Source organism: Topomyia yanbarensis, chromosome 3 (genome assembly GCF_030247195.1).
Source record: "Topomyia yanbarensis strain Yona2022 chromosome 3, ASM3024719v1, whole genome shotgun sequence".
NCBI classification, from domain to species: Eukaryota; Metazoa; Arthropoda; class Insecta; order Diptera; family Culicidae; genus Topomyia; species Topomyia yanbarensis.
In genome coordinates this window covers 64592333-64711967 of record NC_080672.1, presented here as the reverse complement: position 1 = coordinate 64711967, position 119635 = coordinate 64592333, and the positions used below count along the sequence as shown (strand labels likewise).

General features: G+C 38.6%; 1 protein-coding gene across 3 annotated transcripts; it reads right to left on the bottom strand.

Annotated features, from left to right (window-relative positions):
* Positions 1–4899: 4899 nt before the first annotated feature.
* LOC131694129 (growth factor receptor-bound protein 2) lies at positions 4900–119290 on the bottom strand. 3 transcript variants are annotated; one of them, XM_058982571.1, is made up of 5 exons: positions 119156–119290; positions 102624–103250; positions 16263–16360; positions 15904–16189; positions 4900–5979 (listed from the first exon to the last, which is right to left on the bottom strand). In XM_058982571.1, the coding sequence occupies exons 2-5, from the start codon at positions 102699–102701 to the stop codon at positions 5806–5808; spliced, it is 636 nt and encodes a 211-aa protein (XP_058838554.1). In that variant the 5' UTR covers positions 102702–103250; positions 119156–119290; the 3' UTR covers positions 4900–5805. The 3 variants fall into 3 exon arrangements, with proteins under 3 accessions (XP_058838554.1, XP_058838553.1, XP_058838555.1); XM_058982570.1 differs by having other exon boundaries at positions 102624–103775; positions 119156–119284; XM_058982572.1 differs by having other exon boundaries at positions 119202–119264.
* Positions 119291–119635: the final 345 nt, after the last annotated feature.

Genomic DNA, 119635 nt, shown 5'->3' with positions numbered 1-119635 from the left:
CCACACATAAGCACACATGCATATAGAATTTGATCATCCCTGTTCCAGTCAATATTCATATTTGTTACGATCCTCAATTTTTTCTATCATCAATATGCTGAGTAGCCAGACGGGAAAAGTTCCTTTAGGGTTTCACAAAAAGAATCTCTGCCCATAAAGGACATGAGAAATATTTATCCACGATTCCATATAAATATTTCTCGAAACGAATGTCGATCTGGTTCAACTTAAACAGACCGCATCGACCCGAAAGGGTTGCTTACCATTTCTAAGAGCCGTTGTTCTTGGTCGAGCTAAATGCTCATGAAAAAGTCCTGAATAATTGACTATATCGTAGGTACCATTCCTGTACTCCTTGCCCGAACTAACCCGTACCCAAGGTCAAAGTCAATAACCAACAGGATCCACATATCCCTCCATCCAAGGGAAAAGATATATCCATTTGTAAGTAGAAGCACACGTATACCAACCAGCCATGAAGACATTCGAACCAATGAGAATGGACCATACCAGTCGAAGGTCACAGGCCTAGCGCCACCCCGTACAGTCCCTGAACTGTTTGAGCTGGAATAATAATGTATGTTAGTGCTACTTACAGATTACATTTCAGGGGTTGTACCTCACTTCCTCTTTTAAAACTTACATATAGGATTTTCGATTGATGCGCACCGGTGTAGTGGAGTGCACTGGTTTTGCACTTTCTAGCAGAAGTGTCAATGGAACATAACCAGGTTTCTGCACTTCTGCTAGATAGTGCAAAAATGGTGCAGTTCCAGTCATCGAATCCGCCATTTTCTTTGGAACTCAGGAGGCGTAAATATCAACTATCTGAAGAAAAAAAATATTATATGTCAATTCATACATATTCCCTAATTTTAAAATCAACAAAGGCATGAAACGGTAATGATGTGACCATCAAGAATACGTCAGACAGCCTTAATTGACCCCTTTCGACACCAGTTTAGCCTTACCAAGCCGTAACGTGGGTGGCGGCGTGAAAGCTGCCAAATCGGGGTTGAGAACATTTTGAAGCAACATCTGATGTTGCTCCAAATGTATGTGATCCAAGACTGACTTGAATAGTTCCATTGAACATAGTTTTCATACCTTACATCATTAGACTCACTGTTCTCCATTCACCCACAATTATACATTTGCACTAATCGGCCCCTTATTATAGCATTTACAATGCAATGAAGCTCAATCGTGATTACACATTCTTATCACAATATGACAATTTTTTTATAAAGGTATTCTGAAAATGCGTGCATGCGTTGAAAAGTTCTAACGCGGCCACCACGAAATCTCAGAAACCAATTTATCCATAATTCTAAAAATATTCCTGCCAGAAAATCCTATTTGCCAAGAAATATAGTGAGTGCATGAAATTGTTTTCAGCAAACTCACGCTAGAGCTCGCTGCACCCAATTATGCGAAAAGACATGGTTCTTCTACCAGATTTAACGGGAAACATAATTTCCTCAATTATCGTACCGGGCCACTGTAATTGATCGCAATGGTAGTAAAATGCAATCCCAATGGGTGAGGAGAGCCCACCATATATTTACTAAATGTTAACAACTGTTCAAATCGTTTCAATAGTCCTTCCCAAAATCAATATTTAAATTATAAGCGTAAAATATTCAGTCAGTCAATATAGAATGTCTGAAATAAAGTATCTATTTACTTAATCGGTCGTAGATTTTTATAAAAACACTTTCTCCCAAAGGGTTCGACTAAAATTCCATAGGACCCCCGCAACAATTTATGTTCATGATACTTCTGAAAAATGCGGCAATGACCATATAGAGTAATTACACCAATTATGGATATACTATGTCCGTCATAATAATGTTTTCAATTTGTTAGTAGTTATTATTTTTTCATTATTTTCAATAGGAACACAATTTCCGAAATACAAATACAAGTTGCCTGCCTCGCCCTAATCAGTCCTAGTTCTGAACCTTGAAAGAGACAACAGGCCGTCTTCGCGGGCTACATAGGCCGTGTGTCGGGCAATCTTAGCTTAACACTCTAAACATAAAAGACAATCGCGCGCCTCGATGGCCCACCACAGCAGAAGATGTAACGTCAATCTACTTCTATCACTAGATAACACCGCGTGAAAACAACCACTCATTAACAGAAGTAAGCGGATAAATCCAGATCCCAAAACCTTCTAACAACAAATTACATGCCCGATACCCGAAGACCAAAAAGAGGCTTTCCATTCCCACCCCAGAAAGTCAATACCAAGCGATGGGAATTAAGCAGGCCACTTCCGGAATCGCAACGACTATCCCCGGGTGATAAGAGCAGCCGCGAACCCACAAACAGTAACACAAATAACCAACATCTTACATGTAACGAATAAGAACTTACATGTAACGATGAGTTTATTTTCCCCTGGAGCTAGATACTCTTAAATTAAAAGATGATCTATGCCGTAATGGAACATGCTTTTAGATCCCATCAAAACATCTCTTCAATTGACTTTCAATACCAAGTAGAGGCGCATTCCCAATCATCTATATTGATTGATGGTCTAAATAAAATATATGTTACAAAATGAAAAACTTCTAAGTTTATCCCAAAATGATATCCAAAAACAAATTTGTCACACAAGTCGTGTCTAATAAAAATGACTTTTTGTTTGACAATTATTACTTCTAAAAAACCAATAGCTATGTTGTTGTCATCTTCTATTTCTTCAGTGATTTTATGGTCGTTATCGTAGCTCAGAATAATATAGCGGAGAAGGATAACTCCAAACCTTTAACACATTCCCTCTGATGCAAATATTAATCAAAAAATCGCTGTGCAGCAGAGTTCCATTAGTCGCTCCAATCTCAAAAATATTTCATATACCAGAGTCACAAACAACTGGTTAAATTAATTCCAATGGTTAATAAAATTATAGAAATTCATACTTCATTACAAATTTCCAACAGATTTACAGAGTTGCTAAAATGTTAAAAATAAAATCGACAATCAAAATTCAAATTATCAACCGCCTTACATCAGTTGCATCGTTTTTCCTTATTCCAAAAGTCACCCCCATTAGTCACTCTTCATATTCCCTTAGTCACTTAATGTGACAAAATTTGTCACCTTGGTGACATCTCTCACTTTAAGTGAGATGACTTGAAAATTTCCGATCACCTTAGTCACGTGAGATTTGTGTCACCTCACCGAAAGTGACCGTCAGAATAACCCCCTCAATCTATAAATTTAACCTACTTGATTTGAAGGAGTAGGGAAGCCCAAAGGCTAGATAGGGGTATTTTCATATTTTAAGGAAATTCGCTCATTACGTTCGAAAACTGTCACCCATGAATTCTACAAAACTCCGCCAACTTTCGCCATCCACGAACTAGGCCTAGGATCTCCTATTATTACACTAGTTTACAAAATAAAAATAAAATTCTGAACATCAATTTATGACCTCCTGTTTCGATGTAAAATTGTGTGCTGAATTCGAACAAGAAGTTCAAAAAATTTATAGCCGAGCAGTTTTCGAGATAGAGTAAAAAGAATAATTTCTTCTTTAAAATAATAAATGCGTTCAGTAACATTCAAATATCTTAAGATATAGCGCACCAATATGAAATATTACGTTAAAATTAAATTAAATTTGTTTTAGTGCGACTAATAATTCTGACGTTATCTGCGAGGGGGAAATATTCGACCTCATTTATCCAAATGATTGAAAACTTCAGCTCAGTAAAGGGATAAATCATCAAAAAATTGGTACTAAAAATAAAGCATTATAATTACACGTGTCACATATTCAGATATGTACTAAATTTGTTGAAAACTGCACGCTCCACAGCGCCTGTATATGTATACATATCGGAAATTTATGACGGGGCAAAATGTTAAATGCTCTCACTATCTTCACGAATGGTGACTTATCTCCCTATTTTGTTACATTTTGTTCTACTAACAATTTATTTATCTGACCAGCTATCAACCTAGCATGTCAGTTGTCATAGTCTTTCTTGTTGAAAGCTAATTTGGCACCTGAAATGATTTACGGATGAGCAATGGACAGCGTTTCTTTCGTTTCCACTTCAAGCTAATCCATCAATCGCATTCTTATTATTGTGTTATTACTTTTATTTAATAATTACTAGCATTTATTCATTCATGTTTCTGCTTTCTGTTGCTATTGTAAAAGTGTTTAAAGTGTTGGGTGTTTGCCTTTTTGTTTGTTCAATATTCTCATTAATGTATAGTAATAGTCGTCTGTAGGATTTAGGTATATCTATATTACTACTTCTGGTTTACTCTCCCACTGTACTTCTGGATAGACAAAGAGAACAGACGTCGGTGCGGTTGCTGTGATTGTTGCTTTCGTTTCCACTGTCTGATTAAATTGGGATTCCACGTGCCAGCGGTTGGTCGGTGGAATTCATGTTTCTGGGAGAAAGGTCGCTACTTGATCCTCTTGGCACTAGTTTTTTGTTTTATCTTTCTTTCCTTTTTTGCAAGAAGTGTGTTCGGTGCTTCTATCAAAGTGAATCTTTCGCTGTTCTACAGCTCCATGCTTACACACGTGCCAGGGAAGAAGAATCCTTCCAGTGAAGTGAGCCACTTCCACAAAGAAGGAAAATGATAAGCACCTGCTTGAGGCTCAATTTGCAACTCCCGGTTACTGTTCATGTTTTTAATGTCTCTCTGTTTTTCTACAACGGTACTTTACAACACTGCGCTTAGAAAATGGCTTGTGTTGATTTTGTTTGAGGATATTTCATAATCTGCTCTAGTTCACTTAAAACGTACAAGGGGTTTTAAACCGGGCCCATCTTTAAATTATAGTTGCTTCGTAATTTTAATAATTATTTGTATGTCTGTATTCCACCCGGTTTCTAGAACTAGGTAAAGTTTATGGGAGTGCTTTTGATGCAAATGCAGGATTGTAAAATAAGATTTTTGTAACGCGAATTGGAAAACGAAGATGGTCAGTTGAAAGTCTACTTTTTCCCTTTATTTTGTGTGACTGGTTACACTTACGAGCTATTACACATAATGACAAAACTACGCTTTTCTGCGAGAAGAAATTAGTCAAACTTTGTTTTCTACACGGTGCTTATACTCAATAGAAAAACCTAACCGCGTCTACATAAAATAATTACAAAAAACGAGAACGAGGATATAGAAATGCTCCAAAAGTGAGTTTATACAACAAAAAAAAACAAGAAAAACTATAAACATTAGTTACTTTTTTCGTTATTGTATTCCACAATAGTTTTTTCGATTATCTCAGTTATGCTAATGGGTATGTTTGTTTTTCCTCTGGTGTTATTTTTTGTCTCTGGGGTGTATCTCGTTTTCATCTAAAACTTGTGTGGAAGATTATCCAATCTAAACATTTAACACCTGAATTTGATTTCTTTTGATTCCGCGTATTTATGTTTAGGAGTATTTTTTCGCCAACAGCCAAAAACGGTGATTTTTGCCTGCTGGCGGAAATTTCTCGTTTTGCTTATATACGACAATTTACATCATTCTTACTGCGTCCTTTCGACGTTACCTCGTACGTACGCGTCTCTATAAATCGTTCCGCTCGCCGCATCGCATGTTATATTGGCATCCGGCAGGATTCCAGTGGTATATCGCAAACGCAAACGTCACATTAGCTTTCCGCCCCGTCCCGGAACGAGAGCGTGTGCGATTACCACCTCTGCCGTTGATTGTTTCTTTTAGTGTTAGTTTTTTTTCACCATTTTGTTTTTGTGTTTCAGTTAAACATTAAAAATATATAATATTATATATAGCAAAAAATAATAATATACTTAGATCTTATGAATGGTAGGGTGCTACGTATATTGCTGGGAATAGTCCTTTCCGGTTGCCGATCTCGCCGTTCCACCAGTGCTCATCGGAGCGGTCTGTGACGGTGATGACGTCCCCTCGTCGGAAGTCCAACTCGCCGGATTCTTGCGCGACAAAGTCGTATAGGGCCTGCACCAGCATCTGAAATACACACATAGGATGTTAGTATTGTGAAATAATGGTTATCGTGCATAGAAAATGTTTGCCAAAGAACTGAACAGATTTTAAATTTCATAAAACTGGCAGTTGCACAGACGTTCCAAAACTTTTTGAAGCTAGCCAGCTACAAAACTTTTCTACTTTTAAGACCGTTCCGATTAGCGGCAACAAAATAACAAATTTATCCGAGAGTGTTACTCTCAACACTTCTGACCAGCATCGCCTAACGTATACTCGTGGCACGTACCTCTGAGGTGTCTCGGCTGCCACTATGTTGACCAAAGCATTACAGATATTCCATGTGAATGGAAAATTGTTTTTTTAATGTGTTCCCAATAATTGTATAATTTCATATCGCATCGTGTCCGTTTCGCAACCGCAAATCCCTTGCCAAATTAGGCAATTTATAGCAACTTTGTCAGAGAAAATAAAGTTGTAGAAATTGCTGGAAATATCTTCCCGAGTCGTGACCAGATAAACCTTTTTCTCTGGAAGCTGCCCAAAATCCCCCAATGCCATTGAGTAAAAATCCTCAGTATTAGCGTCCGGTTAAATTACTTGCTGGCGAGAAATTAACCTTCTCGCAGGAGTATGCCATTGTATTTTACGATGACAGCACAGCTTCCAATCGTAGAGTATTATTCCCGTATTGCAGTGTTATTTATAAATACCAGAAGTTGTACTTTTATGTCCCATTATTCAACTTACCTGAACAAGCTAATTTCTTGTTAGTCAACACCATCATATAGTAAATTTGGTTATTGGAAGTGTGCGTACAACTTAAATCATTATTCAGATGCATTCGAAGAAAATGTCTGAAACATTATTTTTTTTAGAGTGGAGCTGTAGCCCTGGCGAGGACTCCCCCATCAGAATCGCTTACTACAATTGCAGACGACACGGGAAATGACACCCACTAAAACACTGCCTAAGACCACTTGCAGCGGGCCGTGATTCTGAATGTGATAGTCATTGTACGGTTCAGCTATATGTGGGCGTAAAGAATTCGCGTTCGCGTGTATCATCGCGAAGGGCTCAAGCGTTTGTGCGTTAACCTGTTCGATCTCGTGGATGTCACGTGTGATAGCGTGTATGTAACTTTGCGTGTATAAATTAGATTTTATAATCGTGTGTCCATTCGCAAAATCCACGTGTGTTCTTGGATGATTCCGCGCGGAGTTCCCGGTCTTGTCGCCATTGAACGAAACGTGTTGACTAGCGAATATAAGCGTCATTTTTTATTTGTTCAACTTAAGACATGGACCAAGGCTAGGGCCGAGAGTAGGGACTTCCAGACGTAACCAATTCATGATCGCGCGAGCAAGGGCGCTTGTAGGTGAACACTTGAGACCGCGTTTGTGAATTTATAAGTGCTAGAACGATTACTTAGTCACCGGAGTGTTATCCTGTTTGCGAGATCGCGGGCGTAGGTGTGCGTGGGTGATCGATAAGCGTTTGCATGTTAATGTTTTTGTCGCGTGTGCTAGCGACTATTCAACTTCGCATGCATGCATTATTTTTTTAGAACCATGTAGCCATTCGCACATTCGCGTGTTCTCGACTGATAGCACGCGGACCGTGAACTTGATACTTAATTTTTAGTACATGGTTCAGATGCTAAAAGAGAGTGAGTTCTTCCATTTCACTAGAGTTCCCGGCCATATCGCCATGGAACGTGTTGTCTAGTGAATATGAGCGTCATTCATGATCGCGCGAGAGGTGGGTTGATGCCTGAGACCGCGTTTGTAAATGTATAAGTGTTAAAACATTCACTTAATTACTGGGAGGTTTTAATGTTGGTGATATCGCGAGCGTAGGTTGTGTGGATAATTACAATTGGATGTTCGCGTTTGTGACGAGGTTTGTGTTATCGCGAAAGCCTCGAGCAATTGTACGTTTGGAATGGGAGAGATTGTGAGTGTATATGAGACAATAGGCAAGTCATTGTGCTAGAGTGTTAGCGTGATTCTAATTATGATGTAGTAACAGAAGGAAACATAATATACCGAATAAAGAAAGAAAGATGCAAAGAGATTAATTAGAAATGTATAAAACGACCGATATTATTTTTGCTATACATGTGTAGAAGCAAAGTAACATCAGTACAACAAAAACAGACTAATGAAGTAGAAGAAAAGAACACATGTAACATGCAACCAAACTACTTGAACTCGTCTAAATGCCATAAAAAGCCATTTATTTGAACGGCTTAGTGCAAGAACGACCCAACCGTAAAAAACTTATTCTGAGATATAACGGAAAATGAAAATAACAGAATTTGTATTTACGTTTTATTTGCGACTCTAAATTTTTCTCTGCATTTTTTTCATGAGGTAAAATGGTATAATGCCAGGATAGTTTTGAACATAAATTAAACGTTTTTAGTTTTATTTCTATAAAATTAAAATCGCTTGGGCCGGTCTAGCGCAGACAAAAAAAGGGCTTAGGCCATTAATTATTGAACGGTGAGTTTGCTTCTTATCTACATTAACTGAACTAAACTAAACATTCCCGGTGAATTTCTAACGATTGGCTAAAATTAAGTTGTAATTGAAACTCTGGAATTAAGTTGGATTTGAAAATCTAGTGGAGCATGAACGAATCACCATCTTGAATATTAGGGCATTCACCAACTTTCAAAGCCAAATTAAAATCAGGCAGAATTTTTCGTGAAATTTTTTTTTTATTTAAAATAAGTAAAAACCCGCCCTAATTAAAAATTTATCTCAAAAACTCAACGTAGGGGTAGCTATTTTTTACATAGAATGTGTATGCAAAGTTCAAGAGGAATCGATTAAGTAGTTTTTGAATCGCAGGTAACACCGCAAATCATGTTTTTTCCAGAGTCTGCTAAAAGCTTCGTCACCGAGTCGCTTGTCGATATTTTTGCTTAACAAAATTAAATGTTATTGAAATGATACACTATAAAGTACGAAAGTTTTGATCAATACGCTTCACGCCAAGTTCTAAAAAAATCACCTTTTCACGCTGAAACCTTTACAATACCCCCCCCCCCCCCACCCCCTTAAAAATATATATCCAGATTTTTCCAATGTCCCCGTTTTATCAGCCCAAAATTCACCAATCCACAGTGGTCCAGAATGCAAATTTAGCAGGAATTTTCAGATTTTACTAAAACTAAACAACTTAGCCTTATTAAGTCTTTGGAGAAGTTTTCGTAGTTTATGAGCCCCCTCTTTTTGTTAAAACAACAGTTAGGGTGGTTCTAATTTTACAAAGATCAAACAATCATTCTAGCTAGAGTCAAACGACCTTCAGCGAAGTTGTAGAACGACTAATTTTGGAAAAGTTTGCTGAAGACATGTAAGCTCTATCTGTCATACTTTTTACTTTACAATAAATTTAAAGTCGGAGCTTAGGGTGTTTCTTCGAAATACAGTTTTATTCCAATAACTTTTGCTGTATTCATTAAAAACTAAAGTAGTCTTCAGACAACTTTAAGATTGTTTCAAGGCGAATAATTTGTTTCATGGCACTATATATCTAGCTAATTGCGTTGAAAAGTTATGAGCACTTTTTCGCCAAAAATGAGGTTGTTTTGAATAACAATATCACTCATTTGGGGCAAATAAAAGATAATTCTTTTTGAACTATAAATAAGGTCATGATTGGAGTTATAATTGAGCAAAAAATGGCGGATGCGATATTTTTTAAAATTTCATAAAATTGATTTAAAAAAATCTATTTTCGAAATATTAAGTGCTTATAACTTCTGAACAATAAAAGCTAGAATTTTGATGTATTAGAAGAAAATGTTCGTCTTCAAAAACTCTGAAAAACATCTGAAGGATAGGTTGTAAAAAAATGAAAACTGAAAAAGTTATATAAAAAATTTGGTTTTTCATGAATTGACTGTTTGTAATATGTTTAAATTACTTTCACGGTGAACAATATAAAAAATGTAGTTTCATTTTCATGATCAAATATTGCACTTTACAATACTTTTCTATTATTTTAAATAGTGGGTAGGGTAGTTCTAAATTTTTTAAAATCAGACAAATAACATTTTAATGGTTCGAGATAGAGTTTCGCTGTCTTCCACAAAATTGAAGATAATGAAATTTTGAAAAACTTTGTCGAAGACACTGAAACTCTATGTCGTATACTTTTCATTTTACAAGAAATTTACCAACAAAAAAATTAGGGTGCTTCTTAAAAAATGGTTTTCTCTGTATAACTTTTGCAGTTTTGATTTTTCATTAAGATCACTTTAAAAATACTTTTAGATATTTTGAAGGAGAACAATTTGTTTTAATATATTGAAATTCTAGCTTCGCTCGTTAGAAAGTATTTTTTTTTATTTATTAACAGATTAAGGCCGAAGTGGCCTGTGCCGTATACAAAAGATTCCTCCATTCGACAATGACTGGGCAGTGCGTAAGCCTCTCGTACCTGAAGGCATAAAATAGACCCCACTTGCGGTCCCTAGCTTCCTGCCCAGTAACTCCTAGCCCTGGCCTCCTCGTGGCGTCGACTGGGATACGAGTAACCTTAGTGAAGATCGGGTAACCAACCCCGGTGGGAACTTTGGTCGTATGCTGGCAGGGAAGGGGGGGTTACCCTTCTTCGGAAGGTGTAAACCTGTCCTGGTGCCCAGGTGGGACCTTAAGCAGTCCTGGCACGATGGCCCACCGGCGAGACAGGTGGTTGGCGTAGGCCCTATAAGCCACCCCTTAAAAAACCCACATAACGAACAATACAGAAGAGAATACTACAAAGTATGCTATTTCATATGAAAGCAACAGTATTCAATGTTGAGTGCCCGAATCGAAGATAATTCTATTTGAAAAAGTTATATTTTTTATATAAAAGTTCTTATAACTTTAAAACGAAAAAAGTTAAGTAGTTGGTGTTTTAAAGCAAATTATGCGCCCTAAAATGATCTTTAAGTTGTCCAAAGGGTACTTTAGCGTAAAATCAAAACTTCAAAAGTTATAGAAATAAAACCGTTTTTTTTTTAAGGAACACCCTAAAGCTTACATTTGAATTTCTCGTGCAATGGAAAATATAAAAGCTAGAGCTTTCATGTCTTCAGCAAATTTGTCTAAAATGTGTTGCTCTACAACTTCATCGAAGGCAGTAAAGCTCTATCTCAAACCGTTAAAAAGTTCTATAGTAAATATTGCTAAATTTAGAACCACCCTAGCATCGGTTTAAACAAAAAGAAGGGCCTTGCAAAGTACAACAACTTTGCCAAACATGTTGTAAGGCCAAGTCATTTAATATTAGCAAAAAGTTAAAATTACTGCTAAATTTGCATTCTGGACCACTGTGCAATCTGTCGGGTAGTCCACGGCGTCGAATCTACCCTACCGAAAATTCCCAGGCGGTAGACTACTCCCGATACCGATGTATCTTTCTGTGAGCCATTTAGCTCCCCGCTCCGTCTACTCGGTCAAGTCCCCGGCGGTGGACCTAACCTACTCAACGGGCAAACTAGTAGGTCCGTCCACCGATTCCGGGTGGAGCGTAGCTTCCGGTTCACCGGCGCCCCAACGACCCAGTGCTAGTTATTCGACACGGTCTACTCGGTCTAATCCCCGGCGGTGGATCTAGCCTACTCACAAGCTACCCGGAAGGGTGTCGATCCGGCGATTCCGGTGAAGCCTGACGTCCGGTTCACTGGTGCCCGGACGATCCAAGCCCGGTGCTATGTCGCGTACTATTACTCAACTGGTCCCCATCGATGGATCTAGTCTACATCGTCGGAGAGTTCCCAGGCGGCGACATTTCTCCCGAAGCCCGATTTGTGGTTTCCCGGCGGCGTTCTAGCCAATGGTGCTACTTTGTTGGTCTCTTCGCCACTTCCTCTGTAGCTCGGAGAGTACACTCCTAACCACCCTGTTGACAGCGTCCCAGATATGCTCGTCGTGGCACATCTCTTCGACGATATTGTCCACTGTCACGCCAGGCATTTTTCTACGAACTTCTTCAAACCTAGGGCATTCAAATACCATGTGTTCCGGTGTCTCTTGGACGTCCACACACTCCGGGCAAAGGAGTTACGAAGCATATCCAAACCGATGCAGGTACTTCCGGAAGCATTCGTGTCCGGCCTAAAAATGCGTCAAATGGTAGTTCACCTCTCCATGTTTCCTATGTACCCAAGTAGATACATTTGGGATGAGTCGGTGGCTCCACCTTCCTTTCTCTGTTCCACTCTTGCTGCCACTTAGCCAACGAGTCCGCACGGACCAGTCTCCTTGCATTACTTGCATTTCTTCGCTGGTAGCATTCCACGTCCTCAGCCAGAGTGATGCAGATGTCAATCATCCCGGCAATTACACATACCACCTCCGAGCTCGTTTGTACGCACTCGCGACACGAACAGCCATTAAGCGAAACGTGCTTGTCACTTCGTCTGGTTCCGCTTTGATTTCAATGCAGCAGCCCAGACCGGTACGCCATACCATGAGGATGAGACACCCGCCAGACGTCTCGTGCTGCCTCTTACTCGTCCGTGATTCGGCATGATCCTTGCCAATGCGTTAGTTGTCCTCACAGCCTGCTCACATACAATCGTCGATACATCACACCCAGGTGCTTCAGTGCACGTATCGATGGGATGGATTGTCCCCCGACGCTGATCTCGACACGCTGGATTTTTTTAGTAGTGCTGACCAGCCACTACCTCCGTCTTGTGGTGAGCCAGGTGCAACTTGACGTCAGCCATCCAGGTTCCACGATGCCGTCAACGTCTCCACCTCCTCAAGGGTCTCGCCGGTTATCGTCAGGACAACGTCATCTGCAAAGACGACGATCTCAACTCACTTGGGCAGTTCCAGTGTTAACACTCCGTTGTACATTACATTCCAGAGCGTTGGGCCGAGTATGGAGCCCTCAGGCACTCCCGCCGTGACCCTAATCGACCTCTGCCCCATGTTTGTTTCGTAGACCAGTACTCGGTTCTGGAAGTAACTTTTCAGAACTTTACATAGATAGTCCGGAACCCGCATTCTGTGCGCGGCGATAGACACCCCCCCCCCCCCTCACACACGACTTCCCATTTGGTGTTTTTATCTACGTTGGTGGCTGCTATGTTCGCTACGCGTACCACTAGGCCGGGAGTGTTTCTTGGAACCTCCTGGTCTTGTATCACCTGGAGAAGCTCTTGGCCTGTTCCTTGTAGAGAGGGACCTCTGGGGTTTGTCTTTCGCCTCGTGAGATTCCCTCACGTTCGGAGGTGCAACTGTTTGCCTTATTTCCAAGGACTTCTTGGCCATCAACAGCTCCTTTCCGGTTCCATCCGCTTTCTGCTCCAAGGTTCTCCATTCCTTGACGGCCAACCCGAGGTTACCTTGTATCCTCAGGACCAGTGTCTTGATGTCCTTGTGCACATTACTCCTTTTGTCAACAAAGTTGTGCAGTTCGTCCATCAGTTTTTTAGCTACTGCTATACTCGGCAAGCTTGGTATTTTCAACCAGGCGCTCCCCTGCTGCTTTTGTTGCTTCTGTTGAAGCTGCTCCTGGTGTTGAAGCAGCGGCTGCTGTTTCTCCTGGTCGTGCTGTTGTTGCACTGGTTGGCTTTGCCGAGGTGGTGACCTCGTTAAACAGCTTTTGGCAAAGGGATTTGTCGCGTCTACTTCATATGTGTATGTTCCTTGCTCCATTTTGTTGGGTCCAAACACGTCTGTCAGCCCAAAGTAGCCGTCCAATTCGTAATCCGTGTCCTGTCCATTGTCGTTTGCCACGGCCAGTATGCCATAATCAGGATGTTACTGGCGTTGATGCTGATGTGCCGGTTGGCACTCCGGTTAGGCTAGAGTGCTTTTATTGCTAAGTTCTTCGCTTCGTCGGAGCTGCTTTCGGGTTATGGCTTTTTAGAGGTTTAGCAGAACCCAATCCAAACCCCACCATATCCTATCAAAACTTTCTAACTCGCAGTAGGGCGGGGGTGTTCGTTAAGCCCCTAGACTCCTGTCCTTCTTTTCCCTGCTACCCCCTAGGATGTATGTACGTGTGTGACTATTATACTAGCAATCATGAACCAGGCCACGGATACATACATAATATTAGATGATTACGTGAACTATTTCACAGTCCTATATGTATGACAGTGAAATATTTCACGGAATCATCTAATACTAATACATCTAATACCCTAGGGGCGTGTGACTAATGTACTAGGAATCAGAAATTAGTAGAAATGTAGAAATTGAATAAAATTCCGAGTTTCGTGAAATAATTCACGAGAAAATATTCGAAATGTTTTGACTTTGTGAACAAATGTCGCTAAAGCTATGAATAAAATAATGAGTCAACCTTTGGGTTTATGAATAATGTTTATACAGTTGTGAAATAGTTCACGAACAGAAAATCAATTTGGTAATAACATGGCGGAAACAGTGACTGAACTTCACAAAACAAAACCAAATGTTTACACACTTAATATTTTCTCCCGAATCTCAGCTAGCGAAAACTCAATAGGTGAGATCTCAGCAAACATCTTTTTTTGCTGAGATCTCAGTAAAAGTGACATTTGATAGCTGCGACTTAGAAAATATTTCACCGAAAATCGGGAAACAAATGTCACTTTGCTGAGATATCAGTTTCCAGATTTGCTGACTAAACGGCTGTTGGGAAATTGCCGTGCTGAATTGAGTGTGTACACTAATAAAAGCGTTATGCGGCTGTTACTGAAGGGAAAGTGAACAAAATTATAAGGCACATGATTTTCATTCGTGGTCCTGTTATCGTAATTTGGATTTTGGGAACATTTTTTTCCGTGCAGAGATATATTCCGAGATCAACGGTTTTCAGGTTTTATTGTTGGCGACAAGGATGCGAAATGCCTACCTTTTCTATGGCTGCCTATATGAAGACTTTTTTCCAATAGGTCCAATCTGCAAAAGAGAGCCTCTCTTTGTTTACTTTCTCTTCCGCGAATTACTCGGTCACCTTTCTGATTTCCCATCAACTGTATGCATAACAAGCTAGTAAAAACCTTGGGCTTTCGAAACATACTGATAAATGTTTAAAAAGTTTTATGGTTTCGCAGTAATAATCGAAAGACAAAGCGAAAAAAGAGGGCTCTCATTTGCAGATTGGACCTAATGAAAAAAAGTCTTCACATTCTCTTTTCTCATACGACGCTGCTGTCGTTCGCTACTGCAGGACGCCCAGCGCTGTGTGCAAAGCAGTAACATAATTAAAAAAAATACTGCCTCCAGTACAGCCACTATACGGTACTAGCGGACTGTATGGCTTGTGCAAATGTAAATGCACCGGAAAAAATGTAGTTTACCGGTACCGTTCGCATCTCTGGTTGGCGAAAAACTACTAGCGTGCTCTAGAAAAAAGGCATTGCCCAAAAATCTGATAGTTCGCTTCTCTGATAATTACAGCAGCTCTCAGAAACATTTGAAACCTTCGGGAAATGGTATAATATATTTAATCTTTTATTGTGTTTTGCTGGTTGTGAGAAATGCAACGTGTCTTGCCATCTTAGCTATGGTGTTCAGAACAGCGTATTTTCCCTTATTTAGTTACGGAGTTGATTTTCCCAATCAAAAATTAAATGTGAACAGTAAATGTTCCTAACGATTTAAACATTTGGTAAGTTTTTTTTAACGCTGTCCAGAATCAATTTCAAAACTATCGACGCTCGTGGTGAGAAACAAGAATTACGAAATTCTAACAGGGAATAAATTCTTCTAACTATAAACTGACAGATTCTTCTCTCTTTAACTGCTTAGTATCGTATCACTAGGAGTAGGAGATATGAAAACTGTTGGCTATCACAATGGGGAGTGCAAACGCAATAAAAAGCTCAAACGTTCGAAGCGAAAACCGAGCTACAGTCGACTCTCGTGAAACTGAAACCATTATTGCATCTAACGTGCGCTGCAAAACTAGCAAACAAACAAATCCGATTACAACACTCACCTCCTCCGGCACCATGTCACGCAGTTTGACCTCCTGTGAGCGGGATACGCTGGCGGTCCGGTGGTAGTCGACGAGTTCGTTCAGTGAGCTGAATTTGACCACCCAGAGGAAGAATTTGCCCTGTGCGTCGCGGAGCACCTTGAAGTGTTGCACCCCGTCGGAACACTTGACCGAAAGACTGAAATCGCCCGGACTGGACTCGCTGATCCGTATCAGGAATGCACCCTCGTGTTTGTTGGACAGGAGTTTCTCGGCGTCTGCTCGGGTGATGCGACCGTAGTACCAACTATTGGGTTTAAAGTTTAATTAGAATTATTATTCATTCTCTGATCTCGGCTGGGGATGATGACGATACTTACTCGTGATTTTTCATTTCTATATAGTTGCTAGGTATCAGACCTTCTTTCCCATCTAGCTCGGCTCGATACCAATTCATGTCGTCTTCCATATTAAGAATCTGTTGATGGGGAAGAGAACAAGAAAATAAACTTTGTTAGAGGTTATCGCTAACAGCTGGTACCTGGAAACAGTAACAGGAAAAGTTTTTAATATCGTTTGGCTACACACCGCGCCGGGAGGCACTGGGTCGACTTGACATTTTACAAACCGATTTCTAGAACTTTGTTCAGTTATATTATTTATCTCAAAATCTCATCATGAAAGTAGGTACTGCTAGAAAATCCAATTTATTCTGTGACTCTAAAGTTTGATTACAAAACTATTCGTCATCAACAAATATATGCGAGTCTTTACTCGCGAGAGAGTTGACACAAGTTCAAAAGTTTCCCAACAAATTAAGTCGAAGACAACTCAACAACCCCGGCAAAGCATTCACATCACACAGTGACACAGTTTCGCGTTACATAAGCGATAGCTTAATAAGGCACCACGCGCTCGCGAAACGTCATTACTACGTGATCAGGATTTTCATTCGTTTTCAACTATACAGTTGCAGGTCCGATATGATTTGCAACAAATTTGAACGCTGCCGTGGGTAATCATTAATGTAGTAGTAAAATGGTCAGAGCCGATTTGGTCACACGATACCAACGATCTACACTAGAATGCTTAGAAAAACATACACCAGAATTCCTAGAAAAATGTTATATATACTACAATCAGGGCCGCCGAGAGGAGAGGAGGACAGGGTGTTTCCCCCCGAGCCCGGAGTTGTGGAAGGGACCCACACTTTGAACACAAGGAGCGATCCTGTCAAATATTATTTCAATAACAATTTATTTGAAAATTTAATAAGGGTTTCTATATTGGTATGATTTAGTTAGGATAGCTTGAAAAATTCTAAATTGCAGCATATTGGAAAACAAATATATTATCTCAATTAGAAGATCAAACATTTCTTGGAATGGTTATTGATCTGATGAAATATCGTGAGATTTTTTTTTTCGTAAGAATTTTGTAGATAGGATGCAAATGTTTTTCTCTAAAAGCAGGTATTCTCGATTTTAAAAATTACACAACGTTATAAGTGGTTTATAGACGACAACAAAATTAAGGTGTTGTAACTGATAAGGCCAAACTGAACAGTAGTCAAAGGTTCGCCCGGGGCAAAACAGATATTACCAAATAATTTCCAATTTCTATCATAAAGTTAATCGTAAATTATATCATAAAGTTTATACTGCATGAAAGACTAATCGAAAGAACTTTATTAATTAAAACTCAAAAACGATTTTTTAAAAAGTTTTGTCTCACACTTTCCTTTAATTATCTCATGGATTTTGATCGACTAATTATAGTGTTTTTGAGTTCCGTGCTCTCGAAATTGAGTTTGATTCGTATTTTACTTAATAATTCGAAACATTGCGATCTGTGAATGAGTTCCAAAAACAGTGGTTTATTTTTCTGCTTAGGCTATAGAGGAATTGCACGGAGATCATTCCGAAAATCTTTAAAATCGTAACCTTAGATTTCGATGAAACTTTACACGTTTCACCGGCATGGAAGACGAATCATGTTCCACAGTCAATCAGATTATTTGGAGTCAAGAGCAATTTTTTAAAAGGGCGCAAACGTTTATACGTGCATTACTTTCATATATTTTTTGTTCAATTACTGTATTTTATACAGCAAAACTATCTGAGAACGAGTTACAGGGAATGAACATTTCTGTACAAAAAAAATATACACAGAAAAAAATGTGTCATTTTTCACAAAAATGAAAATTTATGTTAAAAATTTAAATTGCAAAAAAACTTTTATTATATTACAGAATCCGATTCTAAGTACCATTTTTTCAGGTTCATGCTTGAGACCGCGTTTGAAAATTTATAAGCGCTAAGACGTTCACCTTATCACCGGGATATTATAATGTTTGCGAGATCGCGGGTGTACGTGTCGTGGATGGTCGCGAAGGGCTCAAGCATTTGTATGTTAACGTGTTTCTCACGTGTTTGTGACTTCGCGTGTAAAATTTCGATTTTATAATCATGCAGCGTGTATTCTTGAATGATCGCGCGCGGACCGTGAATCTGATGCTTAATTTTCAGTGTATGGTAGAAGAGAGCCAGTTTCCCCATATCACTAGCGTTCCAGGTCATGTCAGTATGTTGTTTAGTGAATATGAGCGTCATTTTTTTGATTGGTTAAACTGAAGGCATTAGTCTAGACTGCTAGGACCGAGGTTAGACTTCCGGACGTGACCATTTAACGATCGCGCGAGTGGTAGGTTAAGGGGTTATATACAAAGTTGTGGCGAAAAAATGAGCTAAGTTCGTAATTTTTTTAAAGTGCTTTATGCAATGCTTATTTGAAAAAGCGAAAGACAGTTCGTTTGGTAGTACTATCGAAGATAGAAAAACCAAATTGACCAATTGAAATATTCAAGGTTGTCGGAGTTATGGCCCATCCCCCGAAGCGTGTTTTAGGGAGAGGTTTGCGGTGAACGCCCTCCAAGCCGAACCGCTCAACTAATTGCCAAAAACTAAAAAGATTATTGAAGAAAAATGTATCGTGGTGTACCTGAACGGATCGGTTTTCTAATAGAAAAATTTTTTCTTGCAAAAAAACATGTTGACCAAAAAATTGAGTTTTTTGGTGTTCCAAATTTTAAACTAAAATTCATTACAAAGAATTGAAAAAATTTTGATAAAAAATGAACCGTTCAAGTACATGAGAATGTAAATACAAACAATTAAAAAAAAAATTATTAGGATCGGATGAATAATTTTTGAGATATCACGTTCACCGCAACGGTACTTTTCAAAACATTTCAGTCCGAGATAATTGCTTTTAAAATTTTGTGTTAACTTCATTCGTGGAAGAGCCAGCTCGCTATAAATGGCTGTAATTTAAAATCTAGTGCTTCGATCTGGATAAAATTTTGCACAGATACTTTCAAAAGCATGTACTTTCAGAATATTCGATAAAAAATTTACGATTTTTTAGTTCCAACTTTGTACATAACCCCTTAATGCTTGAAACAGCGTTTGGAAGTTTATAGGTGCTACGTTTACATAACAACCGGGGTGTTTTCTTGTTGGCGAAATCGCGGGCGTAAGTATGTGTAGATGATTGCAATTGCATGGTCGCGTTTGTGACCAGGTTTGTACTATCGCGAAGGCTACGAGCGTTTGCACGTTTGTACCTATATGAGCATAGATAGAGTATAGTAGAGATATACTAATAAAAGGAATCATAACATGCCGAATAAAGAAAAAAGGATGCAAAAAGCTTGACTAGAAGTGTATAAAAGTGATGGAGTAATGGAAAAACAAACTAATAGATGTACAAAAGAAATAGACTAATGAGGTAGAATAGAAAAACACATGTCATGCATGCACATGCAATCAAACTTCTTTAACTCGTCTAAGTGCAGCATATGTTGATTATTCGCCATTAGCGACAATTGCATTCTGTTAGACTTTCATGATGCAATGCTGGCCGGGAATGGATGATTCACGTGCGCCGGTAAATTCTTTGTACCCTAATTTATCCAATCCGACCTTCCTGAATGAATAAAATCGAATGCGCAAATTGAACACCGGAAGTATTAGCCTCTATTCTATCATATACGCCAGTTCTGCATCCATCCCCTGACCCAACTGTCACAAATACTTAGACAAACATATATAAAGATAGACATACGACTAGCACATAACAATTGTACACTAGTACTAAAAACTACAATTATTACAAAACGACAACTAATAAGTTTCTACTTATGCGTTTATTAAATTAATTTTATTATTAAATTAATTTAATTAGCTTATGCACGATTGCAAAATCGACCGTTAAATGAACACACACTGACCCTCACTGTGACCCCCGTCCACGAATACCGCCATCAAACTGTGGAAAAATGTTGCAAACACGGAACACAGCAAAAGTCAATCCACGTTGAGCAGCAGTCGACCACGCCATAACATAAAAAGGCGCATAAGCCCTCTTCTCGATCTCCTCGATGCACCACTATCGAGGCGTAATGTAATAACCAATTGTCTATCAGAGGTTCTGTAGCGCTGATGCACGTAATATGCTTGATGATGTTTACAATACCGTCAACCCTCTCAACCTCGGGGAGGGAGATTGCCAAATACCAAAGTTGAACAAAAAATAAATAAATCGGATTTTAAAATTCACACGTAGCATATATAAATTCTTTTGCTTTCATTAAAATTATACATTTTTCGATCTACAATCTTTACTCCCGGGGAATCAATCGTTTTATTTTTCGCATCCAGGGGAATCTGAAAACCGTCGGGAAATGGAAACGCCCAAGTATAAACAATGTGGAAGCTGTTGTCATTCGATGAATTTTGTTAATTAAAAAATGAATTATTGGGGGTCCATTCCACTTCAACTGCGTCCATCGAAACAGCTGTTACCAATCAGATAACGACTTGGTTAGCCTACACGTGGGTTCCTCAAATTGGTCAGAGAACGCACAAAAAGTAATAAAAGAAGGCATTCAGGCAAGTAGCACTAAATGTACATAAATTAACTCTAAATAGCAATAATGAGTAGTTAGGATTGGATCAGGAAACAACCGCGAAGAAAGGTCTATATAAATATAAAGTTCAGCTGAGTTCATCTATTGTAGCAATTGATCGGCTCATGCCAATTCAGTATATAATGGCTCCATAAATAGTTGTATTATAGTATCTTCGTTGAGGACTACAACCCATTCCACTCACGTTTTATATAGTGATCGTACCGATTTTTATCCTATTAGTTGGGGAACTATACTATTCGATTGATTACTCATCCTATAATCGAAAGATTACACTTAAGCTCAATCTGGTATCAATATTCAATATATTTGCTTGGTTACTGCGACCGTCCTATCATTTGATCTGGATACGCTAAACCAATTAATTTGTTCAAATAAAGTGAGTTCAATACAGAGACTGATATGAATTCCAGCTACCCTACATTCGAAATTTCGTTTAAATTCGACGCTGTCAACATAACCCATATCGGCCTTTTCGTGACAGCATCGGATGCGGGAAACGACATCGTTGAGCACTGTTGTTGATCGCCGCTCGATTAACTCGAATTATTGAAAAAAGACCGTTCAGATAAAAATAGAACCCTCTGCGTCTGTGGATTGTGCGCGTGTGTGCGCTTTTGTGTATGAATGTTATATAGAGAAGCTGAAATCTTTTCACACCACCGAACGCACAACTTTTTTGGTTGGCATGGGCGAATCAATGTAAACATTGCTGCGGCTGATGGTTGGTGGCAGCAACATTTTTGGCGGAAGCTGCCTCAATGAAAATTGCTTTGCCTGACTGGGCGGTGGTGTGTGGTGTGCTATGCCTACACTGTTTATCCTTTCGCGACCGATGCCAATGTCTATTATTATCTGGGTCACAGAAGGCATTTTAATGAACATATGTATATCGATTGTCAATTTGACTGGAACGAACGCTGAAAGGCTGTGTACGATGATTTGAATACGAACGACTAGTGAACATTCTCAAAATAGAACAATTAGAATTTCGATTCGATTTAACTAGCTGTAGAATGAGATCCATTTATTTGATTGTATTTTGATTATGTAGGTTTCAACGATAGGGTCATTGGGCTCATTTCCGGATTAGAAGAAAACATTTAGAAAAAATCTCTAACCCAATGTGCGGGATTGGAATTCGCATCTCAATGAGCTTCGGCATCGAAATAAGAGGAGCAACGGAGCAAAATTTTGCTCGGGCATCGCAAAAATCCAAACTACGGCAAGTCGGAGAATTAGGTGAATGTGGCAAATCAACTGTAACCGTGGTAATCAAAGTGTTCGGAAAACATTTTTTTAGGAAGCCGGGGAGGCAAAAACTACGAAAAGAGTGGCCAGCTGCTTCAAGCGGAACTTCAACCTCTCCGTCAGAAATGTCGCCAGGAAGCCGGGATCAACGACACGACTAGACACTTGCATTCCGAAATTGTATCGCAAATATGACTACCCCTCAGTGACTCAGGTAACTGGTACTGTCAAATATGACGCTTGATTAGAAAACCTATGAAACTAGCAACACTAACTAATATGCTGTTATTTTTTTCAAATAACATAAATTTACCCTGGTTACGCAAAGGAAAACAATTGAGTTTTACAAGATGATGACACGCATAAACTTATGATGAATTAAGTTCATGTTTGACAATTCTCGGTGGTTTGTTTACTTTGTCAGTTGCGTGAGTGTAAGTGCAATGGGTGTTCATCTGTCACATTCGAACTCACGTAACTCCCATGTAAACAAACCACCGATAATTGTCAAACAAAGTTCATCCGGCTCATTTTGTGGGGTTATGTCGGTTGGTGTAAAACCTAATTCGAACCCCAGAAAAAAACTAAATTCCGTGAAAAAAAAATCGTGCTTCTAAAAATTAGGGCCGTTAAGTCGACTTCGTTGTTTACCCCAATCGTTCCATGTTAATCACTGCAGGTGAGATTTCAATATATTCTTGCAAATTTTTTTTTATCTATGGTTAATTCAATGTTTCTAATTTATTCAACATACTCAAACTAGACCAATGCTGTATGTATCGAATATGCACGCGAGTCTTATCCTTATACATTGCCAGAGATTTCATGGTAAAACGAAGTGAAAGGTACCAATTTTGGTCCCGTAAAGTGCTTTGAACATAAGCACGATTCCAAACGATGGTTAAATATATCAAACTTCGAACATTTGCCCGGATGATTCAACGAGCTAGAGAAAATATTGAGGAATAACTTTTTACGCGAAGTGGAACCCAATCATTTATTGAAAATGTCGGTTGATCATATTTTAAAAAGGTGAATAATAAGAATATGATCAAATTTTTTGTTTCACTGCGTATTTTTTCACAGGTAGAAAATCAGCAGATGTGAACCGCTTTATGATCAAGAGCTGATGGTGATTTGAATATGGCTTCTCCGCTAATACTAACAGCACTAGTAGTAACATTATTAACCTAATAGTAACTATTGCGTCTAATTGACAATCATAAAATTGCAACGAGCGCGGCCGATCGGAGTACATAAAAGATTTCGATGATCAGCATAAACATGAAATTTTCGTTGACTGGCCAGAATAAACAATTTTACGATTTTTTACTATGGCACACATAATTTATCCACTGGGCAGACAACTGGAAGCCTTCTATAGCAACATATTGGATCAGTAGATTCTTATCTGTCTCCTTACACTATTTTGTTCGATTGTAGGAGCACCGACCAAGATATCGTCCGTGTCACGGCTAATAGTGTTATGATATGAAATAACAATTATCTTTCCAACAAAAAATGTAGATTTACTAATAAAAAAAAATGGAAATTTTTTTTTTTGTATTTATTTTTGTAGAATGACAGTATAGTGCTTAATATTTTCCATCCGTTAATTTCGGTTTACATCACTGACTGACTCTGGCCAAATGGCTTGCCGAGCAAATGAAAAGCCCATAATACCCCACGGTGTCTTTTTTTAACAACTCTATGCAAAAAAATTCAGCATCTCTGAAACTTCAGGATATGAAAGAATGGGCTTTCCCCTTTCATTTGAAACCAAAATCTAAATAATCCGTCGGGGGGTCTAGAGCAACTTTTTTTTTTGAAGTTTTTTTTTCGTGAAAACATAGATTTTAAAATGGAACTAGTTCATATTTCTGCCCCTAGATGGTGCTGTAGACATTCGAGCAACACTAAAAGTGAGAATCTGATAGATTATTTAATTTTCTACAACTTTGTTACCAACTAAAAACCTCTTTCATCTTTCAGCTGAAAATTATAATTACCTGATACAGGGTACCATTAATATGTTTGAGATGAAAAGTCTTAGATAAGTGTTGACAAAACTAGTATGATATTAATATTCTTGTTCATGATGGTAAGTGATTCCTCCCGCAGAAACAGCTTTTGCTATGATGTATGCCTTCTTTTTCATTTGTTCGACTGTTCCTTGGGATGACTGATAACTATTCTTACATGAATCTCCTACTCTGTTGGCATCTTCGTATAAAATTCACTTGTCCTGAACTTCAACCTTTATATTCGAACAAACTCAATGAAACTTTTAACGCACCATTGCACTATTTCGCGGATTTCATTGCAACGCATGGTTAAAAACGCTGATTATCCGTTTGCAAAATTAACTCAATGTGACAAACAGTTACCAAAAAACTTTGAGTCTTTGGATCAAGATAATTTTTTTTGGGATATATTCGAGGACTTCTTTGTATATAAAGTTTTTGTTGTACTCATATCATATTTTGTTTTCAAAAGTAATACATTTCGCATAATCTAGGATCAATTTAGTAACGATATCTCGCATAATTGATAGGAAATGGCCGTAAAATCCAACTGCCACAATATGCTATGCGGAGAAAATTTGAATAAATCGTTTCACGCTAAACAATAATTTGAACAGTTACTGCTGTGGTTTGCGTTAAATTAGAAACGGTGTGTCCCAACATTTCGTCTTGAACGGAATTATAACAGCTGACTTAAGGTTGCACAGAGAATGCGTAAAATTCGCAAAGGAAAAAAGCAGTTTTATTCCACACCGTATGTCAGATCTTCATAAAAATCAAACAGCGTATGTAGAATGTTGTTACTGTACTGCTGATTGATTTTTATGAAGATCTGACATACGGTGTGGAAAAAAACTGCTTTTTTCGTTTGCGAATTTTACGCATTCTCTGTGCAACCTTAAGCGATCATAACCTAAATTATACGACGTATGGTCCTTTCTAAAACATAAATGTAAGCAAACCCTTGTAACCAAGCAATACCTTCCGATGAATGGTAGTTCCTTCGAAACTATCGGGAAAGATTACAAACCAAAAGCACAAATAGTTTTCTGAGTCTGTCAAAAATCCTTATTTTCAGAAGGTCAATTAGAATTGTTCAACGTAATGAATCCCGTCTAATATTTTCATGCCACTAAGCCTATTATATTAATTCTTTTTTGGTAATGTAATAAGTGCGAGAAAACATATTTCCAAACCACTAGGCCTCGTGTGAAACTATCTTAGATATAACTTTGTTAAAATCTTAAGCAACTTTTCCGGATAATTTCAGATCAATTTTTAGTGGTCAACAAACTTGTAGACAATTAAGTTTTCTATCAAATTCTCACTTTTAGTGTTGTTCGAATGTATAAAGCACCATCTAGGGACAGGAATATGAACCAGCTCCAGTAAAAGTATAACCTATATCGTTACGAAAAAAAACTTCAAAAAAAAAAGTTGCTCTAGACCCCCCGACGGATTATTTTGATCTTAGTTTCTAATGAAAGGGGAAAGCCCATTCTTTCATATTCCGAAGTTTCAGAGATGCTGAATTTTTTTGCATAAAATTGTTCTAATAAATACACCGTGACCCCCATGGGCATGGTCCAATTTTACCCCCACTGCATAGTGTTTTGAAAGGGATCAATGAAAACACCATCATCATGGTCCCGTTGATCCTATATAAAAACCATATTTCGGTGTATTTATGGATTATTGAGACCATTCTATGGTGGTTTGATGGTTGCGAAAATTGACACGAACAATGATTATGGTCTTCTTAAGGGGTTGGATGGTGTCTGAGCCCATGAGAATTTGCTCGGGTTGGGTGCTGCATAGTAATCGTGTCGTTCAGCGCCACATTTCATTATCGTTATAATGTTGGCATTAAGATAAGTTAGCGGTTTAACATCCAGATCCAATGAAGCGTCAGAGAATTCCTAAATGTTGTGTTTATCGATCATTCTTTCCAACTGAGAAGCAGTTTTTTAAAATGTGCTCGATCGAACCAGTACCGCCAGATATGAAAACAAGGTGAAATCCTGCAGCGCTCGCTGGTTCGGGACCAAGGGATTAATAAAGGCTTTCGAATATAACTTCTTCCAGTGCATGTGATTCGGGAATGAAGTGGCTTAGTTTCAGATCAGGAAACCGCGCAGGACTGAATCTCTAGCCAACACTAGTTTGAAATCCTAAAAGATAATGCGTTTGTCAGTTTTATATTATACCATTATAAAGTCTGAGCTCACTAACAATGCAACAGTTAATATCCGCGTTGATTAATGTAGTTCATCAAGCACCTGCCTCATCTGCACCATCCCATTGAGCGAAAAATTTGTTGACAATTTAACTGGCTATCACCTCACGACACTCAATTTTACACCGGAATATGGCTAGCTCGGCATTTTCTATCGCACTCGTTAGAATATTTTATAATTTTTTCTGCTACAAATTTTTATTCATTCAATTTATTCACAATAAACTACAGTTGCTACGCTGCAACTGTAAATCAAAACAAGAAAGTGTTGCTGAAAAATTATTATTTTTATCAACATCGAGGGGCCACTCAATGTACTGGTGACTGGCGGTAAATTACTCGGACATTTTTTCTTCGAAAAGTTTCACATAGTTTCTGGTCGTGTCGTTGCCGGGATTGTCGCCCACAACCGTGCTTTGAGCTAAACAAAGAGCCGGACTGTCGACTTATAAGAAGGTAGTGTCTCCAAATGGTGACAATAAACAAAATAAATCAGCCAGGGAACAATCGCGGAAGCTACTTCGTACCATTACGGAAAAAAGACCATGTAGTGGTATGCAATGAACAACGTCCAGCTTGTGTCCAAGAACATGAACGCTCCCAACATACCAGAGCTTCGCTCAATAGAAACAATTGAATACTTTACGCTGACGTCACAAATGAACTCAAGTGTTCATTTTTGACAGTTCGCTTGTACTGTTTACATGGACTTAGAAAAATTCTTTGCGAATTGCTTCGAGCGAATCTAGTCGTCACAAAAGTCCATGTAAAGAGTACAAGTGAACTGTCAAGAAAAGTGAGGTTAACTGTGTCCGTAAAGAACCTAATATTGGGCAAACTTCAAGTGAAACCTCAAGAAGACGCAGAAGACAGTTATCAGTGAGATGCAGGTCAAGGCAAACTGGCGTTTTGCAGCGAGGGAAGTGATCAAGGAGGCTGGGCAAAATTTGATGGAAGGAGTCAACCGAAAGGCTCGGCAATTTGCATTCGGTAAAAAGGAAACTTGAGCGATTTTTTTTATTCTGTATAAATTGAACTTACAAAAGAAAAATGACACCCTTAACCCTTCGGAAGTTGCGCAAATGGCCGCAGCTGCTCTAAGACGATTTCACTAGATTTTCAGAGAAGCGTGCATTCAGTGAACTAGCGCGACTGCCGGAAGGTTAATGTACAATGCATATTAAGGTGGTAATTATTTCAAGTTGAAATTTATTTTTTATAAAATTCAATAATAAGATACATAAGATTAATAATGGCAAATTCGCGACATTCTTTAGGTGTTAGAGGAAATGCCATTCAATATAGTTTACTAACTAAGTCTATTTCAATTAGAATCCGGATACTTTAATTGTTCTGTCTCTTGTGGTTGGATTTGAAATATTTTGACAGAGGCTTATTTAGGCACACTAAGGTTTTTACACAGGGGTACGTACCGTGTAAAAAACCGAGCAAAAACCGCATTAATTGCGAAATCCATGTAAAGAAACAGTGGCAATTCCGAAAACCGTACAAAAAAGCTGTGTTACATTCAATGCAAAAGAATTAGGCGATTTTAGGAAAAGTGGTGATTACGAAGCTCTGTCCAAACGCAAAAGACTTAGATGATTTTTGAACAAGTTATTTTTCTGCATTCTGGATTATGTAACACAGTTTCTGCTTTTATTCTTATTCCTTAGAAGATTTTTGGAAAAGTGGAAGAGACGGAACCTGCGGTTTCGATAGGCCATTTTGAAATACAAATTGGCTTAGTAATGTTCAGTATAACTCAGACAACGTGGGAGTGTTTTGGAACTGGATTGACAAATATGCAGTTGCCAGAGATCTGACGTCAGTTTAGAACCCAAGATGGCTCTGATTATTTAACACAAATATCCAGTATAAAACAAAAAAGATGCATTTTTTGTATATTTTGCATTGATAAGATAAGAAAACTGCTCATGAATGGATTTATTTTTGGAGTTCGTCTGCTAGAGCTCATCCAGTGGATTTTCATGTGAGGCGAAAAATTGAATAAAAAAGATATAATTAAGGTGAATGAGATGTTCACTAAAGTAGAAGTTATCATCTTAAATTGCAACATGACTGCCGGAATTCATTCATCAACGCTATTCCAAAAATTGCAAACTGTGGTAATTGAAAATTTGACTAAACCGAAGCGGCCATCTTGGTTTTCGAAATGGCCTCAGACATCGATATTCGACATCTACTCATCAATCTTGTTCCAAAAATACCCGTATTGATAGGGCTTTAGAGAATTCCACTGAACCGAAAGTCGCCATCTTGGTTTTCAAAATAGCCTCAGATATGGATCTCTACCATGCGCTCATTAGGCCCGCTCTAAAAATATGAATACTGATTGAAGAATTCCGTTAGACCGGAAGTCGCCATCTTGGTATTCCAAATGGTCTCAGACATCGATAATTGGCGGCTACTCGTCAAGCCAGTTGCAAAAATGCACATATTGGTTGGGTTATAGAGGATTCCACTGAACCGAAAGTCGCCATCTAGGATTTAGAAATGGGCTCAAACAGCGCCATTTGGCATCTACTCATTAATCCTGTTCCTTTAGAGAGTTCCACTAAACCAAAAGTCGCCATCGTGGTCTTCAAAATGGCCACCGCCATCGATATCTAGCGTCTATTCGTCACGCATGTTCCAAAAGTACTCTCATTGATTGGGTTTTATAGAATTCCACGAAACCGAAAGTCGTTATCTTGATTTTCACAATGGCCTCAGACATAGTCAGACATAGACATTTGGCGTCTACTCGTTAATATTATTTAAAAAACAACACAATTGTTGAAGTGCGAATCAGAAGGAATCTTCAAGGTCCGCCTTTTCCAAAAATCCAAAGTTCTTTGCATTTTAAAGGTCTTGGAATAAAAGCAGAAACTATTCTAATCGTGAAAAGCGTTTAAAAAAGCCTGGTAAAAACTGCGAAAAAAAAAACCGTGTAGAAAACCTTAGTTACGGAGCGCTACTGTTCGCCGCCCAGCACAAGTTTGATGTCCCGGGCAAACAAAAAGCCCATAATGCCCTCATGATCATGGTCCAAATTCACCCCAACTGCATGGTGTTTTGATAGTGTTTGGCTTGGGTTCAACCCATGAAAACACCATTACCATGGTCCGGAAGATCTCGTTTAAAAATCATATTCTGGTATGTTTATGGGTTTTTGAGACTATTTTATGGTGTTTTGATGGTTGTAAATTTTGGCGCGGACCATATTCATGGTATTTTTATGGGGTTGTATGGCGTTTGAAGCCATGGCAATTTGCTCGGGGTTCCGAAGGAAGTAAGGAAGCAGCAACTTTCAAAGTTTGCTAATAGATATATGAGTTGGCAAGCGATCTGCTCATGTGGCAAACGGGGTGCGCCGTTCGTGACAAGCAGTGTCTACGGAATGTTTGCTTTCTCCAATGAAACAAACATGAGCGCTCTACGATTTTCTGGCCGGACCTAGCTTAGTGGCACTATTCAAATGTTGTCCATCTCTCTATTTGCGTGATAACTCTAGAAAGAACCTTCGATCGTCACACTAACCACTAAGTCTTGTTTTGGCCGACCTTCTCGAGCAGGTTGCTAGTACGGTTACTGATGACACCGTTCATGTAGCACGACTCGGAGTACCATTGGAGCTTCTCCTAGGTCACCGTTCCTTCAGCGCACATCTCAGTTCGTCTGATGTTGTGATTTCGTCTAAGTTTCTGCAATCAATCAATATTACATGGAAGAAAAATTCTAGCGCTTTATTCTACGCCTAGTAATTATTCGATGAATGTTTTAAAGGCCAAACTATTGACCGTAAAGTCTATCCACAGTTGGTAGAGTAACACGCCTTCTGAGTGCAGCGGGTATCACTTGTCGCAGGAGTTCAGGGTGGGAACCTCCGCTTTGACAATCAATGCATGGGTCTTAATTTTTGCCCTACGAGGCTTGGATATCTCCTTCCGTTGCTTCTGTGCATTCACGACACTGCACCGACTATCATCGCTTTGGCCCTTCTTTTTTCCTCTCCAGGCGTCTTCCTTTTTCATTTTGTTGCACGTGAATTTTAGGAATTCTTCGACATCGCTTCTGCTTAACATTGACACAGCTTTATCTCGTGTTTTACCACTTCTGCACGGAAAAAACTGTTCCCACAACTTCCCTTCAGTAACACCCGCATAACCCTTGCATTAGTCGAAATATTTGTATTTGTTTTGAGAACTTCAGTCACGGTTTCCGCCATGTAATTACCAAATCGATTTTCGTACGAGAGCTAGTCCACAACTTTATGAACATTATTCATAAAACCAAAGGTTGACTCATGATGTTATTTATAGATTAAGAAGCATTAGTTCACAAAATCAAAACATTCTGGACATATTGTCGAGAATTATTTCACAAAAATCGGAATTTTATACATGAACCCATTCCATTATTATGAGCTAATTCATAATGCCTAATATTTTAGTGACGATCCAATATCCGTCCACGTTAAATAATTCACACAATCATGAAATATTATTCAAAAATTCGTGAGCTAGTTCATGATTCCTAGTCTAATAGTCACGTGTGACCATGCGTGTCCCTGAAATAAATCACAAAATTATAAATTATTATTCGTGTATTCGTGAGCTGGTTCATGAAACCTATTATAATAGTCACGATTTACCATTCGTGCTAGTAAAATAGTTAACAAAATTATCAAATATTACTCACGCACTCGTGAACTGGTCCATTATTCCTTATATAATAGTCCAATATCCGTGTTCGTGAAATAGTTAACAAATTCATGAAATATTATTCATGCATTCGTGAACTGGTCCATGATTCCTTATATAATAGTCCAATATCCATGTTCGTGAAATAGTTCACAAATTTATGAAATATTATTCGTGTATTCGTGAACTGGTCCTTGACTCTTAATATAATAGTCACATCTGACCATTCGTGCTCGTCAAATTAATCACAAAATTATACAATATCATGTATTCATGAACTGGTTCATGATTCCTAGTGTCATGAATAGTCACGATTTACCACTCGTACTCGTGAAATAATTCACAAATTATTATTCATGAATTCGTAAACTGGTTCATCATTCCTAATATATTAGTCCAATATCCGTGCTCGTCAAATAGTTCATGAAATATTATTCATGTATTCGTGAGCTGGTTCGTGATACATAGTATAATAGTCACGTTTTACCATTCGTACTCGTAAAATAGTTTACAAAATTCTGAAATTAGTCATAAAATAGTTCACGAAATCATAAAAGATTATTAATGGATTCGTGATCTGGTTCATGATTCCCAGCCATTGATTCACGATCTATTTTGCGTGCATATGATGTTTAGAAAATATTACTACTCATTTTCAATCTCATGCATCATGGTAATGGAATTTTCACGTGAACTGTTTCACAAAATCTGGAGTATTATTCGTGGAGTCTAATATCCGTGCTCGTGAAATAATTCATGAAATATTATTCATGTATTCGTGAGCTGGTTCGTGATACATAGTAAAATAGTCACGTTTTACCATTCAGACTCGTAAAATAGTTCACAAAGTTCTGAAAACAGTCAAGTATTCGTGAACTGGTTCTAACCATTCGTGCTCGTAAAATAGTTCACGAAATCATAAAATATTATTAATGGATTCGTGAACTGGTTCATGATTCCCAGCCATTGATTCACGATCTATTTTGCGTGCTTATGATGCTTATAAAATATTACTAATCATTTTCAATCTCATGCATCATGGTAATGGAATTTTCACGTGAACTGTTTCACAAAATTATTTGTTGGATTATTTTTGTTTCCTGCGCTTTTTCATGAATTTAGGAGTTTGAACATCGTTATTAATTTGATAACGTTCAGTCTGGACAGAAAACGAAAACTGCGCTGAGCACCACAAATCGTGTTCGTGATATAGTTAACAGAACAAGATACCGCGAATCAATCATACTTTTATGATCCAGTACATATTGTCACGTTATTCCGAGCAAAAAAACCAATGGCAATAAAAAAAACAGATCGCGATAAGGCGAACAGAAATTACGAATATCATGATAAAACTACTGATATCATGAACACGAGTCACATAATCCACGTGTCAAATTTGAAATAAACTTTAGAATAAAATATCACGATAACGTGAACAAAAATAGCAAAAATCGTGACTAAGATTCTGAAATCATGAACATAAATAAATATAAATCTCTACTCGTGGCTAAAGTATCACAACAACGCGAACAGAAATTATGAAAATCATGACAATATTCCTGAAGTCATGAGGATAATTCAAATTGGTCGTGATTAAAATATCAAAAATGACCAAGATCCTGAAATCATGAACATTAATCACTACTTATGACTAAAATATCACGATAACGTGAATAGAAATTACGAAAATCGCTACTTAGATCCTGAAATCATGGACATAAATCCCGCTAGTTCAACAGAAAAATCCGATAGTAAACTCATGAATAAAATAGTGAAGTAACGTGATAAGAAATCACACAAATCGCGAATAAGCTCCTGAAATAATGAACATCGTTTAACTATCGGATGTGCATTCGCAAATTATGAACAAGAATCATAGCAAAAACAAAACATGTCCAGGTAACAATAGTAACCCAACCAGACATTCGAATTTAACGCTATGTATATCTTTGGGGCGAATTAGTTTTTGGGAATACAAATAGTTTCATGAATGCAAGGTTTATCATTCATAATCTCAGGAACTTGGTCACGGTTTTCGTTTTTTCATGAATTTATGAATGGATTTTTCCCGTGCGGCGATCAAGCATGCCTCTCCATGTATATTGCGCGTGTTCTTGTTTTTTTTATTTTATACAAGTTTATATTACAAATGCTTATGGACTGACTCGACTAAATTTTGCGATGTTGGCTAGGCTATTCGTACGTCGGAGTGTGAACAGGGTACGTTTCTTCTACAACCACTAACCTCCCATTATGTCACACTGTCTGTTTTCCACTAGGGACTGCATCGAAGAACTGACTGAGGGGAAACTGAGTGTGCTTTTCATACCTCACCGTTTTGCTCTAGAATTTGCCGTAATTAATTCGGATCCTCGCTGGAGTCATTAAGTTTCTCGTCATTTGAGTCAATTATCTTCCGACTTCCCTCTTGTAGACCGTCAGGGTGTACTGGGTGCACCCATAAGCTTTCTTTCCTAACTGGGGTTCTTAGACTCCTCTGCGTTCATTAAATTATTTAGCTACTCTGCAAATGTGATCGTACGTTGGTCGCCATATACTTGGATAGACAGGTATTTTCAAAAATAAGGTTGGAAGTAGCCTTGAAAGAAAAAAAAACTCGAACGAAAAATCTGTTCAACCGAAATAGCAAACCAACTTAGCCGTAAAGTTTTGTAGAGTACTTTTTCAGCTTGTTACATTTTTAGATTTTCTACCTTTTCCCACTTCCATTTAAGCAGACCAGAAATATCCAAGTGACGAGTTTCATCAGAATATAATCCTTGAATGTCACAAGCCTGCTCTCGCTTACCGCACATAGCTGACAACCATGATTTAACGCTATTTGTGGAGGGTCAGTTTTAAACTTTCGTAAAAGGCTATTCTCGTTCCGCACAAAGGAGACAGCGCACACGATGGGGGGATTGCAGCCAGAATTCTCACGAGAACAAAAATATCCCCTTCGTTGATGGAGAAGATTGGCGGTGACGACAGTCGCATATGTAGGTATTCATTTTCCACAATAACAGCTTGGAAAGGCAAGTGCCGGGAAAATAGCGACGACGTACCAAGCGATTATGCTAATAACGTGGAAACGAGTTCCGCCCTTTATCGTTTCGTTTGGCTGATTGGTACAGGGGCGAAATGGGGGTTATTATTCTCAAGCGACCGGGCATTTGGAACGCGCTTTATCCTTGTCAAGGAAGTTGGCAGCTTCGTTCTGTACTGCGGTCGACCCACTAAGGTAAAAGATTTAATCACAGTCAGAGGTGAGGAACTGGTACGGTACGGAGCCACAATCGACTGTGTTTAGGGGAAAGTGTCACTGTACAATGGCGCAATGAATGGCGAGTGAATTCGTCTGACAAACAATCTTATTATTCTGCATCTTGGTTCTGATTGATGGTGGTCTGGAAAGTTCCAAAAGGTGAGAGATATTGACGCTGTAAAAGTTACCTTAACAATCTACATGACAGGAGTTTTGAACCCACCTGTAACGAAAAGAAAGAAATAGAAAATGTTAGTTTATGTATCATACGAAAAATGGTAGTAAATACGTTATTTATGGAAAATAATTTGGTAGCACCTTATGCGGTGTACAGATTTAAAAATAAGGCACAACACTCTGAACCGTTTGGAATTAGATTTAGCATTTGATAACTTAAAAACACCATATAAATATAAAATGTCATTTTAATTACTCTTCACATAAACTACTGTTATACTCTACGTCATCAAACGACAAAATATTTGGCTAGCAGCATGCACGTGATTTTTTAAGGATCATTTTTCCCCACGGATAACACGATCAGTATGTAGCTTTTTTCGTCTTGGAAAATAGCGTTTCTGCGGTTTGTTTAGAACAGATCCAGTTTAGCACCTGAAAAAGTTCGTTGGGTTTGGATCTAGATCACCGTCGGAACGGAATTTAGTTGGATTGATTTAGGAAACTGAAAATAATTTGAACCCAAATGTTGGTTGGATCACATTTTACATTGCTTATTGTGATACAAGTCACGTCTATTTTTGATTTTTTTTTCGAGAGTTGTCCTACTGGAGTTGTAGAGCTAGGTTCTCGGAAGGGCTCCCCGTCACTACAATTGGAGACGAGACAGGCAATGGCGCCCACTAAAACACTGCTTTAGGCCAATTGTAGCGGGCCGTGATTCTGAATGTGATATTTATTGTTCGGTTCAGGTATGTGCGGGCATAGAGACTTCGCGATCCAGTGTATCATCGCGAAAGATTCGAGCATTTATACGTTAACGTGTTCGATTACGTGTGCTAACGTCTATGTAACTTCGCGTGTATAAATTCTATATTAAAACTGTTTGCCTTTCGCATATTCGCGTGTGTTCAAATGATCGCGCGCGGACCGTGAATCTGATACTTAATTTTTCGTGTACGGTTCAGATTCTAGAACAAAGTGAGTTCTTCCACATCATCATGTTTGTCATTTCGTAAGTACTCAAAAGTTCACATTGTTACCGAAGTGTTATAAAGTTTACGCGATCGCGAACGTAGGTGTGCGTAGATGATCGCAAAGAGCTTTAGCCTTCGTATATTGACGTGTTTGTCGTGTGTACTCGCGTGTATGTGACTTCACGTGAATAAATTCGATTTTGTAACCCACATATTCGAGTGTGCTTGGATGGCCACGCGGACCGTCATTCTAATATTTAGTTTTCGGTGTACGGATCGAATTCTGACAGGGAGTGAGTTACTCCGTATCACTAAAGCCCCCGGTCATGCCGCCATGGAACGTGCCGTCCAGCTTTCTTTTTAATTGATTCAATTGAAGGCATGGACCTAAACTTCTGGAATCGAGCATAGAGACTTCCGGACGTGACCGATTCATGATCGTGCGAGTGCGGGGGACTATAGGTTCACGCTTGAGATCGCGTTTGGATATTTATAAGTGCTGACACGTTCATATTATCACCGGGATGTTATCATGTCTGCGAGAGCGCGGCTGTAGGTTGCGTGGATGATCGCGAAGGTCTCAAGCATTTGTATGTTTGTTTGTCGCGTATGTGTGACTTCGTGTGTATAAATTCGATTTTTATGTAGCTTAGGGACCATTCATAAATTACGAAACGCTTTTAGGGGGGGGGGGGGGAGGCGGTACGACAAGTTGTGACATAGGGGGGAGGGGGTGTTAACTAGATCGTTACGTAACACGTTTTCATCGAAGAGAAAAAAATTTCTTGGAATTTGTTACGTAACAGGGGAAGGGGGATGGAAAAATTTGTGACAATTTGTTACATATGGGGAGGGGGAGTCAATTTTGGGCAATTTTTGCGTTACGAAATTTATGAATGGTTCCTTAGTGGATATGAGCATCACCTTTTCGATTGGTCCACCAGAAGGCATTGGACTTATGCTACTAGGGCCGAGAATATGGGTTTTCGGACGAAACCGATTTATGATCGCGCGAACACGAATATTTGGAGGTTTACTCTTGAGACCGCGTTTGTGAATTTATAAGTGCTAAACCGTTCACTTAGTCACCGGGGTGTTATCCTGTTGGCGAGATCGTGGGTGCGGTTGTGCGTGGATGATCGCGAAGGATTCGAGCGTTTGTATGTTAAGGTTTTGTCGCGTGTGCTAGTGTGTATGTAACTTCGCGTGGATACATTATGTTAAGCGTGTGGCCATTCTCATGTTCGCGTGTTCTTCAATGATCGCGCGTGGACGTCTTGTCTAGTTATTTCTACTGAAGGCATGAGTCCGGGCTGCCAGGATCAAGAGTAGAGACTTCCGGACGTGACCGATTCATGACTGCGCGAGCGGTGGTTTGATGCTTGAGACTGCGTTGGTAAATTTTTAAGTGCAAATGTTTACTTAATTAGCGGGGTGTTTGAATGTTGGCAAGATCGTGGGCGTTCGCATCTGTGACCGTGCTATCGAGAAGGCCACGTTTATATGTTTGGATTGAGAGATTGTGAATGTATATGACAGAATAAGCAATTTGTGTGAGGGCCAGCATGGATAATACAGCAATAAAAGAAGGGTGCCTCCAGAGAGAATTTGGCACTAAACCCACATTGTATATTATTTGACCATGGCAGTGGATAATAAAAGTCGCCAAGTTAAGTACTAAAACTGATCACAATGTAGCTTAACTAAAAAGAAAATAATCGTATCCCAAGTTTCTGTGATATAATCACTGTAATAATGCTTTGATGGAAAAGCCCACGGACCACATCAAGGTGCAGTATCATGCCGATGGGGAAGAAATTAAAAAGTTATATTAAAAATTCGGTTTCCATGAATTGATCCTTTGTAATACACTCAGATTTTTTTTACGCGGGGGATACATGCCGCGTAAATGAAAACCGCGTAAATTTCAAAATCCGCGTAAATGAAAACCGCGTAAATTTCAAAATCCGCGTAAATGAAAACCGCGTAAATTTCAAAATCCGCGTGAATGAAAACCGCGTAAATTTCAAAAAACCGCGTAAATGAAAACCGCGTAAATTTCAAAATCCGCGTAAATGAAAACCGCGTAAATTTCTAAATCCGCGTAAATGAAAACCGCGTAAATTTCAAAATTCGCGTAAAAAACCGCGTAAAAAAATACCGCGCAAAAAAAACCGCGTAAAAAAAACTTGAGTGTATGTTTAATTTTCTTTTACGGTGAATAATACGAAAAATATGGTTTCGCTTTCATGAAAAAATATTACACTTAACATTACTTTTTTATTATTTTAAAATAGTTGGTAGGGTGGTTCTATTTTTTTAAATCAGAAAATTAACTTTTTAATGGTTCGAGATAGAGTTTCGCTGTCTTCCAGAAAATTGAAGAAAATGAAATTTTAGAAAACTTTGTCGAAGACACTGGAACTCTACTTTTCATTTTACCATAAATTTACCAAAAAAATGAATGCTCCTTAAATTTTTTTTCTTTATATAACTGTTGCAGATTTGATTTTTCATTAAGATGACTTTAGAAATACTTTCAGATATTTCGAAGGAGAATAATTTATTTCAATATACCGAGCCTCTTGCTGCTCTCATTAGAAAGTTATATATACTTTTTACTAAAAGTTTTTTTGAGTAAATATTGCAAGATATAAAAAAATATTGCATTTGCCATTTTTTGGTTTCATATGACAGCAACGGTATTTGATGTTAAGTGCCCTAATCAAAGATAATGCTATATGAAACAAAAAATATTTTTTTATGTAAAATTTCTTATAACTTTGAAACGAAACAAGTTTGGTAGTTGGTGTTTTAAAGAAAATTATGTGCCCTAAACTTATCTTCAAGTTACCCAAAGGGTACTTCAGGGTAAAATAAAACTACAAAAGTTATAGAAATAAAACCGTTTTTTACGGAACCTCCCAAAGCTTACATTTGGATTTCTCGTGCAATGGAAAGTATACAAGCTAGAGCTTCCGTGTCTTCAGCAAATTTTTCTAAAATCTGTTGATCTACAACTTCATCGAAGACAGTCCAGCTCTATCTCGAACAGTTAAAAAATTCAATTTTAAATATTAAAAAAAATCTATTTTAACATATTGTAAGGCTAAGTCATTTAATTTTAGCAAAAAGTTTAAATTCCTGCTAAATTCGCATTCTGGACCATTGTGCGCTGTTGAGACCAAACTCCGCGTAGGCAAATGAGCGCGCAAGCAGAATCGTTGAACCCAAAGCTAAAGATGAACTAAAATTTTTACAAAAAATTGATTATTTATTGCTTCTAAAATTGGAATGTTTCAAAAATATTGTCAGAGAAATTAGACTATAATTTATGAAGAAAAACAACTTTTAATCATTTTCTATCTGCAATCAAATCGTACACAAAATTTTGCAACCGTTTTTTTTTTTTGGAATTATGTTTGCAAAGTCGGTATCATGAATATCATAAGAACTGTTTCTCAAATGTATAATATTTAGCAGGATATCTGCAGCTGCACACACTAGATCCTTTTTATGTAAAAAATGATCTTGGAACCTACATTGACCTGGTGTCACGACGGACTTACTCGTTTCATCTAAATACTAAGAACTACCGGTTAATGCATTAGTTGCAGCTCAAAATAGAAACCAAAGTTCAATTCTTAAGTGTTTACTTATATACAATTCTAAACACAAAGTGTGAGCGAAATATTTGATTCCTGTACTGGATGGTTCATGTTCACCTTCGATATTCGGTCAATATATATTCAGCATTAGGGGAGGGTTTATCATGAAGCTATGTCATTATCAGGGGGTGTTTGGAGGTTTATGATTCGAATCCATTAGCTCCAGCAACATTTTGTACCATATTGAGACTATTATGGCACCAAAAGACCACTCAACTGTAATTTACAGCAAAAAAAACTATCAAATTCCTCCAGTAACCTCATTCGCTGGAGGCGTGAAATTGTTTCAATAACTTCTACCAAGAAGTCACACTTACTTCCTAACAACAATAAATTGCATATCGAATGAGAAATGAATGCCACATATATAATCGTTTTTAAAATTGACTCAAACCTGTCACTCTCGAGCCATCCCGTATGTGAAGGAGAAGGTATCAGCAACGCAGGATATGACGGTAGGATATGATTTGACAAAGTGTTACAGTTTTCCAATGCGAACGACGTTCATTCTCTGAGGAAGTCATTGCCACTTGCATTGCACTACCAACGTGTAAGTACTGGCAGGCTGATGGCAGCGGAACGAGGAGCTAAGATTTATTTGTTTTGCCACATGCAACATACTGTCCCGTTCCGTGCCGGTAACAGTTGTCTAATTGACTTTCCGCTTCTCCACATCCAATGTGGAATGACGAAGCATAGTAGGTACATCGACCGTCTAGTCTGAAATGTAAAGTTTGCTAGTTATTTGGTAGAGTTTTGAGCTTATTCAAGTCATGTTCCTATGGTCACCCTACCCCCCCATTGGAAAGGTTTGTTAGTTCGGTTCATCGGCTTCGACTGAGGTGACAAGGGTTCTAGTAGAGATTTTTTCTGCATTTGTAAATATTCTTTAGGATAACTGTTCATTTCGGAACATTGGATTCCATTTTCACGTCGTGGTCAAGTCGACTGCCATATACTACTGAGACATGGTTAGGCTAGTAAGCCAATGCGATGTGTTTCGATGTACCTCTCAATAAGAAGACATCGGTTGAAACCAAACACAATACCCACAACTTTTCGTAAATTAGGATTGCCTTTTCGACTCATTCTCATCAGTATGTGGCAGCCGAAAAAATCGCCGCATAGACGTTGAATCCAAAAAAACCCGCCTTGGATTGAGATCTTCACTACCAAGAACCACACTTCTCCTCTAATGATTCTTATTTCAGTCGTATTCCAACAGAATTTTTAGAACGTTTATTAAACAAGCCCTAGAATAAATGGAACACGAATTTTTAATAAGAAATGTCAATTGAGTTGACTAAGAGGCATTTATTACTATCGTACGGATATTCCATTTCCAAGGAGTTAATTTTCATGTTATGTGTAATTAAAACATCCCTGCTATGGATTTAAACTCGGCATAACTAATAAATATCATGGTAATTAATGTCGAACCTCGCAGACAGACGTCCTGTATCAATATAGGACCTTTAGCTGGTATTACAGCGTAACATTTCGGTAATAACATTGAATAGATTCCTAGAAATGTCGTCCTTTGCATGTTAATATTCCAACCCCGAGCCAAATGTAGGTCGACCTGCTGCTACGGCAAGTTAACACGCGCTATATGCTTAATAGTACCCAGCGAAACTATGTGGGCGAAAATAAACATGTTGCACCTCGCCCATATTTTGGTGCCGATGTATTGTGGGCGGTTTTTTCATCTCTATGCCGTCACCGATCATACCATTGATGAAATTTGTTACTTAGAACGCACTTTCTCCTAAACTCATAGTTACAATATTTATGTATTTTAAATGCAGACGAAGTTTACAGTGCTATTAATCCTCTTTGCCCTTGTATGAAGGCTAACAAATTGATTATTAGCTAGTTTTCAAAGATGAACCGGATTTATGAAAATCACTTGAAGGTTGTTGGATTGAGATTGAACAAGCCCTGTGTCCTTATTTCTGCGTCCGAAAATTCAAAGCATGGAATACTTCATGCCGGATTAAAAGTTAAATACACACAACCTGACTAAAAAAATTAAATGTTCCACTTAATCTTGGATGGTGGCTACTTATATGCACAGTGATACTTTAATGTACAAAATAAACGCCCAGCTAAATTTTGCAAAATTTAACATTATACAATTTTGTCTAATCTCACCATTTTCACGAAATATGCCCAACTTTTTTTAAAGAGTTGTTCTACTGGAGCTGTAGAGCTAGGGTCTCGGAAGGGGTCCCCGTCAGAATCACTCTCTACAATTGCAGATGAGACGGGAAGTGTTACCCACTAAAACACTACTTAAGACCAATTGCAGCGGATATTATTGATATTCAGTGTATGGTTCAGATATGTGCGGGCGTTCACTATAGCGTGTATCATCGTGAAGGACTCGAACGTTTGTAGATTAACATGTTCGATCGCGTGGGTGTTTGTATGTCGCTTGAATTCGATTTTTTAACCATGTGTCCATTCACATATTCGCGTGTATTCTTGAATGTTGGCATGGACCGTGCATCTGAATCGGGCGTTTGTAGGTTCACTCTTGAGATTGCGTTTGTAAATTTATGAGTGTTAAAATATTCACTTAGTCATTGGAGAATGAGATCCCTCATATCACTAGGGTACCTTGTCACGTCGCTTATGACGTTTTCGTTTTTCTTGGTGCTACACCGGTGTAGTGCAAAGAAAGAGATAGACTGATTAAACCCAAGTTTGAATGAGTGTAGCACCGACTACACCGGTGTAGTGCACTGTCAAAAACGAATATGCCATTAGTGAATATGAGCGTCATTGTTTTGATAGGTTCAACTAAAGGCATGAACCTATTCTACTTAAAACGGGGGTAGGAATTTTTATTAAGTTCACCTAATTACCAGGGTATTTTAATGTGGGCAAGATCGCGGGCGTAGGTATGGGTGAATGTTTGCAATTGCATGTTCGTGTTTGTAACCAGATTTGTATAATCGCGAAAGCCACGAACACTTGTACGTTTCGAATGAGAGAGACCCATCAACCTAGGGGCGGGCAGATCCTAGTAGTGTCAGAGTCTGTCGCAGATTTACAGCAATAATGAATAGTGCTGTTGTTTTTCTTTTTCTACTTTTCAAATTCTGAGGTACATTTTTATTAGGCTATTGGCCACTGGTAGGTATCCCACCTGCAGGAAATTAAAGGATTTCTTGACATATGGGAGGACTGGAGAGAACCATGGGGGGGACTAGGAAGACAGTAGAGCACACCCCTTCCAAGTGTCTGGAACTCCAGAACCTCCGGGAGAGACATGACCTCCCACTTTCAATCCGCGACGTCAACGACCCCGTAAGGGAAGAGGTCGTTTTGAACTTTCTGAGGGACGCCGGACTAGTCGATAACGTGCAAACAATGCCCTACGACCGCATCAGCCACCCCCTCTAGTGTTGGAGAGGTCGCCCATGGCCGAATGCGTTCGCCAAGCAGAAGAAGCATTAGCCAAAAACGTCGTTCTTGGCAGTTTACTCCGTTTACGACTAGTTGCCTCTATCGAGCCTACAACAAAAGTAGCACTTTTAAGAAACATCTGGGACTTCGAGATTTTTTGAGCTAAGATAAAAAGTGAGTGTGGAAACGCAGCTTTGGTCTCTTTTGATATTAAATATTTAGAAATACATAAATTGTCGAGATCTGGAAATTTGCCTCGTTAACCGCACCACCTATTTCCACATCAAGAGCTGGGACGTACATACGATAATCTGATGTAAAACTACCATCGCAAGCAATTGCGTTTGCTTATTTAAAGCTACTAAAAACAACCTGCAAGCGGCAAGACTGTACTTTTCAGATATTAGTGACGGTCGAGTAAGATGCCTTCAGATTTCGAGAATGACAAATTATTTTTGTGATTTTTTCTCGACAGAACACCATCCGTGGCCCAATTGAATTATCCGGGCGTGATTTTGTATTTTCAATAGCAGGGAAGGTTGTGTCATTCAGGATGGACACAGAAGAATTATTCACTAGAGCGCATTTTGGGGGTTTTTCGACGTCGATGCGTCTCGGCTGCCTTGTCAAACGAACACAGAGCTACAATGCCCTCGCTGCGCATGCTACTAAATATCTTTAAATATTTATTTACACAAAAATTTCTAATTTTTGTATCATTCAACTAGTCATGTGTTGCATCAGACAAGATGATTACTTTCAAACAGGAATTTGTTTTAGAACCATGAAACGTGTACTACATTTTTTCACTTCAAGATGGCTAATCAGGATATTTGATGATGATGATGGTTCCACCTCATACCCCCATAAAGGTGTGAGCTGAATGATTTATCTAGAAGATAATTAATATTTTAACTCATGACAAGACCAGTTAACAAAAAAAACGGACTGGTTCAATTTGAAATAGGGACTCTTGATATATTCCTGACAAACTATGATACTGTATACCAGATGGATATCAGTCATAAAACATTAGGCAAAATGGAAAATTGGCACAATGGACAACAGGCATAAATTATCATGTTTTTTTTTTCATTTCGTTTATTTGATAGGCACAAATGCGTTAGCTTGGCGGTGCCGAATTCTTTTGTTTTTACATTTTGAATATCTTAAAACTAGGAGGTTACAATGTTGAAATATTTTTTTTATAAAAGAGAAAAAATTTACAGCTATCTTAAGACTAGAAAAAAAATTCTATATATAAGAGAGGGGGCAAAAGATTTTTTTTATGAAAAATTTTAAAACAAGGAATTCAATAGTAATAGTTTTTTAGGAAATATTTACAGTTATCTTAAAACTAACAATATAGTTTGGTACACAAAAGGGGGAACAAATATTTATGAAAAATTTCACAGATGTTTTAAAACTAGGGATACAATTCTATTTACAAGATGGGGGACAATAGTTTTAACAAAGAGTAGAAATTACAACTATCTTAAAACTAGGAATACGGAATACAAATTTGATTTTTTATCGGATACTTATGCTTGGTCATTTCCAAAATCGGTGTAAATTATCATGTTGAAGTATCAGTTAAAACAACTGATGGCGATGAGAGCCTGAAAGACCATTGCACAGTGGTCCGAATCCACAAAAATGTTTGCTACGACGTCTTCAGGATAAATACTCAGTATCAAATAGGCCATCTCCAGATGTAGATGGTATTAGGGTGGCTATAATTGTTAGGATGCTTCAAAAATTATTTTCTGAATGTGGGAAGATAGAATATTGTAGTCTTCAGCAATATTGTAGAGGAATTTATTGCAAGCAAACTTGCCGAAGATGTCATAGTTGCATCTCAAAAGGTTTTTATGTGACAGCTATTTGAATTGAGCAAAATTCGGAATTTTTCGGATCGGAAAAATCACGAACAACCTGTCTTACGACAATTTTATTACAGTAAGATTCCGTTTTTGACACGTTCCGTTTTTAGCATGCTCCCATTTTGGCACACTCCGATTTTGTCAGCAAATGGGTTCCTTTTTTGACAACATTCTTGATGTACATAATAAATCTTTGAAAAATGTTCAGTAGATATTTTTTTCGTATCAATTGACATCACTGTTGACTTTATTTCCAAACATAGGAGTCATATTAACCCTCAAAGGACCAAATAATTTTTTTGAAATATTGTTAAAATTGTCTCATAGTTTTATACATTACTGTGACAATTTTGAGATGTTTTTCGCAATGTTGTTTTACAACAGCGTTATGCATTTAAGGGTTAACTATATTTTACACTATACGTGTCGTATTTAATGATTACAATAAGTATAAAAATGTATTATTTATGTAAAATATAACTGGTAACAGTGTATCTAGTGTCTAGTGTCTAGAATCAATTTTTATAGTTAGACCCAGAGTCTGTGCACTTTAAGAGTCAAGTACAGAGGACTAGTTCTGGAGAAAATTTTCAATAGAATCTTAGTAAGACTGCGAACCTCTTTCTCTTTCGATTATTACGACGTTGTCACCTGCGACCAACGCAAATGAACGCACCGAACCCCAATTCACCCGCGTGACACAGATGTAGACACCTTTTTATAAAACGCCTTTGTTTAGATCCCCAATTCAACCCTCCCGAACTACTTCGCTGGGCAACTGAAAATGATAGGTACCAATACTTGTCACTGAGGTGAGTGAGAGGTCAGAAACGATTAAACGGACTTTGAAACGTGCACCGAATTCCATAGCCTAAACTTAAATCTATGCTAAAATTAAAACTACTGTGGATATTTGAACTTAATTCTACGTTAAAACTAATGAAGTGAATTTAATAGGTAAATTTGATTTATATAAATAATTAATAACACTTATAGATAATTTGTACAAACAGTGCTGAATAATCCCACGCTATCTTACAACGAATACCTAACCTTAATCTATAAGTTGGTGATAATTGGTAAGAAATACCAGAATCTGGATCATCACATTTATATTATAATTAAAATTCTTATCAACTACAGGAACTGAACTAAGGAACTAAACTTATACCGAGCTAATTAGCGCGGTTTAATTTACAACTAAAGGGACTAAACGTGAGTTAATCGTCTCATTATACTTAGCAAATTTATACTTAAATTTACAGTTTATATTAATGCTAGCTTATAAAACTATTACCCGCAGGAATATTATAACCTCTCGCATATTGAAATCGCACACGACGGTTGTTTTATTTGAGGTTATACTACCGGAATCCATCCCTTACATTGGTTGACTATCGCCACTACAAAACTTGGCAAGTACATATCGAAAGCCTGTATTTAGGAATACAAAACTGATAGATATTAAATAGTTTGTTTTAGCTTCATGATGTCTTTGGCAAATTTGTTAGTTCTTTTTGAAATGAATGTAATTAGGGTGGTCCTTGTGGTTAGGGTGTTCAAAGTATCGACTGTTTAAATGTGTGAAGTTTACCTGCGCAATGCCCTACAATATAATAACACAAATAAGTTGAAGCAAGTTTGCTGAATCAACAAGGCTATCTATAATGGTTAATTTCTTATGATTTTTTTTAAAGATTTGGGGTGGGGTGGCTCTTGAAAAATTGTTCATTAATTTTTAGAAAGAAGGATAACAGCTCCAGTAGCGAAATCAACACTACCATGCAGTGAATTGTTTGAGTTTTGACGTCCAGTGGACCGAAGAGAAGCGATTAGAATTAAATGATATGTTACAGCTCCGCAATGAGGGGCATTGTACTCGAGAAGTGCACGAAGATTGTGAGATTTCTACTGGACGACGCACAGTTTCGTACAAAACCTCAAAATTTTATTTTGGATTTTTCATGATTTAATATTTTTCTCTGTTTGTGAACAGGTTGAATAGTCTTCTCAAAATACTAAGTCTTGAGGACAGGACAAAAGGTAGATTTTTTACAGACTTTCAAAGGTGAAACTAATGATCAATTCTGGAAAAAATGTGTTCAAACCTATGTTATTCAAATGAATTAGTTAACATTCCGATTAGGGTCGAACTGATTCAATAAGTAAGGTTATTCGGTGGACTTATATTGGCCATTCGATTTAGTCGATACAAGGCTTTCTTCTCAGTCAATCTTTCTACAGAACAAATAATAAGTCGTGCGTCAAATTAAACTTATTTATTCAGAGCGGCTGTACTTTTTTAGAAACAGTTCGGAAAGATCGCTTGTAGTTCATGATTCTTGAAAATTAGTGTTCTTTTCGAAAATAAATGTCTTGTTTTGCCCCTTTCTGCCCCGAGGTATGAAAAAGGTGATTTTTCATGATATGTCTGAAGGAGACGCATAGTAATGTTTGATTACCCAGGGTTCGCAATATAATTTATAAATATCTCTTAGAATTATCAACAATTGAAAAAATGTGTATTCTGCTAAAAATACACCAAACCAATGTTTTTAAAATAAATCTTCAGATATTATAGATAGATAGACTTTATAATCGTAAATGTTGAATTTTCAAACCACCCTAGGTGCCAAAATTTCGAGGTAAAAAATAAAAAATTAACACTAAATATTAATTCAGCGACGTAAAACTACCCCAATGTGATGTTTTCATCAAATTCAAACCCCTTTCGAGGTTTTGTCCGACTTTTGTATGGAAGGTGATCACTGTGCGATAACTGAATTTGATAAAAACATGAATAAAATTGAATTTTCTTGTTTTTTCTTTCATTTCATTCCATTTCACACATGATTAAAAATCCTTGAAACATTTTTGAAATCGTAAATTGCAAATCCAAAGCTCAAAAATAAGACTCCATTTTTGGCACGGTTCCGGTTTTGGCAAGTGAAAAAATAAAATTGTTGCCAAAAACGGAATCCTACTGTACATCGTTAAAAACGGTCAATTAGGTCGCCCGCAGTAACTTTTAAAAATAAGCGAGCTACAAATTTCAAATGTTTATATTATCACAGACTAACAAACATAGCACTCGAAAAGAATACTGCGCCCGCTTTAACGGTCATTTTATATATTTTTAGTTGGGACTTGCATTTGAGATTATGGCCCCACTGATATATGCGCAAGCATACGAGGGATAGACCACTAGTGAAACAATGTTCCCGAGCCTGAGGAATAACCATTTTAAAAATGAGTGGTTGGTACAGTGCATAAAAGGTGGCACAGGTGTTCTAATAAAATTGGCGGATCGATATTTTTTAAGGAATTTCCTCATATTTTTATGTCTGTTAGTCTGTGATATTATGGTCAAATTTTTTTTATTGCTGTACCCATCTGAAATTGGTTTTACAATGCCACATACTTCCAAAAAATGGATCTTCCGTCGAAATTGCGATATCACCAAATTTGGGTAGCCAGACTGAGGAATTTTTACTCTACATGAGGCATCCTTCAGTAGTAAAATCACAATTTTCAAACTCGATTTAATTTTTTTTTCATAAATATCAACTTTGCCATTTTTTCCAAACATGCCTGAAAGTATTCTCTTTGAATTGCAAGAAGAATTTTGTTACGTTTGCCTCAATTTTTTTCAAAGAATCTATTTTTATTTAATATTGCTCTTAACTTCAGTTCTAGAAGCGACATCTGATTTCTTGTGTTACGAAAAAAAAATGTCTCGATGAGCTTTAAAAGTCTTTCGAAGTCCGTTTACAAGAAATTAAAAATAAAAAAGTTACAGCGAAAAAAAAAACAGATATTGTTAGGAACACCCTAAGTTGCTCAATTAAAAAAATAAAAATCTTTTGAGATGCAAACATAACGTCTTCGGAAAAGTTGCTTGGTATAAATTCCTTCTACAATATTGCTGAGGACTGCAATATTCTATCTCCCCATATTCAGAAAATATGTTTTAAACACCCTACCTATAAGAGCCACTTTCAACAACTTTACGTTCAACTTGTTCACTCAACAGGTGGGAACAATAAGACGACCCAAAACCAATTTTGAATTAACATTACGGCAAACTATTTTTATGAAAGTAATAATCTCCTAACCTTGATATTCGTTAATTTGATCTGAACGATAAATCAACCTAGCGTCTCCAGCGAGTAGAATTCAGTAATTTTCTGCTTTCCTGTGACTGGTTCAATTAGAAACATGCACGCATCCCGTACTCTCACTGCATGCTCTAAAGAGAGTAGCTGCATGAGCGCAGGCTGTAACAGCAGCGTGAGTGTCATGGGCGAGGCGCTTTCTATTCTCTTTTGCACCGGTTCAAATCAAATATTGAACCAGCGTGCATTGCTGCGATGTACATATGGGCGTTGGAGCTGTGTACAAAACGAGAGCGCTTTATAATTTTCAAACACCTTGCGCCGTACGTTCATTAGCTGTTAGTCGAACGCTCTTTTTTTCTTGGGTAGCATAACAAGATGTGTCTGCCCATGGGACATACTAGTTACAAGCGCGTATGTATTTGGTTGGTTCAACTATAATAATGAACCGTCAACCTTTGCGTCAAAGAAATCGTTTGATTTTTGCATTTACATGCTACAAATATGTCTACTGAATGTGTAAAACAGACAAACTCAAATCAGGGGTTGTTTTAATCATGCGCGTGGATGTTAAATGCCTGTTTCCTACTATAATTTGCGAGGAAAATAAGTTTTCTGGATTTAGTGAATTGCATGTGGAACATTCAACTTTCTTTCAAATTTGAAAGAATTAAGGTATTTTCTTAAACCGGTTCACAAATGTTTCAATCTATCTTAAACAGAAGGACAAATAATTCTCGGTGCATAGAAAATAAGATTCTACATTGCAAGTTATTTCATTGTTCATGTTTCTGTTAAGAAATCTTTTCCAATTCTAATTAAGTGGCAACCTTCTAGGATATGTTATATATTTTTTGTTCTTTTTCTACGTTAAATTAAGCATTCTACGAGAAGTTTGGTGGATAATTCACTGGTGGGATTTGATAACAAATTTGTTTTGGTCAGCTCCAGCGAAATTTTCTGTCAACGAACATTTTCCATTGGTCCTATTCGTTAGATGTTGGATGAAATCGACGACGAAAGAATCGGCTGAAATATAAATTGTGCAGACATCGACATCTTTGACTTCATTTTTAAAGACAAGAGTGCAGACATTAATGTCTTTGTCTTCACCTTTAGAGACAATACATTTACAGAACTGGTAAAAATGTTAACTCTTGTGCAAAAGACAAACTTCTAACGAATGCCCCCCCTCCTACCTTCAATTATTTAACCCTTGTGAAGGCAAGCTAAAATCCTAACATTAAAGGGCAAGCCGGGCCTCTAAGGCCCGTCTAAATTCAAGCTCCTTTTTTGCCGTTCTCATATAGAAAGGTTATGCAATCGGTCGAAATTTCGACTTTTTAACCGAGACCCGCAGGGCCAAATCTCTTATACCATTCGACTCAGTTCATCGAAATCGTAAAATGTCTGTATGTGTGTGTATGTATGTATGTATGTATGGATGTATGCATGTGGCAAACAATCTCACCGATTTTTCTCTGAGGTAGCTGGACCGATTTGTACAAATTTAGTCTCAAATGAAAGGTGCAGCCTTCCCATCGGTCGCTATTGATTTTTTTTATTGATCCGACTTTTGGTTCTGGAGTTAGGTGTTGAAGAGTACAATCACACAGCAAATTTCCATAGAAACTGATACCACCATGATGTCCAAATGATGCAATATATATTAAAATATGTGCAACATTACTTGGCTTTGCATGTCTAGATCATTAATGACCCACCGAGGGTACTTCGACCACATTGGCCAGCTATGGCGGTTCTTGATGCCCCGGGGGAACTTACCAAGTTCCTAAGATAATGTCATACCTATCTCTCAGCGAATTCTTTTCCGATTTTTACAAACTTGGTTTCAAATGAAAGGTACAGCATTCCCATTGGCTGCTGTTGAATTTCTAATTGATCCGACTTCCGGTTCCGGAATTACAGGATGATGAGTACGAACACGCAGTAAATCCCGATTTCAGCGTATAAGGCGATGAATGTAAAAAGCTCAATTTTTTTTCCAAAAGGGTAGTACTCGGAAGATCACGTCGACTGTCGATTGGTTCTAAGCTCCATTTCGTTTGAACACGACCAATAAATGTTTCTGGGTTGCTATCAATTTCTTCTGATGCATAACCGGAGTACATATTCATATTTTTCTACATCAAATTCATCATCGGAAGCAATATCATTCACATCTTCTTCCTCGCTTTGCAAATCAGTTTCGGAATCGTCTGCTGTTGAATTTGCTCAAATTTCTTCCATTACTTCAGATTCTTTGAGACGATTGAAAACATGGGCATATCGTCTTATAGCCATTTCAATTTTTTGTTGTTTTTAGATCCTACAATTTGAATTATTACGAAAACTATAACAGAAAGAATAGACAACAAATAGACAATAACGACAGAGTTAGGTTATGTTGTATCCAAATAATTGTCAAGTAGACCACAGTGAGTGAAATAAAAGTATTTACCCAAAAAAATATGACACACGTCATTATCGTATGCTATTTCTACATTTCTTATAAAAGAAATGTATAGAATTCGCTCAAACTTTCAAGATTTTTTTCTTAAAAGAAAAGGTAAAAAGATAAAATCAATCAAAACATGAAAAAATTCCTGCTAATATGACGATGAACTCATCCAAATGTTTTTTTCAGATAAATATTAATGTATAAAACCCGTGGTATTCCTAGTAGTAGTAGTAGCCTAGTATTGCATGCACACCGGGCCTGCCAGACCCGGCTTGCCTTTTTGTGCATGTAAAAAATTCAAACATAGCTGCGCAAAACTCCATAGATGAAAATTTCACAATTCTTTATTTTTGTTATAGATTTCAAAGCTACTTATCAAAATTTCCATGCCCAAGCTTATACTGCATACACATTTTTTTGTAACTAAAAAATTGTAACGTGCCGGGCCTCTTAGACCCGGTTGCCTTTTTGAGGGTTAAACAAAAGCAAATAAGCTAAAAACTCTTATTTCAAATCAATTTTGTTTGTATTTTGGAATGTATAAAACACACGACTATAGTAATTTTTGAAAAAAAATTGCCTCGAATAACATGAAATGAAATGAAGAATGAAAAATTTAATAATTTTTCATCCAATGAACATACAATTGTAGCTGCTTCTAGATAAATTTCCTCCCATTTTATACAGTACTATGATTGTATTCTTGCGGTCATCAATGTTAAAACGGTGCACAATTTTTCCATATACTGTGACGAAACAAACAAGACGCAGTATTGAACATTACATTCGTAGCCCAATATTTTGCCAGTCCATAACACTGCAAGTTCTCATAGGTCTCGAAAAAAACTATCGTTCATTATTGCTAAATATTACTCAAAATTTGGTTACAATTGAGTTGGTAATGCAATTCGCCGCGCAGTACAATACAATACAATACGCAAATGAAAAAACCTTCTATGCATATAAAGGTTAAATAGCTTTCACAGAATTTTCGATTTTTTAGGCTCCGATTAGTAATTTAGGTTTATTTTTAAAATTATGGTTATCGTCCATTATGCCCAACGTTCATTGTGCCATTCGATCATTATGCCTAACGTACATTATGCCAATCGTCTAATAAGCCTAACGTACATTATGATTAACGTACTTACACCTAACGTCGCGAACTGCTATTTGCTGGAAAGAGCACTCCTTTTGCAAAAAAAATGCGGATCTTATTATTTTAGATAAGAAACGAGGGATAACTAGGGGACCAAATTTGAGTAAAATCAAATTAGGCCGTTTGGGAAGGGCCTTTGCTCCTACCTCCAGTCATGCTTATATTACATCGCGAGCACCAATTCGGAAAATTATGTAAGTAAGATTTGAACGTCACAACACTTCAAATTAGTTAAAACGCAAAAGCGTAGTCATAATTCTACTACTATTCTGACGCAAATATGGTGAATAACAATCACAGAATCGTATCCAATTAGTATAAATTAAAAAAAAAACTCCTGACGCTCCACGTTACACTGTAAAAAACCTAATATTATATTTGCTTGGCTTTTGGTGATTCCAACTGAGGAAATAGTTAATTCTAATTTAGGAACAATTATTTTTCACAATCCACTATGATTTGGTCTACAGAGTGCCGCACCCATTCGGGTCCTTAAAAAACAAAATCCACATCATCTGTACACTTTGTTTTTGCTTCCTACCAATTAAAACCACTTTCTGCCGCCTGTCCGCGTCTGTGAAGTAATTCGGAAGGAAACAAAACCGAACATGAGTCGAAATTTACCTGCACTTCCAAGGACTCTCTCTGTTCGGCATGGCAAAAGCTTCCATTACACCCACTAAATGTGTGTGTACTGTGCGAAAAATTTACCCCACCGGCCAGCTCCATGGCGTGCCATGGAAGGAAGGAATGAAGGAAGGAATAGACGAAGCACAAAAGTAAACATGCAAATTGCTGGAAATTATTCGACTTCCACGGTCGGCGAGGCGACGCGTTTATTAGCAGAAGGGCACCTCACTGTATGCTGCTGAGTCATAAAAGTGAATGGTGTAAACGTCGCGTTACCAACCCCGGTCGGCAACGGCGCGGCGGCGTTGGTGATGACGAAAGGCGTCACGTGTCGCCGGGGATTAGAACGGGGAGCTTAACTGGGAGCATGACCGCATAACACGTCCGTACTTATTTTGGCGCATAACTATGTGTGCAATGTAGACATGCACAGGGAACTGTAAGTGCATCTAGACAATCGACCCGTCGTCGTCGTCGTCGGCTAACGTACAAATATGTAATCCGCTTGGGGACGCCTGTTTTACCGGATTGTCACCTTTTTCTTCACTGCCGGCAAACGACACCACCGACGTTCGGTTGCTAGGCCAGTTTGTTTGCATTCCTTCGACCGATTTTGAAAGATATCGCTTGCACGACTGTACCGCATTGGTACACACACATTCATAATTTCGGGCTTTGAGAACGTGATTAGTTTTGATTGTTGAGATATAGCACATTTTGGGTCGAAAAAATAGAATGAATAGAATAGATCACCTATTCCACGGCCAATTAAGTTTGCTTCGCTAAATGTGAACACCGCAACGATAACGAGCACAGGGATGTGCGATTGTCAATTGATCGTCAAATAAAGCGTAATCACCATTTCTTATTAGCGTCAGTTCACGGCCAGTCGCCAGATCGAAGCTGCAGCGGTCTTCTAAATATTTCTACAGCTTCCGAGCTGCACTTTCGAATACTTGCACGAGTTGATTGATTCAATTACTAACTTAGCGCTAGGCACAATAGTGCGTCTTTTAGTACCTTCCGGATAGTCAGCTCCTGGCAGTGTCGCAGAAAGTCAGTTCATGCGAGAGGAGGTATGTACGCAAACATTGGCGGTACTGTCATACAAGCGGGCAGGGCAGATGTGGAATTTATATACTCGCTACTAACTCGATTAGATACTTTGTGAAAAAAACAGATTTCGGGTCACTTGACATTTTACGCCGTAGTTTGGACGATGTGCTGTCGCTAGAAAGCATTTTTAGTATCAAGAAGAAGTTTCTGATATTTGTTTGTATCTGGTAATGAACTTCATATAAATAGCAAATGCAGCTTTTCAGTGTAGTTGACTTAAATTATCTTGAATGAATTATGTAATCTCTCTGCATCGTGCCTTGAGACAAATGTAGCTGGTGAACTTTATTACAATTATAAGAAACTCACATATCTGGTTTGTGAATTTGATTGGTCCTCGAGGAAACTTTTCGGCAATGTCTGGAAGCTTTTCGCTGTACTTAGCATAGCTTAGTTGACCGCTCGTGAGTTTCCCGTGATTGTTCAAAGCTGATTGTTGAGGTGGCATATTGAACCAATTGTATGATACATTGGAGTAGTACATCATACTCAACGAGCAACCTAAAGAGACTAAGATTATAGTATGATCAATAACGTAGATAGGAAACACTTGTTACTATTATGAGCGAGGAATTCTCTGCATCATCCACAGGTGTGCGACCTCCAGTAGAAATATGAATACCGTTCGAATAGGTATTTTAAGAATTATTCTTCCGTGGGGCGTAACATAAAAGGAGAAAGCCGCGTGGAATATAATAGAGGTATCTATTCGTCTATAGACAATATGATTTTAGTAATATGTAAGAAAGTTGCTCGAAATCAATTTCGGAGAATTCACAGCCGACCATCAGGAGTATTGCTTCTTATTAACACTTCAATGATCATTTCTAAAGTTTGCAGTACAAAGCAAGCGTACAAAAAGTAAAAAACCCAAATGAATGTGAAGAAATTCACTGCGAAATGTTTATGACAAGTTGTCATCTCCACTCTCCCTATCAGATACGTTTCCATAATTGGGTTTAAGGGACCACCTTATTGGGACTTAGAAAAAATTGCGATTTTCAAATGTCTTCAAAATTCTCAAAATAGTCGAACGTTTTGCACAACCAGAATAGCTTACCTCCTAAATTAGACGATTACGAATCTTTCTAGGCTAATTAGAGCATTGTCCGTTTAGTTATGTCGTAGTGGTGTATTTTTGAAAATAGTGCACCGAAAAAATCCAAAATCGTATGGGAAATCAAAACATAGTACTCTTTCACAGCTCCTAACTGAGGTGCGGCTTGACGGATTGACTCCAAATTTGCTCACCTCCTAGTCAAGATATCACTAAAGCTAATTCTGATAAGACTACATGATTATTTACAGCAGGAATTGAGTGGTGTATTTTGTAAAATTGATTTGTTAATTTTTTGAATGACCGCCCATGTTGGCAACCGTGTGTTTGTTATTCTTTTCGCGTGCACAATAAGTAAACCAACGAAAAATGGGCATAATTATAAAATAGAAAATAAAACCAAAATAAAGTTCGTCATATCCACCTATTTTATTACGATTGGATTGCGTTGGTATCTAAACGATTGAACATAATCGACTGTTTACACAATTACTGTATAGAAAACCGTAAATAGTGAAAAATGCCGGTTCCAGTAGTTGACCGATTTGCATCCATTGTTCACATTATGCGAAAGTGTATTATACGTGTAGCAAACGTTGGGAGTATACATCTCGTGCCGTGCGGGCGATGTATTACGACATTGACCATCGAAAAAGGGTGAACATAAGCATTTATTTCAATCGATAATGCAGAATATTGAATTGCTAGACAATGAAATTTTACATTCGAGTGTGCAAATCAGCATCAGATTTGCGTATTGCTATGTATGTAAACAAACAAGTAACAAGTGCGACTTTTTCTGCTTTTTCACTTTTCGCTATAACAGAATATATAAATTTTCACTTCACTCTTTTTCTCTGTCTAAAACACAATCCAGTAGATTGTGAATAAAATATTTGATGTCCTTGAAACAGTTTCACATCGATACAAGGAAATATCGAACGTAAAAACTGAACGATGTTGATTCGACAGTTTACTAAGAAACTAGAAATAATTTCGATTTTCAAAGCGGTGAAAAATAATAATTGCTCACATGGCCTCTGAGTAAACCAAGATGTTGATATAATGTTTCATTCAAAGTAATGTTTCAAAAAATTTAATCACATGGACTTATTAGATCTCAGAACGGAAAATCTATAGAATCAAGAGCCTTTGCTAAAACTTTCTCAAAATCAGCAATTTATTTCATCAAACTAGACAGCTCTTTGACAATAACATACGACCATGTGTCATAATGTCCGAACATGAATGCGTTATACCGTATGAGACATTGTAATACACAATCATTACTCACAATGAGATCCGAACGCCAATGTTCATTAGTACCGTGAAAAGGATATTAGTGACACGTAAACCTGCCAATCAAAGATGTCCGCTAAATGACAAGCAAAGTGCTGTGGAGGATGATTTTACGGCACTTCAACTATTCCGGTGTGAGCGGATTTACATCCATAATCACTTAGAAAAATATGTTATCGTTTATATAAAAATAGTTATTTGTTTTCATATTGCTGATAAATTATCCGAAGAGACCTCTATAACCTTTGTGATTGTCGATGAGGAATCCCAAGTAACAATTAAAGTTTTATAGCATGCTACAAGTGCAATCTAAGTTTTATGAGTGGCTAAAAAACTTCCACAAAACTTAAATTGTTACTAGGGATGTCTCTTGTGTTCTGAGCATGCTTTATAGAGATTTGGTGTCCTCGGCAAAGATTCTTGGATAAATTGATCTATATTTTGACCTTGCGGTTTTGATCTAGATCCGTTATATCTTTTCTCCAAGAAAGCTGTTTGTTTTTATATTTTTGACTCACTTATAGTCCAAAATGTATGTAGATAGCGTTGCATGACATTTCATGAAAAATACCTATAAACATGTATTTTTACAATTGTTTCCTGGCCAAGACACAGCCAAAAGAGTTGATACAACTAATCTTCGAAAATATACAAAGTATATTATTAATTTGTCAAATATATTTGACATGAACTGTACATGTTTATTAGTCAAATATATTTCAAACTAGACATTTCTCTGCAATTTCATTCATTTCATAACTTATTCATATTTTGTCAGTACTACCATTTTTCGATGTTTTGGTGGTAAAATGAAAATATTGATAATTCATTGCGACTGGCTTTATTGTGATTCATTTTGAAATAGTTGATGATAAAATATTGTTATTCGAACATGTTTGCATTTTCATACTGTCAAAATATAAAAATTGTGTAGTATATATATTCGTTCGTTGAAAGTGACATGAATTTTTTTTTTTTTTTAGAAATTAGTTATTTGATTTAGGAGCAGTTTATTTATTGTGGTGGCATCTAGGGACACCCCGTAGACTTTCCATCGATGAATATAGTAAAATTGACGTGTTACCCACAAATAAATCAATTGCGCATAGAAAAATTCGACAACTGTATAATCAATCAAATTATGATGTTCTTTTTGAGTTCCTGGCTATGACACGGCTGATTAGGGAATCAAAACATAAACATAATTTGAAATACAAAATAAAAGTATACCTGCATACAAGAAAAACATAATGGTTTTAGCATTTGAATTCGATGCATTGTTCAAATGTATATCATGCGCGTAGCAAACAATCAGGGGTTAGCGTGTGATGTTGCACGAGTGTTATAATGCCACTGAGCATTGACGACCAAGTAATGTTTTCAACGAGTGTCAGTAAAAAAATAATCGTTTTAGAATACATCAACAAGTAGCAATTTGCAAGTAGACCGCGACCACCAGACTACATTGCTTGTAATGCGTTGTTTACAAATAGAGCGCTGTTGGGTTTAGTATTATATTATCAATTGTGCAAGTATGAACTCTATCGAAATATTTGAGAGTGTTTCGCAATCAGTTCGATAGCGAAAACGCAGATGCATTTGCGCTATAGAAAAATTGTGTTAGGTGTGGATACTTCTGCTGGGGGTTGCCAATATGGCTAAAGAAACTTTGAATGCCCGGTATTGGCGTAAAATTACAATTACAAGCAATTGCTCGATCAGACATCATAATAGAAAACTATCAAAACCGTAGCTCCCACTGATACTTGTTATAATTCTCTGCTATTTTTGCTACTAACGAGAAATAACTTGTAACGAAAATTGCGTTCTATTATAATCTTGTTTTGTTGTTCTGATCGTGAAGGCTCATATTTTAGAAAAATTTCCATAATTCAACATTCATTGCACTAACCATTGTAATTCAGGAACCGGTATCCGGATATATATATAAAATTCAATAGCAGCAGATGGGAACGTTGCACATTTCGTTTGAAGCTATGTTTGAGAAAATCGGTTCAGTCATCTCTGAGAAAATAAAGTGGTTTCAAACATAATCACACATGCACATTCACACTCATACACTGTCTTGGGGTAGCATGGACGATAGTTCCGAGACTTGATTTGGAGAGTGCGCCAGGATATAGTGGGATTTGATAGTGGGATTTGTTGAATCTATATAAAAGCTACATAAATCCGAAGGTAGCTCAATCAGTCAAGTTTGAACCGTCTAAACCTCACTAGCCCATCGCCGAAGTGTCATATAATAATTAATACCAGTAGGATCTTAAACCTGACATAGAACACGGCAGTAGAATACGCAATTGAAGAAAGATTGCATCGAAATGGTAATACAGATCGACAGCTACGCCGGTAAGGATGTGCGACACCTCGTCGAGTCGGCAAGTGAGCTAATGATACTAGGTGCCCCCCGTCCCATCCCGTCCCGTTAGATCTTAACCTTCCGGAGTTGGCTCTAATATACTGAGTGTACATCAGGTGACCATATCTATTGTACGCTGAATTGAGCCTGATGCGTTGTTTTGCAGAAAAACTGGAAAAAAAATTAAATTTTCAATCAAGATCACGTACACTCAATTGACTTCAGATGAACAATACAAAACGTTGGCACATTGTTTCGACAGACTTCACAGTAAATTTTTAGAGCATAGGGAAATTCAAAAAATGTAAAACGAGCAAAATCATGACTTTAGCTTATGACCAAATCGAATGTATTATTCATATGTATATCAAGCGTAAAACAAACGACCAGGGGTAAGCTTTTGAAGTTGCACGAGTAATATAGTACGACATAGGGAAATTGTCATATCATTTACAAAAATATTTTCGGATAGAGTTTATTTTTAATAAGACAATCGTTTCTTTGCTTTAGTTGAACTATAAGCCTTCTTCACGATTGAATTCTTCGTGGTATTCTGTTTAGTTGCCATTCCTTTTGTGCAGATTTCAGTGATTTTCTCTTAGTATAATGACCATGCATGAAAATGCTAAACATGTCACCATTTAACATAAACCGACCACAACAAATCAGATGACGGAGAACATAATAGCACGTAAAAATCAAATTGTCCACATCGTTTTCTGTGTCACTGATAATCCTGTCTAGGCAACATGATAGAACTATAGCTCGGCTTGCTCTCATTGCGCAGTTGCCTATACATATACCTCCACTTTTTCCCAGAATTCGGCCATTACAGAACACAAATAACGGTATTGGTTGTCTGTTCCGTTTAATTAATGTATGTTGTTAAGTTCTCTTGTTCATAATAACTAAGGAAAAAAGAAAAATCGCCACAAGGTGCGCAATTTTTGTTGTATTATTATTTTGTATCAAGGATCATACTTCGTCTCAAGATTAGGTCGGTTCTAGTTGCAAAAGACCGTGACACTTTTAGGTTGATGCTACAAAAAATGATGCAACAAACGGGGGTAAAGTAAATGCTTACTAGATACCCCAATCCATGGTATCGCCCATGCTACTGAATAAGCGCCATCCTACTAAGAGAGTGGCGATTGAGTGTACTGTTGCCAATATCCTGTCTTGGGTCTCTGGATGATACTTTCTATGTGTAACAGGACATCAAGTTTACAGCTTGCTAGAGACAGAATAGTCAAAAGTGTGCAAGTGTTATATTGGAAATTGTAGTCGATATTATTTATTCAAAATGCCTCGCTCGTTGAATACCGGAAGGAAGCGAAATAATAAATCAAAGTGTGCTCGTGAATCGTGGAAAGTTCGAAAAACCCAAGAATGCAACGAAACAGTATGTTCGGTTTGTAGCAAGGCTTTGAACAGGTAACTAACCAACAGCTAAAATATTACTGTCTCTCCGTTTGCATAATGCGTTTGCTTAACAAATTACACATCGGAAGTTTTTTTTCTAGACATATCCATCTAATAATATAATCATTCATGGGTTTGCGAAAGTATGCAAAATTTTTTTGTGGGTGTTTAATTTTCAAAATAATAAAAAAATATGGTGGATACAGCCTGTACAATATAAGATCAACAACAATAAAACATCATTATTGCTTAATAAGTATCGACTACCAAGGATCCGTTACATGAAATCCATTCTGGGATATTTTCGGGAAATATATTCTGGGATATTTTCGGGAAATCTATTCTGGGATATTTTCGGATTCATTCCCGGCAAAAAAACTTTTACAACTCAAGAGTCGCTATTAGTGGAACAAATCAAATGCAGCCCACGAGGAATCTATAAAGGAGGAGATCCTTTTTAGATTCCTCGTGGGAATAATCCTTTGCGATTACAGTCTATTTACGGAATGTGAACCTTACCTTATTTTGTCGACGTAATTTCGCATTCGATTTTCAGTTTTCACGATACGCTTGTACCACGATATTATTGACATTATTGAAAATTCTGAAACATGAACCCAGCGACATACCTTCCATATCTTCAAACCGGGGTCCATATTGCGCTTTTCCCAACTGAACTATGTCAGAGGTGGTTCTAGACCAAGGATCCTATATAAGGAGTTCTATGTACCAGATCAGAAAACCCGATACTTTGCAGATATGTACAGTCCTTGTTTTCTATTGACAATCAGACCAATTTGACTCAAGAGCAGTGTTTGACCCGTGTCGGTCTGAGTGAAAAAAAAAATCAAACTGGTGCCAAACATTCGTTTTTAAATGTATCGACTTACGTCTGTCTTTATTGAACTCATACGGGTTTCTAGTTTTGATTTTTTTTATTGAAATTGCTGGAAATGTCTACATGGCCAAATTTATTCCGGTGGGTCACTGAGTCAGATCAGGTAACATTGACACCAACTTCCTTTTACAACAACATAACCTAATGAAACGTTATCAATTTGGTAACAATTAATGATATTCGTGTAGCCCTGATTATAGACATTATATACCATTAAAACTTGACCAAAAATGCATAAGTATTGAAATCCAGGAAGGTCCCTGAAGAGGGTTCCTGTTGGAACCGGTTCGAAAGTGGCCAAACACCTTTTTGCCTTTCTCACATAGAAAGGTTATACAATCACTCTGAACATCATCAATCTAATCTCGTCTAATTCGTCGAGTTCGGTAAGTGTCTGTTTTATTAGAGAGCAGAAAAATACTTTCAAAAAGGCACTAAGAATGCAAGAAAAAAATGTGCAAAACCCTACTAAGCGAACGGGTTTGGGCTTGCCATCACCCGACTCGCTAAAAACCACTGCTCTACGGCACTACCTTATGGCATTACTTCGGAGAGGGGTTAGTTTCTTCAGTAGGGTTACAACACCACGTCTCGACACACCACCACAATCCATACAGACCATGGCAGTCGGAGAGATAGCTGTGAGTCGAGACTTAGTGCTCTTCTCCTACGAGAACAATCAAACCGGTAACTTAATATTGTCTAATTTACCGAGCCCTTCGGCTCCCTTGGGCCATTCAGCACCAAGACTCGGCTCGCTTGTGCCATTCAGCCTCGCAACTCCTTTCTCGTACTATTGAGCACCACTTACACGTTGAGCTCCCGATGTGTACGCGAACTACTCGGTCTAGTCCCCAACGATGGGCCTAGGCTATTTTGACGGAGAATTCCCGAAACTGAACCATCCAACCAGGTGTCGAGATCAGTTCGGTGATCCCGGTGAAGCAGGGCGTCCGGTTCACTGGTGGCCCGACGAACCGCGACTGGTGGTGTCTCGTCGCGGACTACTCAGTCTAGTCCCCGGCGGTGAATCTAGCTTACGGCGATGGAGAATTCCCCGGCGAAGAAAGCTCTTCCGATACGGATTCTTCTTTGGTTTTAGCACCACCACTTCTTGAGCCCTGTGGCTCCCTGTCCGGTGCCATTTAGCACCGCAACTCCTTTAGTTTCACTCTCGTTCCATTTCGCTTCACGGAGAATACCCCCGCGAAAGATTTCTCCCGATACCGATGTTCGTTTCCATGAACCATTTAGCTCCACGCTTCGTCCCGATCTACTCGATCTAGTCTCCGCCGGTGGACCTAGCCTACTCAACGGGCCAGCCAGTAGGAGCTGAGGTCCATCCAGCGGTTCCGGGTGGAGCGCAGCTTCCGGTTCGCTGGCGCCCCAACGACCCACTGCTAGCTGTACGACGCGGTCTACTCGGTCTAATCCCTGCGGTGGATCTAGCCTACCCACGAGCTACCCAATAGGGTGTCGAGGTCGGTTCGGCGATTCTGGTGAAGCCTGACGTCCGGTCCATCGGCGACCCAAACTTGATGCTACGTCACGTACTACTCAAATGGTCCCCGGCGGTGGACCTAGTCTACACAATCGGAGAGTTCTCCGGCGGCGAAATTTCTCTCGAAACCCGATTTGTGGCTTCACAGCGACTTTCTACCCAATGGTGCCGACGATATTGTTAAATGTCACACTGGGCATACCCCAACGAACTTCTTCGAATCTGAGGCATTCGAAGACCACGTGTTGTTAAAGATGTTTTACATCAAAAATACGAATTCGATTTCTGAAATTTCATGGGGTCCCCCTTTGAAAAAAATTTCGAATTCCGGCTTATATGGAAATTTCATATGTGATCTGACGGTTTAGTCTATATTTCCGGAACCATATAAGCGATCCGTACGAAATTTTATAGACATCTGTTGGGCTATATAGCTATCATTTGGGACTAAGTTTGTGAAAATCGGCTCTACCATTTCCGGGAAACTGATGTGAGTTTGTTAATTTTGAAAGCTGGCCGCTTTTCTCGGGCACTTCCGGAACCATCTATGGTGGTCAATGTACTCAACGAAAGCCAGCAGTGGCCTAGAACTGCAAATGTAAGTTATTTGAGAGACATTTTAGCGAAATTTTTACCTTTTTTGCTTTCATTGGAGTATCGGATTGAATCGGAATTTGCTTTGTGACTGCACGCCACAACCCATAACTTCGGAATCGTAAGTCGGACCGGGATGAAATTTGATAGCCATTTCCGGAGATAAAACTTTCATTTGAGACTAAGTTTTGACACCGTTTTTTTCGGGTTTGGGACCAGCGCAGCTTATATCTCGAAACAGACATAAAAACAAAAAGTGCTTTCAGGAAACTCGTATAATGTGTAAGCAGAGTCCATCATTTTGCACTCATAAGCTGTTATATTTGCATACCATTACGAATGACAATGACAAATGATGTGTGAACTTCGCTGCTTATATATAGAGGCTGAATCCTTGATCCCAAGACTCAACGTCGATCTTTTACAAAACGATTATGCTACCGAAGAAGTGAAGCAACTGGAGACATCGCCATCAACCGAACAGCAGTATCGTGTGGCTACTTTTTTTACCCAAAAGTCCCCGTTTGACTCAGATATTCTCTTAGTACTGCCTGGCTAAAACGGAAGAGAAGAGTCTTTCTGTATTATAGGAAATTTTGTTAAGATATTGTAGTCTGTTGAATTAAAAACTAACAATGTTCTCGAAATCGGTCACTCAAATAAATAAGAACCTTTTATTAAGATAAATAAAAAAATAAAATAGGAAATGAAAATAAGGAAAAGTTCTATATTTTATGCAATTGTATTTAGGTTGCATGATTTTAGAAAGGGTGATAGTCAAAACTGCAATACACGGGAAACTTCTTTCAAAAATTTAACTGGTCATCAATAACATGCTGATACTTACATCGCTAATTCTCAAATCATCAGATTATTTTATCTATCCAAACAAAAAACACGTTCAACTCAATTCGTTACGTTCTGGTCAAATGCAGACCGTTCCAATTGGGGAATAAGCGAACTATCTATATGTTCCATCATAACAATTTACGAACAATTGCAATTGAATAATAGAATATGAATGATGTGAGAATATATGAAACATGCAGATTGCCGCATTTCAATCTTAATCGCAACACAATAGACTGGAATGATATTCCACCGAAGCGCCATATTGAGACAATAGAGATAAATGATTTAGTCGTACAACGTATAGCATGCAACGCAACATAAGCGGTGCAACAAAAAATGATGCCAGTTTTTTATTCGCATTATTTTCCATTTTCGTGATAAGGTGGTGCCTTGGGGTTATATATGTTGAGGCCGGCCAAAAAATCAAAAAAAAATTATTCTTCTATCGTAAAGCTCAGGTTCTTAAGAATGTTACCTGAAATTTTTATAGATATCGGAGCAGTGGATGCAGAGTTATAGCGTTTTTCATCTTGCTCCCTTATGGAGGTGTTGCTTATACTTTAAACTTTAAACGCGATTATCTCGAAATCATGTTTCCCAAAAGCGTATTTGCGGTGACTACGATTGCCGGAAAAGTTTTCAACCGATCTCAAAACTTATTTTTTGACTTGTTCGTAATTTAACTACCGTGTCCTTGAACGATTCCATTTTTTCGTCAAAATTTTCATATTGTTATTAATTTTTTAATAATTTTTTTCAGGAGAACATAGCGATTTTTTTGAAAAAATCTTCTCCGTTTCCAAAAAGAATTTTTTTTAAATCGATCGTTCAAGGACACCACAGGTACATATACTAATGATTTTTTTTAGTTTCATGGTTTCTGTTGAGCTGTTGGACTGGAATCGTAGTCACGGCAAACCTCTTTGAAAAAAAACGCATTTTGCGGTAATTGCTTCGACAATTATATTTTTTTTATTTTCTCAAGTGGATTTTGCAAATTGGACGCCAAACATATAACAAGTATTTCATAAAAATATGGCTACATACCTTTATAAAAATTCAAACTTTTCCCTTTTTTCCCGCATCTCAACATATATAACCCCTTAATACCAAATTGCTAACGACATATTTATTATGCGTAATTAATATAATGAACACAATGACAAGGGGGTTCTTGATCCATCGGCGGCCCAGGAGAAGAATGGATGGTAGAAGAGCAATACTGGCAAAGACCGACTACCACATGAGCGGTTACAGCTCGAAAGAGTGACGCAGAGTACTGCACTGGATAATTTTGAAGAAAGGACCAGGAGTGCGATTTTACGAAGTTTTAGCTTTTGATGCCCCTACATTTTCTAATCGAGTGAAGTTCTGGAGTGTTTAAATGTTTGCCACTGTTTAAGAAAGCAAAAGTAGTACAAAGCTAGTGTCATGAGAGCTCAAGACGTCACTTTTGGAGGTATTTGTCAATGGCGATTTATCGGTAGACGGTTCCAGATTTAATAAAAAAAAAACTGGCTTATTTTGACACAGCTACATTTCGCTTGCTACACGAAAAACTTATTATGCAATTTCCTATAAATTTCCTGCTTGAAAGTTTGTTTTTTTAAATACGGTTTTTAAACCAAAGTTTTGAAAGTTATACCTTAGCGTGGAAAAGCCGGTATACAAATATATGCTGTTACTTAGTGTAGAATTAGACTAAACATTGGTACATAATCGGGAATAGCGAATCAGAAAAGGTAACTATATGTGAGTGATTCACTCAGAATTGATAAAAGCTATAATGCAAAATCTTAAGGTCCGTTCAGGTTAAGTCTTCGGTACTGAGCAATACCTAGAAACTCCTAGCATGTTCTTAGTCGTCTCTTACGACATGGGAACGGGTTCCCCCAGTGGTACTATTCTTGGCTGAAATAGTGCAAAAAGATTTTGTCCCGCCGGACACCACACGGCCATGTCTCGAAGCTTTTAGCTGTGGCAGTCAAACTGAAAATTATTTAGTTCGTCAGAACAGAGAACCCAATCCAGAAAATGTGAAGAGGATGACGAGATTACACCCAAGTTGGAACAAGTGTAGCACTGACTACTGTGCACTGTCAAAATCAAACATACCATTAAATCTCGGTCGAACTTCTGAAAGTCAACAGTAACCTGCTGCATGGTCGAAATGCATTGGATGAAAGAAGAAATGCCTTCAGATTAGTTGTTTAACCTTATCCACAAGAAGAGCTATGAACTCAAGTGCAATAACATGATTATTGTTTCAGAAAACTTTTTTTTAATCTTTTTAGGGTCCCAAATAACTAAAGTAGAGTGGGTCAAGTAGGTCAGTTTTTTTACGAGCTAGTGCGATAGTATTTTGCTCTGATTTTGACAAACAAGCACTCGTTGGAAAGGTTATGCATCTGGTAACATTTTGGCAATCATGATTTTGAGCCTGGCTGAATATTTTTCAAGATAAATCCAATAAGGCGAAGGAACTTTTTTCGATGTTTTTAAAATCTGTGGGAACGATAGGTCGCTATATTCGAGGTTAAGAAAAACGATGTACACGCCTAGAAAATCAGCAATTCAACTTTTGTTTGAACATTATGCATATTGCAGATTATCGAAAAATTAAAAACGCAATCCAAAACATAATACATCGACGTCATTCCGGTGAGAAAATGGTAAATTGTGCAAAAAATCGTGAAACCGTGGAAGGAAGAGCTGAAAAAACGTGTTTTTTCACCAGCTTCGTCTGATTTTGTTCTTGCGAATGACTTCTCGTCGTCGCCAGAGTGTAGAATGGAAGTGGTGCATTCCGACTCACGGGGTTGGTTAGCTACGGGACGACCACGTTTGCGCTTCGGAGCATTTTTTGGATTCCTTTTCTTTATCTTTTTCGATTATCTACTTCAACAAAATCTTAAATTATTATATTGTTAACTCACGCGAAATATCTGACGTTACTTTCACACGAGTACGAAATGTTTCTAAAGGAACGGTCGAATACTGGCGCCGTCTTGAAAAGATACAATTTTCTCAGAGCCGGCGCACGAGCGTGTTCTAGAAAGCTCACGGCCCTCGAAGAAGCACGAGTGTGTTCTTCTTGCTTCGAGCTCGTGTTCTCGACAAAACACACGAGCTTGTATGATGACGAACACATGCTCTCGCTTTAAGCGGCTAGCTCTTTTTAAAAGAACAAACACATAGGCTTACTTGTACGCTGCACAGCTCGCGAGCCTGGTTAGCATACAGAACAGGTACAGAGCGGCTCGCGTGGTGTGCTGAGACATCACTGGCTGTTTATGATTACAGAACTTGCACTTTTGGCCCGCAGCCTCACCACAAGAACACCGTTAAATATACCCGGAAAGAAAATTCTGCAAGTATCAGGTATAACGGATCCTACTTTACGTTGTATTCTTCAATTAGTTCAGGAGGGGTACGCGGTGTATTTTTTCTATATACACGGGAATCCTAATTCCAACGCTGTTAACTTGTCTAACAACGTTGGAATTAAGCTTTAAGTTGTTCTGTATGTTCGGTTGTATGTAATGTTCGGTTTGGACTAACGTGTTGATTGCTATCAATACACCATTGCGAATATGGTAACTTCTTTAAAGTCCCTTTTCATTTTCTGAAGGTTCACTTCACGAAAGCTCGGTTGGATTGAACAAAACTTAAAGTCAACGGCCGCGGTGTTGGGTCAGAGCAGAGCTTTTTCATCAACTTAATTCTTGAAGGCAAAAATAAATAAACTATCCTTTGTTCACATGACAATTCACACTAGATCGAAAGGTTGCTAGTTATTGTTCACTTGGCTCGATAGTTGGTCTGACTCAGGCAGCAGAAAGAAGATTGGTTTTCTTAACTTTTGAAAACAATTATTTGGAAACCAACATCAACATTCAGCGGCATCCAGCGTAAGCACTACAAAAAAAATACACAAAAAGGTTGATGGGTCTCCAGGGTTGGCCCAATTATCTGAAGTATGCTTGTTTTTAGTAGAGATTATTTTTCCAATTGATTATTCTGCTATCTGCTTTCCAGCATTTGGATGTGGAACAATATCAAATATAAAAAGTCGGTTTTAAGAGTGATTGAATATCCTTTCTTTATGAGAAAGGCAAAAAATAATGATCACAGTACATTAGTACATCAAATAAAAGCATCTTTCAGAGCAATGCATTTTAAATAAAACAGCACTATGCTATATTTCTGTCCAAGGAGAAAAAAATTGAAAATGTCATGCCAATTTTCTTATAATGTTTAAAATCAAACCAAAATTTTAGGGTAGTTTTATTTATACATATATTTACTTCAAAAATCAAAAGAAAAGTTAATCGATGGAGCCTTGAGTGTAAAATTGAACGCATTTTCGCTGGATGCCCTCCATCAAAGTCTTTACAGTGTCATCCGGTACCAGTTTCTAAGTTTTTTTCATTTTCTTAACATGTCTTTCTCGTCTTTGACTGTCTTCTTGCTCTTCCGAAGTTCCCGCTTCATCATTGCCCAATACTGCTCCACCGGGCGCAGCTCCGGACAGTTTGGCGGATTCATGTTCTTTGGAACAAAATGGACAGAATTGGCCTCATACCACTCCAGGACACTTTTAGAATAGTGGCATGATGCCAAATCTGGCCAAAATAGTGGAGCTTCGTCGTGCTGCTGCAAGAACGGCAAAAGGCGCTTCTCGAGGCACTCAGATTTGTAGATCTCGCCATTTACTGTGCCCTTTGTCACGAAAGGCTCACTCCTCAGTCCGCAAGAGCAGATGGCCTACCAAATGAGATATTTGGAGGCGAACTTCGACATTTTCTTCTTCTTAAATTTGTCGTCCACATAGAACTTGCTCTTGCCGGTGAAAAACTCCAACCCCGGAATTTGCTCAAAATCGGCTTTTATATACGTTTCGTCGTCCATCACACAGCAGTCATATTTTGTCAGCATCTTCTCGTAGAGCTTCCGTGCCCGAGTTTTAGCCGTCGATTGTTGCCGCTCATCGCGGTTTGGGAAGTTCTGTACCTTGTATGTATGTAGTCCAGCTCTCTTCTTTGCTTTCTGGACGTAGCTCTGCGACACGCCGATCTTTTTGGCCAAATCACCGCTTGAGACGTTGGGATTTGCTTTAATCATCCGCTTCACCTTTCCCTCCGTCTTTTTGTTCTCCGGTCTCCGATTTTCTTCCAGCTCCTTTGCCGTGGTCCAACGTCAACCGGTCCTGGAACCGCTTCAACATTCTGGAGACGGTTGAATGGTGAATGTTCAACATTTTTCCCAACTGCCGGTGCGACAGGTCAGGAAATTCCAGGCGTTTGGAAAGAATTTGTTCTCTCGACTCGCGTTGGTTCACCTCCATTTTCGTTGAATCGAAAAACACGACTTCGAGTTTGACAGCATGTAAACAATACACATCAATGAGAAAGTGTGCAAAATTTGGATGATTTTTACCCAACGGTAAAAAAGTTATGCCCTGTTGAATGTGTCGCAATAATTTCGTGTTCGCCCTTTAACCAATTTTGTCTTCATACTAAATTAAAAACTAGGTAAAACCATAAATGCCTGTAAAGGGCACTAAATCAATAATCCGGCGTTAGAGTAGGCCAACTCTAAGGTAGTGTTGGATTCCGATTAGGGGTATATTCCATAACTAATTTAGTAATAGATTTTGTGTCAATCACGCGCAAAGCTGGGTTTACCGAATTTTCTGCTTAGTGTGTGTGGATGTGTGTGCATACAATCCATCTCACACTGAACTGCTACATATCCAGCCCACTGCACAGTGGTTTTTTTGCCAAAAACACGCGATTAATTATTTACACAAAAACGGTCAAGTTTAGATCAATAATGTCTCCTGAAAGTTTTATCAGCATTTCAAGACCTTTCTTCTGGTTTAGTACATTGAGTGATTAATCTCCCTAAAAGTGAGATATTTTTCTTATTTTTTTAAAATGTATAGATAATGAGATCATATGTTCTGCAATGTTGTAGAGCTACTTTTTGCGAACAACTTTGCTTAAGAGTCCAAAACGGTATATTCAATACTTGTGAAGTTATAGTGTCTTGTTTGTGGATTACCCCTTAAAATCATTTTTTTTAATACACTAAGGTTTTTTTTTACACGGTTTTTTTTTGCACGGTTTTTTTTTACACGGCTTTTTTTACACGGTTTTCGCAATTAGCACGGTTTTTTTTTGCACGATTTTCGCAATTAACACGGTTTTTCGCAAAAATATTCTAAGTCCTTTTAAAGGCAAAAGACTTAGACGATTTCTCAACAATTTTTTTGCACGGGTTTCGCAAAAATGTTCTAAGTACTTTTGGAGGCAAAAGACTTAGACGATTTCTCAAAAATTTTTTTTGCACGGGTTTCGCAAAAATGTTCTAAGTCCTTTTGGAGGCAAAAAACTTAGACGATTTTTGATCATTTTTTTTTGCGCGGATTTCGCAATTAACACGGTTTTAGCAAAAATCCTTATGAAGGCAAAAGACAGACGGTTTTTGACCAAGTTTTTTTGCACGGATTTTGAAATTTACACGGTTTCTGCTTTTCCATTTTGAATGCAAAGAATTTCGAAGATTTTTGGAAAAGTGGAAGTGATTGCTTTTGGAACAGCATTAACGAGTAGATGCCAAATGTTCATGTCTGAGGCCATTTAGAAAACCAAGATGGCGACTTCCGGTTCAGTGGAATTCTCTGAAACCCCATCAATATGGCTATTTTTGGAATGGGATTGATGAGTGGACGTCAGATATCGATGTTTAAGGCCATTTTGAAAACCAAGATGGCGACTTCCGGTTCAGTGGAATTCTCTGAAACCCCATCAATATGGCTATTTTTTTAACGGGATTGATGAGTGGACGTCAGATATCGATGTTTAAGGCCATTTTGAAAACCAAGATGGCGACTTCCGGTTCAGTGGAAGTCTCGGAAACCCCATTAATATGGGTATTTTTGGAACGGGATTGATGAGTGGACGTCAGATATCGATGTTTAAGGCCATTTTGAAAACCAAGATGGCGACTTCCGGTTCAGTGGAATTCTCTGAAACCCCATCAATATGGATATTTTTGGAACGGGATTGATGAGTGGACATCAGATATCGATGTTTAAGGCCATTTTAAAAACCAAGAAGGCGACTTCCGGTTCAGTGGAATTCTCTATAACCCAATCAGCATGCATATTTTCAGAGCGGGCCTAATAGAGCGCATGATAGAGATCAGTGTCAGAGGCCATTTGGAAAACCAAGATGGCGACTTCAGGTTCATTGGAATTCTCTAAAATCGAATCAATATGGGTATTTTTGGAATGGAATTGACGAATAGACGCTAGATATCGATGTCTGGTGCCATATTGAAATTCAAGATGGCGACTTCCGGTTCTGTGGAATTCTCCAAAGCCCAATCAATATGAGTATTTTTGGAACGGGATTGACGAGTAGGTGCCAAATATCAATGTCTGAGACCATTTCGAAAATCAAGATGGCTACTTCGGTTTAGTAAAATTTTCAATTACCACAACAATGTGAGAATTTTTGTAATAGCGTTAATGAATAGATACCGGATGTCAATTCCGGAAGTCATGTTTTCATCTAAGATGGTGACTTCTATTTTAGTGCCAAGACGATGTTTTAAATATAAAGACACGCGGCGAGAAAAACAGTAAATTTGGCTGCACGGTTTTACAAATTATTTGTCTGCTAGTTTTGGCAACCAGGAATATTGTGTAAACAGCGAGTGACTTGTAGTTTTAATGAATGCTTGGCGAATTCCTTTTTTGAAATATTTCCCACAATACTCAATCATGTGACTTGGAAACGCATTGATTTACGTTACTGAGCCTGTCTACATGTTTTTCGTTGCACTAGAAAAAATGTATCGAGGATGCAGGATGCAGACGTGCATTTCTTTTCATTTCAATCTTGATACTCCCCACGCATTACTTCCTAAATCCGCCATATTTGTTTACATTGCTAGTTTGGAACCGTTGTTTTGGGTTCGATTGGAACTTTTGGCTTCAGTCTTCGTGCATCTCTATAAGCATCATCTCTGATTTAGTGTACATCTCATTCATCTTAAGGGGGCGTCTGGTGTAGTGGGCAAAAAAATCGACTTCTTTTTTATCCGCTTAATTGTTAGTATTGAGCCTCTAGAATAGTCTCCCGCAATCTCGGTGATCACGCTGAACTTCTTTTGTTTTAAACAGCCATGCATTCCTCGCGCGTATTTGCTGTGACACACGCAGATTTCAATCTATCGGCAACAATTTTCTTAAGACTGACAGCGATAAAATACAGTGTGAACAATACACTTTAAACTACTTCCACCCAAATTTTTAAGAGAAAATACCAAATGGATTGTTTTCCACGTCATTTTTTCCGTGATGCAATTTGATATGGAGTATCCTTTAATAGCGTTTTTTCGAAACCGCGTTTTTCAAATTGGTGAACACGATAACTCAAAAACTAATCAAAGAATTGACTTGATTTTTTTTTATGAAAATGCACAATATGTGTAGCCTGTCGGTGAACCACAGAAAACAGAATGAAAAAATTGTTCTCTCTATTATTTTGAAGAAAAGTGCACGAATTTTACAGAAAAATATGAGATTTTTCGGTTTACATGAAGCCATTTTCCTAAACTCGAACGCTTTTTTTTTGGGTTCATCGAGTAACTACAAGTCTAAGCTTTACAAATTTTACTCAATTTCCTGTGTCAAACAATTTTATCAAGAGTCATCGTGTTAGCCGCGGCGCTCCTCGACGTGGAAATGGTTGGACGTCTACTCTTGGAACGCTCGTATGTGTGGCTCTGCGTGGCTGCCGACCCTATTCTGCGCGGCGTGTGACGTGAGACGACTAATCTCACCTCACTCTACGTGACTTCACCCAATTCTGAAGAGTCACTTCGGGTGACGTGAGACTCCCATTTAACCGCAATGAGGAATCTCACCTCACCCGAGTCGACTCTCAGAATCGGGTGAGAAAAGTCACGTAAAGTGAGGTGAGTTTCGTCGTCTCACGTCACACGCCGCGCAGAATAAGGCCGTGCAAATATTTTTTTCGTACAGAATAAACGTACAAATTTAAAGCTTAACATTACATAAAAGATGCATTGTTTCCTTGCCTTCAAAATCGTAAAACAAAATAACTTTCGGTTTGAGCACTTTACACCAGACGCCCCCCTTAATAATACAGCGAAGACCTGATTTTATTATTTCCCCCTGATTATGTCAGCTTTTTGATTCGACTTTGAGTCTCGCATGAAGATTCGCTCGATGAGCTCTAGCAGACGAACCAACTCAAATTCGAGTAAATCCATTCATGAGCACAATTTTCTTATCTTATAAATGCAAAATATACAAAAATAAATGTATCTTTTTGTTTTACGCTGGATATTTATACTAAATAATCAGAACCATCTTGGGTGTTACAATGACGTCAGCCCTCTGGCAACTGCATATTTGTCAATCCAGTTCCAAAACACTCCATGTTGTGAGTTATACAGAATATCGCTAAGCCGATAGTCTCAATGTTGTATTTCAAAATGGCCTCAGACATTGATCTCTATCATGCGCTCATTAGGCCCGCTCGGAAAATATGCATACTGATTGGGTTATTGAAAATTCTGTTAGACCGGAAGTCGTCATCTTGGAATTCCAAATGGCCTCATCGGTATTTGGTGCCTACTCGTTAACATTGTACCGAAAACAACCATATTGTTAAAGTGCGGGACAAAAGGAAACCTCAAGATCCGACGTTTCCACTTTTCCAAAAACCTAAGGAATTGGAAAAAGCAAAAACCGTGCTACTTGCATAATCCGTGCAAAAAAACCTGTTCAAAAATCGTCTAAGTCTTTTGCCTTCAAAAGGACTTAGAACATTTTTGATAAAACTCCGAAATCATCCCTTTTCCTAAAATCGTCTAAGTCTTTTGCATTGAATGTAACGCGGTTTTTTTTTGCACGATTTTCGGAATTAACGCGGTTTTTTTTTGCACGGTTTTCTGAATTAACACGGTTTTTTTTTACACGGATTTCGCAATTAACGCGGTTTTTTTTTACACGGATTTCGCAATTAACGCGGTTTTTTTTACACGGATTTCGCAATTAACGCGGTTTTTTTTGCACGGTTTTTTTTACACGGTACGTATCCCCCGTGTAAAAAAAAACCTTAGTGTATAACTTTTTTGGTACCGTACCTATGAATTTAGAATGTTCTACAAAGTTATTTGCGTCAATGCCAGCCGCAACTCTTTAGAAGAACGTTTTGTTCTAGCTCTTCTATCTTAGAAGTTATTTAGCAATTTTTGAAAAAAATAGTGCTATTTCCAATAGCAATAACTTTTGAACGGGCAAAAACGGGCAACCAGCTATAGTTATAAACATTAGTACAATAAATGAACTACAAAATCTAATTTATTTCATTTGTCTACAGTTGTCTCCGGTGCTGTTATGGACGGTTTAGGAAGTGCTTTCCGCTGCTTAGTATGCATTTTTCATTAAGTGGAATTGTTCATCTGTTCCTCGCTGGATTCTCTTCTTACGTATGCGTGTGCAGGAAAGAAATTGAGAGAGAAAGAGAGAGAGAAAGAGAGAGAGAAAAAGAGAGAGAGAGAAAGAAAGAGAGAGAGAAAAAGAGAGATTTGAGAGGACCGCTAAGCGCATAACTTCTACGAAATCGCGTTTAAGAAAATCAGTGTTATACAGCTCCGAGATAACTTGACTGTTACTAAGGGTAACGCTTAAAACTAGAAGATTCCCGAACTTCGACGCGGTCACGTGTGCGGGAGTGTCTATACACGTTTTTTCGTACATTCAATGATACGAAACGTTTTAAGCGATACTAATTTAAAGGGATTTTCATCAAAATGTATACAATTGGAATGCAAGGTAATTGATTGAAACATAATTTCTTTATATACTTAGTATTCTTGTTTATTGAAAAGTACACTCGTTGAAATATTCAGCATTCATACTAAAAACATTAGTTACTGTGCGATTATGCTTGATCCACAGTCTTTTGAAATAAATGCAAGACTTCTTGACTATTTGCATTATTCCAGCGGCAACATCGGGCATATTATGTTAGTCAATGTTATAATATTGAAAGACTTGTTGAGCTACAGAACCTATTTTCATATTTTCTGTCGCGGAAACCCAAAGGGAAAACAAGTGACGTTTATCAAGGGAACCTAAATAGTATAACGAGTGTACTTTTCAATAAACAAGAACACTAAGTATATAAAGAAATTATGTTTCAATCAATTAACTTGCATTCCAATTGTACACATTTTGATGAAAATCCCTTTAAATTAGTATCGCTTAAAACGTTTCGTATCATTGAATGTACGAAAAAACGTGTACAGACACTCTCCCGCACACGTGACCGCGTCGAATTTCGGGAAACTTCTAGTTTTAAGCCTTACCCTTAGTAACAGTCAAATCATCTCGGAGCTGTGTAACACTGATTTTCTTAGAAGTTATGCGCTTAGCGGTCCTCTCAAATCTCTCTTTTTCTTTCTCTTTCTTTCTTTCTCTCTGTCTTGTTCTCTTTCTCTCTCTCTCTCTTTCTCTCTCAATTTCTTTCCTGCACACGCATACGTAAAAAGAGAATCCAGCGAGGAACAGATGAACAATTCCACTTAATGAAAAATGCATACTAAGCAGCGGAAAGCACTTCCTAAACCGTCCATAACAGCACCGGAGACAACAGTAGACAAATGAATTAAATTGGATTTTGTAGTTCATTTATTGTACTAATGTTTATAACTATAGCTGGTTGCCCGTTTTTGCCCGTTCAAAAGTTATTGCTATTGGAAATAGCACTATTTTTTCAAAAATTGCTAAATAACTTCTAAGATAGAAGAGCTAGAACAAAACGTTCTTCTAAAGAGTTGCGGCTGGCATTGACGCAAATAACTTTGTAGAACATTCTAAATTCATAGGTACGGTACCAAAAAAGTTATATTAAAAAAAATGATTTTAAGGGGTCATCCACAAACAAGACACTATAACTTCACAAGTATTGAATATACAGTTTTGGACTCTTAAGCAAAGTTGTTCGCAAAAAGTAGCTCTACAACATTGCAGAACATATGATCTCATTATCTATACATTTTAAAAAAATAAGAAAAATATCTCACTTTTAGGGAGATTAATCACTCAATGTACTAAACCAGAAGAAAGGTCTTGAAATGCTGATAAAACTTTCAGGAGACATTATTGATCTAAACTTGACCGTTTTTGTGTAAATAATTAATCGCGTGTTTTTGGCAAAAAAAACCACTGTGCACTGTAGTCTGTCGTACTTTCTTTTCAATGATGATGGTTTGGACAAAGCTATTATGGATCCAATTTCTTCGGTGATTGCTTATTTGTTGATAGTGCTGATTGTTGGTTTGGAGATACGACATGCAATAAAATTATTGACATGACAGAAAGCAAGTAGAAATTCTGGAAGGTGTACACTTTCAATAAAGGTCAGATTAGTTATAATTATCATGAAGCAGGTAAGCCGTGTTGCTATTTTGAACCGTAACTGGAATTCGGTTATCAAAACAAGTAAGCGTTTATTCTCACTTATCAATGTATTTGACATTGCTAGTAAACATTACAGACGTTTTAAAATTAGGGAAAGCGAAACATAATTCGTTTTCTGAATTCAAAGAATACAGGAGCCCGTCCTTTTAAACTTAAAGCAATGTTGTACCACTTTATATCTAACAACCCCTCCTCCGCGTTAAAGATTTAGTATACCCATTTATGCATGCCCCCACTCTACTTATTAAATGTTCCCAACTTTTTAACTGTTCATTTTGTGCGACTATTTCAAGCGAAAAATCAAGTCAATAATAAGATCAAAACAATACGCACAAAAATATGGATATAAAAAACCCTTAAACATACTATCCGACACGGTGTGATAGTGTGAAATTGAAACCATACACACGTAGACTGACTACGGTAACCCGAAAGTCATCCGATCTCCGAACGCATTATAAAACAATGACTCATTTACCTCTTTCGCCAGCATGGTCTCGCTACTGATTTATCTTTACTACCACCACCCGTGTCCTTCAGCAGTGCATAAAAATGGCTATATGCACATCTAAAGCTCTCTCATCCCCCCGCCCTACATGCACCACACTGAAAACCATTTAGCTTTACCGGCTCAATTGTTTATACATATACTTTCCAATCCCCACTATCGTCCCATACCCTAGCACCCACTTCACCTCATCCTATACTGCAGATAGCTGCTATAGTCTTCCGCGGAATTCAATCAGCCTCGCTGCCGTACCTATAGCTATTTCATATCAATGAATCATACCCTGCCGGCCAACCAAACGTCAACAACGTTATTCGCACTACTACCATCATCATTACCCACAACAACAACAACAACAACCGTGATAAATCCCTTGCCGCTCCATTTACTACTGCATATGCTGCGAGTGCGCGCTCAATTGGCTCGCGATTATTACTAAATTTGCGCTGATCTGTCTGCTTCTTCCCGCATATATATACACATATCTTTCAGTGGTTCGACGGTCGACGGATTTAGGTTATACCCACAGTTTGAAATTCTTTGGAAGGTGGTAATCTACTGTGAATTATAATTCGTACAAATTATTTTTACAGTGCCATTCAAGCAAATAATGCCGCACACGGTTTGCTGTATGTTTGATTTCCAGAGAACTGTCAAAACTTGGTAGAAATTTCCAACATGATGTTGAACAAAAATAATATGGCGTTCCGCAAATAAAAAAAAAACAAAAATGCGAGATAAGTTGAAAATTAACGAATGAGACGAATGATCGGAACAACGGAAAGAAGCTAGCAACCTAGCAACAAAGTAATTATGATGTTTTTCATTCACATCAGTAAAGGTAGAACTAAACTCACAGTGACTTTGAGCTGGACTTCATCTATATATGCAAATGCAAAACAACAATGTAAAACCATGATTCATCCCTTTTTATCTTCTTTATGTCGATAGTCTGGTCGTAAATAGTTGTGGATGACGGCATGATTTAGCTTAAAAGTCGTTGAACTTGGAATGTCTGTGTTTGACTGGAGAACGTGCGCCATAGGTGCTGAAGCAGCGATCGTCCTCTTTTATCACCGTCATCTGCACGTCATCAAATCATTCGTTATACTGTATACAGGATCTTCTTTTTACGAGTATTTTTACCCAGTTTCTCTCTCTCTCCCCCCCCCCCTCTTATCGAACAAGGACTTTACCCAATTTTGTCAGCCTATTAAATTCGACCGAATTAAATAGCTCACCAGTCTTGAAATGACTGAATTTATTGAAATTGGCGAAATTCTGTTATTAATCGTTAGTCTAATAACAGAATCACGCCAATTTCAATATATTTAATCATTTTAAGCGCGTAGGAAAAAACTTGCGTTAGAATAGTCTACTTGGCTTTCGAAGTGCCGTTTGAAGTTTAACACGGTTCATCTATAAACTCCGGCATATTTTAAAGAAGGAGGGTCATTAATCTATTCCCCGCGAGAAACACACGAGGTTTTACCTCAGCATTTTTATGATTAAGACATGATAGTTGTGTTGCATTTTTTCGAGAGTTGTCCTGCTGGAGCTGTAGAGCTAGGTTCTCCGAAGGCTCCCTGTCCGAATCACACGCTACAATTGCAGACGAGACAGACAATGGCGCCCAATAAAACACTGCTTAAGGTCAATTACAGCGGGCCGTGATTCTGAATGTGATATTCATTGTATGGTTCAGATATGTGCGGGTGTAGAGACTTTGCGATCGCGTGTATTATCGCGAAGGGCTCGAGCAATTGTACGTAAACGTGTTCAATCACGTGTGCGTTTGTATGTTACGTGTGCTAACGTGTATGTAGCTTCGCGTGCATAAATTCTTTTTTATGACCGAGTGTCTTTTCACATATTCGCGTATGTTCTGGATGATCGTGCGCGAACCTTGAATCTGATGCTTAATTTTCGGTGTACGATTCAAATGCTAGAAGAAAGTGGTTTCTTCCATATCATCAGGGTGCCCAGTCATGTCGCCATGGAACGTGTTATCCAGTGAATATGAGCTTTATTTTTTGATTGGTCCAAGTGAATGTATGCTAAGTTGCTGGAACGGAGGGAAAAGATTTCCGGAAGTGGCCGATTCATGATAGCGCGAACATGGACGTTAGTGGGTTCGCGTTTAAGACAGCGTTTGTAACTTCATGAGAACTAAAACTTTCACCTTATCACCTGAGTGTTATCAAGTTTGTGCGATCGCGGGCGTATGTGTGCGTAGATAATCGCGAAGGGCTTAATCCTTCATATACTGACGTGTTTGTCATGTAACCGTGTGGTCATTCACATATTCGCGTGTCTTCTTGGATGGTCACGCGAACCGTCGTTTTTGCCTTTCTCATATAGAAAGGTTATGCAATCGCTCCAAACATCGACTTTTTAACCGCGGCCCTGAGGGCCGATTCACATATACCATTCGACTCAGTTCGTCGAGATCGGAAATTGTCTGTGTGTGTATGTGGAAAAAAATGTCACCTCTGTTTCTCAGAGATGGCTGAACCGATTTGCACAAAATTAGTCTCAAATCGGCTCCTAAAAATTTTTCTGAATTTTTTTCGATCGGAATTTCGGTTCCGGAGTTTCGGGTTGAAGAGTGCGGACACACAGCAAATTCCCATAAAAACTGGTACCACCATGATATCCAAATGATGCAATACATATTAAAATGTATGCAACATTACTTGTATTTGCGGGTCTAGATTAATAATGGCCCATTGAAGTAGTTTTGACCACATTGGCCACCTATGACCGTTCTTGATGCCCTCATGGAACTTGCCAAATTCCTATTTCTAAACGAATTCTTGATCGATTTGAACAAACTTGATTTCAAATGAAAGAAATGACACTGCCATTATCTGCTATTGAATTTTATTTCGATCTGACTATAGATTCCGGAGTTATAGGTTGATTAATGCGGTGACACAGGAATTTCCCATATAAACCGTTACGATTGGAATATCTCAGAGGTTCAAAATCTACTGAAGTGGACAAAAAATAACTCTGATTTGTAGATCTAGATCACTGATGGCCAATTAAAGATTCTTTGAAGTTATTGTCCACTATCGACAATTCCGGAAGTCCCGGGTCTCGGGTATATTCCAGAATTAAAATCATATCGTTTATTCGGCGATGACTGAACCGATTTTCACAAACCAAGAATCAAATGGAAAGTATACAATGCGGTTGGTTACACCTCCGACAAACCCTTCCCCCCCGAAGTCTTGTTGGCCACATTGCCCACCGTAAAATATTCCGGCAGTATAGGGAAAAATGTCCATCGTTCAAAATTACCAAACTCACATTAGCTTCTCGGAAATGGACGGACCCATAGATTGTCATGAAATTTCGTAGGAATCGGATTTGTGGTTCCAGGAATATAGACTGAATCGTTCGGGCACGTATGAAATTCCCAAATAAGCCGGAACAATTTTTTTTTCTAAACATAGGACCACACGAAATATCAGAAATCGATGTCATATTTTTTATGTCAAATGTCTTTAAATGGCATGAAACGTTGAGTTTTGATGTATCATCGAAAAAAATCTTACTAGGATCCCGAAAGGACTTAACTTTTTGCACTTTTCTGCATTCTCATATAGAAAGGTTATGCAATCGCTCTAAACATCGACCTTTTAACCAAAACCCGGAGAGCCGAATCTCATATACCATTCGACTCAGTTCGATGAGATCGGAAAATGTCTGTGTGTATGTATGTATGTATGTACGTATGTTTGCGTTTATGTGGCAAAAATGTCACCACTATTTCTCAGAGATGGCTGAATAAACTTAGTCTGAAATGAAAGGTACAACCCTTCAGTCAGCTACTACCGTTTTGCCTTTCTCATATAGAAAGGTTATGCAATCCCTCTAAAAATCGTCAACCTAATCCCGGCGATTTTTTTTACTTATTTAGGCGTAGGTAGGAGTATGCAATGAGGGGTTGCTACTTTAAAATTGAAACTAGTTCAAAATTTCTTATTCAATATTAATGTTGTCAAGAAAAACACTAAAGAATAACTGCGGTGTTTTTCAGGATGCTTTTCAATACTGTCTGTGTAAGGGTAAGAATAGAATAGAAAAGAAACTAGTTTAAAATTTCTTAACAAGTTGAAAATTTTCGGCAGAGTCCGGACCCCCCGGACCCTCTTCCTTGATGCGCCGCTGGTTTTAAGCGATGTTTCAGTGTCGATTGTATGTATGTGCAAATCGTACTGCATATGTAATATACATTTCCAGCGTTGTATTGAACATAACCAGCCATGGAATCGTAGTTTGGACAAATGAGAAAGGCACAATCAGGGCCGGCGGAAAGCGTGGGTGGTATGGGTAGTACTACCCACTCGAAAATAATCGAGTGGGTAATTACCCACTCGAAATTTTGAACCATTTCAAAAAATTTAGATGTGCAACGCATGTATCTCGCACTACACACATTTGAAAACATCGATGTACCACAATTCCATTTGCATAAACGAACGTGACTTAATGTGAATGTAATGTAAGCGTGTGCATTGCGAAAAGGGAAAAAATCATTACTAATGGACCCCTCACCCTATGCTTTCTACCCACTCGGGCGTAAAGTGTTTCGCCGCCCCTGGGCACAATTGCACCACTAGGTGGATTAAAACAGGTTTATGTTTAGTTTTCGGTGTACGGATCACATTCTTTGTTACCCTATATCACTAGAGATCCTGGTCATGTCCCCATCGAACGTGCTGTCCAGTGGATTTGGATATGAGAGCTTTCTTTTTTTAATTGGTCCAATTGAAGGCATGGATCTAGACTGCTGGTACGGAGAATAGAGACTTCCGGAAGTGACTGATTCATGATTGCGCAAGCGCAGGATTTGGAGGTTCGCGTTTGAAAATTTAAGTGCTGAGACGTTCCGGGACACCGGGATGTTATCATGCTTGCGAGATCGCGGGTGTAGTTTACGTGGATGATCGCGAAGGGCTCAAGCATTTATATGTTAACGGGTTTGACGCGTGTATGTAACGCGTGTGCATTCAATTTTTATGTGTTATTTGATATGAGTGTCATCTTCTTGTTTGGGGCATCTGAAGTCATTGGACCTATACTACTAGGGCCGAGGATAGGGACTTACGGACGTAACCGATTCATGATCGCGCGAATACGGGCATTTGCATGTTCACTCCTGATACCGCGTTTGTGAATTTTTAAGTGGCAAACCGTTTACTTAGTCATTGGACTGTTATCCTGTTTGCTAAATCGTGGCCGTAGGTATTAGAGATGGACAAACCGATTCAGCTTGGTGAGTGACCCGTATCCGATTCACTCACTAAAATGAATCCACTCTTTTGATCGATGCAGTGACTCGTACTCTGAAAAATCATTGTTTGAGCGTTAAAGCGAGAAAAATTCCAGGGCTTTAAGAAATGCTTTCGTGTTACACATATTTGAAATAATTTTCTATCAGTTCTATTTTCAATAAAGGACTTAATTCGTTTTATGTTTCTCGAATACTATTAGAAAGAATGTATACGTTGAAGGTACGTATGGGCGTGTTAGCATAATTTCGAAAAGAGTAGGGTGAATTAATTTTCTTTCCTTCCATCAAAAGGTTGTGCTATTTTTAATGTGCATGCACTGGTTGACAAAGCCGATCGATAAATCGATACACAGTTACTCCCACTTCGAGCCGTGCTCATAAAACCTGCAATTAAGCTGTTGAACAATGTCTGCAAACACAGCCCACAGAAAAAGTCAAGGTGACCCGCCAAACGGCCACAAAACATAAAAAAACATAAGTCCTCTCGTTCTCCTCGATGCACCACTATCGAGTGATAAAGCAATAACAATCTTAAAGGAATTGTCTGTCAGAGGTTTTTTAAAACTGATGCACAAATATGCTTGATGGTGTTTGCAATACCGTCAACCTAGGGGAGGGTTGTTCCAAATTCCACACGGATTTACACATACAGTGGAGACCCGATTTTATCAGCCCCCGATTTTATCAGCTTTTTGACCCGATTTTATCAGCTTCATATGAACATTGATAGTAGTAGTTTGATGGGCTCTAGCAGACGAACCAAGTTGAATTCGAATAAATCCTTTCTTGGGCATATATTTCTTATCTTAGAGATCCGAAAAGAGCAAAAATAAAAATAATAATTGTTTTAAAAATTTTGCACTGTCAGTCCCCTTAATATGAATAATCAGAAAATGTTACAAGGCTATATCCAAAGAACAAAGGATAATATTTTAAGAGCTTCGGTTTATTAAAAAAAGACAGAAATGGGTCATCGGAAAGTCAATCGAGATAACACCTACCTAAATCCGTGAATCAAGTTATTTGCATGAATATGTTTAATTACATGCAAACATCTGTAAATCACTACCAGCTAGTGGGAGATAGGATAGTTAACACACACACACATTAGACCAATTAATCTGGCTTATTCTTCACAGTGAGCAGAATTAGGGTTGACTCCCGAAGTTATGCAAAAGGTGTACAGACCAATATAAAAATAATTCGGTTCATACCGGCTTGAGCATTCGTTCGAATCAATCACAAATCTTGATAGATCCTGGTTTACCTAGAGTTTCTAACAGCAACAGTCTTTCTCAAGACTACCTACTTTTTTCTACACAATCAGTCAAGACTAAAACATTTTTCAAGAATAATTTAGCCTAAAGAAATATTTAATTCTTCCAACATGCCTGGGTCCTCTCAGAAAGGCCGTGTGCCAAATATTAAAAATAAACGAAAAAGGTTAACTTCTCCACCCAAAAATTCAATTGTTTACAGCAACTCATTCGATGTTTTATGCGAATGTGAAGCTGACGAAATTTGTAAATTTCCTCGCATTGTGCATACTGCCAATGAGAAGAAAAGACCATTCCAGGCTCTCTTGGCTCTGCCTGCTGAATTCTAGGCTCTGCCTAAAGAACAAACTAATAATTTATAAACAAATATTTGGACCGGCAATGCTATACGCAGTGTCAATCTAGGAAAGTTGTTCTGTTACTAGGAAGAAAATATTTCAAAGGATTCAGAATAAAATTCTTAAAATCATTTTGAAGTGTCCACCCTGGTTTAGCACAAATGAGTTGCACAGACTCGCAAAAATAGAGACATTGGAAATTATGACGAACAGTATTATAAGAAATTTCCGCCAAAAATTGTTTAAATCACCAATTGCAAATCAGTGTTCTTTAAATAGTTCGAATTACAAGCTGCCAAACAATACTCCATCGTTAAGCGCACAAGAGAACAATGTGGGTTTTGAGACCGCAAATATCTATAAAAATTGAGCCGTACGGAAAATGATGCCCAGGTTTTATCCAATGCTTTACTGACTATGTACAACATTTTTTTTCTTAAATCATAGTTTCGTATCTAACTTCACTCACAGTTTTTTCGCGTAGTTTATCCTGGGAACAAATGCTCCCGACAAGTTTTATCAAATTGGATTTTTTTTCCAGAGTACAATATCACATTTCGCAGAATTCAGAATCGTCTTGTTGTTTTCACACCAACAGCAGAAAATGTCAAATTGCTGCTGCAAATAAAATGCGTCCATTCGGTAATTAAATCTGTAGAAGATTTTTGGGGCATCTGCCTATGACAACCGTGACCCTTTCCGCAGATAGTTCAATTCATTGAAATAGAGAGTGAATTTGAGCGGTCCGAGATGACTTCCTTGCGGAATGCCGAAAATAGCGGAGAACAACTTGGAATAGACATATGTTGACACTGAGTGCGTGGCCAACGAGCTATAAATAGGACCATCAGAGGGATGATCCACTAAAACCATGCTTTGTCAATTACTGATCTGAGAATACACAAGAATATAAATTTGGGTTGAGCCCCGATTTTATGCAAATGGTACACATATTTACTTAAAATTAGTTGGATTTAGCAACTGACTGGATCTAGATTAGCTAGACATCAACTCAAAAAAATTACACGCCATTTACGTTAACGTTTGAAACAACCGGGGTCTCGGTGGCACAGGACTATGTTAAATAGTGAAGTGCAAGTGCATTTAACTATAAACAAACATAGTGGAATTAAATGGTAGAAAAACATATGTAAAGTACAGGAATATTGTTTTTTTTTTTACTTTTTATTTTCGGACACTGAAGAGAAACGTAAGAAATGGGTTAAATTAATCTGGTTTAGCTGAAATCTGCGTGAAATTTTGGTTACCCCGATTTGTTAAAACAAATTACTATAAATTCAACAGAATTTCGTGCTGGTGTTCTCGAACAATTTTGTTTTAAAAATTCATAAAACAAGACAAGATTGTAGCATTCAATTGCAAAGCTAGCCTCAAGTGTTGCTCAATTGTGGCAAGACTTCACTCGAATATTTCCGCAAAAACATTTCCTCGCTCGGTCTATTCTAGTCGCAACCGGTGCACTTACTTTATATTTATAACGCTCAACACATGACGATGAAAGTAAAAATATCGGTACCGCCTCCTCTCTAACCCAGCAGCAATCATCACGCACTCGAGCGATTATTTCAACGATCTTCCAACATCACATCAAACAAAATTTGTACTTATCACTTTTGCTTTTACGGTTCGGTGCCGCTATACATCCATAGTTCCTCGTTCCCCGCGCATCCACGAGCCGAACGAGCAGTTCCGTTGGTCCGGCGGTACAAGTGCATACTTTTAATACTTTTAAATATAGCTTCATTCACAAAACAACAAACATTTTGGGGTGTGCCCACCGTCTTCATCAAGCTTGCCGAAAAGGTATTTGTTTGTTCGTTGCTCTGGGTGAGTGAGAGAGGGAGAGAGAGTACTTCATTTTCCTCTGATCTCGGTTGAGATTTCGTTTTCTGTCTGGGAAGTACTATATAAAAACAATGAGCAACACTCCGTTCTGTAGGTGCCAATCTACAACATTAAAGGTTTGGTTATTTTGCGCAAGCTAGAAATAGCACGTGTAAGAATGGTCTTTTTTCTATTATATATAAATAAAAATAAAGTTTTCAGAATTGGTTAAACTGGAATTTCTCTATTATCATCACCGAAAGCTGAGATAACCTGAACAATAAAGCTAATTAATACGGTATATATTCTATAGAAAGGGTGGCAACAGATATGACGGACAGAAGCTTGACGCCCGTTCGAACCGGGTCAAGTGCATAAGCTTTTAAGGAGAGCCACTCCGGGCAGTTTGAAAGACTTGTTCTAGAAGACAAAAAAGAGAGCGACGCTTCTGCAGTAAAGTTCAGCCTTTGATCAATTGCCTCTAGGTTTGGATGGAAATGTTACGTTAACAGAGCCTGAATGGAATGCAATGGCTGGCAGGATAGTGGCACAAGGTTCCGATTCTTTCGGAAAGGATTGTCCAAACATCAGCATTCCACAAACAAAAAACGAATTCGAATTAATTCAACAAATTTTGAGCCAATAAGCGATTGAATTGAAAAAAAAAAATCAGCGACTAGGATCCACTCGCTAGAATCTCATTGGCAATCAAAATTAGTGTTTGCGGGACATCGTCCACGATCAGTTTTTGGTTTGCAAACGTAAACAATGTTTGGCTCTCAACTCGCCTGTGGCACGTGTCGGCGGCATTGCTGCTCTACAGGGCCGGCGGAACACCTATTTCCCGAGTGGGTAGTAAGATTCGGAGTGACTTCTCCCCGTACTGACGAAAGTTCAGCTATGGTGTGTGTAAGCGAAAATTCAAATGCCCTGATAATATCTGGTGGCTATTTGGAAACACCCTTTGTTAACAGGGCTGTATATCTGACGGCTCAGCGAAAATGTGTTTGGTGAACACAGATACTACAAATGTTCCATAGCTACGTACCAATTACTCCATTCTTTTAAATTTCGCTGCATTAATTTTACCTTCCCTACTATAAAACCTTCCTTTCGTGGGTACTGAAGCCCGCATGATAGTGTTGACTAATGGGAAGGTAGTGGAGGTCGTTTTGAATATTTCTCCGATGCCAAAAATAATGCCGGTAAGTCTCATTTTCGATGCTAATTATATCTAATACTACCGGCCCCTGGATAGCCTACTTCCGGACCAAAGACAAGCCATTTAACATCATCGATATATTGCCTGATCAACAAAAATCGACCGTGTACGAAAAAAGTATTTTGCCTACGTACCCGCCCGGGAAGTAGAGATTGATGGTGTAGTCTCCAAGAAGGGCCTTAATTGCGAAATAGGTGCTCCTTCCAGATCCCTGTGCTTCAGTCAGTGGAAATTATGGTATGCAAGCAATTGCGTTCAGCAAAAATCGAGAAGTAAAAGAAAACTTATTTTCAATCAGCCTCATTTCAAGCCTTTCGCCGGATTTGTTCGCCTTTTTGTACTGCCGTCGTTGCAAACAACGGGCCCATTGTAGAAATAAAGCACGGTGTGGAAAATGTCGCTTGTTAACCCATTCATGCCCATGTTGTTTGTGGACAACAACGTTTTTAAACAGTTATAACTTTTGATTGAGGCAAGATTTGCTCACAAAAACAAGTAAGGCTAATAATTGTGACTATTGGCTTTCATTTGAGTATTAACAGTTACAAGGATCAGATCTAGAACTGAAGTTATTGCAATTAGTCTGATTGAACTCCGATGGAGTGCTGCCAGGGACCGTTCACTTTGACGACGGAAAATGAATTTTTCATATATCTTCGTTATGTTGCAATATTAGTGAAAACTGATAAAACTTATCAATTTAGACTATTTTCCACGCAGTTGGAATAAAACTAATGCCTATCAGCGCGGCCATCACGTTTGATTTATCGTTGTACTCTACCTCATTTGTGTGCTCATTGATCGAAAGAACAATGCGTCCACTATATCTGAAACAACCGAATCATCCTATGAAAATTTTTGGAACGTAGGATTTTTTCGAATACTCGCGACGTAAGAAACGCAAATAAAAAACTTTATGAAAACTGAAAAACGTGGTTATTGGCACCGGTTCGTCAACGGATTAACGAAAGAAACAATATTTCAGCTGGCAGCTGGGCCCTACGTTGTATACTCGATTCGGCCTTTGATCGGAATACATGAAACTAAGAATCCTTTATCGGCAACAACAACACTCCACGTAGATTCAAATTATAGACGTTTCGCGATCAAAATATGATAATGTAAATAAATGTAATATTTGTCTGGATGAATTTGGACGGCTATCTCAGTCAACAAAAAAGCAAAACGAATGTTTTTTTTACTGCCCGACGTTTCGGCCTTTGGTGTTGGCCTTTTTCAAGGGAAATACGGTCTCCGTATTTCGTTTTGATTTTTGTTGACTGAGACAGCCGTTCAAATTCATCCAGATAAAACCATCCCAGTCGTCATAAACATAACTGTAATATTTGTTCTTCAAATACACAAATCTGACAGCAAAGATACTCGCGCTAAGTATTCTCTCCACAAAACTTATGGTTTTATACAACCATGTCCACATCTTTACAGTTCCAAATAGTCGCTTCGATCGATGGAGCATGGAAAGCACTCCTTATTTTTCTAGAGAAAATATGGGCGTTCCTAGATTCTTTATGTTAAAATCGTTCCTGATTGTCTGATACAGATATTAGTTTGAGTTCTTTCGTATTGTTCTATTCCGGGTAATGAGAAAAGTGGCATTAGAAAGTAATATTTGTGAAAGATCGGACAGTTTTTACGAATTTTTTAGTATTTCTTTTCAGAGGACGCTCGAAAATTGAAAAATTTCGCGAGATAATGGAAGATAATGGGAATCCCAAAGGCATCAACCAACCTTAGTTAAAAAGGAAGGATGAAGGTAGTGACTTCCTTCGGGTGGTAATCATTATACGTTGAATGCGCATCTCCGGCGTATTGGGGTGGTGGAGTGTTATCTGCGCTTGCGATGACAGCTATCGTGACATTGAACATGTTGTCGGGTCGTGCGCCTAGTGTTCTACACACCACAAAAATCTGAATTTTACCGTTGAAGTAATTCCAAACTTGCCACAATCTAACAAACCGTAATTGACGAAATTTAACCGTGTTCTGTTTAATTTTACATGAAAGGTGTACTTTCCAAGCGCTGTGCCATAAAATTACACTCCTCCACATTTTAAACAAAAGTCATATGTGGAGTCAAATTACGTGACTCGCAAAGTTCAACGACATGTAAAATGTAATGATACTAATTGTACATGTAATTTTTGATGCTCATTTATGTCATGGTCAGGAGACGTAAATTTACACGATTTTTTCTATGTGTGTAGCGCCAGATCTCCGGTAAACGAATCCCTTCGATCTGGTTCTAGTCCGAGATATGCTGGTTATCCTCCAAATTTATTTATATCTTCTCTTTTGGTTGACTTGCTAAACAGCTACCAGCAAATGTGATTCCAAGAGTTCCCAGCGGATCCAAGGAGGCCAGTCGGCGATCCGGTTCCGAACATAGTGATCTTCCGGTTGCTATAAAGCTACAAGTTTAATTTCATTTTATCCTTGTAATTTTTGTCTACCCTCTCCTCGCTTTCTCTGCTACTGATGTTGGAATCAACAATCTTTTGCTCTAGAAAGTCTACTGATTGTCTAGTTATTGTTTCTCCTTGTTCCAATTTTACATCAAATTGTTCATGTTAAAATATTACAAATTGTATTATTTGTCTATCGATCTGAACTCCTTGTTTTAGGATGTAGTGTGTCAAAATGTATTCCCATGAGTAAAAATATAAAAAAATAATTCCAAATTTCAAACAAATCCTAAATATTATCCCATAGTCTCAAAAAAAATAATTGTAAAGCAAATAAATTTGTATCTGAATAAAAATATGCAATTGATTTACATCGAGGATTTCAACGCAAGAATTTTGTGCGCAAGACACATACGTGGTTAATCTTAGGTTTTGGTTTATTCCAAACTTTCGAGTGGGTAATTCCCCCCTCGATAATTTTCGAGTGGGTAGTACTACCCATACTACCCACGCATTCCGCCGGCCCTGCTGCTCTACTATTTTTTGGCCCTTTATACAGTGGTTAGTTGAAAGGGACCAGTAAATAATGATTGATCAAGTCGTATTGGGAGATCAGTCCATTGCATGAACAGTGGCTCTGCCGCAATAGATGGTAGTGCCATATCATCATCATAAACAATGTTTCCGATTTGGATTTAGTGTCAAGCCGTTCAGCCTGACATTGATGAGACGAAATCAAAACGCAAATCTGTATCTCACTATTTACAAAAATGAATGTTTATTGATATAAAACCAAACCAAATTGAGGAAACATAATAATAATATAAATAATTTAATTTTAAAATTTATTTGTGTATTTTAACTTTTGGAAATCCAATTCTGAAAATGTTGTTTTAGTAGACGTCAAAGTAAATACGTTGAACATAACCAATCGAAAAAACCCAATCAAATTCCCATTCAAGGTTTTTGTCAATTATTCTTGCACTGTATTGTCATGTATAAAAAAAACTATTTTGATTAATTTGCAAGGTTACTTCGTGACAATCAATTACCGAAATCAGTGAAACTATACCATCCAATCCGGTTGCGAAACCAGCGTAAATTCAACAGATGGCTTCAATCATGTGCGAGTTCAGTTTTTACTTTATCGGCCAAACAAGCACACACACTATACACACAGCACAGCACAGAATGCGGCGGGAACGGAAGCAAGCGGGTAGAGAAAAAAAACAACAACCACACAAGTACACGACACAATGGCGGCTCTATTACGTGTGTGGTTCTCTGGCCGCAAATACGTCACAGACTGACTGACTGGCTGTTGTCGCATCGCGTGTACATGTGCTGTTTGTACCAAGTTTGAATGAAATAATACCGACTCTCATCTGGCATTCGATTCACCTGATGGCTGGCGAAGGGGGTGGAGTTGGAGTGGCTGGAAATTTGGTGGATGCGGGTGATAGTTACGACATGATAAATATAGATTTATTCAACCGACAGGTGGACAGGGGTCTGAAAATGTGTCACGAGCAAAAATAGAATTTTGCATAAAGGTTATTTGAATTGATTAAAAAGCTTGGCACTAATAAATCGTATAACTAGTTCGTCCCTTCGGAACAGAATAATTTGAAACGACATGCGGGTGTTGCAGATCCATACCAGGTCGAATGCATTATTTCTAGGAATTAAGACTGAACCATGGAATGGTATGTTTGAAAATATGGAACTAATTTGTAGACCCCTCGCCAGCCTGCTGTGTTCAATTTTCGACGTGTTTGAGGTGTCACGAACAGCACTCGACGTTATCCGACTCCAATCAAGCTTTTAAGTATGTAATGAATTGATAGTTCCGATCACTTATTGTGTTGCCTGCCTGCATGCAAACGAAGGTAGCAAAATTAACCATCATCAATGCAAAGTGCTAATTGCAGATTTGCTGATGGAATTGTATACCCTCTTAATCAATGCATTTTGAGAAGCATGTTACTTTTGCATTTATACAGAAAATATACATGCCGAATGACAAAAAAACTGTTGCTGTCACTATGGAATACTGTCGCAGATTTGACGTAAGCAAAAGAATTTAGTCAAAATGTATTTCACTGTACTTTAATAAAAAGTTACAAAATTAATTCGACGATATTCGGAAGAACTTGCAAACGTTCTTTGGAACTCACGCCATCATCTGCCGCACACTGGATTGGGCTACCTCAGCGGCATTTTCATCCAACCTCGATCCATATGTGCAGCGTCCACAGTCATCTTTTCAGTTTCCATTAACTCGTGTGGAACGGTGGACAGTAGCGTGGTTGGATATTCCATTGTCGCGGTACCACGGTAGCAACTCCGGGCTGTAGTGGTGGCTTGCTAAATCTGATCAGATTCTCCGGAATAACATACTACAATTTGCAGACGAGACAGGCAATGTCGCCCACTAAAACACTGCTTTAGGCCAATTGTAGCGGGCCGTGATTCTGAATGTGATATTCATTGTACGGTTCAGGTATGTGCGGGTGTAGGGACTCGCGATTGCGTGTATCATCGCGAAGAGCTCGAGCATTTGTACGCTAACGTGTTCGATCGCGTGTGCGTTTGTATGTCGCGTGTGCTAACGTGTATGTAACTTCGCGTGTATAAATTCTATTTTATAACCGTGTGCCTTTCGCATATTCGCGTGTGTTCTAGAATGATCGCGCGCGGATCATGAATCTGATATTTATTTTTCGTGTATGGTTCAGATTGTAGAAGAAAGTGGGTTCTTCCATATCACTAGAGTTCCCAGTCATATCACCGTAGAACGTGTGGTCTAGTGGATATGAGCTTTATTTTTTGATTGGTCCAACTGGGTGTATGGGCCTAAGTTGCTAGAATGAAGAGTAAAGATCTCCGGACGTGACCGATTCATGATCTCGCGTGTTGGCAGGTTCGCGTTTGAAACCGCGTTTGTAACTTTGTATGTACTAAAACGTTTACAAAATTACCGAAGTGTTATCAAGTATGCGCGAACGCGGGCATAGATGTGCGTGGATGATCGCGAAGGACTTAAGCGTTCGTATGTCGACGTGTTTGTCGCGTGTGCGCTTGTATCAATTCGATTTTGGAACCCTCCGGCCATTCACATATTCGCGAACCGTCATTCATTCAGTTTTCGGTGTACGGATCACATTCTGACAGGGAGTTAGTTACCCCATATCACTAGAGTTTCCAGTCATGTCGCCATGGAACGTTTTGTCTAGTGGATATGGGAGTTACATTTTTTTAATTTTTCATTTTTTTTTTATTAATTAATATGGACCTAGACTGTTGGTACCGGGGATAGAGACTTCCGGACGATCCCGACTCATGATGGCGCGAGCGCGGTTGTAGGTTGACGCTTGAGACGTCCACCTTATCACCGGGGTGTAATCAAGTTTGCGAGTTCGTGGGCTTAGGTTGCTTGGAAAATCGCGAGGGGCTCTAACGTTTGTACGCTGACGTGATTTTGTAACATATTTGCGTGTGTTCCTGAATGGTCGCGCGAACCGTGAGTCTGATATCAAATTTTCGGTGTGCGGTTAAAACTCTGGCAGAGATTGTGGTCCCTTATATCAATAGGGTTCCTGGTCATGTCATCATGAGACGTGTTGTCTAATAGGTATGAGCGTATTTTCTTAATTGGTCCAGCTGAAGGCATGGACCTAGGATTCTAGGATCAAGGACAGACATCCGAACCTGACCGATTCGTAATCGCGTGTGGGAGGCCATTTTTGTAGGCCGGTGTAGAAGGACAGTATAGGAAAAAATAAAAGACAATATCTGGAGAAAATTTAGAATTGGACGTAAGTAACATTGAGAATCTCTCTTTGTCACTTTGCACTAATTTTTCAGAATATATCGAAAGCCGACGGTTTATACTAAAATATTATGCAAAGATTTGAGTACTAAATGTCGAAACGACCGAGTAATGAACTGAAGAGAAAGACCCCAAAGGGAATCTCTCATTGTTACTTACGTCCTATTCTAAATTTTCCCTAGATATATGAGAGACGTAATAGATTCGACAGATACAAGATACTGCTGAAGTTATGATCATCACATGAAAGACATACATTAGTGCTTCAAACACTACTAATACTTGAATAGCCAACCACCACACATAGCACATCCTTTCTCAATTATCTATTTGTTACTGGTTGATTGCTGGTTATGAGCGGGTAAATAGAGAAAAGGTATAGGACAGAAAAAAGACTCATATCAGCCGTCCCGGCCTCCTCGATACACCGCTATCGAGGCGTATTGTAATCAACATCTTGAAACGGGCTCGAGCGAATATTAAAAGATCTAAAGATATGCAAATGACAACCCGATTGTTTAATCGAATTTATGCACACAAAGTTACACACATGACATACAAACGCCCACGCGAACATGCACATTCAAATACAATCGCTCGAATCTGTTGCGATCATCCCTGCACACCTCGACTTGCGATATCAAAAACATAAAAACGCTCCGTTGATCAAGTGAACGTTTTAGTTCTTATAAACCTAGAAAAGATGCTTCCAGTGCAAATCCTGGGTAGTCATAATGATTGGTGGATTATTAACATGAGAACTAATTAACCTCTAGTAGTAGAACTTGGTGCAAATAGAAACTAAAAAGAGCGAAGGTCCTTATATTTAGATAACTCTATTGAATCTATTGTGGCTTGATGATTTTTACAATACCGTCAATCCCATCAACCTGCGAGAGGGAACTTTCTGTACATGAAGACTTTGTAACAAAAAACCACTTTGCATACTTTGTTTTGCCAAAAATGATCTAGACTGTCTTTTGAAAAGGGTCAAACTTTTTCACCATTTTTTTTTTTGAAATGGCTGTTGTCTAAAAATGCCAAATCCTACAAAAAATTGTTGTAGGAGTGATTTTCACAAAATTAGTTAAATTTTTGAATAAAATAAAATATTGAAAAGAATCATCATGGACTCCTACACTGAAAAAAAAAACGATTTTAAAATTTGATTTGGATGAAATTTTGTTCCAAGATAGATAATTATGTTGCCTACCTAGCATCAAAAATTCAAGTTGGGCACTTTCAAGGAAAAAAAAATATTTGAAAAAAACTTTTCCTTGTTCAAATTAAACCAATCCAATGAAAGACATAATTATCCCAGAATCCAATTTTCCAACCGCTAGTTGCCTGAGAGATGCTAAAAGTATCAGTAACGAGTTTTGTATATATTCATAACAAAATTGAATGAGGGCAAAGATAAGTCATTTAGAATCGTCTATATATACGAGATTTAACTATATACCACTTAGCCGTATACGAAGAAGTATCTTGTCTATGTACCCGCCCGGGAAGTAGAATATGATTGTGTAGTCTACAACTGGGGCCTTAATTGTGAAGTACAGGGTTCGCTTCTTCGAGAACTTTTTGCTTCGGCCAGTGAAAATTTTGGTTCGCAAGTAATTGCGATCAGGAAAAATCAAGGAGTATCTGGAAACAATTCATTTTCCATCAGCCTCATTTCGAACCTTTCGCCGAATCTGCTCTTCCATACTTGGATCTTTTGGATTGGGCTAGTCTATCTGTTCGCCTTTTTGTTCCGCGAGGCATGAGCTGCCTTCGTTGCAAACAATTGCGCCTACAGCGACTTATTGTAAAAACAAGGCACGATGCGGAAAATGCGGAGAGAATCATGAAAAGTTTCCCTACTGTGGAGAGACTCCGCATGATCTCTCGACATATTCCGCATTATGTGGGGGCGAAAATGAAACAGTCTTTTAACGAACGCTCCGATAAGACATGTAAAAGATCGCTACGTCACCCACAACGACTAATTTCTACGTTTCCTTGTATACACTAAAGAGCGAGAGTCGAACCATCCCATTGTGGGAATATCCTCTAATGTGCCTATAAATTTCCGAAAGAGGAAAATCAGTTTTCTCTCCTAAGCTTCCTCGTAAAGGCCTGAGAGTGTTATAAAACCAATTAAGTGGTTGCTGGTCTCGGTATTCTTAGGAATTTTCACATAGGACGAGTACCCGACGCGAACAACCGTGTCTCCATAGTCTCCTACTTCGTGGTGGGGAGAGATTGCTTAGGATTGTACGCGAATAGGACTTTTGAACGTCGGATCGCCCGAATTTTTCCCAATATACTCGATGCTACGAATGCAAATGAAAAACTTGATGAAAACTGAAAATTGCAATTATTGGCACCGGTCTGTCGACGGATTAACGGAAGGATAATCAGGGAAACAATGTTTCGTCTGGTGGCTAAGGCGTACGTTGTGTATTCGATTCATTCTGTGATTGGAATACACGGAACGTTCGTCATATGATGACAGCTATGCATCGCTTTTATTCTAATTAATATGACAGTAGTGGTGAGTGCAATCATAAAAGAGGCTTCAACGAGTTTTTCAATATTTCTTCCTCCTCCTTTCTTCCTCTGGACGCTCGAAAATTGGTAAATTTCGTGGAGCGATGGAAGTTCAGAAATCCCAAAGGTATCAACAAACCTTGGTCCAAGAGAATGGATGAGGGTGATGACTTTATTCGGGTGATATCTCGGGTCATGTACAATCATTATACATAGAAGGCGTATTGGGGACGTGGAGAGCGGTCTCTGCGCTTATGGTGGCGGTTATCGCGATATTAAACATGTTGTCTGGTCGTGCGCTAAGTGTTCTAGTATCAGATCTCCGTTAAACGAAGAATCCCTTCGGCCTCGTTTCAGTCCAGTTCGAGATGCTATACCAAATTCGTTATTAATACTTTTTGCACGTATCAGGCAACTAACAGTTGGAAAATTGGATTCTGAGATGATTATGACTTTCATTGATTTAGTTTTCGATAAAAATGTACTAAACAAAAAAAAAATCAGTTTGGACAAGGAAATTGTTTTTTTCAAATAACTTTGTTCTTTGAAAGTGCCCAACTTGAATTTTTGACGGTAGGTAGGGAACATAATTACCTATTTTGGAACAAAATTTCATCCAAATCAAAGATTTTTTTGTAAATCGACTTTAAATTTTTTAAACCGAATTTTTTTCAGTGTAGGAGTCGATAATGATTTTTTTTCAATATTTTTATTCAAAAATCTGACTAACTTTGTGAAAATCAATCCCACAACATTTTTTGTAGGATTTGCCATTTGAAAAAAATAGTAATAAAAGTTTGACCCTTTTCAAAAGACTGTCTAGATCATTTTTGGAAAAACAAAGTATGCAAAGTGGCTTTTGGTGACAAAGTTCTCATGTACAGAATGATCATGATTAAAATCTGAGAGGGTGCTGCCAACATTTGTTCGAGTTGGCGCGAAATTCGTCACTATTCACTTGATCGCATGGGAGACCAGATTGATAATATCGCGAAGGGCACGAGCGTTTCTACATTAACGCGTTTAATTCCCAAGCAACATGTGTAACAAGTCTAAGAAATTTTTTAACCTATTTGGTTGAATATCAGTTGTAGGAAAGTATCAATGCATTTTTCAGACCATGGATTGTTGCTAATAGACCACAAACAAGTTTGTTGCTGCTAATCGAACCGTAAAAAGTAGTTTTGTTGACTAAAAGAATTATTTTCCTTTTAACAACACTGACTCTAAGCGATAGTTAGTAGGTGGAGCTTATTATGTTTGATAACTGTTAGTTGAAAGTAACTCAACACTATAGTGGAAAGCAGCTGTCAGCGTTTGTTTGCAATTAGGGGCCATGCATAAATGACGTAGCATTTTGGGGGTTAGGGGGGTATAGTAAATTTGTGACGAAGTGTGACGAGGGGGAGGGTAGGATCAGAAGTTGCGCGACGTAGCATTAAGATTTTTTTACGGGAATTAAAACCCATTGCACAGTGGTCCAGATCGCTAATTTAGGAGGAATTTTTACTTTCTGACAAACCTGTATAATTTAGCCGTATCATGTCTTAGGATGAATTTGTGTACTTTAGAAGATGCTTCTTTTTATTGGAATAGTTATTAGGGTGGTTCTAATTTATCTAAAATACGAAAATAAACTTTTTACTGATGAAAGATAGAGCTCCACAGTCTTCCACAAAGTTGTAAAGTAACTTATTTTGAATAAATTTGTTGAACATATTAAAGCTCTATCTCTTTTAGTTTTTGTTATACAAGAAATTTAAAAAAAAAGATTAGGGTGTTCCTGAAAAAAACGTTTTTTTAGTATAACTTTCGTATCTTTTACTTTTTGTTAACACAACCTTTGAACAGCTTATTGAAAACTTCAAGCCGAGTATTTTTCTCCAAGACACCGAAGGTCTAACTTTTTTCTTTAAAAAGTTATGGACACTTTTCGTTAAAAAAATAGCCTATTTCAAGGCTCAATATCGCTGATGCGGGCACCTAAAATTGAATTCTGTTTCCACCACATGAAAGACCATACTTATTAGTATATTTGAGCAAAAATTGGCGAATACGATATTTTTTTAAAATTTGCAATTTAGATTTAAAGTTTGTAGTTTTGCAGGTTCAACGCATTAAAGCATTTACACACATATCGTTGTATTATGAAAAAAGCCACTTTCAAATATCATTCTCTCATCGCAGCAAGCTTTGCATAAGTGAAACGACTGTCAAAAAAGGTTTCTGATTTTATTCGTTTTAAATAAAACTAGTAAATATGGATATTAGTCGAAGAGAGTTGGCGAATTTGCTTATTGCTGGTAAAAAGACAGATGAACTGCTTAAGTTCATTACAAGTAGTAATCCAAATGTAAAATTGAAACTTGTTAATGTTCGAAAGAAATTTTATATTTTGTTAAAACAACCTTTGAACAGCTTTTAGAAAACTTCAATCCACGTTTTTTCATCACTCTGAAAGTCTAACTTTATACTTTCAAAAGTTATGGAAACTTTTCGCTCATAAATAGCCCTTTTTCAAATGTCATTATCTCTGATTGGGGCAAATAAAAGTAAGTTCGGATTGAACCATAGAAAAGAACATACTTTTAAGTATATTTGAGCAAAAATTGGAAAATATTATTTTTTTTAAGCATGTAATTTTAAATTTACTAACCAAAGTTTTAAATTTTATCGCATAGCGACATAAAAGAAATTGCCTAAAGCCTTTGTATTTCCTTTTCTGTTTTGCTTACATATCAACAATACAGAATGTGTTCATTAAAAATAATTTGGCTATGACAACAATTTATGATTTATATAAGGAGAATTTATTCAATGCCAATTAATTCAAAAGTAGATGCATTGCATTTTCAGGTATATCCAGCGGTGCTCGTTGAATTCGACGTTTACATTTAAGAGAAATTATAGGATCTGATGAAACAAGAAGTCTCTTGAAAACGTCATCAAGATTGACGAGTCGATCGAATTTGCGTGCGTGGAATTCTCGGAATCAGCGAATACTTTTATTCCTGGTTTCTTGAACTTCTTCACTGCACATACCTACTGGCAGCATGTTATGTTGAATAATGCTTCCTCCATGGACCAGGAGTTTATGCACGGTTGGTGAGAGAGCGTACCAACCATACAGGCGTACATAAAGCAATCGTGTATCTTCGGCGTAACTCCGGTAAGCATCCGCGTTAATTCCCAATTTGCTGTTGATGATTGTTAATAGCACATACATACGTTCTAGCAACATTTCGTCCAACCCGGTTTCTTCTGCAACGACATCTCGGTTTCTGAAAAATTTTCGAGCTGTGTTACCATCGTTAGAATTTCCGCCACCTGGCAAAGGTTCGCTAATACGAAGACCTGAACGGTCACGTAACGCTTGTCGAATTTTTATTTGTCGTTCCTTAAGCTCGCTGGTATTTTTGCCTACGCGCCAACGCGGTTTTGCTAGAGCTAAACGGTAAGCAATATTCAATAGTAACTCCATTGCTCGTATTAATGCATGTAAAGGTGAAAAAACATATAAACTATCCGGTGGATCGCTGGCTTCCAGTAAAGGATCATTCAATCGCTTTCCGGAGCGTTTGCATATATAACACGCTTGAGACGGTGTGCCTGTTACGTCATTCACTACCTTCGTATCAACCATGGAAAATATGAAGCTTGAACTAATCGGAATCTTGCGCATATTAACATTTACTATAGTCGGGACTAATTCATCGATTTGCTTGTTCATCGCGGCAACTTCATCCTTTGTTAGTTCAGGATTTTCCTTCTTGAAAATTAATTTTACTGGTCGGCACAGGGATACTGAAGATGGAAAATCATTATTCCAAAGAATGCAATCTCTTGACTCATCTTTCCGGCGACTAACTACACGTAAAGGTACTATAGATAGAGCAAATATATGCGAATCGTTATACTCGAATAGTTCTCCATTTTCATCTTCGTCAACGCACATTTGCTTGTATCTATGTTCAAGTGGAAAAGAGACTGTCAGTCAAAGTTTAGAAGAAAAATAATGTTGCCTACCGGGAATGGTTGCTGCTTCCATCGCAGCCCCACTTAAAGATAACAAACGTATTATCCTCAGGATGCAGTGGTAGAACTCCAATATTCAGAAACGAGATGAGTCGTTCCACGGTATGGTTAACAAGAGCTTGAAGGGGAACATACGCACAAGAAGGCTGAACAGAAATTCCTGAAAAAAATTGTTGATTCAGGGACGAATCTTTGAGAATAGTACATACCGATCGGATAGCATAGTTTCTTTTCTTCTACTATTTTATTATACGCGGGATAAATGTCCAATCCCTTCTGCATAACTGAGCTGCGTATGTTTTGGTACTGCGCCTTAGAAAAATCATTTTCACAAATAAATCTAAGTGCCTCCTCCGCAGTAAACGCTTCTGCAATCGGGACAGCCATAGATCCTAAATTCTCTACGGTAGATCTGACGGGACTTTTCGACAATCGTTCGATTTGTCTGCCAACTAAACGGAAACCAGTAGAATTAGCGTTGACGGCTGACGCTAAACCAAGTTCTTCCGTGGAATACTTATCGCGCAACTTTCCTAATCTTTTTATTTTGGCTCTGCGACATATTTCGGAAAATGGTTTCCTCTTTCGGCCTTTACCTTTACCTTCGACTTCGAATCTTAGCTTTCCTTCAAGCCACACAAAATTTTCCAGCTCAAACCGAATTTGCGTGCGCTTACTCCAATTTGATGTTCGTCCATTCCCAAGAAAAATAAATTTAACATAAATTAGTTTTCATTAAATTTTTAATGTGATAAGTTTGCGTGTATGCAGATTTAACTTGCTACATTAGTTAGCTATTCCTGCTAACTAGTAGACTTAGTTTGTTAGCTGAATTAAGTTTTCTCTTCGGATTCAACCAAACAAAATTTAGTAATTTTGTTGAATGTATGCTTCTTAGAATCATGGGCAGCTGCAGGATCGTGAACCGCGAGATCTTTTGTTCATGTTCCATGACATATAAAACTCGAAACAAAATATTAACGCGATATTTGTCATGAAATGGGCTTATTTTGTTCGCAATTTGCTATTAAAATGTAAATGTATTTAAAAGAATTGTAAAACATATTTATTTTTTTTATTCCAGGGTCGCGTTAAAAAGGAGGCGGGGGGGGGGGTTGTCAGAAATGCTACGTTATTTACAAGGTGGGGGTTAGAGTCTTGTGACAAAATGCTATGAGGGGGGAGGGAGGGGTCGAAAAACGCCGAAAAAAGCTCCGTCATTTGTGTACGGCCCCTTAGTATCATATAAAGAACATAATACTTGCAAACTTGGAAAATACTTGTCGACACTATAACAAAACCAATTTGCAACAACGAGATGGCGTTATCGATGCATTTGTATTCGTTGTCTTTCTTCTGTCAACGAATCAGCCACAACGAGAAGGCGGCCATGATACTTTCATAAATTTTTGCACCATATTCGAATTGCATATTGGTAGGCGCAATCGAAAACTGCTTCATCTGCCTGGAGCGCTATATCTTATTGTCATATTTTCATCCATTTCTGATTTTATTTGAGGGCGCACTGAAAATGTAAACGTAAAATTGAAAAATTCACAGTAAATCTAAATGCGCCGGTGAAATTTAAGTATAGAAGAGCAAAATATTTGCTTTCAAATATTCCAAATTATCTTGCCAAAATCACATCGCATTATTTCAACACCGAAAATTTTCCAAACATAATTGAACTCGATTTGAAACTAGGCGGCACAAAATTGATTTGCCATACATGTTACAAATAGACTCCGCCTTGGGGCTGTTTTGGTGATGAAACAGTTGAGATCATGTTCACCCCGGCTAGGATATTACATGTGATATGGTTCCATTATTAGTTGTTAATATTCTTTTACTACAAAATATGTTGCTTGGGTTGCGTGGGCGTTTTTATGTCGCGTATACTAGCTTGTTTATAACTTTGCGGGCTTGAATTCATTTTCATAACCGTGTAGCCGCTTACATATTCGCGTGAGTTTTTGAATGACCTGAGCTTAGGCGCGATCTTAAGTCTTGTTTCTAATATTAAACTAGCGTCAATCGCCTTAGTCCAGTGACAGATTCAGAGAAGATGAAGTCGAAACGCAATTTCCTCGATTTATAACTGAGTACACTAGGTAGCTTAAAAAGATCATCAGTAGTGTTATTTTAGTCAACCAGGCTAGCCGACTCTACCCTGGAATGCTGACGATTTAGCAGACTGAAACGAAAATTGCGACCCTAAAGGTTACGCGCATAAAAACTGATTGAAATAAGTACAATCATTGTTCCATGCAGTGTAAAACTCGTCAGATTTTTAGATAATGTTCCAGATAGTAGACCTCAATCTTAAAATTAAAATTATAGATTTTCAAGGAGGAGATACCTGTTTCTTCTGGCGTCATTTAATTTGACTAGAGTCGACTTTGTATAGAAAAATGCAAAAAATTCTAAGGTAAGGTAAAATTCACTTCGTAGAATGTCGATGTTTTGATTTCCGTTCTTTTTCTTAACATCATGATATGATAGCTGTATTATAACATGTATGAGGACTTTATTGAAGCATACGAATATTCGATATTTTAGACTTCATTGAAGAAAGCGCAATTCTTCATTAAGCGAACTAAATATGCTCTTGCTTCAGAAATCTTTTTAAAAGGGAGAAGAAATTCTACCATTTATTTATAAATGGAAATTAGAGCAATAATTCCAAATCGTTATCCTATAGTTTTAGAAAGCTTTAAATGTAAAACAAAGAAATTGTCGCTGTCAAGCTAACGCAAAAATATCTGAATATAAAAAAATATAAACAAAAAACAGAACCAGAAGCATAACACTCACCTTTAAAACCTGGTTCTTCCGGAAACTCAGCTCATCGTCGGCCGTGGCATTAAAATCGTGCTTGGCCACCGCTTCCATGCTGCCGTATGTTGCACGGACACTTTTGCCCCACCAGACGATGTTAGGATAGGATCAGCACCAGCCGAGACGGTTCAGGCAAGCCGGCAGGCAGACAGGCAGTCAGAGACACAGACAGACGACCGGCCGGTCGAACAGGCAGAAATCCTTATGCCAAGAATTCCACCGACGACCCCACACTGCCTCCGGTTAGCAGCAGCAGGCACACATATACCACTCACCACGGCGCGAGTGTAGGAAAGCACACTTCAACTCGCTTTCTCGCAGCTTCCCCAAATCACGCCGATATTTTATTGGATTTCTGCTTCCACTAGCTGGTCCGCGGTTTGGTTTGGTGATGGTGTGGTACTTGTTGTATGCACTTTTCCCTTTTACGTTTTCTTCCTGCACGTGTTTTTTCTGCTCTTCTTATCACTCGCTATTTGCTGCCGATCATTAATCGCACAAAACCGATGCGATTTCGCTTATTCGTATGCACGATATTTATTTTTCTTTTTCTCAACGAACAATTCACTTTTTCGAACACTCCGACCGTGAAGTATACACGGACTAAAACGCACACACGGAAAGATAAAGGGAATGATGAAAAAACAAGAAAAAAGAATAATATCAACCTCGGTTTCTTCTTTAAGTTTCGCCGTTTTCTACACTCGCTTGCTGGTGGTTTCACAATCTCCAATCTAGAGAAAAACTGTATCCCACCTCGGGGCTGTCGACTGTCGTAATGTCTAATCAGATTTTATAAATAGCCGCACAAGTTCACAAACGCACATATTTTTGACAACTTGCACTTTCTAGTGATGTTCATGTACTACCCGACTACCGCAGTAAACACAGCACCGAAATCGTTACGAGGCGACAGATGAAAGAGTTCTCCTCAGTCGAGATTACCGAGCAACCGATTCACAACCAGTAGACATTCCAAACTTCCAAAAAAAAAACGATGTCAAATATGCTTCTGGTTGCGGTTTCGTGCGAGGGTTCAAAAAACGCACCCAAAGTGATTGCAGTGAAAACTTCGCCTAGCTTCTCGTCGTCGTTAGTCGCTAGTCTATGCTATCTCCGCTTTGGAACCTGCTTTATAGCAATATACACATTATTATCGTATGCGCACCGATGGTGTTGTGTCTGTGTATACCTGTGCTGTGTCCCCCGAACCCTGTCATACGCTCTCTCTCTCTGTCCCTCTCTCGCTTACTCTAGCATGTGCGGTCACACTCCCTCGCACTCCCAGTGCCGCACAGCAACGATAGCAAAAGACCGGCCCCGAAAGCGAACCAGTCAGTGTTTTTCTTCTTGGCGGCGAAGCCGCTGTTGTTGTTGTTGTCGTTGCTGTTCAACTGTTCATAAACGTTTGGTCGGATGAGGGTTCGCGATTCAAATGCTCGGTTTATAACGGTGTTCCCATTGATGGTTCCAGGCAAACAAAACACCAAACGGCGAATGTTTCTCATCGTTGAAATGACAAATAGACCGATAGTGGTTGAGGTTGAATCGCGAACTCTCGCGCGAAGATGGTGAAATAGTGAACTCAGTGCACTGGTCTAGGTGGACGTTTCGATTTCTTTGTTGGCGAACCGTGACTAATGAACAATTGCTACTATCTTGGGTTCGGATTATTAAGAAGCGTAGAACTTTCCAGTATATACAGCTGAATCGGAAAACGTGTAACCCGACCATAAGGAAAGATCTGGTTCGAATTTTTGGGCAAGTCAAGCAAGACACGATAAGCTAGACTTCTCGAGTTCTGAATAATTTGATTGGGGCTCTTGAAATTTATAAAATTAGGATTAGGATCGACCTTCATATGTTCAGAAGAATAGTTTCTTAATTATGTTGCTATGCAAATGGTAGTTTTTCAAAACATGTCGCGACTATCAAAGGGTTAGGCGATTTATCGTGTTTAGGTCGTTACCAAGACACGTTACGTGTATTGACCATTTTTCATCGCATGTCTTATTTGTTTTGAAAAATATCAAGTTACAAATGGTTGTGATTTTACAATCCTAAGCAAGCAGCGTTGTTGGTCTAATACGAATTTATTTAAAGTCAATCGTAATGATAATTCCCGTAGTAGTATGACACGTTTCACTTCTGTGGTTTTCTGATTTCACTCCTCAACCGGAGGAACGATACTGTACTGATTGTGCGGTGGATATACAACAAAGTAGTAGAAATCGATTGATTGCTTTATTGATAGTTATAACAGAGTATTTTGTTTTGTTTCGACTCTGAGCGAGATTAGCTCTGGTTTTTTTTGCAGGAACATTCCAGTAGCGGTATTTTACCGGCACTGAGTGATACAGTACCGGAGAACCGGTTCTCACTTAAAAAGGTCGGTACTAGAAACCGTAATGTGCCTGGAATCATGCTTATGGTTCTTGTAGAGGGACGCTCTAAGAACTCTTATGCGGAAACGCTAAAGTGAGCTGCGCCACCGTCTGTAACAAACTCTTATGCTCTCTTCCATCAGAGCTAAAAAGAGTGCGACTCTAACAATTCCCTTTCGAGGACGTCTTTTACTGTGCCTAGAAGTTGTAGGAAAAGAAAGAATATTCCCTATAAGGACCAAAAGGTTACCCTTGAGTGGCCACTAAATATAACAGATCGAGGAAGTGCTGCCACTAAGCCGAAGCAAATATCTCCAGGTCTTGCATATTTGATATCAAACAAGGGGTTCCCAGCGCTTTCAAAAACATAAAAAAATCAACTTCGCTAACATTCCAGAAATTTAACCTATTGCTGGACTGATGAAATTTTCTGACGTCGTGGATGTGATATTGATGTCTTTCAATATTTATGGCACAAAATAATTTTTTTTGATAACTTTTCTCCCTATAGCGAGACCATACTTGAGGCAGTTGACTGCGTCTATTATTCCCTCCTTGCAGCGATCGTTTCGTTCGATGGCTAACCCATCGAACGAGGTCACGGATATGGTTATTGTTCTACAGTCGGATTGCAAAAATTTCGTCCCGAAAGTATCGATTTTGATCTATTTTGCAAAAAAGGTCTGTCTGGACTCCGTGCCGGGCCAGCAGCTCTACAGCTTCGCGTCCTCTCGCGGTACCGCGGACGAATCACCGTTTTCGATTGTAAAATTCTTATTCGCTCTTTTGTCACGCAACAATAACGCTTCAGCTTTAGACAGCAGTTGTCGACTTAATAGCACCTCCTTGCAGCGATCGTATTCTTCGATGGCTAATTCATCGAACGAGGTCACGGATTTGATTACTGTTCGACAGGGTTGCAAAAGTTACGTCCGTAAAAATCTAAACTTTTCACCTATAAATAAATAATTTAGAATAATTGCATTTGCATTACGTGAAACATAATCCCACGATTTTGCCAAAAAGTCTGTCCGGAACCCGGGCCGGTCCCGAAGACCTCTCCCAGTTCTGTCGTTTTCGATGATGGAATTCTCACTGACTCTGTTGTCATGCAACAAGAAACAGAATCAAATCCAAGTTGCTAAAAAATCGCCTGGATTCGCTTAAACAGCGTTTATTGAATTTAATCAACAAGTTTCTTGTGAGTAACATTGTCCCTCAAAACTGGAGGCAAGTGAGAGTGATAGCTATTGCAAGGCTAAGAAAACCGACCTCCGATCACAACTCATAACGGCCGATTAGTTATGCTTTTATCAATCCGGCAGTTGTTCCTGCAAACGAACTTGTTTCGCTTGGCCAATTGGGTCGAAGCAAGTTTACTGTCCGATACGCAATTTGGTTTCCGCAAAGGCCCAGGGACGAGCGATTGCCTTTGAACAAAAATTCCGATAGCCTATGCTGTCAAAGAGCAGAAGATTTCAAATTCTTCAATATTAGGCGTACTTTTGATTTAGTTTCTACAAATGTTCTATCATAGAAACTGTGCCAGCATGGGTTTTTTTTAGCAATTTTGAATAGCTTGTTGCTGAATTTGTTATCTAAAAGGCACAAGCATTTTTCGCACAGTCTCTACTGGGAGTCGTCTGGGCTCATGTCTTAGCTCTCTACTCTACAATTTTCACGTGAGTGACATTGACGAATGTCTTGTCTATTCCTGTAAGCTAAGGCAACTTGCGGATGAGGGAGAGGTTTCTTTTATAAGACCTAAAACTGGCGATCTACAAGAACCACTACAAGATACCATGCTCAATATTCTCTACTTGGGCTCTTCAACTGGGCATCGAATTTTCCACGGAGCGCTAGCACAACTGCAACTTCTATTGATGGGTCAAACTAGTGCTCAGATTTTAACGTTTAAATATCTCAGGTCTAGTTCGACTCCAAAGGTACCTGTGGCTGTCATTTTGGGCATTAGGAGCAGATATGCCAACTGTATTCTTTTATAAACCGGGACTTGGTGGGCTGCCCACCGAGGAGACCTGATAACAACGTGCCTGCGGGCGTTCATCCACTGAAAAATCGATCCTTGAAACATAAAATCGGTTGCACATCCGATGTGATATCTCAAACTCATTGAGGATTGAAATTTCGAAAGGTTTATCGAGCTTAATCCTCGAACCCGATTTATGTAGTCATCGTTTCAGATCGGGTTAGCTCTGTTGAGAGTATCCATTCTTTGGACGCTACAAAGCGCTTCCCATATTTTCTGGGGAAATGCGAAAGTACTTGAGCACTTTATCCGAAAAATCTTTACAAATCCGGGGTAATGACGGCAGATTTTTTAGCTAAGATGAGTGACTCAGAAGGTGACAACTATGAAAGGCCAATCTGCTTCAATGATTTTTTCTGTATTTTTCGTCAAGAAAAAATCCGTATTTCTCATCCGATCGAAAGTTGGAAAACATGGAGCTATGGAGAACTCGATGAATACAATCTTTTATCCCAAAGGTGTCGACGAAACATTGATATAGGGGGATGAATGTAGTTCGAGATGTTACCATGCCAAATCACTACAGGTTGAATGTGTATCTTTGGCGGTTTCGTCTTGTGGCGTACAGTCTCTGCACTTGTGGTGATGGTTATCACGATATCGAGCATGTTGTCTGGACGTGTGCCAGGTCTCAGTTATTAGATTCCCTTTGTGCCTGAGGAAGATCACTTTACGTTTCGGTACGGGATGTAATTACAAGCCAAGAACTTTACGCTTGTCCGGACATGCCGTAGACTCAGGTGTAGAGCTTCCATTTCCCGACGGTTTTCAGCTTTCCGGGAGTCGGGAAATAAATCATAAATTTCCCGGGAAATCCGGGATCCCGGGAATACAGAAGAAAAATAAAAAGGTGAATGATTTTCTTGAAAACAAAAGAATAAATTGAAAAGTTTTCAAACCCGTTTGATTGCATGTATATCTGTCCTAAAGTAGTTGTCAGAATATGGCAATTTGGTCGCCTACACATCATTCAATAATTTGATAACTCGTTAATTAGTTTACGCAACATCAACTTTTTCTTGGTTATATGCATAACCTAAATTTTGGTAATTACGATTACGATTGGGACTATATACTAAACGCAGCTGCTAGAGTTACTGTCCAAAATTGGAATTCGTTGTTCTGATACGATGGAATGTGATCAATTCCATGCAAAGCATCTTATTTGGTAAGTTTGAATGAAAAGATTGAGCTGCCTCAGGGTAGTGTGCAGTTACATCCGATCAAATGAGAAAATGTTATATATGGAATCCATTTCCGTCACAGTAGGATTAGCATCATTTCGAATTAAGTGTGAATCAAAATCAAGCAGATAATGGACGAACTGTGCAGCGATGAATGAAGACTACCATCGATTTCCTGTTAAGGTTGGACAGAGAAAGGGTAAAATTCGCAAACGAAAAAAGCAGTTTTTTTCCACACCGTATGTCAGATCTTCATAAAAACCAATCAGCAGTACTGTGACAACATTCTACAATGTAGAATGTTGTCACAGTACTGCTGATTGGTTTTTATGAAGATCTGACATACGGTGTGGAAAAAAACTGCTTTTTTCGTTTGCGAATTTTGCGCATTCTCTGTCCAACCTTACGAGCAAGTATCTGGATTGCTTGATCGTTTCCCTTCAAAAATCCTGCCTGCATCCTTGAAAGCGACATTCAAAGAGTTTGGATGTGCATGATATTGGGCAGATACAACGTTATGTATTTCTTTTCATACATCCAAAAATTTACAGATATTACAGTTACGGTATAACAAATAAGACGAAATATGCATTCGATGAACCGACCAAATATTTCTGCAGACGTTCTAGAACCATTCCTTATTTTAAATAGCGTTTGCGTTAAGCATGATATAGCTACAAACCATCCCAAGTTTTTAAACAAACACATCGATTTATAAGAAAGTAACGTAATTCCCATTACTAATTTGATTGTAAGCCCTTTCATTCAAGATCTAACTATTAAAATAAACTATAAAAAGAACTGTTAAAAAATCTGATCAATCGGCTCATCGGTTGCAGAGATATCGTGCGCATCACTAACTCTACTGTAAGGAAATGCTTCGGTACAACGGCCGGCAAATTATTCCATTTTTGAATGAAAAAATCAACATTCTTTAGCAGTGTTTTGAGTATGGCATGGACTATATACCTAAAAAAAATAATAAACATATCAATGAGCCTAAAGATATATAGTCCATTGATCTGCAAATCAGTTGAAAAAGCACAATCTGCATTCACTACTCACCCCAAATGTTTGCCGGTAAAGATATTTCCTACAGAATTTCATTCGCAGAACCTAAGTCTTTTGGAATAAATTAAAAATCTTTTTCCCGGGATTCCCGAATCCCGGGAATGAGAAAACACAATTTCCCGGGAATCGAAAATCCCGGGAAATCCAAAAATCCCGGGATACCCGGGAAATAAATTCCCGGGATGGAAGCTCTACTCAGGTGATTCGCATTTCTAATGCCAAAAGATCTTGACTCCTACGGTAGCAGACAAAAAGTTAAGTCGCCTATAAGCTCTAAGCTTGTATATATGATCCTTCCACGCTTTTCTAAACTTTCTCCCTTCAACTCCTTGCTCTTCCTTGAGTTCTACGGCTCTTAATATTGAAAAATATACTTCACCTTCCAGTCCCTTGCTAATTAAATACCGTAACCACTGTTCACTCCGGACGCTCGATCAAATAACAAGTAGCTTTGCTCAGTCTACCTTCTCATTTCGCCCTGACCATAAGTTAAAAATCGTTCCGCAAGAGATACCAGAGAAGCAGTCGATTCTACCCTCTCGATCTGTTTTGAATCTGCTTGACTTTTTGAAATTTCCCGTAAGAGCAGCTATTCAGGAAGTGGAACAATTACTAACAATGCAGATGGAAGTCAATTTGGCAGAGGTGCCCTTCAAATGCACCAAATCAATTATAGCGGGCTGATTATGTTCAAGAACGTTAACCAAAGAGTCATACGTTTCTCGGAACAACAGGCAGCATATCACCGAAAGTAACAACGTTAAAATTCCCGTATATATGGCCAACGACATCTTAGAGGTACGCTTACATGATTTGTTTCCACGCACTTCAGGCATCGCGATTAAAAAGTTCATGTCAAGATACGGAGATGAAGATTTCATCACAGCTGATACTTGGAAGAGCTACCTCGCGGGTGTTCCTAACGGTGTGTGTGGTGAGAATGCGTCCGATCAACTCAATCCTTTCATTTCTATTTCATGCAGATGAACCGAAAACGACACCTTTATTTTTTTTTTGTTCATTAGACACGGGCCCAATGCGTTAGCATAACCGAGCTGTAGGTCTTTTATGATTTTTACAATAACAATAAAAAGTAGCTTTCACCAGCTTTCATGTGGACGCAAACCACTGCTGCATGTTGAGCTCCTCTTTCTCGGCAGTGAAACATTAGCTGCGTTGTCCACCGCAACTCGAGGGCCATTCGGTCCGTCTTCGTTCGCGTTTTGGTCACATACATGTCGCCATCGGTACGGCATTCATGGTTCTCACGGTCGGATATTCTTGTTTATTTCTTATGCTTATGGGTAGCTGTTGTAAATCCGTCTTCATCGACATTTCCGTATTTTGACATGTACTGTTTAATATAACCAGCATTAGTACACGGTGCCAAGTCAGGTAGCTTTGGTGGAAGGAATACAATTTTGCTTTTGCAAATAGACAAAGCGGCACCTGGGTAAATTTGATTGCGTGCCCTGCTATAGCAGCGGAGCGATTTTCAGTTTTTGAACTGAGCAAGATGAAAGACTAGACTGAGTGGTACGTCTACCGTTTCATCACACTCCATTACGTATCTCAATGTTTTGTTTTAAATATTGCACAAATGGCTGCAAAACTAATTTTTACGGATCTGGCAGTAAAAACTATTCACTCAACAACGACCGCACCTATTGTTTTCAAACCAACATCCAGTACCATCAATGAAACAGCGAAAGCCGAAGGGGACGGATAGAGACTCAGAGGAACAAGAAACATACAAGAACATTCAGCTGTGAACAGCAAGAAAACAGTACTGATGATGCAATTGATATGAACTATCCAGCGAGAGAAGGCAGAATGATTGATTCCCAGCGCAGTTGAGAGAATAAGACAGTGTCACCGTCGATAAAGAAGATCGCAATATTCAGTAAAAAACAGCGTCACTAAAGCCATACGACGCAATTGAGGAGTCATTCTACTTAATTTATCATATTGTAAACGTATAAAACCAACAGCACAGTGGCGCTAACGAATTAAGCCGTGTCAAATAAACACTAAAAAAAATTGCTCTGTTTCGTCCTTCTGTCTGAGTCCGTAACGCACCGTGTTTTAATAATAGCGAAGTGAACTTTTGTTTGCGGTTTGTATCGGCTTCTCCTAGTGTACAATTGGTGTGAATCGCCAACAAAACCAAAAAATAAAAGCTCAGACTCTTGAAAATCCCATCTTTCCCGAAGCGAACAAATGATTAATCGCATCCAACAATACCCGCCACACTAGACTTGGTCTTGGGTGGTTGACTTTCGGACCAAATCAAAATCGATTAATATACTGGAAAGCTCACGGGACTCGGCTAAGCATTATTCGGCTGTTACTCAGATAACAAAGGCGCGATCAAACAAAGTAAAAGTTTTCGTGAACTGCCTCGAACAGGCAAATCGTGTCCACGTACCTTATCGGCCAGTTGAAATAGACGGAGTAGCTATCGAGCCGGGGTTTGACGTGCGAAAACATGTAGAAATACGTGGTTCCCTAGCAAATTCTCATAGGATCAAAACATTACAGCCCCTTGAAAAGGTTATAAATATGATTCAAAGTAGTTTCACAATAATCAATAAACCATAAAATGGTCACAATAACCCATGAATACACCAAAATCGGGTTTTTATAAGACAATGAGGATCGTGTTTTGTGTTGAACCCATTTCAAACAGCATGAGCGTATTATGGACTTTTCGTTCGCTTATTTGGCTGCCTCAAGGATCCCTTGCTTCAACTGGAGAAGATTTTAGACCGAAAACAATTTTGGACTTTAAGAAAATTTTGGACTGCAAGTACTGACGTTTCGGGTGACCTTCACCGAGTCCTCACATCTTAACTATGATCCGATCTTCTAACGTGCCATGCGTACAAGTAGCGCAGTGATAAATTTAAGCGATTCCTTAAGAAACGTTCGAAGTGCGCTTATGCAAAAATGCTTAGGACTACCCACGATTTTTTTTCCGAAAATCCCTATGTTTTCTTGACTCGTGCTACCGGACTTGCAAATTTGAATTCCAATAAGGACTACTCAGTACTTTCAGGGACACCAGACATCTCAAGTGTCCTATTTTGTTAAACAAATGCTCAGTCTATTGCAGGACTGATGGAATTTCATGACCTCATAGAATTATTTTTCACAGCTTTCAATGTCTCTGATCCTCTTAAAATCCTCTTGATACGGCTTCTCCCTATAGAGAAAACATTTTCGAAGCAGTTAGCCGCTAAATGATACTTGCAGTGATCATATCCTTTGATCGCTAAGCCATCGAATACGAATCGAACACTGTTCTACAGTTGAGTTGCAGAAGTAGTCTCCTGAAAAGTCCTTTACAACTGATTAAAAAGTTTGAGATGTGATGCATTTGCATTTACAATGAGAAAATATCATTATTAACCACAGATCTTTGGGAGAATTTTAACATGATCATTTCAAACACGGGAGAAATTACACGAATTACGAAACCATCACCACGCGCAATTGCTTTATATCTATCACTATGCTCAAAGTCGCTACAGTTGTATTGCATGTGAAGGATAATCGGCGAACCTCTCGATAGCGACCATCTGCCTATCGTGATTTCAATTGCTTGCGGTTAAAAGCCAACGACTGGTATGACATGATGTCCTCCGCGTATAAAACCTTCTAGGGCGATGGAACACCCAACAGTTTCAGGGAGAACGTCACGTCAAGTGACGGCGCCAATGGTTGGGTGACGCGTGACCACCACTCACCCCAGTTGGTCTGGGTTCATTTCCAGTCGAGGTCGTTGAGATTTTTCAGAGGTGAGAAAAATCTGAGGTCACGCCTTCCTTCGGAAGGGAAGCAAGTTGATGGGTCTATATCTAGTCCAGATAGTGGGAGTCGTCAGCTCTCTGGCGTCGGTGTTTAGCCTCGTAGCGGAAACAGGCCGACGGTAAATAACCAGAGCTAGAACTAGAAGAAGCCACGTTAAGTAGAAAAGACAAGGAGAAGCTTTATGAAAACCTTGAAAAAAGGTAGTTATTGGCGTCAGGTAGTTGACGGGTTAACGAGAGAAACATCGATAAGCACTCTTTGGGACATAACTCGACGTTCGCCTAACCGAAACAGCACCAACGAGAGCGTAACTCATTAAAGCAGCTTCTGTCAAGATCTGTCTGCGAACAAATCCTCGTTTGTAATGGTGGAGTTCGAACTTACTTTCTTATCATGCAACAGAAACGCCCCAGTTTTAGACAGATTCATGTTCAACTAGCTCTAGTATCAGCCTAACTCTGCGAAAAGGCGCTAGTTAATTTTAATCAACATGTTCCTGAGGGTATCCCTTATGATTGGAGGCAAGGGAAGGTAGTAGCCATCGTTCTAAAAAGAACTACTGTTCACTCAATTTCTTCGACGAACCAGTTCGTTTGAACCGTTCGTGAATGAATGGCCCATCTCTAGCAGCCATAATAAAAACTAGGAAAATCAGCCTCCGACCACAACTCGTATCGTACGATTGAAATGCTGTCTGGCCCACTCTGTCACATATGTTTAGCTTTCGCAAAGGCAACGGGGCGATCGATTGCCTAGCGTTACTCTCAACAGAAATTCAAACGGCTCATTCTAGCAAAAAGCAGATGGCATCAGTGTTTTTGGATATCAAGAAAGCTTTTGAGCTTTATATACGAAATTCCATGGTGATAACATTCAACAGTTTAAGCGGGGAAGGAAACTTTATTTTGCTTAACTGCAACACAACTACATGTTCTGTCATCGGGTACTAGCGACATGTTCATTGCAAGCATTATGTCGAAATACGGAAAGGTGAAGCCCGTTACGTTCGTAACTTGTCGAAATTTCATTCAAGGTTTTTCCTACCGTGTTCGGGTCGCGAGAAAGCGACCAATAAATTTTAATCTGAGCCTGCACCAAAAATGAAGCGTCATACATTTTCAGGCCACAATATGTCCATAACAAGAACAGATCCTTATGTGGCAGTTCTGTAATCAGACGGAACATTAAGGAAAATCAAATCAAAAATAATTAAACGAAATTGTTCTTTTTAGAAGCATCCAAATTATTTAAGAATGAATGAATGATTTCACAATGATTTTTTTAAGTGCAGTAACGACCCGTTTTTATCAGCCCCTTGGCGAATTTTAAGCTAATAAAACAGAGACATTGATAAAATCGGGACACATATTTTTCTGTTTTTCTAATAAACCGAAGCTCTTAAAATATTCTTCTTTGTTCCTTAGATATATCCTTGCAACCTTATCTGATTATTTCCTTTAAGTTCCCCTTAAAGGGGTCTGACAGCGCAAAATTAAAAAAAGAATATTTTTATTCTTGCATTTTTCGGATCTCTAAAATAAGAAATATATGCCCAAGAAACGATTTACTCGAATTCAACTTGGTTCGTCTGCTAGAGACCATCAAAGTACCAACTATCAATTTTCATATGATGCTGATAAAATTGAGTCAAAAAGCTGATAAAATCGGGTCTCCACTGTAGTACATTGCTTTCGTTCTAACGCGGAAACCGGTTTAAAAATGTTGGATTTTTGGATCTTTGGATTTGGACCATTTGGATCTATGATGCGTTGAATCTGCGAATCTACGGATGCTTGATTTCTTAGATCTTTAGATTCGGGGATCTTCGAATTTTTGAAGCCTCGAATCGCTGATTCATTACATTTCTTCAGTGAGGATTCAAAATTTGGTATCTATGAATATTTAGATCTTTGGATCTTTTAAAGCTTTTGAATTTTGAGAGATTTTGATTTTTGAATCTCAACGGATTGACATTTTTAATCTTCAGAGCATTGAATATTAGTATTTTTGGGTTTTTGAGTCCGCTTTTATTATCGACGACAGAGTTGTAACACCATCATCTAGACCCTAGATATGGGCCCATCAACACATGGACCGGGACCAACGTGTTTACTTCCCTTCCGAAGGAAGACGTGACCACACATTTTTCAGGGAATCTCAATGAACCTCGACTGTGATTTAATGCAGAGCTACTGGGGACGGGTGGTTACCGATGTTTGAGTGGAGTTTACCATTTTTGGTCAACTTTGGATCTTTCGTTACTTGAATTAAATTGGTTTTTTTGCATCTTGGATCATTGAATACCTGGAATACCATATCTTTAGATCTTTGCATCTTTTTAACCTACATCTTGAAACTATGGATTGTGCTAAACAAGGACTTGTTTGCATTTTTGCAGTCAACTTATAAAAAAATGTTCTGCAGATTTAAACTTTTTTGAACCACGGGAAAAAAATCCCCCATTTGAAACTCCGTTCCTGCTACCGGCGGCGTCGGACGGAAAACACACGCGCGCGCGGGTGTGGGAGTGTTAGTGCTGCCGCTCGAAGTCATCGTGGACACCAGCACAGTCACGACCGGATTGCCATAGCCTGCAGGCACAGCGCACTGCCAAGCCAATATGTAGTACACTACCGAGCGCCCCAGGTTTTGATTCCTGTGTCTGAAGCATCGGAGATGGGATGAATTTACATATTGGAACGAGCGCGTGAAAAGAAAACACCACTGACGATGACGGCCGGAGAAACCAGCTCGGCTTGAGGTACCACCACCGGTACTGCGCTGCCTGGACTGCCTGGTCTGTCGGTTGCTACGACGAACCATGTATGAAAATGCGAAACTGAGCAAAAAAATAATAAATAAAAGTTTAAAAGGTGATAGTCCCACATCATGGGGGCTAACAAACAGCAGCCCAGCATCGTGCACGGTTTCGACCTCGTATGCGAGGGGAGCGAGCGCGCTTCGGGAAACACCCCATTAAATATGTATGTGCAAAATATGAGGGAATAGTAATAATAGCACTAGTAATAAGCTCGCAAAACCAGTCGTTGGTCGTGTCGAACCTATTCTACCCATCGGCGTATTCGGTGCGGACCGGTTTTTCGCCGTTGGCCTGAAGCAGCAAATTTCCTCCGAATTCGCGAAAATAGCTGCCGGGCGCGCTGGATCGGAGGATTATTTGCCGGTAATTAGCAGTTCCGGGTAGAGGAACACTCGAGGATTATTTGTGCGGGCGGTGGCTAACAACGATAGTGTAGGATATAGGAGTCAGAGCGAGGTGTTCGACAATTATTAAACAAAAGCAAACCAACGTTTAGGCTCTTCTGGCTATGGCAGGGTAGCTCGTCGTATGTTGAACCACCAGGAAAATACCATTATTTTTTAAATTATTTTTAAATTTGCCATTTGCTTTGTGTTATTTCGATCAGGATGTATTTACACCTACATCTCGTCATAAATGGTTCGCAATACCTTTCATTCGAAAACATCAATCGATCTTATAAGCCTCAAGTAGACGATTGATTTCGTGTAGTTGTTAAAAATTGTTCGACCAAAAGCTTTTCCTGAATCCATAGTAAGTAAGATTTCCTGTAATAATACCCGGATTCCGTCGATGAGGCTCACGATGGGAAATGTAGGTTTCTCCTTCAAGCTACTCATATTAATCACACCTTCCAAACCAATACACGCGAGGTCATAACCTTTCCGTATCCTCCGATTCTCCGAAATTACGAAATAATTCAACTGGCTCTAATTTGCGGACGTAGCACATCACTTTATCCATTATCAATTTGATCAGTTGCCTCAGTTTATCCTGGGTATTCTACAGAAACCTAATTATATCGTCTGGGTTGAAATTGATAAACGCGCAATGTTTGTTCGCGAAATTTCTGTTAAACCTTCTGGATCGCGAATATTTTATTCGTAGTTCAATAATAAAAACTGCCGGTTCCATCCAATCTTCCCGTAGATGCTCCTGAGTTTAAAATTTTACGCAACATTTACGCTCGAGATAGACCTCTATTCTCTGTGATCGCAACAGGACGAATTGTACGTTCTTCCAGTCATCCTTAAACCGTAAGTAACCGCGCCAGGCTACTCTTCCGAAGTGTTAGCGCTACCTCCAGAGTCCAGATACATATCGATCATGAATCGACCAAAGGGCCGAAGTCGCAATGATATCGAATCGAGAAAAATAGCTTTGAAAATTCGGTTCAGAAAATTAAATCGTATTTTAACAGTGTTTGCATACTGCGCCTTCAAATGTATTGAAACACTTTGAAACAATACTAGTTTTCGGAAGCATAACTAAAATGTTTTATATAATAACGTTTTCGTTGATAAAATTGAAAACAGATTATTTCGCCGAGTGTTGTTATGAAATGTTGATTAGGCCATTTTTGAGTCGCCCTCTTGTTTTGACGACTCTCAATTTCGCCCTGCAGTGTCGCCAAAAAACAAAAATCAAATGTGGCTTTCGCCGTGCTCGCTGGAGGGGAAAATTTGTTATTCCCCCTGGGCGTAACAAGCACTTGGTTTTTGTTTAGGGCGATTCTGTTTACGGACCTTGTAAGCAATGATGCTGTCAATTTCGCCTGTATAAACTACCTTAGAAATGCAGAGGCGTAACCCGCCTGGCTTTTTGTTTACAATTGAAAGTCGGATCCGCCGTTTTGTTTTTTATTGATTTTCATGAAATGTGAAATATTTATAAATGAGTTTTTATATTTTTTATAAAGTATTTTTACTCCTCTTTCAGATATTAATCAAATCTCTGTTTGTGTACATTTGTTAAATTCGCCCATTTGTCGGTTCACGATCGATATATTCCTTGGTTTCCCCCAGATACAACGCGTATTCTTCGGCAGCATGGTCATCGCATAGGTATTCGATACTAAGATTTAGCATTGATACTCGTCACGTATCGTCTATCCAGCGATATTTTTGATCACATGATGATAATGTGGCCGAGTCGCATAGTGACAGTAAATGTTCCTGGTGTCTAAAACTTATCCATCTATTAGAACGTAGTCAATTTTTTAGATTTTAGGCTGCATCGTTGGGTTAACTCGTAGTCCTTCTGTGATTCTGTAGATATACACTGGGATGAGCTGTTGAAAAAGCTAATCCTTGTGACTTCAACCGCTGTCAAGTAAAGCTGACAGTTTCAAAAAACTTTTTTTTTTATATTTTACTAGATATTATTATAATTTATCAGAACAAAATATTACTATTGAAAAGCGGAACCTATTTTGAGCGAAGAATTATTGTATTTTTTTATTAATTAACCAGTTTTGGGTTTGTGTCTTAAACGTAAATGAAAAATTCTGTCATTTACGTTTAAAACACAAAAAACTAAAACCGGTCAAACTATCGAGCTCAACCTGTAGTACACCCGCAACTCGATTCTTACCACTACAGTGGCCGATGGCTGAATCACGCTCTCACAAACACCCCGTTGTCGAACTAACGACGAAAGGAAAATCTCATCATAAGGAACTCGTTTGGTCACGATCTCTTTCTCCCCCAAACCACCGTAGCAAGCATTTTCATTCATTTTCCACCAGCCACTTCCCGACTACTCGCACCAGCATCCACCATTGGCCACCCAAAACTACCCTTACCGAGAAGTGGGTGGATGGGTGGTTGTTCCGCATGTAAAAATTTTAACGAAAAGATTTTTTACGACTTCTAATCACAATCTCTCCCCCGACCGATTAATCACCATCGGCTTCTCACTTCCACACACCGCACCGGTCCGTATATATGAGCATGGGAGAGCAAGGGCGAGCACAATAATCGACACCGAAAAAGAAACCCGAATGCGAGTGTGTATGTGCGAATGGCCGACGAATTTGCTGAAACTTTATGCTGATAAATCCTTTCGGCGAAAGAGCGCTTTTGCGATGGGGGGACACAGTTCACTGGTAAAAATCATAGCAATAGAACGTGCAAAATGTAAAACACAAGTTTCGGGCAGCTAATTAGGTTGAAAACTACACGCACCGTAATAATTTAAAAAAAAAAAACTACTGCAGCAGAAACACTATACCGAAACGACCGAGACACAACGAACACGACTGGAACGGAACAAACGCAATCGAACGTCGTACTGAGAACACACACCGAAACAGACTGCGAGTGCGACTAAAATTTTCCCAGTCGGCCGACCGTTCTAGTTGAACGAGAATGAGAAAGCGATACGCGCAAGAAGCGAACGACGCTATATTCAATTGAATAAGTGAGTGCTTCGAGTGTGTGCGTGAAATGAGAGTGATTAACACTCAGTACGGTGGGGGCACGCATGTTTCGGGCGCCACTGATTTGTTTCTCTCTCAACCGACCGAGGGATTACCATTGAATTATATCTATACACGCAAAAATAATGCAACCCACAGAATAAGTTCTTTAAACTTAGCTGTGCGTCGCTTTCGCATTTATTATTTAGTGTTGTCAAAAATAAAACGAGAGATTCGACTCAGTCGA

What these genes read in the sequence shown, in the direction of transcription:
- LOC131694129 (XM_058982571.1), bottom strand. Translation starts at nt 102,701, where the DNA reads ATGGAAGCGGTGGCCAAGCACGATTTTAATGCCACGGCCGACGATGAG. An exon ending in ATAGAAATGAAAAATCACGA is followed by an intron (nt 16,190 to 16,262) that starts GTAAGTATCGTC and finishes TAAACCCAATAG; the next exon opens with TTGGTACTACGGTCGCATCA. An exon ending in GTGACATGGTGCCGGAGGAG is followed by an intron (nt 5,980 to 15,903) that starts GTGAGTGTTGTA and finishes TGTGTATTTCAG; the next exon opens with ATGCTGGTGCAGGCCCTATA.